The following is a 144179-nucleotide window of genomic DNA, read 5'->3' as shown; positions in this document are numbered from 1 at the left end:
TACACACTGGTCTGCCCAGTAATAGTTTAAACCAGCCCTGGCATCACAAAATGGATGCCACAGCCACAGAAATCAGTCTGACCTCCTGCTGCTGGATGAAACTCCGGCAAGGGAGCCATGGACAATAGGTTTCCTCTCACAGGGAGGTGTAACCACCTCCCAGACAGGCTTTAGTGTATTGGGGCTGGGTGGGAGCACTCAGAGAGTGCTTTTCAGACAGTGCTGGGGGCACACTGGGTGTCCCTGTGCATACCCCAGTTCAAACCGGTTGCAGGGGCACTCAGCCCCTGCTCTGGCAGGAAACTGGACAAAGGGAAAAGGGTGTAACCACCTCTCTTCCCAGACCCTTCCATAGGTGGGTTCCCAGAGAATGTCCAACCCCTTTCTTTAGTATAAGTAAGGGACCCCTGGCAATGGGACTTTAGATTATACCTGGACAAAGCTCTGAAGCTGAATCTTGGAACTTAGACACACTACTAACGACTAGAGGACTGAAGAATCTCCCTTGGGATCAAGGAGTGACTCCCCTGCTCAAGCAGGTACCAAAGATGCATCTTTCCGGTCCGCATTTCCGAAGCTCCCGCTGTACTCTGAAGTATTTGCTACTCAGGACACGGACTTCTAGACTTCTCAGAGGACTACACGAGATCCCAGCAAAGCTGAGACGTGCAACCCTCACGAGTGACTTGGGACCAAACTCCTGGACATCGTGAACATTTGCTAGTGCATCAACTTCCTGAGCTTTCCTGAAGTTTAACATTGGGCTACTTGTAGTCCAAGCACCAACAGCCATCTGCACCAAAGATTGTGAGCCAACACTCCACGAGTTTTCCGTGGGCCTGCTTCTAGCATTTCCGCTTGAGGTCCCTTCGCTATCCTTGGTCCGTCGACTGGTGGTCCTCGAAGGTAACTCTACTTTCCTTGGGATTCCCTGGTTGCTCCAGATGTGCCCTGACTCCCCACCGTGTGGTGAGTCCCTTAGACCTTGCTGGTCTGCACCATAGCCGATTTCTACTTCCTGCGTGGGAGGCTGTTGCCAAGACTTGTTGGGTCCAATCCGGAAACCAACACGGCAGCACTCGACATCTTTTGTGGGACAGCTCGATTCCAGAACCTGCTTGTCGTTGACGGCTCCTGGTCCTCTTGGCTGAAGAGTCAAGCTTCACCTTCTTCACCCAACATCGGTGGGTACCCGCTCATCGCCTTCCTGGTCACTGGCAAGTGACCCAGACTCTGTCCCCTCTGCTTTCAGGTTCTTGTCATCTTTGATCCACGCTTGGATCCACCCAGACACTTTCCACTTCGACGCCAGAAGCACTTTGCAGCAGATCGCCATTAAAAACGACGACAAAACCAGACACTAAAAGACACCTATGCACCCAGCTTCCCTGGGTGAGGTAACTCGAGTACTCTGGTGCTCCCGTGGGTGTTGACTCTAGAACCTCCTAGTTCTAAAGAAGTTTGCTCCAAGTCCTCTTCTAAGTGTCCTTAATCTATAAAATTCAAACCCCGCCTTTCCCTATAGAAGTCAATGGTGATTAGCGGCTGTGTTTAGACACTGCATGCATCCCCCGTGGGTCCCCTGCATCACTACCTTGGGTGGTTCCTGGTGCCCCAGAAGTTCTACAGGCTCTAGGCCTGGTCTCTATGTCAGTCATGGTTCTTATACCACTTTCTTAATGTATGGTTTGGTATGCCCCTAGAGCTCAATGTATATTGTGCTAATTTACTGTTTGGTAATTAAGTTTACTGAATGTACTTTTGCCTCTAGCCTCTTAAAGAGACTAGAGGAATGTGTTTAGAATAAATACATATATTTTATATATATATACCTGGTGTGGTTCTCCTTTCATTTGGTCATTCCTGAGATTATAAACTGGTAAAACAAGCTGCTTTACATTCCTTCAAGACTTAGCCTGAGGGCTGCTCTCCACAGCTACCACTAGGATAGCTTGCTATAAAGGTTGTCTTAAACCTACTATCAATGAGGGTCATTTGGACTGGTGGAAGGTACCCACTAGAATAGTGGACAGCATAAGCCAGGCCAACTTCTCACATTGGTGTGCAGTGTGTGGGATTCCAGCTTCCCATTGTTCTACCAGATAATCTCAGGTGATTGATCATTTGAAAACCATTAAAGGTACCAGAGGTACATATAATACTGAACTTAGAGATGTGTGTTAAGGGCTTAGCACACCCTTTCTACAACTCAAGAGAGTTTGGTAGGTAACAACTAGAGTATGTAGTGCATACAGCACACCTCACTAGTAGTGTCTTCAGGGCAAGGAACCAGTGGGTCCCTGCCAGATACCAGTCAAGTACAGGTATCCAAGTATGACACATTCCCTTTGCAAGACTTAAGGGCTCTGTGTAGTATGAGGAAACTGAAGAGAGGCCAAGGAGCTAACATCAAATCCCTCATAGAGGTGTTACTGCTAGATGACCGTAGAAAAGCTTCAGAGCCTGAAAGAGTAGGCAGTAGGGTGGGAACAGCAGAGGAAGAAGCCCAGTGGTCAAAATCACCAGGACTCAGACTCTGACGCTGACCAGGCAGGTAACAACGACCTAGACCCGGACAATCTAGCTCCTACTGGAGATGAAGAAAGCCAAAGTGGCCTTCTCTATGTCCCTCTAGGAAGAATTGGGGGTATGCCAGGAAGCACAAGATCTCATTCACAGGAATCTAGCCATTCTGACACATCTGTAGGGACTTCTGTCTCTTCTCATAGGAGGGACACCTCCAAAGAGAAGAGAGAGAGGCAGATATGACTTTGAAGAAGCTCAGTTGAGAATAAGGAGATAAAGAGTAGCCCTAGAAAAGTAGTCCATAGAGCTTTAAAAAGCTAGAAAAAAGATGGGACTAGAGTCCCATGGTGGCAGCAACTTCCCTAGAGGTAGGGAAAGGTCTTTAGACCATAGAAACTTAAACAAGATTGCCCCTCTCTACCATAGTGGGGATGACATCCACAAATGGTAACTGCACTGGAAAGGGCCTGCAATGTTCAGAAGGTCCCCCAGGAGCAGTGGGCAGCAATACTGTGGCTCTCCTTTGCAGACAAAGATATAGAAAAGCTCCTCACTGTAAGAGGAGAGGATGATGATGATTATACAGTACTGAAGAGTGCTCTGATTGATGGGTTTGGCCTATCCACTTAACAGTATAGAATACAGTTCAAAGATACACAAAAGGCTCAGACTCAGGACTGGGTTGACTTTGTAGATTGTGCTACTAAGGCTCTGGAGGACTGGTTACTGGGAAGTAAAGTGTGTGATTATACAGGATTATACAACTTGATTGTGAGGGAGCAGATCCTTAATAACTATCAGAATCAGCTGTTGCATCATCACCTGGTAGACTCTGATCTGACCTCTCCCCAATAATTGGGAAAGAAGGCAGACAAATGGGCCAAAACCAGGGTGAAGCAGAAGGTACAGAACGAAGGTGGTAACCAGAAGAAGCAAGATCCTAATAAGGGTGGGGATAAGGGTAAAGACCAGAAGTCTTCACAAGGCCCCCAAAAATCTTCTAATGGTGGGATTCCCAATCTTCCAAAAAGAAAGGCCAAAAGAAACCATGGTGTAAAGTCTGTAAACAGAACAGCCGTTGGACTAGTGATTGCACTAGAAGTAAAGACTCCACTCCAGCCACCATTGCCCCTAAGGCAACTGTTTCCCCTAGTCCAGCTCTAGGTGGTGGTACTCAGCAGAAGGGTGTAGTAGGGTTAGCCCTGGATTCCGAGATGGCATTTGGCCTAGTCAGGCTTCCAACTCAGACTGTACTGGTCTGTGATGGAGGCATGGATATGTCCTCCTTTGTGAGTCCCAGTAACTTGGGAAAATACAGACAGCAGCCTTTGATAAATGGAAAAGAGGCTATGGCCTACAGGGATACAGGGGCAAGTGTCACAATGGCGACACAAGACCTTGTGGACCCTGGACAGATCATACTTGGTGAACTTTACCTAGTGACCAATGCTAGTAATGTCAGGACCAACCATGCCCTGCCAGTTGTTAATTTCTCCTGGGGAGGGCTAACTGGCTTGAAGAAAGTTGTGGTAAGTAGAGACCTCCCTGTTGAATGCATGCTTGGCAATGATTTAGAGACTTCAGCCTGGTCTGCACATGTGTTTGCTGTGACTAGGTCACAGGCCAAAATGTCTAAAACTGAACAGGCTCTGGATTCTGGAATGATTCTGGAATGATGGACCAGGAACCTTCCAAAAAATTAGCAGTAGGGTTAAGGCAGTATCTTCCCCCCTAACTCAGAGTGAAGATCAGTCTCTTGAGGTAGATGATTGTGCTCCTGAAGAAGGAACTGTCCCAGATGAGCTTGAGCCTGATCAGGTTGAGTTCTTGGGGACAGGGAGCCCTTCCATGGCAGATCTGAGTCAGGAACAGCTGAGATGCCCTTATATTGAACCCCTCAGACAGCAAGCTGCTGCTGAGGGTGCTGGGAATGCTAGTGGCACCCATACGATTTATTTGCATGATGGACTCCTGTATTAAGAGAGTTGAGACCCCAAGCCTGGTGCAGCCAGGAGGTTGGTTATTTATACCTGTGAGGTTCAGGGCATTCCTATTGACACTAGCCTATGATATTCCTTTAATAGAGTACCTGGGCCAAAACATGACTTGAGACAGAATTGTTCATCACTTTCATTGGCCCCATATGTTGGAGGAAACAAAGGAGTTTTGTCGCTCCTGTGTCACCTGTCAAGCCAGTGGTAAGGCAGGTGGTACAACAAAGGGCCCCCGGATACAACTGCCTGTGGTGAGGGTTCCCTTTCAGAGGGTAGGATTGACATTGTTGGTCCCATGGATCCTTAAACAGCATCGGGGCACTGGGTACCTAGTGGTGGTGAACCATGCCACTAGGTACCCATAGGCAATTCCCCTTAGGACCACTGCAACACCTGTGGTGGCAAGAGCCCTCTTGGGATTGTTCTCAAGAGTGGGTTTTCCTGAGGAGGTAGTATCTGACAGAGGTGCAAACTTTATGTCTAGCTACTTGACTGCAATGTGGAAGGAGTGTGGAGTGAATTATAAATTCACCACACCCTATCACCCACAATGCAATGGTTTAGTTGAAAGGTTCAAATAAATCCTTAAAGGTTATGATCATAGGTCTCCCAGAAAAGCTTAGGCGGAGATGGGACATCATACTACCCTGGCTTTTATTTGCATACAGGGAGGTTGCTCAGAAGGGGGTTGGCTACAGCCCTTTTGAACTTCTGTTTGGGCATCCTGTAAGAGGCCCACAGTGTCTGGTGTATGAGGGATGGGAGTTACCTCTTAAACCTCCTAAACAGGATATTGTGGACTATGTACTTGGTCTCTCCTCCAGGATGGCTGACTACATGAAAACGGCAACTAAAAACCTTGAGGCTAACCAGGAATTACAGAAAGACTGGCATGACCAAAAGGATGTACTGACTGCTTTCCAGCCAGGACAGAAAGTGTGGGTGTTGGAGCCTGTGGCCCCAGCAGCCTTCCAAGACAAGTAGAGTGGCCCCCATACAATTGTTGAACAGAAGAGAAAGGTTACCCATTTGGTAGACCTTGGAACTCCCAGGAGCCCCCATAGGGTGCTTCAGGTCAACAGACATAAACCATATGTTGACAGGGCAGACATGGGCTTGCTCATGGCTACTGATGAGGGACACGAGGAAGAGAGTGATCCGCTCCCTGACCTGCTGTCACAGAACCCTGATGATGGGTCAGTAGATGGTGTAGCCTTGGCAGGCAGCCTCACTGACCAGCAGCAAACTGATTGCAGACAGGTGCTCAATCAGTTCAGACATATGTTCTCTCTGACTCCAAGTCAGACTACCTGGTGCACTCATAAAGTGGACACTGGGGGTAGTCTGCCTGTTAAAAATAAGATTTGCAGGCAACCTGATCATGTCAGGGACAGTTTCAGGACTGACGTCCAGAAAATGCTGGATTTGGGAGTTATTGAACCTCAGATAGCCCTTGGGCTAGTCCAGTGGTCTTGGTACCTAAACCTCACATCCAGGGTGGTAATAGAGAGATGAGGTTTTGTGTTGACTACATGGGCCTCAATGCAGTCACTAGGACTGATGTCCATCCAATCCCAAGAGCAGATGAGCTTATAGATATGTTGGCCTCAGCCAAATGTCTGAGCACATTTGGTCTTACAGCTGGCTACTGGCAGATCAGATTAGCTGATGATGCAAAGCCAAAGACAGCATTTTCTACCACTAGTTGGCACTATCAATTTGTGGTAATGCCCTTTGGTTTGAAAAATGCACCTGCCACTTTTCAAAGGTTGGTGAACAAAGTCCTAACAGGCCTGGAAGACTATAGTGTAGTATATCTAGATGATATTGCTGTATTTAGCTCCACCTGGAAGGATCACCTGTTCTACCTGAGAAATGTTTTAGAGGCCATGCAAAAGGCAGGCCTAACTATCAAGGCTACTAAGTGCCAGATAGGGCAGAGTCAGGTGTGTACCTGGGCCACCTTGTAGGTGGAGGCCAGGTTCAACCATTCAGAGCGAAATCCAGACCATCATGGACTGGGCTGCTCCAACTACCCAGACTCAGGTCAGAGCTGTCTTGGGCCTGACTGTGTGCTAAAGAAGATTTGTCAAGGGGTATGTTTCTATTGTGACACCCCTGAATGACTTAACTTCTAAAAGAATGCCAAAGAAAGTTCAGTGGACAGTTAGCTGTCAAAAGGCATTTGATGACCTGAAAGCAGGCCATGTGCACTGCACCAATTCTGCAAAGTCCTAACTACTCCAAAGAATTCATTGTCCAAACAGATGCATCTGAGTTGGGGGTAGGGTAGGTATGGGCGGAAAATCCGTTTCGCTCGCGGATTTTGCGGATTTTCGGGAAATCCGCAATCCGCGAGATTCGCAAATCTCCCGCAAAATCTGCAAATCCGCGAGCAGCGGATTTTGCTCGCACTGCTCGCACTGTTCGCGTGAGTTCGCGGCTTCCCAGTACAACTTCGCGCCCCACGAATAAGTGCTAAATTGCAGAAATACGATCTTAGCAAAACTGAAACTACTTGCCAGGTTCAAAAGTTCAGGCTCATCATTAGTAGCCATTTCCTGTAGTGCTTCCTGAGGGGCCCCTCCAGAGTTCAGTTGCCAGTTGCAACTATTATGTGACCCTGCTCTGAACCTCAGAATAGTTACACATATGCCACAAAGGTCCTGAATTACAGCTAAGGGAGACAAGCAGGAGCCAGGCTGGAAGTTAAAATCCATTAATCAGCCCCTAATTCATTATTGTCAGTTGGGGCAGGGCAGGTGTTGTAACTAATTTTGCAACAATGAAAGCACTTAGCAAGTGCAAAAGATCACTAATCAGGGCGCACTAAGGAAGCAGGTGCCAGCTAAAAAAATATTCTGTGACACATTAATCAGCCCCAAATTAATTCAGGTCACTTGAGGCAGGGAAGGTGTGCTTTGCTTTGCCGAAAATAATGTACACTGGACAACCAGAGGGTGTGGTGATGAAACAGAGGGTGGCATGGGTGGGCCAGAGGGTGGCATGAGTAGTCAGAGAGTGGCAGTGGTGACAGAGAGTGGCAGTGATGAAGAAGAGTGTCCCAAACAGGCTGGACACGTAGAAACAACAAGTTCGCAAAACTTGCGACCCGACAGGTAAGTTCGCAAATTGCGAAATTGTAAAAACCCTCGCGAACTGGCAGAAACACGGGCGAACACAAAAAAAAAAAAATCCGCAAATTCGCGGGAATTCGCGGATTTTGCGGATTGCGAGTTCGCAAATCCGCAAAATTCGCGAACGCGAGATCCGCAAAATTCGCCCATGCTTAGGGTAGGGGCTGTGCTGTCATAATTGAATGATGAAGGTCAGGACCAGCCAGTAGCTTTTATTAGCAGAAGGCTGACCCCTAGAGAGAAACGTTGGTCAGCTATTGAGAGGGAGGCCTTTGCTGTGGTTTGGGCTCTGAAGAAGCTGAGGCCATACTGTTTTGGTGCTCACTTCACTGTTCAGACTGACCATAAGCCGCTCTTATGGCTAAAACAGGTGAAGGGTGAAAACCCCAAACTTTTGAGGTGGTCCATTTCCATAAAGGGGATGGAGTATACGATGGAACACAGAGCTGGGAGTAACCATGCCAATGCAAATAGACTCTCCAGATATTTCCACTTAGAACATGAAGACTCAACTGGTCAAGGTTAGTTCAATGTCCCTGCTTTTGGGGGGTTGTATAGTAGAGTAGGATCTGCTTACTATGGTTACCCCCAATTTTTGCTGCTGTTTCACTGTTTCTCGATTTTAGTCTGGCTGGGGCCCTGCTATCCAGGACCCCAGCCTAGCTGCTTCCTCTCTAAAATGATTGCAAGTAGTTTAGGTACACTCCAGATTGGTTACTGGGGTACCCTTGTGAGTCCCTAGTATATGGTACCTTAGGTATTAAGGGCATAAGTACACCAGAGGCCTACCAGGGGCAGCAGCATGTATTATGCCCTCCCTGGAAAGCCTTCCAACATGGCACCACAGGACTGCTACTGCAGCCTGGGTAAGGTGGTGCATGTACCCCTTACTTAGATATAGGTTACATATATCTACCTTTAATCACTGACACATATAAACCTATAAGTCACTCCTATGGCATGCCTTATCAATCCTGAAGGCAGAGTGCTTGGTTTTGTGTGGGAGGGTGCCCATGTATGAGCAGGACCCCTCTGCTGCTTTCATAATCTATTCTCTGAAGCTGTTCTGTCATGAAGCCAGACCATATACTCTTAAGTGCATTATAACCTCGCGGTTAAGTGCTAACTGTGGAATGGTTGCATGGAAACAAGTCGTGTTTGGAGTCAAACACTTTGGAATCCTACCCCCCCGCCAGTCCTGGTGGCCGGGGTCGAATTCCCTTCTAGAGGGAGAAGACATGTACACACTGGTCTGCCCGGTAATAGTTTAAACCAGCCCTGGCATCACAAAATGGATGCTACAGACACAGATCTGACCTTCTGCTGCTGGATGAAACTCCGGCAGGGGAGGCCTCTGCAATAGGTTTCCTGTCACAGAAATGTGTAACCACCTCCCAGGCCGCTTTAGTGTATTGGGGCTGGGTGGGAGCCCTCAGAGAGTGCTTTTCAGACAGTGCTGGGGGCGCGCTTGGTGTCTCTGTGTATACCCCAGTTCAAACCTGTTGCTGGGGAACTCAAGCCCCGCTATGGTGGGAAACTGGACAAAGGGAAAAGGGTGTAACCACCTCTCTTCCCAGGCCCTTCCATAGGTGGGTTCCCAGAGAATGTCCAACCCCTTTCTTCAGTATAAGTAAGGGACCCCTCACAACAGGACTTTAGATTATACCTGGAAGAAACTCTGAAGCTGAATCTTGGAACTTCGACACACTACCAACGACTAGAGGACTGTAGAATCTCCCTTGGGTTGCCCCCGCATTACAAATTTATGATGTCAAAATTAATGCTGCGACACTCTACGGGGCAGAGTTATGGGGTTTTATGGATCTCTCGAGCTTGTACAAAATCCAGTGTAGGTTTCTTCGCAACCTGGTGGGGCTTCCCCAATCAACTCCACTGATCCCTCTTTGCCACGACAGGGGTTGCCTTCCAATAACAGACATGGCACGATATAGAGTAGTGTCTACTTGGAGGCGTTTATGGACCACGGAGGAGTTGGCACTTTTTGCAACGGAGTTAACCGAGGTGAAGGCTATTGGGGGTTCCGAGCGAATCCCCTGGCTTCACTCGGTGAAAAAGAGCCTGTGTGATATGGGCCTTAGTCATCTGTGGGTCTCGCCAGGCACTAACAACTTCCCCCCGAAAAAGGAATTTAAGAGTTTATTTTGGGCCTCAACCCGCCATTCTTTGGCACACGCATCCAGCTCTGAAGATCTGACGGGGCGTTTCTTAAGATTTAAATTGGATCCGGCTCGTGAGATATATTGGGACCTTATCTCCAGGCCATTGGACAAAAAATTGTTCCACCAATTTCGGGTGGGCTCATTACCCCTTAATTCCTTCACCTCATCTTGGAGCAACAACACTACTAATCTTTGTAGTCGCTGCCCCGGGTGTAAGGAAACAGAGGGCCATTTTTTGTTCGTCTGCCCTCAATATAGAGAACCCCGTTCAAAATGGCTAAAACCCATTTTTAAACGCATGAACTGTAAAAAATCCTCGGATGCAATATGGGCTTTAAAAACAAACACAACTGATTTTACTGTGATATGTTTGGCCAAATATTTAGGTTGGGCATGGGCAATCAGAGCAAGAAGGAATTTAATCGCCACATGATCAAATAAAGTGTGTAAACTGTATAGTGCTTTGTAGCAAATGCTAAACATATTTTTAAGATTTGTTAAATTTAATGTCTTGTTTCCTCTCAACAATGGTTTAATAACTTTTTAACTGTGGATTCTAGATTGACTTTATACTGTTGGTTATATATAGATATAACTATTTTTTTATAAGATTTTGTAATATGTAGTGATAATGAAACTGTTTTAAATGTTGTGTTAAAATTGTCTTTTATGATTTCATTATCGAAATAAAGACATTAAAACCTGAAACCTGACTCCCCTGCTCAAGCAGGCACCAAGGAAGCATCTTGCCGGTCTGCATTTCTGAAGCTCCCGCCAGACTCTGAAGTATTTGTGCCTCCGGGCATGGACTTCCAGACTTCTCAGAGGCCATCACAAGTTCCCAGCAAAGTTGAGACCTGCAGCCCTCAAGCGTGACGAGGGACCAGAACTCCTGGACACCATGCACATTTGCTAGTGCATCAACTTCCCAAGTTTCCTGAAGTTGTGCATTGGGTACTTGTAGTCCAAGCCCCGAGCACCATATGCACCAAAGATTGTGGGCCTAAACTCCACGAGTAATCCGTGAGCCCGCATCTAGCATTTCCGCTTGAGGCCCCTTTGCGATCCCTGGTCCGTTGACTGATGGGTCCCCTCAAAGGTAACTCTAATTTTCCTTGTGCTTCCCTGGTTGCTCCCAACGTGCCCTGACTCCCCACCGTGTGGTGAGTACCTCAAACGTTGCTGGTCTGCACCGTAGCCAATTTCTACTTCCTGCATGGGTTGCTGCTGCCAAGGCTTGTTGGGTAAAATCTGAAAACCGACTGTAGGAAGGTGGATATCTCACTATATGGTTACCCCAACTTTTTGCCTAGTGTTTAGCTGGTTTTCGACTTAGTTGGCCTGGGATCCTGCTAATCAGGGCCCCAGGCTATCTGCTCTCCTAGTCACTCCTATGGCAGGCCTTGACAATCCTGAAGGCAGAGTGCTTGGTTTTATTTGAGATGGTACTCTAGCATGAGCTGAGCCTGTCTGCAGCTTTCGGAACCATGTCCTTATAACTGTTCTATGATATAGCAATACCATATACTCTTAAGTGCATTATAATCCTCGCGGTTAATGCTAACTTTGGTTTGGCTTTATCAAAACATGTTGTATAAGGTGTTACACGGTTTGGAATATTACACCCCCCGCTAGTCCTGGCGGAGGGGGTAGCATTCCACCCTTCTAGAGGGAGAAGACATGTAGTTTTAGCTTTACCTGGTTAAAGTTAAACAGAGCCTCAGCATCACAAAATGGATGCTGCTGCCACAGACACGAGTCTGACCTCCTGCTGTTGGACGAAACTCCAACAGGGGAGGCCGGGACAAAAGGTTTCCTGCCTTGGGAGGTGCTAGCACCTCCCCAGACAGGCTATAGTGTATTGGGGTAGGGTGAGTTGAATGAAATGAGACACTGCCTGGGGCACACAAGGTGCTCCATGCATATCCCGATTCAAACCAGTTGCTGGGGCACTCCAGACCCAGCTCTGGCGTGAAACTGGACACATGGAAAGGAGTGTAACCACCCCCTTCCCAGGTTCCACCCATAGGAGGGACCTAGCAGGTAATCCAGCCCCTTAGATTGGTATAAAGCTAAGCGCTGTGTCTAGAGACATTAGAATAACCTGAACTGAAACTCTGACTGGAGCTGGTAACCTGCCTCTCTCTACCCTGCCTCAGTCAGCCCAGAGCTGTGAGGTCAGGGAGGCCAATGGACCCCAAAGGCCCCCTGTCCACAGGAACCCCCCCATCAACAGATTAGGGGCACCAAAGCTAGCAGCCCTAGCAAGGTGAAAATTCCAAAAACTCCTATGGGATCTCCCTTACGCCTAGTTAGGAACCTCCCCCAGATGGACTCTGTTGGGCACATCCAAACCTGGGACCTAAGGGCCCAAAACCTGACCTGTCCCTCCAGTGAGACAACAAAAGGGACCCAGCCTCCAACTTAGGTAGCCAGAGGTTGACCCTGAGAGCACAGTGCAACTCAGTCATGGAAAGAAAGGCATACATGGGTGAAAGTGATTGGAGGAAGCTGAGCCCTACATTAGAGGAGCCTCACTACAGTATTCTATCTCAACACCAGCCTTTTACTTTACCAAAACACAGCACAGGTAGAGATTCCCTATGGTGGAGACCCTATGATACCCTTAGGGTAAGGGATTGCTTAGTGGACCATGAGACAGGGGGTAACCATGCTAGTGCAGGTACTTCCTTATATGGCCAGTTAGGCAATATAGGCTTACCTGGTCAAGGACAGCCTTATCTCCTTTCGTTTGGGGGTGGTTGTGTAGGAAGGTGGATATCTGACTATTTGGTTACCCCAACATTTTGCCTAGTGTTTAGCTGGTTTTCGACTTAGTTGGCCTGGGATCCTGCAAATCAGGGCCCCAGGCTATCTGCTCTCACTGTAAAATGGACTCCATGTACTTTAGGTACATCTCCAATTGGATATTGGGTCACCTTATGATCCCCTGCATAGTGTACCATAGGTACCCAGGGCATAGGTGCATCCAGGGCCTACCAGGGGCTGCAGCATATATTATGCCACCCCTGGCTGGCCATGCACATTGACACAACTGGCTGGTCACTCAGCTGGGGCAAGGTTGTGAAATCGCCCCTTGCTTAGGTATAGTATCCCTATACCTACCATTACATATAGACACATATATATATACCTATAAGTCACGCCTATGGCAGGCCTTGACAATCCTGAAGGCAGAGTGCTTGGTTTTATGTGAGATGGTGCTCTAGAATAAGCTGAGCCTGTCTGCAGCTTTCGAAACCGTGTCTTTATAGCTGTTCTATGATATAGCCATACCATATACTCTTAAGTGCATTATAATCCTAGCGGTTAAGGCTAACTTTGATTTGGCTTTATCAGAACATGACCTGTAATGTGTCATATGCTTTGGAATACTACCCCCCCCCCCCCACCAGTCCTGTCGGCGGGGGTAGCATTCCACCCTTCTAGAGGGAGAAGATATGTAGTTGTAGCTTTACCCGGTGAAAGTTAAACAGCGCCTCAGCATCACAAAATGGATGCTGCTGCCACAGACACAAGTCTGACCTCCTGCTGCTGGATAAAACTCCGGCAGGGGAGGCCTGGAAAAAAGTTTTCCTGACTTGGGAGGTGCTAGCACCTCCCCAGACAGGCTATAGTGTATTGGGGCAGGGTGGGTTGAATGAAATGAGACACTGCCTGGGGCACACAAGGTGCTCCATGCTTAGCTTGGTTCAAACCAGTTGCTGGGGCACTACAGACCCAGCTCTGGCATGAAACTGGACAAAGGGAAAGGAGTGTAACCACCCCCTTCCCAGGTTCCACCCATAGTAGGGACCTAGCAGGTAATCCAGCCCCTTAGATTGGTATAAAGCTAAGCGCTGTGTCTAGAGACATTAGAATACCCTGAACTGAAACTTTGAAATGAATCTCTGGACCCTCAACATTCTACTGCAACTAAAAGACTAAAGAATCTCCCTTGTGGTCAAGGAGTGACCACCTTGTGCAAAGAGGCACCATCAGTGACTTGCCGGTTTGCTTTGTTGACTCTCCTGCCAGAACCAGGAGACTTAGCGAGGCAGCCTCTGGACTTCCAGACTTCTCCGATTTCGACCCACATCCACAGCAAAGCTGAGACCCGTGGCGGACACGAGAGACGTGGGACTGGACTACCTGCAGTACCTGCTTTTTGCTAACTGTGCAGCTTCTGAGGCGTCCTTGAAGTTGTGCATTTGGACTTGAGAAGCCCCATCCCCGAGCCGTAAGTGCACTGAAGCTCAGCCCTCCACACTCCAGAAGTGCTGCGTGGGGCCTGTGCCTGCATTTCTCCTCGATGCATCTTCGTGGTTGCTAACCCGTTGGCTAGTGGCCATCCTGAAGACACCATTGTGAATCAATACTGCTTGCCTGGTTGCTCCGGGCTTTCTCCTGCTTCCCTGTAAAGGGGAAGCTCCCAGACCTTGCTGGTCTGAACAGAAGCTGATCTTCCCTTCCTGCGTGGGTTGCCTTTGCCAAGACTTGTTGACTCCAATCCGGAAGTCAACACCGCCAACAGCGAGATCCTTCATGGGACAGTCAGTATCCAGCTCCTGGTTGTCATCGACACCTCCTGGTCCACGTGGCAGCTGGGACAAGCTTCACTTCTTCACTTTTTTGCAGCTCGACATCGCCTGGTTCCTTCCTGGTCACTGGCTAGTGACCCAGACTCTGGCCCCTCTGCTTTCAGGTTCTTTACTGCTCTGATCCACCCTTGGATCCAACCGGACATCTTCCTCCTGGTCGCCTGAAGCATCTTTGTGCAGCTCTCCATAGGATTTGACGACGAAACCCGACACGAAAGAACACCTAGGTACCTTGCTTCCCTGGGTGAGGTAACTCGAGTACTCCGGTGCTTCCGTGGGTAATAACTATCTAAGTGTCCTAGTCTAACTGGGTTTTCCTGTAGTCCTTCCGGAAGTGCCCAAAATCAACTACTTTGTAAACTTTACGTTCCCACTGAAAGTCTATGAGAACCCGCGTGTGTGTTTAGAGACTGCACACGCATCCTGTGGGACTCCTACTTTCTAACCTGTGGTTGTTCAGTGTAGTCCCAGCGATTCCCTAGGCCCTAGGCCTATTCACTTTTCCTGAAGTGGTTCTTACACCACTTACTTAGTATATGGTTCGTGAGGCTCCTAGGGCAGAATTGTCTTTGTGCAACGTATAGCATGCTTATTGAGTAACTTGTGCTGTATCTCGAACTCTGAACTCATAAAGAGTGCAGAGGGGTTGTGTTAGTAATAAATACATATATATTTGATATATACCTTGTGTGGTGTCCTTTCATTTGGTATTCAAGGGGTTATTATTGGTAAAACAATTGGCTTCACATTCTCTCTGAAGTATTAGCCTAAGACTGCTTTGTACATGCTAACACTAGGATAGCTGGTCTATAAGGTTGACTTTACAACCATCACCATAAGGGTTGTTTGGACTGATACAGGGTGGCCACTAGAATAGTGGACATCACATATCAGGCCAACTTCTCACACCGACAACGCAACACTCGACATCCTTTATGGGACAGCTCTAATCCAGAACCAGGTCATCATCGACACCTCATGGTCCTTGTGGCTGAAGAGTCAAGCTTCACTTTCTTTACCTGAAATCACCCGACATCGGTGGGCTTCCGCTCAGTGCCTTCCTGGTCACTGGCTAGTGACCCAGACTCTGTCCCCTCTACTTTCAGGGTCTTCTAATCCTTGATCCAGGCTTGGATCCACCTGGACACTTTCCACTTGGACGCCAGCAGCACTTTGCAGCAGATCGCCATTGAAAACGACGACAAAACCTAACACGAAAAGGCACCTATGCACCCAGCTTCCCTGTGTGAGGTAACTCGAGTACTCCAGTGCTCCCGTGGGTGTTGACTCCTAATTCTAAAGGGGTTTGCTCCAAGTCCTCTTCTAAATGTCTTTAATCTTTAATATTCCAACGGCGACTTTGCCCGTAGAAGTCAATGGTGATTCGCAACTGAGTTTAGAAACTGCTATCGTCCCCCGTCGGTCCCCTGTGTCACTACCTTGGGTGGTTCCTGGTGGCCCCAGCGGTTCTACAGGCTCTAGGCCTGGTGTCTATGTTAGTCGTGGTTCTCATACCGCTTTCTTAATATATGGTTTGGTACACCCCTAGGGCTCAATGTATATTGTGCTAATTTACTGTGTGCTAATTAAGTTTACTGTATGTACTTTTGCCTCTAGTCTCATAACTAGAGGGATGTGTTTAGAATAAATACATGTATTTTATATAATACCTGGTGTGGTTCTCCTTTCATTTGTTCATTCACGAGATTATATACTGGTAAAACAAGCTGCTTTACATTCCTTCAAGACTTAGCCTGAAGGCTGCTCTCCACAGCTACCACTAGGATAGCTTGCTATAAAGCTTGTCTTAAATCTACCATCAATAAGGGTCGTTTGGACTGGTGCAAGGTGCCCACTAGAATAGTGGACAGCACATGCCAGGCCAACTTCTCACAAAGACCATATTCCATTTTTGTACATTACCGAGTGTGACTGGATTAGGCCCACATAGTCAGGATGCTGGTGCTCTAGTAGAGCAGAATCTGTTTGTGACGTGTCTTTACGGACTGAACAAGAGGTCAATTCTCTTTGATCAGTTAGAATGTGATTTGGTGGATCTAAGAGTAACAGTCTATCCACTCTATCTAAAATGTAGTCTGAATCTGCCCAAGTGCCAGGATATTTACATATTTTGGGCAAATATGGACCGCTTGAGTTATATTTCATCTGAATGCCAACCAAGCAATTTGTGTCTCACAAAATGGAATGGTCGTACATCTGACCCAAAGTCTTGATAAAGGAAGTGAAAATCTTCCAGCAGGGCTAGGTTCAATTCTGTGGCTGGCAAAGTTCACTTGAAATCAGAAACATCATTGAACATATGCTGAAGCTGCTAGTTTTGGTGCAAAAAACCTCAGAGCAGGAAAAGGCCTATTTTTGCAGCCAGTAAATGTGTTACACAGGTCAGCTAGATATGCCACCTCGTGCTGGTCAAAGTTTTTTCCTTCTGACTTAGCTACTTTTTTTGGAGCCAAAATCCTAAAGTGGTGGCAGGCAGGAAGCTGCAGGCTCCACAGCGGTGGGTATAGTTACTATAAGGTCCTTCTGAACAAGTTTTCAGCATAGCAAAAAGCTAAATGAGATGATGCTGGTTTCTTGCCCACCAAGGTGAGACATCACTGGGTCCTTCGGAGTTGGGGGAAAAATACTAAGTCCCACTTTTCTCCAACAGCTGGGAAATGGTCCTTCTGGTCAGTCCTGCAGCCCGTAGCTCAATATGGCAGGCTTCAAGGCACCAGGCCCAACTCCAGCTAGTTCTGCTGGAGGGTTCATTCCTATGTGGTCACCTGCTCTCTCTTGGAGTCAGGACTGCTCCCTGCTTTCTGTGTCCCTGAATCAGTCAGACAATCGGCCAACCACTTGACCCTTGGGGCCAGTTACAGTCCTTGGGTACCATCAGGAGTTCTCAAGTCCTCTTCTTCAGGTGGAGTCTTCTCAGGTCCAAGGATGTTGAGGAGGCAGTGGTGGTGGTGGTTGTGGTACCAGATTTATAATTTGCACTATCCAGTGAGAAGCGAAATCGGCTACCCAATCCTATTTTTTGTACTTCCCATCCTGCTTTTTCAGCACTTCCTTTTAGCCCAAATGTAAAATTACCCAGGAGCCTCTGTTTCAAAATGGCAGAACGATCTTGCTACCAGGCAGGTCTGTTGTTAAACAGTGACTATTACACCAGAATAGTTCTTGTTGTAGATTTATTGGAATTACATCACCAACAGACGCCTTCAAACTCTGCCAACTCCTACAGGGTCCAAGACTCATCTGAGATATGGAATCATGAGGAGTAAGAATGCAGAATGAAATAGAATTGCAGTATGTCATAGTACAAACCAAAAGAAACATGTAATGCACATTACAACACATCCCCTATACTAAAAGAAATAAAAGCAAAGAACAATTAAAGTATCAAAGAAAACATAACCCTATAAGTATAACATACAGTAAGGTAAGTACATAACATAAGAATTTAGACATAGTCTCTGATGCGTACAGGAGTTCTATGAGTTCTCTGTGGAAACCTCCTAGAAGAAACAACAGTTGAGGAGGAAGTAGATGCAGAACAATCAAAGCTGGAAGAAGATGGAGGAACCACATCAGAAAACTTAACCAGCCTGGACATGCTCCATTTACAGCCATTCTGCATAGTAACAACATTCTTGTAAATATTAGTAATCATGAAAGGACCAATAAACTCAGAGACACCTTTCTTAGAAAATCTGTTTTTTTTAACAAGAACCCATTCTCCCACACTCCACAATTTAAGTTTGGTAGAATTCTTCACGTCATAACGTTCTTTATATTTTTGTTGATAACAATTAATTCTATCCTCCACATTCCCCCTATCCAAAGAGAGAAAAGATTGAAGAGGAAGCCAAGAAGGATTTAGTTTAGAACAAGCTTGTCTTCCACGTAACAAAAAAAATGGAGAAGATTTTGAAACATAATTAATAGTGGTGCGAAGGGCCCACCAGGTATCTCGCAGTTCATCTTTAAGAGGACTTTTCATGTCAATAGCTCTCTGAACACACCCTTTGACAACACAATTCATTTGCTCCACAAGACCATTTGCTTGAGGTGCATAAAGTGCAGTCTTAAGATGCGTTATGCCATGGTCTTTCAAAAAGGTCTCCATATCAGTGGAGACAAACTGCACACCATTGTCTGTTATAATGCACTTAGGAATCCCTTCAGACACAAATTCATTTCGCAAAAAATCAATGACCACTTTGGAAGTAACAGAGGCTACACACTTGGTAGATACCCACTTGGATGTATAATCGACAAGAAGAATTACAAATAAATCTCTCAGATGGTAGCAACAAATCAAATGGACCCATAATATCCAAACCTAATTTAGACCAAGGTTGATCAGGAATACACACTGGTGACAAAGGGTCTTGACTCACAACCTTAGACTTGTCATTAACAGCACATTGATAACAGTCTTTAACCACATGCTCAACTTCACTATCCATATTGGGCCAGCAATATCTCTCTCTTAAGCGTGCTTTGGTAAGTCTCCTACCCATGTGTCCATCATGGTCAAGATTGATCAGTGTTGATCTCATTAAAGAAGGAGGAAATAACCTCTCACCTCTCATCACAACGTCATCAACAATAGTAAGTTCATCACGAACAGACCAAAAAGGCAAAAGATCCTTGCTAATACCTCTACTGTCATTAGGCCAATCATTAATCACCAAATCTTTTACCAAAGGGAAAATCTGATCACCAGATTGAGCACCAATCCAATCTTCCAAAGAAATAGCACCTTCACTCACCCAAGATACATTGACACAACCCAACTCCAAATGTTCAGTCTGATCTTGTAGAGGCAACCGCGAAAGACAATCTGCAGCTTTATTTAAGGATCCAAGAAAATATTGCACAATGAAATTAAATTCCTCCAAACCCTCACTCCAACGTTTAAGTCTCAGTGTTAACCTTTCACTCTCCATACACGAAAACACCTGTATCAAAGGCTTATGATCAGATTTGACCACAAAAGGAATACCCCATAGATAAAACTTGAAATGTTTGACTGCCCAAACAATGGCAAGGGCCCCCCTTTTAATACAAGAATACTGTTCTTCAGCTTTTCTTAAGGCTCAGGAGGCAAGTGCTACCATCTTTCGTCACCATTGTTTAACTGAGAGAGAACGGCACCCAAGCCAGACAGACTAGCATCCGTAGCTAAGAAAGTCTTCCTTTTAGTATCAAATGGCCTAAACTAGGCAACTGACTGATTGCCCTCTTAACAACCAAAAATGCATCATTTCAACCAGCATTCCACTCAAAATGGACACCTTTTTTAAGAAGATTCCTAATAGGCTCAACAACAGATGAAACATTTTTAATAAATTTCGCATAAAATTCGGCTAGCCCAAGGAAAGATCTACCTTGATCCTTGTCACATGGAGTGGGAGCTTCGAAAATACTCTTAGCTAATTCTAACTTAGGGTGTATTCCTTCACCGGAAATCACATGACCAAGGTGGTTAACAGTCATAATATTGATTCCAAAATATAGAATGGACATAATATCGAAGTAAAAATATAGAATGGACAAAATATCGAATGGACACAATATAGTGGTTAAAAATATCGAATTTAAGGTAAGTAATATCGACTTTCAAAATATAGAAGTCAAAATATCGAAGTATACAATATAGGCATTAAATATATCGATTTTTTAATAATATCATTTTTTTAAAGTGTTTTGTATGTTAGTATATGTGTGAAAAGTGTATATTAATTTTTGTAATGTATGTTTAATGTATTTTAAGTAATGAATTTTATGTTATTTAATTTTTGCATAATTTAATTCTGTAGCGGGTTGTGGGTTTATAGGGTAATAGGGTGGGAAGTAATTTAATTGTAATTAATTAAATATTTTTATTTATTTATTGGTATTCATTTTGAATTTATTGTTATTTTTTAATTGGTAATTAATTTTTATTAATTGCCAATTCATTTGTATTAATTGATTAATTGTTAATTATGTTAATTTTCTAAATTTATTTTCTGTAGCGGGTTGTGGGTTTATAGGGGAATAGGGTGGGAAGTAATTTAATTGTAATTAAGTAAATATTTTTTTTCATTTATTGGTATTGATTTTAAATGTATTGTTAATTAATTTTTAATTGGTAATTAATTTCTATTAATTGGTAATTATTTTGTATTAATTAAATATTTGATAATTATGATAATTGCATTAATGTATTTTCTGTAGTGGGATGTGGGTTTATAGGGGAATAGGGTGGGAAGTAATGTAATTGTAATTAATTACATATTAAAAATACTTTTTGTGTTTTGATAATTAATTCACTGGAGTGGGAATAGTATTTTTTACCCTCCCGCTATCCAACGCTTTCCCTACTGTTGCACTCTCTGGAGTGGGAATAGTAATTTTTACCCTTACGCTATCCAACGCTTTCCCTACTGTTGCACTCACTGTAGTGGGAATAGTATTTTTACCCCTACGCTATCCAACACTTTCCCTACTGTTGCACTCTCTTGAGTTGGAATAGTAATTTTGACCCCTACGCTATCCAACGCTTTCCCTACTGTTGCACTCTGGAGTGGGAATAGTATTTTTTACCCCTACGCTATCCAACGCTTTCCCTACTGTTGCACTCACTGGAGTGGGAATAGTATTTTTTACCCCTATGCTAGCCAACGCTTTCCCTACTGTTGCACTCACTGGAGTGGTAATATTAAATGTTACCCTCCTGCTATCCTTTGGTAAAATGTTGTACATTTTTTATTAATAACTTAAATTAATTATATCTTCATTTTAAGGTTATTTGAGTATTTTTAAGGATGTTTTAATTAATTATATTTATTATTTCATTAATTTTAAATTACTTTTAAGACATTTAAAAAAAATCGATATTTTGACTGACTATATTTTTTACAGACTATATTTTGGATTCGATATTTTTGTACTTACCTGTTTGTAGATAGGAATTCGATATTTTGGCATTCTATATTTTGGTGACTATATTTTGGTAAGTCTATATTTTGTCATTCTATATTATGTCAGTGATCCGACCAAGGTACGTTACCGAGGTTATACCAATTTTACATTTAGCCTTGTTTACAGTCAAACCTTTATCAGCCAATCTAGTCAAAACTGATCTCAACACACAGTCATGCTCAATATCGTCTTTGCCAAAAACAAGAATATCATCTTGAAAGAAGATGACATTAGAGACATCACCCAACACCAATTTCATAATCCTTTGAAAACATGCGGCAGTAGATGCCAAACCAAATGGCATTCTCACAAAACGAAACGCTCCAAGAGGTGTAACAAAGGAGGTAAGATGTTTTGAATCATGATGAAGCGGCACCTAGTGGTAAGCTGAAGACAAATCAAGCACTGAAAATATCTTAGCCCCAGACAGCATAGTGATGGATTCCGGAATATTTGAGAGAGGTTGGCGATCCACCCATATGCATTTGTTCAACCCCCTGAGGTCCACACACATGCGAATGCTCTTACCCCCATCCTTGGGGGCCAAAACCACTGGGGCCAACCACTCTGATGACTCAATTTCTTCAATAACATTCAACTCAATAAGTCTGGAAAGTTCTTGTTTCAGTGGAGCTAGCATTAAGTTAGGAACTTTTCTGACTTTATATACACATGGGATGGCATTTTTTTTTAGAATAATGCGATGCTCAAATCCTTTCAATAAACCCAATTTGTCAGAAAAAACATGAGGAAAATCATCGAAAAACTTATTTGAAGAGGAGATTTGATCAATAAGCATAACTTGATCAGAGGGTTTGAGAGCATTAGGATTGAGAATAATCCCCAAATCCCTCTGATGTCTCCTCCCTAAAAGATTATCACCCCTGTAAGCAACATAAATTTTACCAACAGTCTCACGACCTTTGAAGTGAATTCTCATGACTGTATAACCTGATACATCAATGCGGGAACCATTATAGCTGACAGGGTTAATATCAGGTTTGATCAACTCAACTTTTGGAAAGGTTTTATTCCAATTTTCATTACTAATTAAAGTGAAAGGTGAGCCCAAGTCAGCTAGAACTACAAAATCTTCGCCACCAATTATCACATTGCATTCAGGCATAGTAATGGGATCAGCATCAATAATACCATCACTAGTGACACTAGAAATTACCAATCTGGGATTAACCAGTGTAGATTCCGTATTATCAATAGAGTGTATTTTACCAGTGGATTTGCAAACTCTGGAATAGTGTCCCTTTATACCACATTTCAAACAGGTAGCAGACTTGGCATAGCAATTTGGAAAAGAAGAAGAATGATTAGAACTACCACATCGATAGCATTTAATCTTACTGCGATCAAAAGGAATTTTACTCTTTGGATTTTGAATAACCTTGCAAACACTATCTTCTGAAGAACTAGGTTGAATACTCCCTTGAAGACTAGGAGAAATGGATTGAGTAACTTCAAGGATGCTGCTGGAAGTAGTAGGACAATCTGATAAAACCTTATGCTCTTTCATCTCTTTAGCCCAACCAGAAGTGTTCTCAATACCCTCAACAATAGCTAACACTTCTCTAAGAGAAGGATTTTTTGACAAAAGCTTCTCCTGTACTCTTGAACTATTAGTGCATCTGACCAACTGGTCACGTATTAAAGAATCTGTAAGGTCCCCAAATTCACAAGTACGTGCAAGAGTTTTCAATGATGCTACATAATTTCCGACCTTCTCTTTAGGTTCTTGTACTCTCATAAAGAATTTATGTCGTTCAAGAACGACATAGATTCTAGGTCCAAAATAATCTTCTAGCATTTTTAAGGACATTTGAAAAACATCCGAAGGTGTGTCACTAGAACCATTACCCAAAGGTATTTCATCAATGCTGTCATAAATGTTACGACCTTCAAGACCCAAATTATGAAGCAAAAGAGCTTGTTTCCTTAAAGCCGAAAATTTCTCCCCCCCTATAGCTAGTAAATAAGAATCAAATACATTTTTCCATCTTTTCCATGGAAGAAGGGGTTCACCCTTCTCACAAAGAAAAGCTGGAGGTTGAGTCATAGAAGTAGAACTCATTATAAATAAAATGTTATAACTTGAGCAAAAACTGTAATACTGCAGAAGGGAGAGAGAAGAGAAAAAAAATGATTGAAGATAGAATAAATCAAAAGTGTGTGTATCACTGAAGAAAAAAAAATACAAAACAGTAGAATGATACACAGTCTCAGTCAATTGAAGGCAGACAGTCTTGAGTCCCTGTTAATACATCAATATCCTTTTTGTAAAAGTAGGTAAATAAATATATCCAGCGTTCATGTATCAAAATTCCTGGATAAGAAATCAAAAATTAAACAAAACAGGTTATCCAACGTTGAAAAACGAACCTTGAAAGTCTTGCGAGTGAGTAATCCTTCGGTAAATAATCCACGGTAACCAGGTAACGATGAAACTAAAATGGCGGCATGCGTGCGTTTGACGTATGACGTGTTGACGTCATACGCCAGCCAAGAATCAGGAAGGGAGAGCGCGAGTGAGAACAGCACGATATCAGCGCGTTCAGCAATGGAGCTGCGTGAGGACAGCAGAGCGAGGCGGGCCACAGTGCGCTTAAGAACGGTAAGAGCAACCGTTAAAAGTCGAAGGTAAACATGTAACCTTCAAGTCTATTTTACCTTAAAACACTTGAATTTTGAAATAATCCACGATGTTAGGGTTACCTGGGAATGAGAGAAAACTTCAGCGATGTAGTTAGAAATAATCACCAGTTCAAAACGAAGGATCTAAACAAAGTCCAATTCTTTTTCTTCTATAAATCCAAGTCCAAGTCCAGACAAACAAAGTTTAAGATCCAGGAAATGCTTTTGAGAAGAAAAATCCAAAAGTCAGAAGTCATTTTTTTTAAATGAAGAGAATATTTATCATAAAATCCAAATTCCCCAAAACGAAATCCAAAGTTAAAGGTGGGTTCAGGGTTGAGTGGTGATGTGGCTTGTCCCTTCCAAGCTGCCAATCGTCGCCAGTGTTAAAAAGTGACTATTACACCAGAATAGTTCTTGTTGTAGATTTATTGGAATTACATCACCAACAGACGCCTTCAAACTCTGCCAACTCCTACAGTTCAGTAATCGTAGGGGCTCATCTAGTAGTGATTCCAGTGGAGGGTATCCCCCTAACAACAAACGCAATCAACAGCGGCCCAAATGGAACCAAGGTTACAATCAAGGCCAAATGTTCCAGGGACCGCCACAAATGATACCACCCTGGCAATACCATTTCTATCCCCAGGGACCACCACCGCAATTCTTCCCCATGAATCCCCCTTTTCACGACAGAGGTTGGGGCAGAGGAAGAGGGCGAAACCGAGGAAATCAGAAAGGGGTACAATTCCAGGACCAACAAACCGCATCAACATCGATGGAGACAAGGAGCACAACCAGAGGGAGGAGAGTTTAATAGTCAATCTCTCTTCAAGACCCCTGACCCTTACTGAGACGGATGTCCTTGAAAAGGGTTTAGGCTTTGTCCCCACCCCATGACCAGATACCTTCAATGAAATGTGTGAGGTCAAACAACTTTTCAGAAAAATACGCCTACGTGCTTACTTTGGTGAAAGACTAGAAAACGATCCAGAGGACACTGGATTACGTAAACCCTCCACATTCACCTCTACTGATGGCATGGTTCAGCCAGAAATCTTGGTCTTTGAAAAGGCAGTCCTTAAGACCTTGGAGAACAAACCCAATATACATCCCTTCAAAAACCTGTGGAAAAACGTGTTGTATAGAATCTAGGCAATGATAGTTCCATTGTCATAAAACAAGCTGACAAAGGGGGTGCCACTGTAATTCAGAATACCACAGACTATGATACTGAATGCAGACGTCAATTGGCAAATACAAACCACTACAGACTCTTGACATCAGATCCCACTCCAAGACTCACCACCGCCATCACTAGCTTGGTTGTGGAAGGAGAGACAAATGAATGGATCTCCAAGAACGAGGCTGATTTTTTACTCACTAAGGACCCGGTGGTCCCTTATTTCTACACCCTACCAAAAATTCATAAGGGTACTACCCTAGATCCTGGGAGACCTATAGTCTCCGGCATTGGCTCACTGCTTGAGCCATTATCCAAGTTTTGTGATGTGTTCCTTCAGCCCATAGTAAAGAAGATACCTTCCTTTCTCCAAGATACTGGGGATGTCCTCCGCCTCATTGAGTCCATCGAGGGGAGTGAGAGCGTCGACCTCCTCCTTACTTTGGATGTGGAGGCGCTCTACATGAACATTCCACAGCAGGCTATCCTGGAAGCAGTTGAGAATACCCTCCGGCTGGAGGATTGGATCTCACCAACGCCCATCTCCTTCATAATGGCGTGTGCTAGTATGGCATTAACTGAAAACTTTTTCCAATACGGATCCCACTTATACCATCAGATCCAGGGGACTTCAATGGGTTCGACTTTTGCCCCCAGCCTAGCCTGCATTTACATGGCTACCTTTGAAAATTAGTGCATCTACTCAGATACCAATCCCTATAGCCAGAATATCACACTATGGCGCAGGTATATAGATGATATTCTGGTCTTATGGCGAGGGGATCGGGAGAGCTGCGTAGCCTTCTGCCTGTGGATTAACTGTCAAAATCAATTCCTTAAGTTCACAGGTACAATCTCTGACACCAAGATACCATTCTTGGACCTTACCATCCATCTAAACCAAGAAGGACTGAGCACCTCCCTGTATCGTAAGGAGACCGACAGGAACAGCTTACTCCTTTTTGATAGCCACCACCCCAGAGCCCTTCGGGAAAACCTTCCCTTCGGTCAGTTCCTGAGGATTCGAAGGAACTGTACCACCACTTCTGACTATAAAAAAGAATCAGCTATGCTTCAACATAAATTACAGGATAGAGGGTATCCCTCAAGACTGATCCACAACTCACGCAAGAGAGCCCTCAATAACCCTAGAGAGGCCCTATTGGCTACACGCCAAAAAACACCTGCTGACGTAATCACATGCGTGACATGCTTCACGAAGAATTCTGCATTTCTGAAAAAAACTGTAAACAAACATTGGGGACTACTGAACACAGGGGACCTTGACATCCCGCGCCCCCGCTTTGCCTTTGAGCGCACGGCCAATCTAAAAGATTCCCTCATCCATACACGCCCCAAAAAACCAACTACCACCAATCAGAATACCCTGTGGAATCTTCCACCAGTGGTGGGGCATTATCCTTGTGGGGGGTGTGTCGTATGCCAACAGACAGTACAATGCGAAGACATTAAACTTTCAGATACCTTCACCTGGCACATGAATAAACACACAAACTGCAACAGCTGTAGATGCATTTACCTACTCACTTGCCCCTGTGGAAAGAACTACATTGGCATGACCATGAGACAAGTCAAACTAAGGATAATGGAACATAAGAGCAATATTCGGTGCTCAAAAACCCACACCAGACTCTATGAACACTATGTCCAACATGGCCACCAAGCTGACAACATCAAATGGCTGGTACTTGAGTCTCACCCCTCCATTACACAACAAGCCCTTTTCAGAATTGAACAACGATGGATACATCGCCTCCAATTAGACACACTGGGTCTCAACGATTCTGTCCCATGGACATCCCTTGCCAGATGAACCACTGGTTTTCTCTGGAACACTGTCCCCTAGTTGCCTTTGCTTTATCCGGCATTGAGATCCTTGCTGGGTATAATATATGACTGTCACACCATTAATTGAATAAACAAATTACTCGGACACTGCCATGATAATACTATCCTATATAACCCATCCATACCCAATGAACTCCAGGCATAGCACCTTGCAGCATCATAGGTATCTTTCCCTCCTCACTACATCTGACCCCCCCTTCAAGGGTCTCTGAGGGTTAGGCACTCACTCTGCAGAGACCATGAAGCACAATAATTGTGTGTACTCTATTGGAACACAGGTTGATCCACCAAGCCCAACCACTATACCAATAGGACTACCACGCTTTTCCAAACTATCATTTTTTGGTAGCTTTGGATGATCCACTCCTAGGTTGTGACCAACGCTACTTTCACGCTATTGCATTCAATTTTTGCCTTCCCACCCTACACTACTATGGGTGGATAGACAATATGTGCGTTAGTATTAACGTTGCCTCAGATTAGGAGGCATTATTTCCGTACTTAGCGTTTGGTTACTGCCTTCGCTACTAACTTTACCCCTGCTAAGATGGCCGCCACATTGTTACACAACCCACAGCGGTAGCCTCGCGCCTCACACGTCCACTGTAGCCGCGCATGCGCAGTCAGGAGCACGGATGCCACGCCCACTGACGGGGCGACGCTACACGGAAATGCGGAAGTGCGGGATACGATATTTAATCCTGGTTGCCCAGGCGAACCTGCACCAGCTGTTCCGCGCTACCGAGTGGGGCGCTTTCCGTTGGGGGTAGGTTCTACGCCCTGGCTGTTCTGATCTGAGGTAAGCGGTGTGACTTTCGCAGTGGAGTCAAGGCTGCCATTATGTGATGTGGTGTTTTTCACCTAACAGAGTCTCGTTGGTGCAACCCTGCTCTCTTACCTCGAGGGCATACCTGGAGTCATCCTGTGCACTCATTTTCACCCGTGATTTGATGGGTTGTCATCGGCTTAGCCTTACCGTGTTACCATGGACTGGCCAGGGGGGATTGTTTGGAAGGGCTCTTTACCATGAGTTGAGATAATCCCATTGTCCTACCGGGATAATGTTGACACTTTCTCATCCTCTTGGAATGTAGTTATTCCTCTCTCCCTCCCTTTGACCTTCCCCTGCTGTGTACGGGGGGGCCCCATGCACACCATCAATGGGGGTCTCTCTGGGGCACATCATTACCTACAGCTGCCTGCGATGCAGAGGCGGGTTCAACAATGAGCCGCCTTAGTCCTTAATAACAGAGGCTTATTAATGTCCACATAGCCTCTTTCTTTGACCCGCAGTTTACCTTAGCCTGCTTCCCCTGTTGTCCCACCAACATGCCATACTTCACACTCTGGAAACTACCTGTGTGGCTGTATCTGTTCCTCTCTTTCAGGTATCTTACCTTTACGAACAGCCCCACGGGAACAGACTGCGGGGCCCTTTAGGGTCACTTTTAGGGTGGGCACCAGACCAATCATCCGTTGAAATATTATGACCACTTCATCAACCCATGTTTAAGCTAACAATGTTTTGATGTACTGACAGTAGCACTGTCTCAGTACCACTGTGTAAGCTGTGGACAAACTAATTTGAGTCGCCCATTTTTGTATGATCCAGGACAGTATCCTGTCTTAATGTTATGCGTATGTGTGCTTTAACGATTACTGTGGTGACCTATGTTTTGTTGAGATGATGCCATTGTTATTGTACCTGGCTCACTTCTGCATATTTCTTTTAGGTCTCCCCTTTTAAAGCAGGACCACTTGGTCTGCTTCCTGATTGACCCAGTGAGGTTGTATCTATCTCTTCTTTTTTATCTTTCTCACGGTGTAGTACCTAGCACCCGAGGTCCTGAAGAATTGCCAGCAAGGCAAGAAACATGTTGACCTTTTTAGAGGGTTGAGTTAGTTTACTGTGCATCTCATGGTTCCTTTCTCCCCTCCCACCATTTTAAATAAGGGAGTCAGCCACGTGAATAAAGTCCCTAGTGTATTTACTCACCTTTATTAAACCTCACCATTCCCTCACGACTACACCTTCACCAGACCCCTCACACGCACTCAAACCATTGGCTGGAACAAAAGATCTCCAACAAAGAGCGCCTACGGCGCCCGTCGGACATTGCAGCGCCAGTCTGACGAGGTGCAGGAGAGCAAAGATGAAGCATGACACCTAAGCTTCTTGGTGTGTGAGGTCTCCAAGTTCCAACAAGGGAACACCCCGTTCCCTGCTCTTGCTCTAATCCAGATTCACACACACATACCTCTTTTGTTGTCCCCGGGGAACTTTGTATTCTTTTTTGCTTAATAAAACTCCTACAGGCTCCAAGACTCATATGAGATATGGAATCATGAGGAGTAAGAATGTAGAATGAAATAGAATGGCAGTATGTTGTTGTAATCTAATTTATCTTAATGCATTCTCTCAGACAGCTGCTCAGCAAGGATGAATGAGTTGTGTGTGTAGAATGTTAGAATGCCTGATGACAGTGTGATTGAATGTGTGAGAGTGCTTGCTTGTGGGGGAGAATGACAGTTGGAGAGAGTGGGATGAGCAGCAGTCATGCAGCTCCTGGTGGGATTCCCTTTACCAACTAAGTTACCTTCTTAAGATCTTCTATGGAACAACTATAGACTACAAATAAACCTCTACATGATTATACCACTTGGCTACACCTTGTCATCTATCAAGATTTAACTTACAACATTTTGGCGACGCTTGGAAACAAACCCTATGAAATCTATTGAAGGTGAGAAGAATTTAATTAAAATTACAAGACAAGAAAAGAATGCCCTTGAGGATCCCACCAGTGTCCTTTATCACACGGACATTGCAAAAACAACAAGTGATGGACCGAATGTGGATCAATGTCACACATTCCCCCAGTCAAAAGATCTGGGCCCAAATCCATCGTTTTTTTGCACTCCACACCACCCTGGGTTAGACAATGGCAATATGCAAATCAGCTCTGACCCTGTTGCCCCATGGGAACAGTCCAGTCCGAACTACAAAAGCCATGTCCTTCCCAGAACGGAATCAAGCATCCGAGGACCGGACCGGTTTCGAGGTAACACCTCTCATCAGCCTGGCTAGCTTGACTCCAAGTGGTGTGGAGTGCCTGGGACCCACGTCTGGGCATCCCCAGCGCACTTAGGGCGGCAATTGCAAAAACAACAAGTGATGGACCGAATGTGGATCAATGTCACACATTCCCCCAGTCAAAAGATCTCGGCCCAAATCCATCGTTTTTTTGCACTCCACACCACCCTGGGTTAGACAATGGCAATATGCAAATCAGCTCTGACCCTGTTGCCCCATGGGAACAGTCCAGTCCGAACTACAAAAGCCATGTCCTTCCCAGAACGGAATCAAGCATCCGAGGACCGGACCGGTTTCGAGGTAACACCTCTCATCAGCCCGGCTAGCTTGACTCCAAGTGGTGTGGAGTGCCTGGGACCCACGTCTGGGCATCCCCAGCGCACTTAGGGCGGCAATTGCAAAAACAACAAGTGATTGACCGAATGTGGATCAATGTCACACATTCCCCCAGTCAAAAGATCTGGGCCCAAATCCATCGTTTTTTTGCACTCCACACCACCCTGGGTTAGACAATGGCAATATGCAAATCAGCTCTGACCCTGTTGCCCCATGGGAACAGTCCAGTCCGAACTACAAAAGCCATGTCCTTCCCAGAACGGAATCAAGCATCCGAGGACCGGACCGGTTTCGAGGTAACACCTCTCATCAGCCTGGCTAGCTTGACTCCAAGTGGTGTGGAGTGCCTGGGACCCACGTCTGGGCATCCCCAGCGCACTTAGGGCGGCAATTGCAAAAACAACAAGTGAGTGTGTGACATTGATCCACATTCGGTCCATCACCTGTTGTTTTTGCTTTATCACACGGACAGCCCACTAAGGGCAATTCAACCCTCTTGTAATTGTGGAATTTGAAATTTTCAAACAACATTGCAGTCACATTTGAAAGTTGCTGTCTACGTCTTTTGTTTGAGCGCTACGATGGTCTGCAGCTTCTAACCAGTTTTCTCAGATTTAAAAAAAAAAGAGACCAGCGATTTGATTTATTGTTTTTTTTAAAGACTGGAATGCTGCCAAAGTCGTCATCGAAACATTGATATCACGCTGTCACACACCGCAAATCACTTTTAAAAACGTAGATAACAACATCTTCATATGCTTGAAGGTGGAAAATGAAGTACACGGGCAGGCCCACTAGATGGCACTCGATCCTCACGCTGTTAGACAATCCAAACCACAGTTAAAAAATGTAGATAAGCGATCTCCTCTACTGCCGAGCGGCAGCAAGTTTGCGTTCCTCACACTGTCAAACAATCTAAATTTCTTGGTCAAATGCAGATAAATGATTGGTAGTGATGTATTTTGGAAGGCAAGAGGCTTTGGTGTGAAACACTGACAGATAGCCTTAAACGACACAACCACGTTTCTTGCCGATGCTAACTGTTTACACACACTTCTTTTCTTTAACGCCTTCCTTTCCATTAACGATGGTAAGCATGAGGAGTGTGAAGCGCCCGTGGCAGGCTGTCCCGATAGTAATGGACACTGGTGGGGCTATACGGGCGTTCTTCTCCTTCTTTTTAAGTTCCTTCTCTTTAAATAATTTCCAGTATATGTATATAGTCTCCTAATAGATTAAAAATGTTCCCTCAGATAGAGCAAGCAGGGTTTCTTCACCAAAACGTCGCCAATGTTGTAATGTAAAATCGTAGTCATGAAGTAGTTTCATGTAGGGGTTTATTTGTCAAGATCCAAGATGGTAGTAACAGGCTCATAGCTAATTCAAGTCCAATTCAGAGCTGGTTCAGAGCCCCACCAGGAGCTGCATCTTCGCTGCTCAGCCCACTCTCACCAACTGACATTCTTCCAATCAACCAGGCACACCAACATTCCACACAGTCATCAAGCATTCCAACGTTCCATACATACACACATACACACTGGCTGAGCAGCATAAATGTAATTACTACATATGTCATAGTACAAACCAAAAGAAACATGTAATGCACATTACAACATCTGTCTTAAGCTCTTTTGCCACTCCCCTCTTCAAATGACAGGTGCCGAACTGGTTCTCTCCCCTACTGTGGTTGGACCCTGTCTAGGGCTGTCTTACGTATGAAAAGGAGATGCTCTTCCTGACATCATCAAGTAAAAAGAGGCAGTCCTTTAGTCTGCCAGCTGTTTGTGTCCATTCTCGGATAGCCCATCCTGCTAAGTGAACAGGAGTTAATACTAAAGCGGGCTCAGAGGCAACCCATTTCTTCTGAGTCAGGGTCATTAACTCTGGCAATGAAGGATGTGTATTACCACTCTGGAGGTGTGATGAGTAGCAGAACTGATTTTAAGCTATTTCCGGCTCAGGTAACCTAAAGTACATTTTTAAACTTGCTTTTCCACTCACATTATCAAGTTGTTGATTTCACCAATAGGATTTTGCAAGCCCCTAACATACTAAAATGGAGAGACTCCATGATACACTGGGCTGAAAGGGAACCATAGACACTCCTCAAAGATAATTATAGATAACTGGGTAAGTGGGAATACATCTGGGAGAGGCATTTTGAGACTCTCCGTGAGTTGACCCAAAAAACAATCGCATGAGAAACCATGAGGTCGACTAGATGCCCCTCTGAAGATCAGGAAACATTAGAATTAAATAGCCTGCTGGTAGTACCGCAAACAGGATTGTGCTTATTTTTCAACCCCTGAAGTGTTCAAAGAAAAGGGTTTGTGGATTACTTACCAAGTTTAAAAAGCTTTCATATTCAATGTAAAGTTCACAACCCACAGTTCAGATTTTTATCTTGTTTTTGATTGTTTAGAAGTACAAAGTGGTAGTGTATTACAGTAATTTCTCATTTGGGTAATAATATCCCTCATGTCAGTACTATGAATATGCTTTAAATGAAACTACAAAAAGCTAATAAAAATATTTCAGAAGAAAAACAAATAAGATATTGTAAATTAGAAAGAAATACAATTGAAAGACTTTGGTGGCATAGATGTTGGACCTACATGGTAGAAAAGTGTTTAGACCTTAAATCACTGACTGTGGCGAAGCAGTGGGACCTGGGTCGGAGGACGCAGAGAACCAAGGCGGGAGCTCAGGAGGTAGGAACATCCATCAGTGTCCGGTGAGAGGTGTGCATGGCAAGTGCCGGTGAAGTTGTGGGCGATTCTCGCTGATAAGATTTAAACTATGAAACCATGGCCGCTGATGTGCTACGTGGTAGAGAGGAGGCAGCGGAGGAGATGTTTACCGAGGTTGCTAGCATTAAGATACACAGGCAAAGCAACAACAATGGCAGAACCATCTCCAATATAAAGGAATTGTACAAAAAGACTGGAGAAGCTTATGAGGTCAGAGCAGGCCAAGTGGTGGGAGCACCGGTCCCCCTCTAAATATTTGGAGGTGGGCCGGGTTCCCCAGGGACTGCGCATTATGCTCGCTCTGAGCTACGACAACCCCAATCCCAATTTGCTAAGGTATTGGGGAGAATACTGATGGAAATACTAATTAAATATGCAGAAATAAACAGAGTTGATTTGCAGAATCAAATAGATCAATTAAACCTACAGATTGAGACCAGCGAAGGCAGTGGAGGCAATACCAAACTCAGGGAAGAAATGATCACACGCCTTTAGAAAGAGGAGGACATTATAAAAAAAACGTAAAACATTTAAGTTCCAACGGGATAAAAATGATTACGATCAGGGCCATATATTCACCTTCGCTCGTAAGTACGATGCAGCAAGAGCAGCACATAAAGGAATTAAAAACAGGATCCCAGCAGAGAATTAAGAACTGCATCATCAATGTCGGATCTAAGCCCGTTTGTTGAAACTGAGTCGTCGTCGGAGGGCAACCCTGGGGTAACAGGAAGAAGCCAATCCCAGTCACAAAAACATACATTGGCTGGGAAACTCAATTTTTTAAGGGAGGAAAAGCGCCAGTCCCTGCGCCCACGGAACCCAAATCCCAAAGCAAACCGAGGAGAAATAAAAGGCGACGCGAAAGAAGGCACAGAAGGTGCCCAAACAAGAAACCGAACAACAAGGGGTGGCGTCGGAAGTAAGGAACCCAAGGCGCCAACATGATCATTAATCTATCGGACATTAATCCCGACCAAACTGAGCAACAACTACTTACATGTTGCCCTGAGAGCAATTTCAACTACCCCCAGATGAGAGCTGTCATATATAAATTTATTAGGAAACTAAAATTACAAAAATGTCATCATCAGAGACTAAACAAAACACCAGAGCAGAGACCAGATATAGCTACTCACTAACTCAACTAACTAACTCAACCAACCAAAAATCAATCTCCCATAAAAGGAAGCCCAATGCCCCGTGGTACACTCAGGCCCTCACCGATAGCCATCGTACGTGTAGGGTCCTTGAAAGAGAGTGGAGGAAAACATACGACCCCACCTCCAAAACCCTATACATTCGGCAGAGGAAACTATATCTGTCACACATAAAGAAAGCCAAAAAAGAGTTTTTCACCGCAGCTATAGAAACAGCTAATCAAAAACAACATACCATCTTCAATATTGTTAAGTCCTTCACCCACCCCAAAGCCCTGGCACTGGAAATCCCTCCATCCCAAACTCTTTGTGACCAAATCGCTGATTTCTTTGTTGACAAAATCAATAACATCCACAAGGATTTCCCTCCCCCTGCCACCCCTCCCTTTCTTCCCAACACTGATTCACCTTCATTTTGCAGTTTTTCACCAGTATCCTTGCTTCAATCCCAGAAGGCCATCATGACCTGCCGCTCGGGAGCCCCTACTGACTCCTGTCCCCCGGCTATCCTTCATCTTCTCATTGAGGCCGTCAACCCTCTTATCAATTCCATCATCAATCAATCCCTCAGCTCAGGCACTGTTCCGGCTGAATGGAAAAAAGCCATCGTAAAGCCTCTGATGAAAAAGCATAATAAACCCCCGACAGACCTTTCCAACATGCGCCCAATTTCCCTACTCCCAGCATTAGGCAAGATAACCGAGCAAATAGTACATGCTGAGCTAAAAGCCTTTGTAGAAAACAATCATATTTTCCATCCTCAGCAATCTGGTTTCCGCTCCGGCCATTCTACTGAAACTGCTCTGATCGAGTTATCCGACACCATCAAGTTCCTGCAGGATGAGGGGAAACACGCAGTCCTCATCCTTCTCGACTTAACCGCAGCATTTGATACCATCTCCCATGCAATTCTCATCCACAGAATGCGCGAAATCGGTGTGTCGGATACCGCTCTGAAATGGATATCTTCATTTCTGTCTAACAGATCACAAACAGTCTCACTTGGCCCCTTTCTCTCCAGCGAAAGAACCATTCTATCAGGTGTGCCCCAGGGGTCCATTCTGAGCCCACTTTTCTTCAATGTTTACATGGCCCCCCTGCTTACCCTGATTGAATCACATGGCATCCTTGTAACATCTTACGCTGACGACACCCAACTTGTCGTCACCCTTGACAAAAAACTCCCCGATGCGGCTCTTAGATTCCAGAATTGCCTTTCCCAAGTCTTTGCATGGCTCAATAATAATCACCTCAAGTGCAACAGCGCCAAAACTGAGATCATACCCTTAGGCAAAGACACCCTTTTTTCTCCAAAAGATTGGTGGCCCCAACACTCTGAGGCACCTCCCAGTGCAGTCTTATCGGCCCGCAATCTGGGTGTCCAATTTGACTCGTCCCTCAGTTTTGACGACCATGCGCGCATTTCTGCAGGGTGCTGCTTTAACATCATTAGACAGCTAAGGAAATTCTTCGACTTCCTCCCTATTTCCGCCAGGAAATCAGTGGCCGTGGCTTTGATCCTGTCCAGACTCGATTATTGCAATGGTCTCCTGGCAGGTATAAAAAAGTCCACCCTGAAGAAGCTACAGAGCGTCCAGCACGCGGCGGCCAGGCTCGTTCTCGGACTTCCGAGAAGGTCCTCAGCCTCGGCGGCCCTTAACACCCTCCATTGGCTGCCCCTCCACAAAAGGATCCTTTTTAAACTCCTTGTTACTGTCTTTAAGGCCACTAAGAACACAGGCCCCTCCTATCTTGTCAAGCGCTTCCCTCAGTATACTCCATCGCGCTGCCTGAGGTCATCAGGAGCTAATCTGGTTACCATACCCAGGTTTAAGCTCAAAACGAAAGGTGGAAAAACCTTTTCACTCCTGGCGGCTAAGGCTTGGAACGGCCTTCCCCCTAACCTCAGGCACGCCCCTTCAGAAACCCTTTTCAGAAAACTTCTGAAGACTTGGATCTTCCTCCGACCCGACTCTTTGGTCCTCGCAGCCATATGATTCCCATTTCCATCAAGGTGGTTTCTTCTGATTGCTCAGCGCCAAGATGCTCCTTCCGGAGCGATAGTAGCGCTATATAAAAACTAATAAATATCAAAATATCAAAATATCTTCAGGCCTTAAAAAACGACGATCTTAACCAGGCTGAGATAGAATCCACTCAATCCTCAATTGAACAACAACACATAAACATTAGTGACACCACACAGACAGGATTCAAACCTAAATCCACGTTTGTGCCCGTAATGCCCAGAGACTCAATTGATACCTTCCATGAAATAATAAGAGCGGAAGTCAAAAAATTGAATTACAAAATTCAAAGGGAGCTTAGGAACCGAACTGCTCAGGCCCTTCCATCATTTTTACAAGATACCACTGATTTTTTAAAACAAATTCAGGACTTTGAATGGAATAATGGCTATCCGCTAATAGCATGGATGTTTTCAATTTGTATACTTCCATTCATCATAATGATGGTATAAGGGCACTTGAATATTATTTAGACACTAGACCAATCGAATTTTATTCCCACAACAAAATGCTTATTAGTTTAACCAGGTTTTGTTTAGAGAATAACTATTTTTTGTTTCACAACATGTCTATCACCAAATGAGAATTTGGCCTGATATATGATGTCTCCAATTCTGGGGGCACCTTCTATCAGTCCAAACAATCTCTTATGGTGGTGGTTGTAAGTCAACCTTATAGACAAGCTATCCTAGGGGTAGCATGGACTAAGCAGCCTTATAAGCTTAACTCAAGTGGGCATGTGAAGCCAGCTGATTTACCATATGAAATACTGTAATATCAAATGAAAGGACACCACACAAGTTATATATTATAAAAATATATGTATTTATTCTCAGAATAATCCCCACTACTCTTTATGAGTATAAGAGCACAAGTGTTTAAACAAAAGCACAGTAAAACATATGAAAGTTGCACAATTATGGATGAGGCCGGGTGGCCACTCAAACCATATATAAAAAAAGTGGTATGAGTACCCCTTTACAAACAGTGGTCAGACCTAGGGCCTGGGGAATCGCTGGGACTACTCGGGACTAGCAGTGATGAAGTGGGGAGAAGCCCGCTGGACTCGGGTGCAGCGCTTAAAGCACATGCATGCACCAATGCAAAGTCAATGGTGCGTAAAAGGTATAAAGTTACTGTTTTAGGAGTCTTCCTACTGGACTAGGATTACTAAACTTTAGACTTAGACACTAGAGGTGTGTACCAGTGTAAGAACACCGGTGTTCATAAGTTACCTCACCCACAGGAAGCGGGTGCATAGGTGCCAAAGTGTGTCGGGTTTCGTCACGCAGGTCGATGGTGCCTGGAGATGAAGATGTTGCAGGCGTCCAGGAGGGAAGTGTCCGGTGTGATCCAAGGGTGGATCAAAGATGTAGAGTACCTGAAAGCAGAGGGGACAGAGTCTGGGTCACTAGCCAGTGACCAGGAAGGAACCAGGAAGGAACCAGGCGATGTCGGGCGCAATCTGGTGGTTGTCGAGAAGCTTGTCTCCGCTGCCACGTGGACTCTGGGGCACCGAGGATGTCCTGGAGTGAATCACGAGCTGTCCCACAAAAATTCTCGCTGTCGGCTTCCAGATTGGAGCTAACAAGCCTTGGCAAAGGCAACCCACGCAGGATTTGAAGATCGCTTCTTTCTCGGACTAGGAAAGTCAGAGAGGGTGCTCCCAGTGCTTAATTTGTGCCAGTGCTTTCCGGTGCTTAGCACCGGCACTTAATTATCAGGGCCGGGTCTACACACAATGCAGCACTTCATTGATTTTGATAGCGCTGCCCTGCACAGAGTGTTACTGTTAGGGTTGCTTTTGTTATTTAACTTGAAGTAACGTAACAGTAACACTGAGTGACTACACAAACTGCCAGGAAGGGTCCGACTTGGAAAGCAGCCCTGCTATTGTCATCTTCATCATGAGTCATCATGAGACTCGGCGTCGGGAAAACTTAAAGATAGTGTGCTGCTCCTGGAGTTGAATGTGAAAGTGAAACAGAATGGTGGACTCTGGATCGTCACGCACTGCTGGGGGCGCGCGTGTATGTGTGCAGGTGCCTCTGACCTGTGTGCCCCGGAAGGGGGTGGGCGGCGGCTGCTGACAGCTTTCGCTCCCTGCAGACTCCAGGAAACAGTCATTAACATCGGAGGCTGCTCTGAGAGCCAGTCGGTGCGCAAATGCTTCATTGCCATGCTTGCTACTATAATGTTGCAAAACTGCAGGCAGAGTGCTGGCTGATTCCTGCCGCAGCGCTGACATCACGTGACATCAAGACGCACCCAGTTAAAATGATTGGGACCCCGGGGCCTGCCCTCTCAGACACAATTCGTACGTTAACTCATTGGCTGCCGCTGAGGCTGGCAGTACGGCGCCTGGTGCGATTTATTCACATCCTGGCGCCAACACTCTTGAAGTGCCGTAAACGGGCTTCTGACGGCGGCCGCCTCTCCCAAAGATGCTGTGCCACCATTTACTGTGTGATTTGAGGCATTGTGGAGTCTCCGTTCTACTACCAAGTTGCCGAAGTTCATTTGGCTAAGGTCAGTGGGGGGAGAGAGTCAAATGTGGCGGGGGCTGGGTAAGGAGATTAGCCTGAGAGCAGAGTGCTCATTGTCGTCACTGCGGCTATTGATTTAATCACACTGCTTAACAAGCCCTGTCGGAAAAGCGTGAAGCTACCACAGGGGCAGGATGTTCGAAGAAATACTTTCTTTCAGGAGTTTGACTGATGTATGTTTGGTAATCCGGTGTTGGCTTTGAGAGTCTAACAGCAGGCAACAATAGAGCAGCTGAAATACTGACTACCGAAATGTCTATTGCTAATGTGTAGGCAGTGATTTTCCAGGCTCGAGCTGGTTTATGTGCTGCGCAACTGGCTAAACTGAGGGAGCAGTTTATATTAGCTTTTGTGTCTGGTGCGAAAATGTTATTGATTTTCAAATCACGCTTGCGACTTAGTAATTTTGAGTTTAATGTTGAATTGAAAAGTATAGTTCTTCCATTTAGCTGGTCACATCATACAGTCAATTAAAGGGTAAAAGTTGTTGCTTATAGCGTTGAGTTCGCAAAACTTTACCAATACCTTTAAAGTTAACCACAGGCTACATCTGTGTGTGGGAGGAGCCCCTGCCCCTGGGCATGTCTGTTATTTCTGATATTTATTTCCCTGGTCTTCATTACTTGATGTCACTCATAGTTGTTGAAAAGTCACTCATAATTACACTGACATTTTGAAAATGTCACACTTGGCAATCTGAAACCTTGGCAGCTATGGTGGGGGTTACTGTGTGATAGTGTGAAGTAGTGCCAGGAAGAGGGTACTGAGTGACATCACTGGCAGAGTGCCTGCTACAGTGCTACTGCCTCGCCTGGGACGGTGTACTAGCCTAGAGCAGTGTTCTTCTGTCATGCCGCGGCAAACTTTAAAAAGCGTCCGGGAAGGCGCCAGGCGGGAAGCATCACGCAGGGCCCATTCCTGACTCCCGCCTAACCGTTAAGAAACCACTGAGTCAGTCAATAAGGCAGTGAGTGTCCTGGCCGACCACCTGCCCTCCACGAGTACAGCACAGTTAAATTAACTTAAGGACTAAGTAGTAGACAGTAGCCATGATGCCAAGAATATGATATGGGGTGGATTTTCGTTCTGCGGTGGGGTCGGATCAGGCTATAGTCACCTCAGACTTTGCTCCTCTCTGGCATGTCAAATGGGTTGTCAGCAAGACTCAGGAATAGCAAGCTGATGCTTACTTGTACCATTATTCCAAAAATCCATGAATATAACACACTGGTCATGTGAGATGTCAGGCATAGAGGATGACTGTGCGGCGCACTTGTGCTGGGAAGAGAAGTAAGCACCATCTTGAACCTGGCAAAGGATAGGATTGTAACTTTTATTGGGATTGCGCTGCCGCAGGCATAGCAATATAGACTCTATGACCACAAAAACTTTGTGGATGCAAATGAGATTATAATTGTACTCAAATTGCGGGAGCTAATTGCACATTCACTATTCGTTTTTTTCTATTTAATTGTGTGTAGAGCTTCCCTGCCGAGACTCAAACCTGGTGCCCCAGCAGTAGCACCAATGTTGGCAGCTCTGGCCGTTATGACTTTAATTTCTATTAGTGCAGCCGTGCACTGCACTTTTCACCTCTACACCTTCATAAATTTTCTCCCACAAAATGCAACATAATCATGATGAGGCCCGAAGTTGGTCTGAATCTTCACTGTGCAGTGTGCAAACCTCAGACATACGTTTTCATTTATGTAGTGCACACCACACACTAACATGCCAGTTACTACTTTAATCATGTCCTCCTAGTACCACGCCATGGCACACTGCTGTTATGCACCAAGGTACCTGTTAATTTATCTCCGTATTAGCCTGTCGAAGGGAGAAGAATGGAAATTATACTGCAAATCGTAACATAAAGTATACATAAGAACTTGTAAAGCGCACGCTTTACCCAAAGGTATCTTGGAGCTGAACAACAGGTCGTTATAGTTACCCAGCTCAATGGTACTCATTTTATCGACCTCAGAATGATGAAAGGCATGGGACCTGCTAGGATTTAAACCTGTGACCAGACAGACAGAAAATTAGAACCTCTAACTTTGGTGGATGACGACGCCCATGGCTCCATTCATTGCCTGCCATTTGAGCTGTTGCAAGTTTTAGCATTAATCCACATATTTAGGCTTCATTAAAATATTAGTGAGTCTGAGGAATTATCTTCACTCTCTTTTGAATGAGAGATTAATCACAGACAGCGGATTAAAAAATGGTCCATATATGCCCAACTTTACCCCGAATGAATGACTAAGCTGAGCTTTTGTTTTAGGTCTGACTCCAAATATTATTCATGGCTGTGTACCTTCTCTTTGCTGTCCTAGAAATCTGCTCTTCTGAACTGCTGATTCAGTTTATTTACTTGCTAAATGCTAAATCTTCTAATGATAACATTCCACATTTTGTGTAAAATGGCCGTGTAGGCACACACAGTTGCCATCCAAAAACTTGACAGGCCTCATGCCTGTTTTAATCTGCCAAAATAAAGAAACATTTTATATAGCCAAGGGCACGATTCCAACTTTAAAAAGTACAGCTAAAAGTCAGCATGTTTCGGGTAACAGTTTCTTCAAAAGCCCACCTTTCTCTTTGCATAGCTTATTTGGAGCTCTCTCATCATGCCCTTTGTACCTAAATCTAACTGCTCCCTTCAGGTCGTACTTGCATCAAAGACAAGTAAAATGACATCCACCCCATGGCATTTCTATGGCTGTGTGGTTTGTCACTTAATTCTGGTAATACTCCTGTCATTAGAAAAGCCAGATGACTCAATACAATTATTAGCATATCACTGATTTATTTATTCGAAGTACTAGCAGTATATTTTTTAGGTTGTGAACATCATCATACAGAAGCTTCGTTTTTGGAATGAGATGTGTAAAATAGCTGTCTTTAAAAGCATAAGCTTATTCAGTACAGTATAACAGAAAATGACCGTTTGTAATATGTGCTAAGCATTCTGATACTCCAGAATTGTCCTTTCCCCAAATCAGCACATAGAGCACTGAAATATTCCCTTTTCAATGCATTATGATTTTAGAAAATGTATTCCCAAATTGTGCTGAAATGCACTTTTGATGTAATCTTTTAAAAAACGTTCACAGGGCATAGGAACCTCCTACCAAAATTTTACTATGGGGAAGGCTCCCTTGCTGAAATTCAGATCAGGTATTACATCTGACTTTGAGCAGTGCCAGTTGAAGATGTGGGTGGAGCTAATAGAGTAAGTGGGTGGAGCCAGTTGAGGAAGTGGGTGGAGCCGGAGAAATGTAGGTGTGGCCTCCGACAAACGTTTGAGCACCTGCACTTCATATTTTACAAATTAAGCACTGGGTGCTCCTTTTCAGGGGAGCCAGGGCCAGTCTAGAGAAACCGGACTGGCAGTGTAAATTCAAGGGTTCGTCGGTACTGGGGCCACAAGCCAACGGGCAAGCGACCGGATCAACGCGTCGAGCAGAAAAATGCAGAATGGCCCCACGCAGCACTCGGAGAGTGTGGAGGGGTGAGCTTTGGTGCAAAAGCGGCTCGGGCTGGGGTTCTCAAACCCCAATGCACAGCATCGAGGGAGCCTCGGGAGCTGCACGGTCAGCGCTTTGTAGTTTTTCCAAGATGGCTGTCACCACGCTTCATGTCGCCTCCACGGGTCTCAGCTCTGCAGGGACTCTGGATCGGGCTGTTAGAAGGCAGGCACGCTGGGCCTTGTTGATCTCTGTCGCTCGAGTTCCGGCGGGAACTGCAACAAAGCAAACGTCGAGGTGCTGGATGGTACCTGTTTACACAGAGTGGTCACTCCTTGACCACAAGGGAGATTCTTCAGTCTTCTACGTCGAGTAGGATGTCGAAGGGTCCAGAGTTTCGTTTCATAAGTTTCAGTCAGGATAATCTGAGTGCTTGGGCACTGCTCCCACCTTTATTCCAAACTGGGGGGCTGGATTACCTGCTAGGTCCCTCCTATGGGTGGGGCCAAGGAAACCACCCCCTTTCTCTTTGTCCAGAGTCGCGCTGGGACTGGGGCTGGTGTGCCCCAGAACCAGTTTGACTGGATTATGCAAGGGGAAGCCTTGTGCTCCCCAGGCAGTGTCTAGTTTCTTTCAACCCTTCCTGCTACAATCCACTATCTCCTGTCTGGGGTGGTGTGACACCTCCCTGTGACAGGAAACCCTTTGTCCAGGCCTCCTCTGCTTAGTTTCGGTCAGCCGCAGGAGGTCAGACTCGTGTCTGTGGCAGCAGCATCCATTTTGCAATGCTGGGGCTCTGGTTAGGATTAACCGCGTTTTAGTAAAGTAACATGTCTTCTCCCTCTAGAAGGGTGGAATGCTACCCCCGTTGCCAGGACAGGCGAGTGGGTAGTATTCCAAGTTGTATGACACCAAACACGACATGTTTTGATAAAGCCAAACCAAAGTTAGCACATAACCGCGAGGATTATAATGCACTTAAGAGTATATGGTATGGCATTACCTCGGAACAGCTGAGGGAGTTGGTCCCGACAGCTGCAGACAGGCTCAGCCCATGCTAGAGCACCATCTCACATAAAACCACGCACTCTGCCTCCAGGATTGTTAAGGCCTTCCACAGGAGTGACTGATAGGTGTATATGTGTCCAGATAGTTTTAGATATAGGTATACTATATCTAAGCAAGGGGTGATTACACCACCTTGCCCCATGTGAGTGATCAGCCTGTTGTGTCAATTTTGGATAGCCAGCCAGGGGTGGCAAAAGATATGCTGCAGCCCCTGGTAGGCCTTGGATGCACCTATGCCCTGGGCACTTATAGTGCACTGTACAGGGGCTGATAAGGTGACCCAAGCCAATTTAGTTAGGCACCTAAGGTACATGGAATCCATTTTAAAGAGAGAGCAGATAGCCTGGGGCCCTGACTAGCAGGGAACCAGGCCAACTAAGTCGAAAACCAGCTAAACACAAGGCAGAAAATCTGGGGTAACCATAGTCAGGTATCCACCTTCCTACACAATGGGAGCAAGTTTTTCCCCTAGCTACGCCTGCCTGCATATGGGGTGGTGGGAGAGAATGATTTTAACTACTGTATATGCCGAGACCATGGCACAAAATGTGGTCAAATGGGTCCGCTACATTGATGACCTGTTTGTGGTATGGTGTGGGGACTCAATGCAGAGGAGTTCATAACTAAGTAAAATTGCAATGAAATAAACCTGCACTTTACGTACAACAGAAGCAACAGTTCCTTCACCTTTTTAGAAGTTGAATTATATTTGGCCAATATGAAATTAGAAACAAAATTACATTGTTAACCCAAGGCAGGAAACACACTACTTTATTCCACTAGCTTTCAGCTCAGACAAACCATCTGCAGTATTTGCTGCAGGGAAAAAGAAATAGTAGCAGCACAGGAGGAATGCAAATCAAGTTTTTTGGATAGGGGTTATTACAAACATATAGACGATGATGCCATTCGACGTACCAGGGCACTGTCTCACAAAGACTTGCTCCTTAAACCATTACGGGGCAAAAATAAAGTAATGCTCAACACAGGCCCAAATAATAACAACCCCAGACTTATCCTTATGTATAATAAGCAGAAGGACAGTCTAAACAAAATCTTTAAAAACAACTGGCATCTAGTGTTAAGTGATCCTGTATTGGGGAGAAACTTCCACACACCCCCACTATAACATGTAGAGGGACCCCTATCACTAGTGATTTCAAGGTCAGTAGTAGTCCAAAGATCAAGACAGGCTCAAGTTGGCTGACAGAACGTAAAGGTTTCGTCAGATGCTCCACTTTCAGGGCTTGCAAACATGGGGTTAGCAAGACTACTTACTGCCAGCCCTGTAAAATTGACACATTTTTGACTTGCAAATCGGAATTTGCTGTCTATGAGCTGGAGTGCTCCTGTGGACTGCAGTACGTGGGGAGCACAAAACTGCAAGTCCACAAGACAGTGCTCCAGCACTTGAGAACCATGACTAACTCTGATGTGACCTACCCTGTGGCATGCCACTTTTATGGAGATCCATGGCAATAACCTGGATAAATTAAAGTACTAGGTGATAGATGCCGTCCCGCCATTAAGACGGTGTGGCAATGGATAGTGGGGTTGTCAGCATCATCCATGTAAGCAATATTTCCATGGCCCTTTATTATCGGGCTTGTCAGAGGTTAAAATTAATGCATTTTCAAAGAGGGCTGCAATATTCTCAGTTGGTCCTGTTAGATGAAGAGACATTTCTTGGTGGATCACCCATATGAACACCTGGACAGCAGAATGATTTTTCCCTCTTCGCCAAATCTTGTTTTAGAATCCAATGCAAGTCTATGGGGATAGGGCGCAACGTGAGGCACCTACTGGACTGGACGAAGATGGGTTAGGAGAAAGTTATCATGGCACATAACGTGTTTTGAATTTCTTGCAAGCTACTGTTTAATTCAAAGCTGGATAAAATACATACTACAATCCACGGTTGTCCTTCGCATGGACAATCGGACAGTTCTCAGATACATCAACAAGCTGGGGAGGGGGACTCAATTGAACCTGTTTGCTGAATTGGCAAAGGTAGTGTAGGAGTTCCGTCTCTGGCAGGAAATATCACTTGTAGCTGAATACATGATGGGGGACTGTGAATCTGGTTTTGGATTGGTATTCATGGAATATGTCAGGCAGAAGCGAATGGAAGTTATATTCCAATCTGTTCAGGGAGCTGGAAAGTCTTTCGGATCTATTGTGCATATATATATTTGCCTCCAGATTTACTGCTTAGCGGGGCAGATTCTTCAGTTAGAGACCAGCTACAGGGCTGTTGCCCAAAGATGTGTTCCTACAAAACTGGGGGGGAGGTATAATGAACCCCTCCCAACCAACAGAATCTCATCTATCCCTTACTCCCTGGTCCGCCGCGGGGTCTCCTGATTGTGCGGAGGAAGATCTGGGCTCCATTCACGACTTATAAGCGTGGATGCTGTTTTGCTGGTAGAAGGGTTAGCGCTTTAGTCGATCTCTACTTCTGGTGATACAGGATATAAATGCAATGATGCGCCAGATGCGCCAAGGGCGCGCCTAAGCAAGCCTGTCTGTGCCCGTCCGCGCCTATCCGGGTCTAGGGGCCAGGAACTCTGGAAAAATCACCAGAATTAAATATACTAAAGAGGAACTGCTTGGCCGTAACTTATTTAAACAAGGGAGTTGCGAAATAAGTTGGGATTTTATGAAGGGAATACCGAGCGTAACAGAATGTGATCATTGCAAACAAAGATGGATTATTCCAAGCATTATAGGGAGGACAAACAAGTCGGGTAACAGGTTGGAAACTCCCCAGAACTGGAATTTGGGATTGATCAATAGCAGATCATTACCAAAACACACAACGGCACTCCGCTTATTGATAGAGGACTCTGAATTAGATGTCCTGTTTTTAACGGAAAGTTGGCTTAAGGAACACTTGTCCCCTGATATAGTCATGGCATTACCACCAGACTATGATATATACAGGTTGGACAGAGGGGGCCAGATAGGCGGTGGATTAGCTATTCTCTCAAAAAAAAGAGTATAAATGTACAACGGAACCGCTAGCTCTGAAAGGTTGCTAATGTCTCCTCTTTTCAATACAGCTATCCCCAACATGCACTCTTTCTGGTCTTTTAATCTATCAACCACCAGGTCCATACGGGGAGTTCTTAGAAGAATTACCCGAACTGATGGCAAGTCTCTCACTCAAGAAGTCCTATATTTCGGTACTTGGGAATTTAAATCTTCACAAGGAGGACAAAAACCACCCAACCGTAAAAAGACTTCCAACAGACTTAGAAAGCTTACAACTGACTCAGCTGGTGGTAACAGCCACACATGTTAAAGGTCACACGTTGGACGTGGTAATCTCCAATGACCCTGACTTGGCAGTAGCCACTCCCATACCGGTACCATGGTCAGATCATCATTTTATCCCTTTCAATGTACGAAAATCAGGGAATGGGCATAGAGACACCACCTCTAAAACCATAACAATGAAAAGGTGCTGGGATAAGATCAACCCGGTAGTATGGGAAGATATTTTAATAAACTCCTCAGGCTCAAATTCAGAGAAGCTGGAATTGGTGGAAAAATGTTATTCACAATGAGAATCTTGGATTACACAATCCCTAGATATAGTAGCTCCTAAGGTTGCCCATAAACCTAAGACCAGAAAGCGAGCAGAAGGAAGGTTTAACCCTCAATTACTGGTGCTAAAGAAAAATTGTAAAAAAAATTGAAAGGGAATGGAGAAAGAACTATGACCCCCAACTTAAACTGAAGTATAAATTAGCTATCAAAAATTATCATAACAATATTAAATTGAGTCAAGCAAAATTCTATGAGGAAAAGATTAGAGGTGCACAGAATTCAGCAAAGGAACAGTTTACATTTATTAGGGCCCTGAATAATTCACCCATTAATAGTGGTCCTTCCGATACTTCAGAGGGAAGATGCAATAAGTTGGCCTCATATTTCCTCTCAAAAGTCACAGATATTTATAGCTGTTTCAAAACAGATGGAGACTATGCAATAGAACGGGAATCTAACCTTGAACTAGCCCCCTTGCAACAGGTAGCCAACAACTTCCCGAGTATGGAACAGAGGGATTAGACACCCTATTGGAGACGTGAAGTCTGGATCAACTTTGGATCCAGCACCTCCACATATTCTTAAAATAGTAGGGCACATTATTGCACCTACCTTATTGTAGGCCATGAATCTGTCACTTGAAACAGGCATAGTCCCAACAGCATGGAAGCATGCAGTGATAAAAAACCCTTTTGAAAAAAGCCAAAGCGGATCAGTCACAACCTGGAAACTTTAGCCCCATCTCCCTCCTACTATTTGCTGGCGAGCTATTAGAGAAATACGTTAATACACACCTATCGGAATTTCTAGAGATTAATCAATGCTTACACCACTCACAGATGGGATTCAGGGCACAGCATAGTACAGAAACTGCCCTGTTAGTAGTGGTAGAGAAGCTAAGACAATCTTTAGATCAGGGGAAACCAGCCGCATTTCCCTTACTGGATCTGAGCGCGGCTTTTGATACAGTGAATCATTGTATATTATGCAGAAGGCTCACAGACATTGGGATTAGGGGAATGGCACTTAAGTGGGTGACATCGTTTCTCACCGATCGAACATTTCAAGTACAGGAAAATGCTATTCTCTCCAAAACCTTGTCCCTGAAATGTGGCGTCCTGCAGGGCTCGTCATTAAGCCCAACACTTTTTAATGTCTATGTGGTGCCACTTGCTTAAATCGGATTGGATTTTGATATATCCATGACCTCATACGCTGATGATACACAGCTGATCATCTCCATCAACACAAATAATTGTAAGGACGGTGAAAGACTATTCTCTTGTCTAGTAAAAGTTAAAGACTGGATGACAGCAAGCTGTTTAAAGTTAAAGAGTGAGAAAACTGAGCTATTGCTCCTTGGGAATAAAGCAATACCCAGACCAATCATAGATTGGCCTACATGCCTAGGTAAACCACCTATTTCCGCAGAAACAGTAAATAACATATGTTTCTGGCTAGAAACAAATCTTTCTATGGTGACACAGGCCAAGAAGATCGCTGCAACGTGTTTCGGACTTCGTAAAAGTCTGCGCAAAATCTTAGACAGAATTCACATACAGTTAAGAAAAGCAGTGTGCACTCTCTTGTCACTTCGCGATAGGATTATGGGAACTCATTGTTCTTGGGAGCACCCAAATATGTCATTAAGAAACTACAGGTGGCCCGGAATGCAGCCGCAAGACTGCTGTGCAACATTCCGGTACGGGAATCAGTGGAAAAGTGTCTACTTAAATTACACTGGCTCCTGGTAGAGGCCAGAATAACATTGATGACACTGGTCATTACTCATAGAGCCAGCATAATAAAGGCCCAAAAAAATTTAAGAACTTAGTCTCGCCCTATATCCCCAAGAGGGGAAACGTTGTTTACGACGCAACTTTTAACAAGCAGTGCTATTACAACGCAGACTTTTCCAATACAACGAATTACACTGGGGGCCGCTCTAGGATAGGGAATTGTTTTAATTTACTATCCAACACCTTCCCTAGTGTCCACGGTGACTGGTGTTGGAATAGTAAATTAAAATATTCACTATCCAACACCCCTTAGTGTAATGCTTTGTCATGGGATGTGTTTTAAAACTTGCGTTGTTACAGCATGCGTGCTAAAAGCATGTGTTGTAACAACGTACATCCCCCAAGAGGCAGCTGTGGTCTAGCATGGAAGATCATTTGAATCAGACAAAGGTTAGGAGAGAAAAATGGGGAGGGCAATATTTTTTCCCACCTAGCCCCAAAATTGTGGAACGTGCTACCATTGGAATACAGACGGATCGACAGGGAACTTCAGTTCCGCAAAGAGATTAAGACCTGGCTGTACAAGCAATATCTTTAAGGCCTGGCCAGCCCGCACTTAGAATCTGACCGCTAGCCCTGGGAAGCCTATGGGTAGCCATGCGCTTTACAAGTCTCCTATAATAATAATAACAATAATAATAATTGTCATGATAGCGCAGACATTGACTCAGACTCGCAGACAAAAGGAGAGGGTTGTGTCAATCTTGGTTTCCCACTCGGCCGGAACTCATGACAAGACTGCACTGTGCAGTTGCCTGTTTTCCCTCAGATGTTGCGGAACCCCCTACGGCCAGTGTCATATGTTAGTTCATTATAACAAAATGGCCTTGGCAGATTGGAATCTTTCAGATGTTTACAGATGTGCCAGGACTTTTACATGCAACTTCAGTTTACATCCAAGCCTCACAGGTCGCCGGCACTGTCAAGGCTTACAAGTCAGGATGGGGCTTCTGGTGTTTCTGGTATCTGGGAAGCCATTTGGATACCATTTCAGCAGGTACTGTAGGGTTAACCAACTTCTTGGCATGTCTAGCAGCAGGGAGAAAGTCTATCAGACCATTAATAATTATAGGTTGTCATTTAAATGGGCCATAGAAAGTGGATGGTAAGCCAACTAGTAAGTATCCTTTGATCTTTAGGTTGTTGAAGGGTATTAGGTAAATCAACCCTTCTAAACCAATGTGCACAGCAATGTTTGTGGGAATCTGGTAATGCACTTGGGGTAATAATGATTCTTTGTTAATTAAGTGGTTGTCAGCTAAGTTGCTTTTATATTTAGTCTCTTTTAAAAGGATGTCAGACGTCGGAGCATTGGACATCACGGCTATGCAGTTCACACCTACAGGGGTTCATTATGGCATTTCCGGAAGGAAAAAATGCCTCCTCCAATATGGAATTTTCTAATATTGCTAAGCACCCCAGATTCTGTGTGGCACGATGTCTCCACCAATATATTGGGTTACTGAAGGGTTGCAAACTCCTGTGCCTCAGTTACTCATAGCTTTGTGGAAGACTTTCCCTCTTGTTATTCGCACAACTTTAATTTCATGGCTTAAGCTGGTGATGGTGAGAGCAGGGGTAGACACTTCCACTTACGGTGCACAAGGGTGCCATGGCACCTAACGCGTTCTGGGCAAGGCTACATTGGAGGGCATCTTGAAGGTCACAGATTGGTCAAGGGTTTCTACTTTTAGAGCCCTTTATTGTACACCTGAAGTTCATGTGGCAATGTCTGTACTTACATCACTTTGATCATGCACAATAGAGCCTCTCCACCCGATAACTGATATGTCTTTGTAGTTTCCTGTACCTTTGGAGCACCAAATCTGGCATTGATCTGGCGAGTGGATGTGGCCTCCATCAAAGCCTTGGACTACAGTGGACGTAGACCTCTGGACTACGGATGACATTCGGAACGTCCAAGAGAATGTAATGTGGCTCCTGGTATGTTTTTAGTCTTCTGTTTCATCCATGGACTGACACTTTACCTCTGGACGCATCAAGTAAATGTAACCCTTTTATAGTAGGTACCTGTGTTATGTATTTTCCTGTGGGGACTACAGGATATTGAGAGTTGCAGTTTTTGTTGTTGTAGTGATGTGATTAGTAAACAGTAAGAGAAGAGAGAATGACTAATATTCTTCTCTGTTGTCTTTAGTAAAAGCAGAACTCTCCTTAACAACTGGCTAGGAAAATCTGCAATTCAATTACGGTTCAGAACTACAACAAAAAAATGTACATGCATACACAATAAATGAGTAGCATTAGCTAAAATGGCAAGTACCCATTCTACACAAATAGCATACTTTGTGTGCACCCATTTATTAAATGCACAATTTATCTGAAATGAGTGGAAATGTACGACACTTAGGAAAAAAGAAGTTTAAGCACATGCATAACAATATGCCGCCCTACAAACATCCTCACTGCCCTGGACCTAAACGTTTAAAACATTTTTTATAAGGAGTGGGTGAATTATACCTATATATGGGCATGAATCAGGAAAATTTCACTGGGATCCTAGATTCCCACCTAACAACCTTCCCAAAGCAAGGAACCAACGCATCACCTTCCCTGCAACCCTTTTGTTTATATTGCGTGACGCATCCAAGGTCATTTGAAAATAAAGTGTTGAATTTACCATCTACATTGATCTAAGCTATTTCTACCATCTGAAAGTCATATTTTTTACTGTATTGTGGAATTTTGTCATTTGGTCTTGTGTTAAGTCTAGATAAAGATTACTTATTTTTCTAAGCTGGTGTGGTGTCCATTTCTAGTGTTTTCACTGTACTACTGTATGTGTTCACAAATGCTTTACACATTGCCTCTGAGATAAGCCTGCCTGCTTATGCCAAGCTACCAAGGGGGTGAGCAGGGGTTATTTTAGGAGTATAGCCCCCTTACCCTGACTGGAAGCAAGGGCCGCTACTTGATCAATAGTACCTACCTCTGCCAACTAGAGACCCTCATTTCTAACATTGGTGGTGAGCGGTGAGGATTTGGACTTGCATTTGTGACTCATATAGAGTTATAGGTGGTCACTACTAGTGAGTGCACGCCATAACGCAACCACATACATTTTGGTAGAATTTTTTTCTTGGAACTTCTGTTTTTGCACAGAACTGCCAATTCCTGCCACCATGACCAAAGCAGCATCCAACGCATCTATATATCTAGAATTTGAAGAAGATAGGGTGGATACCTACTCTGTGCCACATCTTAAAACCTTCTGTAAAAGATTTAAAATCCCTGTGAAAGGCATAACCAGGAAGGAAGAGTTCCAAAAGGTGCTGAGGGCATGGTTGGAATCTAGAAATGGTACTGAGCATCCTGAGGAGCCCAGGATACAGATGGGCAGCTGGTTGAGCCATTGGACCTGACCGGGGAGAAAGTACCTTCCAGGCCAGGCAGCAGTGTTTCTTCAAAGGACCTGTCCCCACAGGAGCTGGAAAACAGGGATAAGGATAGAATGCATAAGTTGCCAAGCTCAGTGGTTAGATGCAGTTAGAGAATAAGAAGTTAACCCTGGAAGAACATAGAATGCATTTAGAGTATGAGAGGATGTTGAGGGAGTTGGAGTTGAAAGCCACGAGTTTAGAAATTACTCCCTCTGGTGGCACCACACCATCTTTGCCTGTAAAAACAAGAGTATTCACCCCCAAAGATGTCATTAAGGAGTTCCACAAGAATGAAGATATTGGGCAATGGTTTAGTCCTATGATGTAGCTATGACCTCCCACTGGGTGCCTGAGAAGGATTGGGGAGCTGGGTTGTGGGGGCAGTTTCTCAGTGATGGGTGGGATACCTTGTTAGATTTGCTCTCTGAGGATCAGAATTTTGATGTCCACATGAAGGAAGCCTTTATGCCCAGGTATGGGTTGACCCCAGAACTTTATAGACAAAGGTTTAGGGATTGTAAGAAAATTGAGTCAAGTACTTGGGTGGAATATGTGTCTTTTTTTTGCAGAGCATTATATGGTTGGGTGAAGGATAGCAAAGTTACTGATTTTGAAGCATTCCTTGACTTGATTGTGTGGGAGCACTTGTCTAGTAATTGTTTTCCAGAGCTACGCTAGCACCTTATTGATAGTAAGCTGACTAACCCTAGGAAGCTTGCTAAGGAGGCGGATCTCTGGGTGAGTACCCGGGTCCACAAGGGTCATGTGGGAGACTTCACCAAAGGTGGGCAGGGTCCCCAGCAGAAGAGTCAGGGGACAAGGGTAAAAAGAGGGAGTTCCAGAAAGGGCCCCAAAGTAATCCCCAAGAGAACCAAGGGAAGGGTTTCCAGCCTCACTCTGAGAAGAAGTCAGGGACCTGACAGATAAGCCTGTTCAGAGGGGTCCCAAGAGATGTTTTGGTTGTGGTCAGGTGGGCCACTTCTTCTGGGATCCTCAGTGTCCCATCAAAGGTAAAACATCACCCACTGGTGCACCACCCCGGCAGATGGCTAGTGTAGCCCTGGGAGAGAAGAAGGGTGCCTAAGGTGGACCCACAGAGATGCCCCTAGTCTCTTTAGGAGACTGTGAGGTGGTCCCCAGGACCCAGCTGCCTGATAACACTAAGAAATACAGGCATTGGGTGTCCATCAATGATCATAGGATGGAGGCTCTGAGAGACTCTAGAGCCAGTGTGACAGCTGCCAGTTGTTGGCTGGGGTCTGAAGAGCAGGTGATCTGCAATGCATGTTACCCTGTTGTTGCCGCTGACAACACAGAGAGCCACTGCAAGGTGGCTCAGGTTCCCTTTGAGTGGGGGGGGTCTCAGGTACCCTTCAAGTAGATGTGAGGCCAGCCATGCCTGTTGCCTCTGCTGGGCAATGATTTGGAGAGCTCCCCTTGTGCTGAGATGTAGTGAAGTGCTCATTTGAAGATGGTGGGTCTGCCTGAGTGGGCGTGTGTGACCACTCGGTCCATGGCAGCCAATAAGGCTGTTCAAGAGGACCTGGAGCCTCAAAGAGTGGCCCAGGTGCCTGCCTTAAAGAGAAGAGGCAGGGGGCATGGGAAACCCACCCACAAAGTTCCCATGATCCAGGGGAGGCAGACCTTGAGGGGATGCCCTGGAACCTACAGGGGAACAGGTAGCTTAACTCGGGGACCTGCCTGAGTTGACCCATTGGTAGCAGGAAGGAGGACCCTCCAGGGATGAATTCTGCGAGGAGCAGAGGAAGTGCCCTTCTTTTGTGGGTTTGTGGCAACAGGCCACAAAGCAGACAGCAGGTGATCAGTCTGGATCACATTGGATCCACTGGGAGAATGGTCTCCTGTAGAGCGAGCCTAAGGTTGCTGAGCCTGGGTCAGCCGTGCGCTGGTGATACCCCAGCGCTCCAGAGCCTTCCTCCTGGGGCTGGCTCATGATGTGCCTTTAGCAGGACATTTGGGGCAGGACAAGACCTTTGAAAGTCTTTTCACCCAATTTTATTGACCCCAAATGGGCAAGAGTTCAGATACTCTTTGCAAGACCTGACAGACTTGCCAGGCAAGTGGTAAGACTGGGAGGAAGCAACAGGCTCCACTCCAGCCATTTCCTGGGGACAGCACCCCCTTTGAAAGGGTGGGCATTGGATATTGTAGGGCCTCTGGATCCCAAAACAGCCATGGGCAACAGGTTAATTCTGGTCTTGGGTGACCATACGACCCGGTACTCGGAAGCCATCCCTCTCCGGTCGGTGACAATCCCCGGGGTGGGTCATGCGTTGATGGGATTTTCTCCCATGTGGGGTTCCCCAGGGAGGTGGTGTCAGACCGTGATACCAACTTCATATCCAATTATATGTGGTCCCTGTGGCAGGAGTGTGGTGTAACCTAGAAGTTCACCAATCCTTACCACCCCCAAGGTAATGGGCTGGTTGAGGGATTCAACCGGACCCTCAAATGCATGATCATGGGTCTTGAGGTACTATGATGCATAAGTGGGACATCCTCTTGTCATGCCTTCTATTTGCTTACAGAGAGGTGCCACAGAAGTACTTGGTGTTCAGCCCCATTGAACTTCTGTATGGTCACCCTGTAAGAAGACCTTTGAGTTTGGTAAAAGAAGGCTGGGAGAAAGCTCCCAGTAAACCGTCCCAGGATGTATAAAGCTACAAGCTGGCCTTCCAAAATCAAACTAGGCATTTCAGGGAAATTACTCAGGTGAATCTGGAAGCCAGCCAGGAGGAGATGAAACAGTGGTACGATCAGAATGACACTCTGATCGAGCTTCAGCCTGGCCAGAAAGTGTGGGTCATGGCTCCTGTGGAGCCTTGTGTGCTGCAGGATAAGTGGACTGGACCATTTGAGGTGGTTGAGCGCAAGAGTGATGTCACCTACTTGTGGACTTGTGGTTTACTAGGAACCCTATGCGAGTCCTGCATGTAAACCACCTGAAGCCCCACTTAGAGGGGTCCGAAGTGGGCATGCTCCTTGAGACAGATGATGGAATGGAGGAAGAGACTGTACCTCTGCCTGACCTCCTGTCTGCGAAGCAGCAAGATGGGTCAGTGGATGGTATAAACCTCTCTTCCATCCTCACCCATGAGCAACAGGATTATTTATTTGTTGGTTTTATAAAGCGCGACAGCTACCCGAAAGGGTTTCCCGGCGCTAGAGAGGCAAAAAGCACCTAAGCACAGGTAAAAAGAGTTAATTGGTTAAAGAACCAGGCTTTAACGGCTCGACTGAAGCAAGCATGGCATTTCTCCACACGGATGTCCAATGGGAGCGAGTTCCAGAATCTGGGCCCTAAATTGGCAAAAGAGCTCTCACCAACTCTGGAAAGTCTGTACTTAGGAACAGAAAATAAATGTTGCGTGGAAGAGCGGAGAGAGTGCAAAGGAGTATAGGTCTTAACAAGAGCCTGTAAGTACGAAGGGGCAACCCCAGCCTTGATATTATGCATGTATCTCAATGCCTTGAACTTCACGCAGGTCTCGACTCTGAGCCAGTGGAGCTCGCGAAGGCGTTCATATGATATGGTCAGTTTTCTGACAACCGCAAAGAAGACGTGCGGCGGCATTTTGGACCAATTGAAGACGTCGTGTTACTGCCTTGGTAGACCCCAGGTACAGTATGTTACCGTAATCCAACCTGGAGGTCACCCAGGCGTTCATGACGGATTTCCGGGTATCAAGTGGCAGCATCCAAAAGATTTTACCAGGATGGTAAAACAGGTAGCTGCTACCTTATTAGATTGACTTTTCATGAATAGGCCATTATCAATGATCACACCTAAATTGCGCACATGCTCTGATGGGGAAGGAAGTGATCCCATCCCAGCTGGCCAATGCCTGGAGCTCCAGAGATCAGGTTTATTCCCAAGGACCAAAACCTCGGTCTTGCCACCATTAAGCTTGAGTAGATTGAGGTTCATCCATTCAGATATTTCACTGAGGCCGGCCTGCAAAGGGGAGATCAAAGCTGGGTCCCCTTGGGAAAGAGAGAAGACGATTTGAGAATCATCAGCGTAGGTTTACAGTGTCAGTCCGGAACGTTGCGCAATGAATGCCAGAGGGGTAACATAAAGATTAAAAAGAAGGGGACTAAGGATCGAACCCTGGGGCACACCATTAGGTGAAGAATAAGTATTAGATGAGGAAGAGTGCGAGAATATTTGAAAAGTCTGGTCCATCAGGAAAGATGTAAGCCAATCCAGGGCCTTACCACCGATACCAATGGTCGCCAGAGATCTAAGAAGTATATCATGGGACACAGCGTCGAATGCTGCACTGAGATCAAGTAATATCAGTGCAACTGTGTTACCACGATCCAAAAGAAAGAGAAGGTTTTCTGTGACGCCAAGGAGAGTTGTCTCGGTGGAAAATCCAGGACAAAAACCGGACTGCGAGGAGTGTAACAAATTATTAGTAGCCACAACCTGGGACAAGTGCTGGTGAATGTGCTGTTCTAAAATTTTGGAGAAAGCTGGCAACAGAGAAATAGGGCAGAAATTGGAAAGAACCTTAGGATCTGCAGTAGGCTTTTTCAGCAGAGGGGTAACCATGGCATGCTTCCAACAGCCAGGGACCACAGCAGTGCTGAGTGACTGGTTAAGTATAGTGCAAATCATAGAAAGCTGCGGGGTATATAATAAGCGCAAAATAGGGACCAGCAGAGGATCACTAGGAGAGCCCGATTTGACTTTACACAAAATTTCACGAAGGGTAGAGGGGTGAAGATCAGACCAGGACGTAAGTGAGGCAGAAGAGGGTGTCAAAGAAAGGGTAGAATCCTCAAGGTTGCGGAATGTGGTGACAGTGATCTTACTCTCGCTTTGGGTGGTAATATCCTGATATATGTTATCAATTTTAGAGATGAAAAACTGAGCAAGTTCATCACACTTGCTAATCGACAAAGGCGGAAGCTTGGCTGTGGTCTCAGAGCCAGCAAGATTTTTAACTACGTTAAAAAGTACTTTGATTTGGTAACTGCTTCAGATATTAATTGAGAGGCAAAGTTATCTCTTTTTAAGGTCTCATTATACCAGGGGGCAGGTGTTTTGTGAAGTTTCACCTTCTTAGAGACAGAGGGCAGTCAAGTATCAATAGCTTCAAGGAGCCAGGAATTAACAGTACAGGCTGCTATATCCATCTCAACTGGATTAAGCAAACTGGTGGGTAGATGGGTGGTCAGGGCTTTATTAAAAGAGACAGTATCAGGCTTTTTCCAGTCTCTTGTGTTAATACTTACTGAGGCTCTACATTGAGGCCTTGCTTCAGTGGCAGAAAAGGAGAATTAAATTAAATACTGGTCAGACCAGTCAACGGGCAAAGCCGGCGAGCAATGTAAGTTAGAAATGTTAGATAAAATGGGGTCAAGGAAGTGACCACCGCAATGGGTGGGGCCTTGATTATGCAAAGTAATGTTCATGATGCTAGGTCAGCAATAAGATTGCTGCTGACACTATTCTTGAGGTACTCAGGATGAACATTAAAATCCCCAACAATCAGATAATTGCTAGAGACAGTGAGAACTGAAGCACTGTAGTCGGAAAGATGTGTTGACCAGGCATTCACAGGGCCAGGAGGGCGGTATATCAATAGGCCCGTAAGGGTGATCTTGGGATGAAGAGCTAGCTTAAAACATGCTGCCTCACAGTTGCCTAACGTGACGGGGTCAAGTTGGCATTGAAACGTATCCTTAAATATAATATCGATACCACCCCCAATTTTCTTAGCTCGATCAATTCTAACCATAGCATAACTGGCCGGTAAAGCTTCCGCTATATCAGGAATAGAGCTTTCATGCAACCACGTTTCAGTAAGAAATAGTGCATCAGGCATGTCATCAGTGAGAAGATCAAAAATCTCGCGTTTATGATTTTGTAAAGAACGACAATTCAAACTAATTAATGAGAAATGGGAAATCCCTGAAATAAAGGCCCGGCAAGCAAAACGATTGCACAGCTGCGGTACATCCAGAGAAAAGGTGAACAAGGGCAAACTTGGGGAAATTGATCCAACATGTTAAATGCGGTAACAGTTTGTTCTGGTCTGGGTCTCAATGCATGCAGAAGCTCAGCGCCATAAATGAGCCTAGGCAACATAGTTTGACCAGGGATTATGGACCCTGGACCCGTGTGGGCGCGGACAGGCGCAGATGGGCACAAAAGTGCAAAGTGCCTAACAGCGCGAGAAAGAAGCAGTGCGGTTTAAATACCTGAGAGGGCAGGAGGGTCAAATGGACTAGACCGCAACCCAGTACCTCTAGCAGTATGGCGGCTTACCCCCCCCCGAGTGACCCGCGGCAGCTCCTAATCGGCTGAACGGGAGGCCACAGATGACACACAGTGCAAGGTAAATGCAATTGGAGCTAGTGAGCAGCTAAATATGAATTTTTAAAAGGTTTAAAAGAAAGTAACTTGTTGTCCTGCTTTCTCGGATGTCCGCCTCAGGAAAGTACAAAAGTGCAAGTGCCTAACAGGATGACTGTCGCCAACTGTTGGGACAGTTTTCTCCCTGACTCCCACTATCACTGATTGGTGTGTCCATGATGTGGACACTGGGGACAGTCCTCCTGTGGTAATTTAACAGCGATTAGATTAAGCATTAGCAGAAGACATTCGGTATTTCGAGACTATCTTGCCTGTTTTGCGGAATCCATTTTGTATTTCTGTCGGGTATTTTGTATGCCATGTGCTCTGTCCTACCTTTCTGTCAACTGCTCTTGAAATCTGCCTAGAGACAAGATATGTTTAGTCTCCTCTACTTTGCACATGCTCAGAAGAGCATACAGCTGTCTCCAACTTGTAACTGTCAAGATGTGCCCACCAAAATTAGCTAACTGTCAGCCCTTCCCACTTGTTGCTAGCACACTCTCTGAATGACCTTATATGTGTCTGAAACCAATACTCTGTACCTTGTACTGCCTTCATTTCAGCCGCTGTGTGGGTATAAAAGGACCAAGCTCCTTCTTGTCAGTGTGCTACTTCATAATATACCGAAGGGTGTTGTGTGAATGTAGTTCTACCTCATGAGGTTTAATAAACTCTGCATTTTCTATTCCAGTTTCTGTGCCAACTTCTTACTATTGGTCTAAGGACTCTAAGCAGAGAAGAGCAAATCCCTTGCACTAGTAGGCCTGGCTGGGGCTTGCTACTACATATTGTCGCGTCCAACGTGGGGCTCATCGGCCACTCGGATGCCCGAAGGACTGGTTGAGACAAAAGATTGGAATCTCGCTTTGGACTTGATCACTGCAGGAAAAACCCGAGTCTTGGCATCCACAGCGTTTTCCCTTTCTTTCTGATCTGACCATCCAGGTGGCGCTGGTCCTTGACTGACATCTCTTCTGTTGATTCACAGTGCAGTGACCGTTTGGTCGATTTGAGAACTTGACAGTAGGAACCTGGACACCATTTGATTGGTAAGAGCCGTTTTGCAGCACTTGAAGTTTGAAGCCTTGGATTGGTAAGGTAGTTTTAGAAACACTTACTGTGGCATTTTTGATATGTATTGGCCAAATATTGAGTTAGTCCTATGAGTATGAAAAATTATATATGTGTTGCAACACGTATAGGCAGGTAATGAGGAGATTTTTCTCTATTCCTAAGAATATTTGAACAGCGCAATGTACAAAGAGTACTTTAAGTGCTACTTTTTTATAATACTGCATATTTTGCACTATTTTCGGTATGCCTGTTTCCAGCACTCTTCGTAAGATGTGTTGCTTTTGTAGTGGTACCAAATTGAGAATTGATGAAGCACAACCGCCCCCCTCGGAGGGAACGCCTAATAGGGATATGTATATTAAATATGGTATTTCATCCATAATGTACAGCACATTGTGGAATAAATACACCCACAAGGATCCTGAGTTGTGTTGGCCTATGCATGGGTCATTTGATTTGCGAAAGATTCAGTATGTGGAGCAACAGATGTTCAAGCGAAAGGCTAGGCAAGACATGTTTGACTGTGTGCGAAAGTGGGAGAAAGAAGTGCGTGAGCGAATGAAGCGTGAACAGGCCTTGATTGAAAAAGAACAGCGTAAAAGTGTGCATGCGAAAGCATTAGAAATGAGAGAAAAAGAGATTAAAGAAATTACAGAAAGGGAAGATAGGGAGCGTCAGTTACAGGTAAATGGCCAATATGCTATTCGTAGGCCTCTTTATCCTATTCTTAATAAACCCCAAGATGATTCTCTCTTATTAGATCGTTGTCCACCTCCATATACTCTTCCATCTGCTCCTGATGAGTCAGATGAGGACTTTCCTACAGGTCAGGATAAAGCCCGAGACACTCGCTCAATGTTAACTACCGAATGTTCCTCTGAGATTAGATCTGAGGCGCGAAAAGCCGATCGTGGTACTATCATTGCTTCTTAACTTCTAGATACTATTAATAATTGGTCAGAAAGGGAACAAAAATATTTCACCGAGATATTTGCAGGAGAGGTTATGTGACGGTTCTTTTGTTTTTCCCAGGTGCCTGACACAATCAGACGCTTGGTTAAACTACGTGATGAAGCAGTCCGTTTGTGAAGGAGAAAAAGGCAGCAGACGCAGCTGCACAAACATCTTGAATCAACATGGCACGAGCTCCGACGCTCAAATGTTGTAAATGTGAAACCTATGCTGGAAGCCGCACCTTTATATGTTCCTCCTAAAGGAACAGGCACAAGTGATGATAAGACTTCTATTGAAGCAAAAGGGTATTTTATTTATAATTGGGTTTACACTCCTTGGAATAGAGCAGATGTCATGGCTCTTAAAAAATGCATTGCCTGGTCCACAAAAGAATTCGACAGCTTTTTATGAAGAAATTGAGGGTACCATTAGCTCTTGTACTATGAATTTGTCTGACATTGATTTGTTTTTTGCATTAACATTACCGCCTGATATGTGGAGAACTGTGCGTAAAGTTGACAATCGTGCGGTATTTGGAGCATTGTGGTCAGATATAGAACAATCCGATAAAGGTAGATGTGAGAAGTTGGCCTGATATATGATGTCACCAATTCTGGGGGCACCTTATATCAGTCCAAACAATCCCTTATGATGGTGGTTGTAAGTCAACCTTATAGACAAGCTATCCTAGGGGTAGCATGGACTAAGCAGCCTTATAGGCTTAACTCAGGTGGGCATGTGAAGCCAGCTGTTTCACCATATGCAATCCTGTAATATCAAATGAAAGGACACCACACAAGTTATATATTATAAAAATATATGTATTTATTCTCAGAATAATCCTCAATACTCTTTATGAGTAAAGAAGCACAAGCATTTAAACAAAAGCACAGTAAAACATATGAAAGTTGCACAATTATGGATGAGGCCGGTGGCCACTCAAACCATATATCAAAAAAAGTGGTATAAGTACCCCTTTACGAACAGTGGTCAGGCCTAGGGCCTGGGGAACCGCTGGGAATGGTCGGGACTAGCAGTGATGAAGTCGGGAGAAGCCAGCGGGACTCGGGTGCAGCGCTTAAAGCACACGCATGCACCAATGCAAAGTCATTGGTGCGTAAAAGTTATAAAGTTACTGTTTAAGGAGTCTTCCGACTGGACTAGGATTACCAAACTTTAGACTTGGACACTAGAGGTGTGTACCCGTGTAAGAACACCGACGTTCATAAGTTACTTCACCCACAGGAAGCGGGTGCATAGGTGCCAAAGTGTGTCGGGTTTCGTCACGCAGTTTGATGGTGCCTGGATGTAGGAGAGTAGGGTCTGCTATCCTATGGTCACCCCAAATTTTTGCATTTTGCTTCACTGGTTTTTGACTTAATGTGGCTGTGGGCCTGCTAATCAGACCCACAGCCTGCGGTTCTCTCTCTAAATTCACATACATGTACTATAGGCACATAACCCAATTGGAACTGGACTCCTTGTCAGCCCCTGTACCACGCACTATAGGTGCTCAGGGCATAGGTGCCAACAAGGCCTACCAGGGGCTGCAGAATATCTTTTGCCACCCCTGGCTGGTACTTAAATCGACACAACTGGCTGATCACTCAGCTGGGGCAAGGTGGTGTAAACACCCCTTGCTTAGATATAGTATACCTATATCTAAACCTATATCTGAACACACATATACCTATAAGACACTCCTATGGCAGGACTTAACAATCCTGGAGGCAGAGTGCTTGGTTTTATGGGAGATGGTGCTCTAGCATGAGCTGAGCCTGTGTGCAGCTGTCGGGACCAATTCCCTAAGCTGTTCCGGGATATTGCCATACCATATACTCTTAATTGCATTATAATCCATTGAGGTTGTGTGCTAACTTTGGTTTGGCTTTATCAAAACATGTCGTGTTTGGTGTCATACGTTTTGGAATACTACCCCCTCACCAGTCCTGATGATGGGGGTAGCATTCCACCCTTCTAGAGGGAGAAGATATGTTACTTTACTGAAACGCAGTTGATTTTTAAAAGAGCCTCAGCATCACAAAATGGACGCTTTTGCCTCAGACACGAGTCTGACCTCCTGCTGCTGACCGAAACGTGGCAGAAGAGGCCTGGACAAAGGGTTTCCTGTCGCGGGGAGGTGTCACACCACCCCAGACAGGAGATACTGGATTGTAGCAGGGAGATTGGAATGAAACCAGACAGTGCCTGGGGAGCACAAGGCCGGTCAAACCGGTTCTGGGGCACACCAGCCCCAGTTCCAGGGCAACCCTGGACAAAGGGAAAGGGTTGTAACCACCCCCTTCCTGAGTCCCACCCATAGGAGGGACCTAGCAGGTAATCCAGCCCACCAGATTGGTATAAAACTGGGAGCAGTGCCATAGCATTTAGATTATCCTGACTGAAACTTATGAAATGAAACTCTGGACCCTTCGACATCCTACTCGACGTAGAAGACTGGAGAATCTCCCTAGTGGCTAAGGAGTGACCACCCTGTGCAAACAGGCACCATCCAGCACCTCAACGTTTGCTTTGTTGCAGTTCTTGCCAGAACTCGAGCGACAGAGATAAACAAGACCCAGCGTTCCTGCCTTCTAACAGCCCGATCCACAGTCCCTGCAAAGCTGAAACCCGTGAAGGCGACCTGAAGCGTGGGGCCGGCCATCTTGGAAAGACCACGAGGCGCTGACCGTGCAGCTCCCGAGGTACCCTCGAAGCTGTGCATTGGGGTTTGAGAATCCCCAGCCCTGAGCCACTCTTGCACCGAAGCTCAACCCTCTACACTCACTGAGTGCTGCGTGGGGCCCTTCTGCATCTTTTGGCTCAACGCATTGGTCTGGTCGCTTGCCCGTTGGTTTGCTGCCCCAGTACCGATGAACCTTTAAATTTGACCAACCGGTCCGGTTGCTCTGGACTGGCCCTCGCTCCCCTGAAAAGGAGCACCCGCTCTGACTTTCCTAGTCCGAGAAAGAAGCGATCTTCCAGTCCTGCGTGGTTTGCACTTGCCAAGGTTTGTTTGCTCCAATCTGGAAGATGACACCGCCGACAGCGAGAACCTTTGTGGGAAAGCTTGTGTTCCACTCCAGGACATCCTCGGTGCCCCAGAGTCCACGTGGCAGCGGAGACAAGCTTCTCAACAGCCACCTGATTGCGCCCGACATTGCCTGGTTCCTTCCTGGTTCCACCCTGGTCACTGCTGAGTGACCCAGACTCTTTCCCCTCTGCTTTCAGGTACTCTACATCTTCGATCAACCCTTGGATCACACCAGACACTTCTCCTCTCGACGCCTGCAGCATCTTCATCTTCACCTGCATGACGAAACCTGACACTACTTCGCACCTATGCACCCGCTTCCTGTGGGTGAGGTAACTCAGCAACGCTGGTGTTCTTACACTGGTACACACCTCTAGTGTATGTGTCTAAAGTTTTGTCCTTCTAGGTCAGTCGGAAGGTTCCTTAAACAGTAACTTTGTAACTTGTATGCACCATTGACTTTGCATTGGTGCATGCGTGTGCTTAAGCGCTGCACCCGAGTCCCGCTGGCTTTTCCCGACTTCAGCATTGCTAGTCACGATTGGTCCCAGCGATTCCCTAGGCCCTAGGCCTAACCACTGTTCGATTAGTGATACTTATACCACTATTTTAGTATATGGTTTGCGTGGCCCCTGGCCTCATCCATAATTGTGCAACTTTCATATGTTTTACTGTGCTTTTGGTTAAACGCTTGTGCTTCTAGACACATAAAGAGTATAGAGGATTATTCTAGTAATAAATACATATATTTTTATAATATGTAACTTGTGTGGTGTCCTTTCATTAGATATTACAGGATTGTGATTGGTAAAACAGCTTGCTTAACACGACCTCTTGAGTTAAGCCTTTAAGGCTGCTTAGTCCATGCTACCATTAGGATAGCTTGTCTTATCAGGTTGACTTACAACCAGATACCATAAGGGATTGTTTGGACTGATACAAGGTGCCCCAGAATTGGAGACATCATATATCAGGCCAACTTCTCACATTGGAGATGAAAATGCTGCAGGCGTCCAGGAGGGAAGTGTCCGGTGTGATCCAAGGGTGGATCGAAGATGTAGAGTACCTAAAAGCAGAGGGGACAGAGTCTGGGTCACTCAGCAGTTACCAGGGTGGAACCAGGAAGGAACCAGGCAATGTCGGGCGCAATCAGGTGGTTGTCAAGAAGCTTGACTCCGCTGCCACGTAGACTCTGGGGCTCCGAGGATGCCCTGGAGTGGATCGCAAGCTGTCCCATAAAGGCTCTCGCTGTCAGCGGTGTCAGTTTCTGGATTGGAGCTAACAAACCTTAGCAAAGGCAACCCACGCAGGATTCAAAGATTGGTTTTTTCTCGGACTAGGAAAGTCAGAGAGAGTGCTCCCTTTCAGGGGAGCGAGGGCCAGTCTGGAGCAACCAGACTAGCAGTGTAAATTCAAAGGTTCGTCGGTACTGGGGCCTCAAGCCAACGGGCAAGTGACCGGACCAACGCGCCGAGCAGGAAAATGCAGAAGGGCCCCACGCAGCGCTCGGAGAGTGTGGAGGGGTGAGCTTCGGCGCAAAAGCTGCTCGGGGCTGGGGCTATTCAAATCCCAATGCACAGCTTTGAGGGTGCCTCAGGAGCTGCACGGTCAGCGCTTCGTAGTTCTTCCAAGATGGCCGGCCCCACGCTTCAGGTCGCCTCCACGGATCTCAGCTCTGCAGGGACTGTGGATCGGGCTGTTAGAAGTCAGGCACGCTGTCTTGTCGATCTCTGTCGCTCGAGTTCCGGCGGGAACTGCAACAAAGCAAAAGTCAAGGTGCTGGATAGTGCCTGTTTGCACAGGGTGGTCACTCCTTGACCGCAAGGGAGATTTTTCAGTCTTCTACATCAAGTAGGATGTCGAAGGCTCCAGAGTTTCATTTCATAAGTTTCAGTCAGGATAATCTGAGTGCTGGGGCACTGCTCCCACCTTTATTCCAAACTGGGGGACTGGATTACCTGCTAGGTCCCTCCTATGGGTGGGACCCAGGAAGGGGGTGGTTACACCCCTTTCCCTTTGTCCAGAGTCACGCTGGGACTGGGGCTGGTGTGCCCCAGAACCGGTTTGACCGGATTATGCAAGGGGAAGCCTTGTGCTCCCCAGGCAGTGTCTAGTTTCTTTCAACCCTCCCTGCTACAATCCACTATCTCCTGTATGTGGTGGTGTGACACCTCCCTGTGACAGGAAACCCTTTGTCCAGGCCTCCTCTGCCAAGTTTCAGTCAGCAGCAGGAGGTCAGACTCGTGTCTGTGGCAGCAGCATCCATTTTGTGATGCTGGGCTCTGGTTAGGATTAACCGCGTTTTAGTAAAGTAACATGTCTTCTCCCTCTAGAAGGGTGGAATGCTACCCTCGTCGCCAACACTGGCGAGGGGGTAGTATTCCAAGTTGTATGACACCAAACACGACATGTTTTCATAAAGCCAAACCAAAGTTAGCACAAAACCGCAAGGATTATAATGCACTTAAGAGTATATGGTATGGCAATATCCCGGAATAGCTAAGGGAGTTGGTCCTGACAGCTGCAGACAGGCTCAGCTCATGCTAGAGCACCATCTCACATAAAACCATGCACTCTGCCTCCAGGATTGTTAAGGCCTGCCATAGAAGTGACTGATAGGTATATATGTGTCCAGATGGGTTTAGATATAGGTATACTATATCTAAGCAAGGGGTGATTACACCACCTTGCCCCAGCTGAGGGATCAGCCAGTTGTGTCAATTTGGGATAGCCAGCCAGGGGTAGCAAAAGATATGCTGCAGCCCCTGGTAGGCCTTGGATGCACCTATGCCCTGGGCATCTATAGTGCACCGTACAGGGGCTGATAAGGTGACCCAAGCCAATTTAGTTATGCACCTAGAGTACATGGAATCCATTTTAAAGAGAGAGTAGATAGCCTGGGGCCCTGATTGGCAGGGAACCAGGCCAACTAAGTCGAAAACCAGCTAAACACAAGGCAAAAACTCTGGGGTAACCATAGTCAGGGCTCCACCTTCTTACAGTAGAGAACCTGCACAAAAACCGTGTCAGCAAATTTTAGATCTTCCAGCAGCTATATTGGTTAAATTAAAGACGATTATTCCCCCTAAAAAGATAGATTGGACTATGTTACCATCTTGCAAGCAAAAAATAGATAAATCAGTTTCAGATTTTTTCACACGCTTTGAAGAAGCATTCCACGATTTTAGTGGCCAGTCATTGACAGATGACCCGGGTAGGCATCTGTTTGTCGATAAATATGTCACAAACATTTTGCCAGAAATATCTAGTCGCCTAAAGGCCAGTGAAAGTTCATGGACTACCTCCTCTCCGGCTTCTCTCCTAACTATGACTCAAAGTCAAAGTCAAAAGAAACTTTATTTCGATTGATTTTACAATCATAAAAGTACATTGTAGAAAAATATTTGCAACAAGTTTATAAAAATTTTCATAGGTACAATAATGGCTAGTACATAAGCAAACATTAAATTGATCTTTAAAAGAGAATCGGCTGAACATTGAAACCCTGGTTGGCTGTTATATAAAAGTTATGCACATAAAAATGTACAATGCAGAAAGCGCTAATTGAGATCGAATTTTCAGACACGCCTTTAAGAAACAAGCTATACATTTGGCAACAAATTGGGTGTCTAAAAACTGTAGTGCCAAGAGAGCAGGTCTGCATCTTCTCAGTCCTGTTTGTCGGAGGAGAGGGACCAACCAGCGTTTACGCGGGGGTCTCATAGAAACTACAGAATAAAATTATGTGCAAGGTAGACTGAGGAGTACAGTCATCACAAGGACATCTAGTTAGTTCACGAGTCCAATCTGAGGGTTCAGGGAACGAGACGAGACGATAGAAAGAATCAAAACGAAATCTTGTTAAAACATATATATCATAGTTTGACAAGTAAAAAGACAGATAAGGTTGTATGCCAGGGAAAGATTGAATCGCCATTAACTGAGTATTTGATTGTTTGCCGATTTCTAAGCACATGCGAAGGTCTCTTAAATGATTAATACATAGATTCTTCAAGGTCTTTCTGGGGATATCCATTAGTGAAAGAGGGTTAGTGAAAAGAATTGGGCAGTTCAAATCATTCAGAAAATTAAAAACATAAAATAACCAAGGAATCTTTTTCCAGTGGGTCAGTGACAGGCAATCAGTTATAAGCTTCCGGGTAAGATGGCATTGCTCTTTGGTCCATATACGGGCCAGAGGAGGATCGGTTGGTATCTAATGGTGTCAGATAGATAATCCAGACCGAGCTCAGTATGACTACCGTAGTTAGGAGCACTTCGAGGGAGGGCTAGTACATATTTCAAAAAATCGTTTTCGGTTACTTGGAGCTCTCCGGCAGGAGCGTAGCCCCATACGCCCGCTCCATATGTAGCCACACTCAAACACTTAGCTTGGTAGATTTTAAGAATCTCAGCGGGAGCGGGCTTGCCCAACTTCCTGGAAAAAGAGGTCAGTGCTGCTGTTGTGCGCTGGAACTGCATTTCCTTGCTGGTGATGGCAGGTTTCCAGGAGATCTTATCATCGATGAGGATCCCCAGGTATGGGTATTTCCTAGCATTTTCTAATCTAGTATTGTCGATATAGAGAGGTTTACATTTCTGAGCTTTCTTGCCAATATGCATAACAAAGGTCTTGGATTTGTTTACATTTAAACCAAGGGAAAGCATATATTGACAATACTTGTCCAGTTGAAGTTGGAGCTGATTTGGTGTTCTCGCTAGGATGACGGAATCATCAGTATATAGTAATGCTGGGATTGGCCGGGTGTTTATGCAGGGGAGATCCTTATTGCCTACCAGCATCGCTTGCTCCAGTCCATTTGTGTAGATATTAAATAAAAATGGAGCGAGGACGCACCCCTGTCTGACGCCTTTTGCAATACTGAATGAGTCCGATAGCTCTCCATTGATGCCGTACCTCACAAATGCTTTAGCATCTGTGTAGAGCTCTCGTAGGAATTTCAAAAGTGGAGGATCTACTCCCAAGTTGTTCAGAATCTCCCACAATTTAGAGTGGATTACGCAGTCAAATGCGGAACTTAGGTCCACATAGACCAGGTAAAGATTTCCGCCTTTGGCCCTAACATATTTGCTCATAAGTAGTGTCAAATTAAGAGCCTGTTCTACAGTGCCCAATCCCTCTTGAAACCCGAACTGGAGGTCGGTTAAGATCTTCTTCTCTTTGGCCCAATCCTGGAGACGCTCCAGGATTAGCCTCCCGGCGACCTTACCCAGCGAGTCCAAGAGGGAGATGGGTCTGTAGCAGGCTGGGTTGTCGCGTTCTCCCTTTTTAAAAATGGGTAGAAGCACAGATGTAGACCAAGAGTCAATTAGGCAAGCCTGTGAACCTGCAGACATAACTTGGGTAACAATTGGGGACCATAAGTCTAGGTTACTCATGAAGATGTCAAGTGGAACTCCGTCAGGGCCAGGAGCCTTCCCGGTCTTCGAGGAAGACAGTGCAGCAATGACCTCTGCGAGGTCGAAGTGGAGGTCAATAGGATAAATATTATCCATAGTAAGGACCTCCTCCCCGATTCGGGAGGCCGAGGCTGCAGGGGGAGAATCCCCAAAGATCTTTGAGTAGTGAGCTACCCATTTTTCAGCAGGTACGGCCACATCTAGGTGTCGAACAGCTGTGGCGTCCGCTAAAAAGGGGGACTTGACTGTTCGCCAGAATAGCGAGCTGTCCTTACTCCTAGTGCTCTCATGCAGTTGGGCCCAAAGATTGTTTTTTATTTCCCGTTTACGGGTTTTTTGGGCCAGTTTATAGTTCCTTCTTAATGAGGCTATTAAGGCCGTGTCCCTATCCTGACTGTGGAGTGTCCTTTTTAGTGCACTAAGGGCTTTGCGGCAATGGGAGTCAAACCACCCCCGGGAGTCCTTATCGTGTGCCTTGTGTTGGTGAGGGATCTCCTGCCGAATAGCATCTAAAATATTAACAAAACTGGAGAGGATCAATTGGGGGGAAGAGGTCTCCTCTAAGCAAATGTATATTAAGGGAAGGGTTTTTTGGATAATCTTATTGGTGACCTCATTGGGGTTGATCTTTGACCATTTTACTGTATAGCCATTGATTTTATCCATCACCAGAGATTGCTGGGTTAAAAGACTGCACTTGCTGTGGGTTGATGGAAATAAATTGAATATAATGGTGATACTGTTGGAGTAGTGGTCACTTGAGGGGTCAGTACCTGTTATGAAATCTTTTAAACGATTCTTTAGGGTTTGAGAACACAGGATGTAGTCAATGGTGGTGGAGAAGCCTCTACCGTGAAAGGTCGGCTTGAAATCTACGACAGGACACACTGTTTCGTTCGCAAACTTAAGTTCTAATGAAAAAAGACAGTCGTTTAAATTAGACCCAATACTGGAGTGGACAAAGTGGGTGATGGGGGAACCATGTTCATCTTGGAGCCCGCAAATTCCTTTTTTATAGTTGCTACACAGATAAACGTTAAAATCTCCTCCCCACACAACATAACATTGTAACTGCGGATTCTTGGCTTTCTGTACATGCAGATATGAAGTGATTTCTGTCAAAGACTTTACACAATCAGCGGGTGAGAAATTATTATACATGTTGATAAAGTAATAAATAGAACTTTTATCGGGGGCTAGCTTTAGGATTTGAACAGTTGGAGACTCTAAAGGAACCTCTATAGTCATAAATGAAGTTTGATTGGAGAGATAGATAGCTAAGCCACCCTTGGGTCTACCATGGATGGACGGACTGGCGGGGGTATGGAAAGATATGTAGCCCTGAATGTGAATAGGGTCAATAGCCCAGGTTTCCTGGAGGCAAACTATTTTGTGCTTGCTAATCACCTCAATCCATGACTGGAGATGTGTCTTAGATATGAGGCCTGCTACATTCCAGTAAATAACTGGAAGATCCAAGGTTGATGGTAGGATGGAATTAGAGTTCTGTGGATGAGCAAGAGCTGATGGATCGCGGGTCTTAGTGGTTGGATGAAAGGAGGGAGGGGAGAGTTGTACATCACAAGAGGTTGGGGTGTTGTGTTGTTGCCTCATGTGTGGCTCCTCAAGGAGGGATGGGTGAGCATGACTAGGATCTTGATCCAGAGGGATAGTCAGGGAGAAAGGTAAATTCGGCAGAGGGGTAAAAGGCTTGGTATGAGAGCCAAGCGGGGATGACAGGATAACTCCTACCAACAGAGTTCTTCTGGGGATGTGAGTGGACTGAGTTTGAGTGTTATTGCTAGCTTTGGCATTAATGAAGGAGACTGATGGTCAGTCAACCATATCCAGACATTCGTATCTATTGGTTAGAGGTGGGCCTCTCCAGTTAGAAAGGTGGCCAGGAGCTGGATTGCTGAATCCATGGCCTGCCCAGTGGCCGCGGTCTCTATTCCCATCCCAATTCCCCACTCTCGTCCAGCTCCAAGGGGGACCGGCATTATGTCGTGGGGCCGGTGGGTAGAAATATGACAGATTGTGGGTGGCTATCCCTTCAGTAGAAGTATGGTCTCCCCAGGAGCAAATGTGCTCAACTGTGTTAGGGTCGGCAAAGTTCACTATAACGCAATCACCCTGAATGTTTTTGGGCTCAGTACCTAGCCAGGGGACTCTACGGACAGTGGTGACTCTGTTATCCAGATAAGTTGGTAAAGGTCTGTTGTTGGTCAACCAGTATATTACCTTGTTTTTTAACGACCAGACCGGTTCGTCCTGATTGGGAGAAAGTTCCGGGACGCCTGTCATAATTACTACGTAGGGGGATGCCTCAGGCGGAAGATGGATAGGATGGGCCCTCCTCTTTCTATTTCTCGGGATGGTGTTGAATCCAACAGGGTGTTTAGAGAAGGTGGGGGCCGGGGTAGGAAGGGCAGGAGGAGGTTTTGGAAGGGTGGACGTCTGTGTCTTGGAGTTAGTTGAGGGTTGGATCGGTAAGGAATTGGGTGGTTTAGGGGGTACCTGGGCCTTGGTTGTAGGTGGTTGAGGGTCATTTTGTAAGGGTTTCTGTGGAGTCTTTTGGTTCGTGTTAGAGGGATTCGGTGCAATCGGGCCTGACTTGGATGGTTTTGGATTCTGGTTAAGGGGCCTCCCTTGAGCTGGATTGGAATCTTTAATAGTAGCTTTACTTGTGTTCAAGGCTAGAGACAGTTAGGTTAATTGGGAATTAACCTGATGCAATGACTTTTCTATAGGTTCTAGGTAGGACCTAATTAGATCTCCAATTTTACTAAGCAATAAGCTATCGTTGCTACAGGTATTAGTAGTTAGATTACCAACATCAACCATACCTCCTTCGCTGTTGTAGATACTAGAGCTGCTAGAGCTAATGTTTAGGTTGTCTGTGGTAAAGTTTGTTACATGTGGAAGTGAAGAGGAGGGTAGATGGTGGGGAGTTAGAACTAGATCAGTGGACTGTATGGGGGGATGGGAGGTGGGAGGGGTAGTGAGGATGGTAGTGGGGAGGGAGTTAGCTGAATGATGAAGCTTATTTCTTTTCCTCTTCTTTTTTTTAGGGATTGCACCTTCACGTAAACCCCTATCTGTGGTTGGAGAGGGAGCAACACCAGTTTGGGTAGCGAAAATGGCAGGGGATTTTTCTAGTGACTGTAACAAATGTGATTCAGAAAGATCTAAGGATGCAGACAGATCCACTGTGCAGGGGACAGTATGGATCTCCGCGTGCTCTGTCAGTGGAGGGGGTAACTCTGCAGGGCGCTGTTTTTTTTTTGCAGTAGCCAATAAGACCATGGAGGAGCGTCTGGCGATAGCCAGGTCCTGTGAAACTCTCCGTTCCAACAGGGTAATACCCTGCTCAATGGCCTCGTTAGCTTTAGTTATAAATTGGTCTATCGGCCCGATAACTTGAGCGGCAGCCTGGGCCTGTTTTTTAACAGTATTCCTGGTGGTTCTAGGGGACATAGTGCAATATACTTCGTAACGAATATAGAGAAATTGGGGATGCTAGCTGCAAGCTAGAACCAGCTTGTTTAAAAATACAACAATGATGTGGGGGGAAGGAAGCAGAAATAAATAAATAGGGTGGCCCAGTCCAGTCTTGCCCGGTCTTGAACGGGCTTAAACGGGCCCGCCCTTGGCCCGGGCTTCGCCCCGGGCTTTGTCCCGCGCGCGTCCCGCGTTGCGGGAATGACTGGTCGATTTATAATGATTCGTGCAGTGGGGCGTGGCCGCCGGGGGAAGAGGCACCAGCTGGGAGATGTGAAGGCTGCTGGTCCTCGCAGTCCCCCGGTGAAGGCAGCAAGTAGTTCTTGGTCGAGCGCACGCTGGGAGCGTGCAGACAGTCCGCCGATTGCGGAAAAGCTCCCACCAGCGACGCGACCTCCACGGAATGCCTTTATTGAAAATTAACCCTCCGGGGCAGAGGGAATCCTTCCAGTAATAGCAAGAGTCTAAGCAAGTGAGCAAGTGAGCAATACAAAAGGGGATAAAGGACGGAGCGTTTGAGCAAATCAAACACTCACCCCCAGTGATGGTGATGGATTAAACCCAGATCAGTTTACTGGGGGTGAGTGTTTGATTTGCTCAAACGCTCCGTCCATCATCCCCTTTTGTTTCTCTTTGTTCGCCCTAAGTTGGCAGGGTATGCTCAGACGTGAGTCCCTTGCTCACTTGGCCACTGGATTCAAGATAGCCTGGCTGATGAGGATTATGAATACGAAACTGGTCCAAGGATGCTTGTTTCTGGTCCAGGGAAGACATGGCTTGGCAGTTCGGGCTCGACTGTTCCCATGAGCCACAGGGTCAGACTGATTTGCATATGCCCATGTCTGAACTGGGGTGGCTGAGTGAGCTAAAGAATGGTGATGGATTAAACACACATCAGTTGACTGGGGGTGAGTGTTTGATTTGCTCAAATGCTCCGTCCATCATCCCCATTTGTTTCGCTCTGTACCAGTGTTAGGCACACCAGAAAACACGAAAGCTTTTACACTCTATGTAGACGAGAAAGATGGATGTGCATTGTTAGTTTTAGTACAAACACACTGTAACAAGCAGCGTCCCTGTGCATATTTTTCTGCAGTTCCTGATCCTGCTGCTAGTGCGTTGCCTAGATGTTTTCGTTCAGTTGCAACAACAGCTGTGTCTATATGTCAGAGTGAAGGGATAGTTTTGTCACACAAACTGTTGGTGCTAGTACCCCATGCAGTAGATACACTTTTGAATCAGACTAGAACGCAACATTTAACTAGTGCTCGCTTGACAGGATATGAATTGACCCTGTTAGCACCTCATATTACATCGAAGAGGTGTGCTACACTAAACCCAGCCACTTTGTTGCAATATCCTGTGACTCAGTCCCAGTCAAAGGAACCTCATGATTGTATATTCCTTACTGAGGAACAGACAAAGGGTCGCATCGATTTGCAAGATACGCCCCAGATGTAGAATGGGAACTGTGGGTTGATGGGTCCTGTTTGAAGTTACCAGATGGCACAACCTCAGCTGCATATGCAATCACAACACTTGAAACAGTAGTGGAAACAGCTCGCATACCTCAGATGTCGGCTCAAGCAGCTGAACTAATAACTTTGACGCGAGCGTGTGAACTTAGCACTGACTTGTGTGTGAACATTTACACGGACACCTGCTATGCTTTTGGAGTGGCCCATGATTTTGGCCTACTTTGGAAAGAAAGAGGCTTTCTTACATCCCACGGGATGCAGATAATGCATGGAGAACTAGTACATAACCTTTTGATTGTACTGACATATCCAAAAAAGATAGCGATTGAGAGGATAGGACAATGAAATGCCTTTGCAGACCGTGTAGCTCCTGAAACTGTGATGCAATTACATGTGTATAGTGAAATCTCAAGCTGAACGATGGCATGATGTTAGAGAAGAGGTACTAGATGTACACAGATCTGCCTCTGTAGTAGAACTTGAGCAATGGTCCAAAGAAGGAATATTGGACTATGAGGGTTGTTGGCACAACAAGGACTTGGGTAAGTGGAAGTTACCTGCAGCCTATTTACAACCTATGGTTCAAATGGTACATGGGCTGGCACATGTTGAAGCTCTAGCGATAACAAAACTACTTACATGAGTTTAGGAGCATCCTGAGATTGCCAGCACAGCTAAGAGAGTAGTACAGTCCTGTTTGATCTGTTGGCAGTACAATCCTGGAAAAGGGACACTAACTCCTACAGGAGGGTTTGCTACACCAACTGTACCTTTTGAAGTTTTGCAGATGGATTACATCCAACTTGAACGCTGTAATAATCTAAAATATGTCCTATTGGTGGTATGTGCCTTCAGTAAATGGATAGAGGCATACCCTACAAAGGATAATACTGCTCTTACCACAGCAAAGGTGCTTCTGTAGGAATTCTTTCCTAGGTATGGTGTTTGCAAAATTTTGTGGAGTGACAACGGACCTCATTTTATTGGACAAGTTGTTGCTTATGTCATGAAAGGATTAGGGATCAAATAGAAATTCCATGCAGTCTTCCACCCACAATCAGCAGGATTGGTGGAAAGGTAAAATGCTACCTTAAAATTGAAGCTGGCGAAAATAGTGGCTTCCACGTCCCTAAAGTAGCCACATGCATTGCCTTTGGCACTGCTGTCCATAAGATCAGTACCACACTCACGATCAGGTCTCACACCGTATGAGGTGGTATTTGGAAGACTGATGAACATTTGGGGAGTTTCTAAGCCACGCCCTATACATGATGTACCTTGTGTTCTATTGAATGATTATTTGGCACAATTAACTGACAGTTTGACCTATATTCATCAACAGGTTCGAGAAGCTCTTCCAGACAGATCTACAGGTGAGACCCATGACCTCCGTACCAGTGACCAGGTGATGATCAAAGCATTCAACAGATCGAACAGCTTGGAGCCGAGGTGGCGAGGTCCGGAACAGGTGCTGTTGGCTACAAGGACAGAAGTTCAAGTGACGAACAGAAAGAACTGGTTCCATACCACGCATTACAAACGTGTATAGCCCACCTTGGTGGAACCTGCTGTGCTGATCGACCATCAAGAGATTCTGGAAATGGATAAGGGTCAAGCTATCTCATCTGACGAGTCTACGGAAGTCTTCCCGTACCATGCAAATCCTGGAACAGCGCAATATAATTTGAGACCGAGGAAAGAATCTGCAGTTTTGAATGAGACTGGTTGAGCTACCGCCCTGGGTTTGTGAAATGGAGAGCCAATGAGGCAAGGGGTGGGGATCAGCCCTGCATTAGTGTAGTGACACCCGTCTTGGCCCGTGGTGAAGAAATCAGCGGCTACCCAAGGGATAAGAGCTCCAACTATTTTTTTCAACAGGTTCTTAGAAAGATCGAGCATCGTTGTCAATTAAAATGAATAGGAAATTGATTTGTGCTGTAGGGTTTGTTGTTGCCCTGGTGGTTTTGGCAATAACCACTTGGTTCATTTAGAAAGCAGTTCCCGCTTGACAGCTTTTTGTTGCAACCACTCCAGCTCCACTGGAGCATCACTACTACACTCTTCCTTATCATGAGCAGAAACATCGACAGTCCTATCTGAATAATACATTCATTCAGATGTCGCATCATACCCATAATGCTACAAATACTACCAACTGTTGGGTGTGTGGGATGATACCTGCACACCAGAAGAAAGGAGGAACGCCTTTTATTCCTCTACCGTTTTCTCATAACGGTTCATGTCAAGCTTGGTATGCCCTTTTGTTTGCTTATGGGAAACCTTCAATAGGTGGAATTATTTTTCGATTGAATAAAGCATGTTACCAAGATAAAGATGGCTATCCTCAAGCTAAATGGACTAAATGGGAACGGGATGAATACCAATCGGACAATATTTCGACACCATATGTCTTCACAAATGTGAGGAATATGAAGAACATTGCACCCTTTGTGATTTCTGTAACCAGAGCAAAAGCAGATTTATGTATTGGCAGTGTTAGGAGAATTCCCGTTGGACGAAGCAAATGTACTACTGTATTAAACATTGAGGGTGTTAACAATAGCAGCTTTGTAGCGTCACATAACACCTATTTTGTGTGTGGTAATAAAGGATATTACCAATTACCTGTTGGATGGTCAGGGGTATGCTACATATCATTTTTGTTACCCCCTGTGTTTTTAGCACCTGCTTCATATCATCTTGACTTGAAACTGTATAATGATATTTCAAGGAATAGATATAAACGGACATCAAGTACTGATGAGATTGATCAAACAGACACCGCTCTCCAACAATATGTTGATTTCAATTTGGGTTTGTTTTTCTTCGTGGGTGCTGCATTAAATAGTAGAAAGAGCAGACAATTGACTTGTGTAGTGGAAGCTGTCACCAATCAGACAGCTATGGCACTTGGGAACATTACAGAAGAACTGCAAATTGCAAGAATTGTAGCACTCCAAAATCGAATGGTGCTCGATGTGATCTTGGCTGATCGTGGTGGTGCATGTCGCATCATCGGAAGCAGCTGCTGCATCTTTATACCTGACCATTCGCCTTCAGTTTATGACGCAATCTCTAAACTGCATACGATTGCTGCAGACATTCACTCAGAGACTGGTACATGGACATTTTCAAACTGGATATGGACACTCTTTGTTACTTGGGGATGGAAACTACTGACTTTTCTATGTATACTACTGGTGATACTATTTACATGCTGTACTTGTATACAATGTGGTCCCATGATTTGCTCTATGTGCATCACTGCTTGTACACCAGTGAAAAAGAGTATTACAAAAGAACAACAAATGCTAAACAGTGAAGTTACTGAGATGATGAACATTAATAAACAGGATGCAGATTGAGATTACCCTAGACAGACGAATGTCTTCAGCAAATGCTGAAAGGGTCGTCTGTGGTAATTTAACAGCGATTAGATTAAGCATTAGCAGAAGACATTCGGTATTTCGAGACTATCTTGCCTGTTTTATGGAATCCATTTTGTATTTCTGTCGGCCATTTTGTATGCCATGTGCTCTGTCCTACCTTTCTGTTAACTGCTCTTGAAATCTGCCTAGAGACAAGATATGTTTAGTCTCCTCTACTTTGCAGAGGCTCAGAAGAGCATACAGCTGTCTCCAACTTGTAACTGTCAAGATGTGCCCACCAAAATTAGCTAACTGTCAGCCCTTCCCACTTGTTGCTAGCACACTCTCTGTATGACCTTATATGTGTCTGAAACCAATACTCTGTACCTTGTACCACCTTCATTTCAGCCCCTGTGTGGGTATAAAAGGACCAAGCTCCTTCTAGTCAGTGTGCTACCTCATACTATACCGAAGGGTGTTGTGTGAATGTAGTTCCACCTCATGAGGTTTAATAAACTCTGTCTTTTCTATTCCAGTTTCTGTGCCAACTTCTTACTATTGGTCTAAGGACTCTAAGCAGAGAAGGGCAAATCCCTTGCACTAGTAGGCCTGGCTGGGGCTTGCTACTACACTCCTGTTAAGCACAAAACTTACATAGTGGCTGACAGGCTGAGAGCTTGCATCAAGGAAGAGGGCTCCAAGATGCTTGCGTTAGGGGTGATTGAGCCCTCCAACATTCCTTGGGCCCGCCCAGTGGTTTTGATCCCAAAGGCTGTAGTACCTGGTGCCACACCATAACTCCGGTTCTGTGTGGACTACCAAGAGCTCAATTCAGTCACCAGGACTGATGCGCACCCCATCCCCAGAGCTGATGAGCTCATTGATCAGTTAGGGACTGCGCGGTACCTCAGAATCTGTCATTTAACGTCTGGGTACTGGCAGATCGCCTTAACTGATGGGGCAAGAGAGAGGTCAGCATTCTCCACACCATATGGGCACTACCAATTCTGGGTTATGCCATTTGGGATGAAGAATGCCCCTTTCACTTTTCACAGGTTGATAAACCAGGTGTTGGCTGGACTGGAAGATTTTAGGGCAACCTACATGAATGACATTGCAGTGTTCAGCACCATTTGGGAAGAACATCTGTGCCACCTCTGGAAAGTGTTGACGGCGCTGCAGAGGGCAGGCCTCACGATCAAGGTGAGTAATTGCCAAATCGGGCAGGGTTCTGTGGTGTATTTGGGACACTAGGTTGGGAGCAGCCAGGTAGTGCCCATTCAGCCCAAGATTGATACCATCCTTTCTTGGGGACCCCCAAGACACAGACAGAGGTGAGAGCCTTTTTAGGACTCACTGGGTACTACAGTGGGTTTGTCAAGGGGTATGGCAGCATTGCTGCACCCTTAACAGACCTGACTTCCAGGAAGCCCAAGAAAGGGAACTGGACTTACACCAGTCAGAAAGATTTTGATGCCCTGAAGAGTGCCATGTGCACAGCATCTGTGCTTCAGGCACCCAACTTCTCTAAAGAATTCATTGTGCAGGCAGACGCTTCAGAGCATCTTAACTTCGTGTAGGGGCTGTACTTTCAAAGATTATTGAGGAGTGCCTAGACTAACCTGAAACATTCATCAGTAGGAGTTTACTTCCATGGGAATTGTGCATGAGGCATTTGCTGTGGTCTGGGCACTGAAGAAGTGGAGACCATACTTGTTTGGGACTCATTTCCAGGTTCAGACAGACCTCAGGCCCCTCAGATGGTTGATGCAAATGAGGGGAGAGAATCCAAAGCTGTTGAAGTAGTCCATTTCCCTACAGGGGATGGAGTTCATAGTGGAACACCGCCCTGGTTCAGAGCACGCCAATGCTGATGGTCTGTCCAGATTTTTCTGCCTTTGTGACAAAAACTCTCCAGAGGTAGGGTAGTTCTCACATTTCAGCTGGAGGGGACACGTGTTAGACCTGGCACCATTGGCGTGGGTCTCCCTTCTATTTATTCACTATTGCCTCCTATGTTTTAGCTTTGTTAATGCTGGTCTAGAGGTTGTGAGCACCTTGCAGCTGCTATTCAGTGCCAAAGTGCAAATGCTGCCTATTGTATAGTGTTGTACTGGATTAGTTACACCATGATTGGCTTATTTGATTTACTTGTCAGACTCTAGTATAGGGCTGGTGGTGGGCTTGCAGCACTGCTTGTGCCACACAGAGGAACAGCTTATAAACTATGGTTCAGGCCTGCCATTACAGATCCTGTGTTCAATCTGGGACTGCCATGTCGACTTGGCAAAGTGCACGCATTTGCCAGTCCCTAAACCTTCGGTTTCCTACATATTAGGCACCCCTAAGGTAGGCCCAAGGGCAGGGTGCATTATATGTAAAAGGTAGGACATGCCCTGATGTGCGTGGAATGTCTTGATAGTGAATTACAGCCAATTTTGGTTTTCAGGTCTTGCCTACGCAGCGCACATGCGCTGATTAGGAAAGAGACCTGTAGCCATCAATTGCCTTTTTCAGGCTAAAACGTGCACGTGTTTCATTGCCTTCAATGGCACCAAGTGCACGTCTGGTGTTTCCCTTGCGGGAGCGAGCTTTGGACACCATATGTTTGTAATTAACTTACAAACATATGGTGCCCATGCTCGTTCCCAGAAGGGAAACAGGCGCAGGCCCCCTCCTGTCTTCCCTCCCCCTGCAGACCTTCTTACTGTTCCACCTTCGCGGCCACGGGCCGCGCTTGTCTCTTTTTGTTTTGTTCATGATGCAGGAAAGTTTATAGCAGGTATGCAAACAGAAGCCAGAACTTTTTCTCTTGCAGAGACGTCAATCCTAGGCACCTATATAATTCACACATGTGTTAATTTTGTTGTGGAATAATTTTCAAATTGCTTCTTTGTAAGACCGAAGCATCAGCGAGAAATGTGAATTATATTACTTTCGCTTGGAAATTTATTTAAAAACAGTATTGTAGATTACACGTTTACTAAACGCATTTGGCAAAAAATAAAAATAAATAGCAGAAAAAATGTGTTGCATTTCTGCAAAGTAAGATATAAGACTGCACATGTGGCTCTGTGGTTCTGGAGTCTGTACAGATGCGTTCTGCGGACAGGAGCCAGTTGAAATTGTGTAATGTCGAGGTTTGAGGGGGGTTGGAATGTGTTAGCCCCCTCTGCTACTGTGCATGCATAGACAAGGTTAGCAGCGTCCACCCACCCCTGTATGTGTCAGTATCATCCCTGGAGGGGCGGGTAAACTTCGCCTCTCCGGGACGTTTTCAGTGGCTTGCAGAGCAAAAAACACCCTCCCTAACAACAGGCGTGTGCGAGTAAAAATTCAGTGCCTGCGGCTGACGTTTTTCTGCCTCACACCCAAACCACTTGGTGCACACGAGAGAAGCTTGTACCCTAGATTCACAAGTAGTAGATTGCACTGAATCGGAACTTGTGTAGTGTAAAGGCAAAATGTAAAATGCTCCTGTAGCTTCAGTCGAATTTGCACTATGTAAAGATGCTAACATAAATAAATTGTGCCTGCATTGATATAGTGCCTACTGACCGCGATGAGCGTTGGAGTGCTTTCATGGCGACTAGCACACTTTACTGCCCAGCTGCTGCTAGCCCATACATTAAAGGTGGTCATGCACACGGCGCTCTCCCCCACCACTTTGGCTAGTATAGCTCAAGGACATCTGAATGTATGCCACCCTTCTGTATTGCAGAAGTATGTATTGCCATCACCTACAGCCGAGGCTCCGAAGCGCTTTGTGGACGGGTATCATGCTGCTTAAAACGTTAGAGTCTAAGTCATGCATATATTCTAACTAAGATAATGACGGCTCCTTAAACTACTAGGAAAAAGATTATCGACGGGTAATGGAGGCAATGAATCGTGCATGACCCCCCACAAACCAGAGCTAGGTGATGGATATAACACAGATATGCGTGAACTCCGAGGTGTGTGCTGATAAGGAACTGTGATAGATACCTTATCAACTGGTGCTTCACATAGTGCGTTCCTTTTCTATTTTATCGAACTACTTTGTATTACTCAGAAAAGATGCCACCCGACAGGCTCCTTTTACAGAGCCCAACATTTTGTAGCAAAGCCCTTCGCTGTACTGCTTGTCCCTCCCCGTAACACTTGTCTTTATGACTAATGCTCATAGTACCATGGGTGGCTATTATTATATAGCCCACCTCCCCACAGCAACTACCAATGCTTTAATCTCTCAGAATCCTTAGCTAATACCCTAAACTACTTGGTTGGCACCCAGATTTTTGCCACACTATTGCTGCTGTTGCCCCAAACTCCAAGATTAGTTCTGCGTGTCTGCCCATAGATTGTTCCGCAAAGGTAAACACGGTTCCGCCTCCAAATGGGGTCCTCTGGAACTATAACTCTCAGAATGCACCACATTTACATGCATATAAAAGTACTTCATTCAATTTCACAGAGAGATTATGTTGTTCCAGGGATGCACTGTGAGCCCCTACCCACTTGAAATCATTAAGGCCGGCTCCGTCTCACTTTGAAGTAGGCCACCTGTAGGTAGTTGAAAAGTGGAAAATCTGGGAAATCTAAAGTTATTAAATCAAAATCTTAAGAAACTAATATGGGGTGAAAAAAATCAGGCAAAACAAGCGACTTGGGCAAAAGTATTCCACGCCAGCAAGCAAAAGAATACAAGAGCCTTCTGGAAGATAATCAACAGCCTTGCCAGACCTAACAAGCAGGTAATATCATCACCACTAACTGAGCAGGCATGGGATAATTTTCTGAGGAGACACTTAAATCAGGAGACATCACAGTCAAAATCCCTAGAAAAGGCACACGGGTATAACAAAGACAAATGTCCCTTTAAGGATAAGGAATTGGATACACCAATAGCTATAGAAAAATAAGAGTTAATCAAACTTATTAACAAACAGAAAAACAGCGCTCCCGGACCTAACGGGATACCTTTTGCGCTCTACAAAGAAAACCCAGAACTATGGGCGACCATCTTAGAGAAACTATATACAGAAGTCATTATAACCGGAACTGTCCCTAAGTCATGGCAAGGATCACTAATTACTCCAATTTTTAAAAAAGGAGACTGGGCTCTTGCCGAAAACTACAGATTGATTACTCTTCAAGACACTGACGCCAAGCTATTTGCAAGAAATTTGTTAACAAAACTAATTGAATGGGTAAGGGAAACAAAGAAATTGCCCTTAAACCAAACAGGCTTTATCCAAGGCCTAGGAACAACAACAAACATAATGGTTCTTGCACTACTAATGGATAAATCAATTAGACTCAAACAACCCCTGTACCTATGTTTTATGGATTTTAAATCAGCATTTGACTGTGCTAAAAGAAATCTTCTTTGGAATAAACTTGAAAAAATGAATATCCCACTCCCCCTCCTAAAGCTGATTCGCCTTTTATATACATAGACATGGGTAAGCGTGAGGATGGGGGATGGCCGGACGCTATCAAAGGAGATTCCTGCAAAGGAAGGCCAGAAACAAGGCTGTGTTCTAGCCCCTCTACTTTTAACTTGTTTCTTGCGGACCTAACGGGAATACTGGACGATGAGAATGCGCACCCCCCGAAACTAGCTGATAAGCGCCTCACAAATCTGATGTATGCGGGTGATGCCATACTATTGAGCCATACCAAAGTAGGACTACAGCGTCTTATTAGGCGGACACACATATACTCGAAGGAGAATGGGATGGTCATAAACGAGTCTAAACTAAGATTATGGTAGTGACCAAAAAAACAAGAGAAGACATAAACGTAAATGGTTTATGGATACTAATGAGCTGGAGCAAGTAGAAGTATATAAATACTTGGGTGTTCTATTTGATGCGAATGGAAGTTATCAACTCCAAAAAAGTGAGATTCAAAAGAAAGCGAACTCTTTAACTGCAGCATTCAGAACTGTGCAAAAGTCACTTCCCAGCCTAACTTATGGTCCACTTCGAATATAATTGGTGCAAAACTCCTACCGACTATTACGTATGGTAGTGAAGTGGTAATGGGCAAGGATAGTGAAACTCTGAACAAGATCATAACAAGAGTCTATCGAGCCATATTCCTTCTACCAGCAAACGCATCCCCAGCCCAAGTAAGGTTGGAGTTTGGACTGACCAATCAGCAATATGCAAGGCAAGGCCACTTTATAAAAGTATGGTATAAAATAAAAAATGACCATGAAAATGAAATATCACAACTGCTATGGAGAGAAATAAATAAGGACACTAACTACTGCGGAGACCTATCTTAGGGAAGCAATAAAGGATTTTGCGATCACATCAATATGGGAAAGCAAAATAATCAAGTAATCTTTCAAGAAAATAATTAATAACACTGTAAACCATTTATCCATCTTAAACGATAAAGCTATCCTCATCAAAAGAAAACACGCATGGATGGTAATTAACGGATACAAAAAGAAGGAAATCCAACAATACCTGGTAACACCATGGACAGAAAAAAACAAACAGGCCCTCCTTAAAGCCAGATTTGGAACAATGCCTGGCCTGTGCCACCTTCCCCCATGGGAAAGACCGGAATCCCAAATGAAATGCAGACTGTGCTATAATAGTGAGGAGGATATGCTTCACCTTCTCTGCACCTGTCCTACGCTTCTACAGGAGAGAAAATCTCTACTAAAGCTTCCCTTCAAAGTACGCGACATAAGGGTATGTAGGCAGGCCTTGATTAATTGTATGAACTCGAACGACATCATTTTAAATGCTATCTTTGTAAAGTTTTTAATGATAGTCAAAAAGAAATTAGAACTTATACCTATTTTAAATACTTAATCATCTATAATTTTGATGCAATGACATTTTAAGCGTTATAATTGAGAAATCAGTCTTTTAGCCCTTGTCTGAGATGTGTAATATTGTAAGATTTTAAATAATCATCACAATAAACTATTTACTTACTTACTTACCTGTAGGTAGTTGTAGGGGATCTTCTTGGTGAACTCGAGCTCCAGCTCCTCGGCGATCTGGTAGAGGCTAGAGGGGCCCCGAGAAGCCAATGCTCACAACTCTTCAGGCAGTCGGCCCGGTGCAGCACGGAGTAGAAAAAACGCCAGTCCTTCAGGGGTCTTCCAGGGGGCCAGGCTCTATCAGCCCCTCACAGTGCCCATGACACCATGCCCGGTGGGTGCGCAGGGCCGCCTGGCTACGCAGCGCCCTCTCCATTTACAGGATGACTGAAGTCCAGTCCCCCCGGTAGTATGCCTCCACCCCACTGTCGTAGAGCCAATCGAAAGGCTCCAGGGGGCCCTCGGCCACTGAGATGAGGGGACAGCACCAGCAGAAAGGCAAGCAGTGCCGGTGTAGCCATGATTGAGGGTGTTAAAATGGAGGCTGCTCCAGCTAGTTCAGTCTGCTGAACTTGCCAACCGATGCACAGCATCCAGGAGAAGGGCACTGGGCAGTGAGAGCAGAGCAGTACCCACTGAGCTTTCAGCAGGAGCAAAACTGCAACTGTACTGGCAATCACCACTAGATGGCACCACTGAACAGGACCGAGACATGAAGGCCATCTTGGATTGAGGGTCTGGGCTCGTTCTAGGCCAAAATAGCTTAGTTTGGGCAACCAATCAGTCTCTATATAGTTTTTCCACTCCTGAAAAAATGTAGATATAGTGAGACAAGATTTCAGGTTGGCACTTTCAAACTGTGGAATTTGTTGGATGACTCCAAACATTTAAGCGGTACTGAAGGGGGTGGCGATGGACGAGCATCTGAACCAATCAAACACTCACACCCAGTCAACAGATCTGGGTTTAATCCATCACCATTCTCCAGCCCACTCTGCCACCCCAGTTCAGACATGGCCATATGCAAATCAGTCTGACCCTGTGCCTCATGGTAACAGTCCAGCCTGAACTGCCAAGTCATGCCTTCCCTGGACTGGAAACAAGCTTCCGAGGACTGGTTCTGGCATTTCAGCCGTCTTCAGCCCGGCTTGCTTGAATCCAGTGGCAAAGTGAGCAAGGGACTCACGTCTGAGCATACCCTGCCAACTTATGGTGAACAAACTGGTACAAAAGGAGGTTCTCGATGGACGGAGCATCTGAACCAATCAAACACTTACATCCAGTCAACAGATCTGGGTTTAATCCATCACCGTTCTTCAGCCCACTCTGCCACCCCAGTTTAGACAAGGCCATATGCAAATTAGTCTGACCCTATGCCTCAAGGGAACAGTCCAGCCCGAACTGCCAAGCCATGCCTTCCCTGGACCAGAAACAAACATTTAAGCAGCGCTGGTCTTTGGTGGCACGGCAGTAATCGCGACCGCATCCCTTCTAATTTGTGCGGCGTTGCATTTTATTTCAAGCACATTGAACAGCCAACTCCTTTCCTGTGTGAATTTGTCCCCTTGCTCATTTTGGTAAGTGATTCTCACTCCATTGGTTAGTCAGTATCAGGGTAGAGTAGGCTCGCCCTCTTTGGCATGGCACATTTACACAAAGACATACGTTCCATGTTGCATTTTTTTCATAGATAGCACGTGGGCAGCTTTTGGAAACACGGTCTATTGGGATATATATGAACAACCATTCTACAATTGCTTGTTTGAATATCCTAGTCCCATACAATGTGAGCAGATTAAGTTACCTGGCTAACATTTTTCTGTAGATTTCTAGTTAGTCTTTAGTTATAAAAAGTCTTGCACAATGCAGGACAATTCTAAATGTGTTTTTTTCTATCTCGTTATTATCCACAATTAGGTGACTGCTTGAGGGACTCTGAAATCATTTTTCCTATCTTGAAAAGGTGTTATTGGTTTCTTCTCTACATTGTTAGATCGTCCAGCATAAATTTGGGACCTCCCATTTTTTAAGTAAGTCTATGACTACCTGTATATGCACCAATTTTTTTCTTCCCATTATATTAATTTGGAATGCGACTGCTCTAGTACTGTATTTTATTTTATGTTGTGTCAAATTTGTATTATACATTTATTATTCAAACAGTGTTGGAAAAGGGTTGCTCGTAAATGTGGTCTCTAGTTACTATACATGTGAATTTTATGAATTTTATGAATTGTATTTAGTTTTTAATTGATTTTATACAAATTGTAATAATGAAGTTTTATTTGTTTTCCATTTTTCTTATGTATTTCAGAATTGTTTGTGCTCCTGAAGAAGGCATTTTTCTAACCCCGAAACGCGCATCGACTTATTAATTGCCACTTCTTGAATATTAATTAAATGTTTTCAAGTTGATTCTCTGTTCATTGTTGTTTTATACAATAATGTTTTTTATTTCATTGTGTAATTATTAGTATGTATTATGTTATATATGATTTATGATTGTAATAGGAATGTGTATTAAAATACTAAATACGTTTTTAATAGCGTATTTTTGTATATCCTACTTTTTTGCGACCTTTATTCCTATGTTGTTGTTGTGATTGCCTAGGATTGTTATATACAACCTGTGCCTCATGGGAACTGTCCAGCCCGAACTGCCAAGCCATGCCTTCCCTGGACCGGAAACAAACATTTAAGCAGCGCTGGTCTTTGGTGGTTATGGCTGATGCTTGCTCCAGGCCTAACTCTGATTTAGCAATTGCTGGAAAAAATAATGGAAACTACATATAGCCAGACTGTACAATCAGAACAAGCCTGGATAATGTATCCCCAAAACCAGTTGGTGCTAAGGATAGTGGAAGCTTTTGGGTGAAATAATTACAACAAACATTGGCATAGCCAATAGGTCTCACCTTTAGGACCTTATAATTGTTTAGTTATCCAGCACAATATCCTTGGTGCAACAACATCAACTGTTGCATGGGTAAATACTTATAAGGTCCCAAAGGCAAGACCTATTGGCTATGCCAATGCTTGTTCAATATTGCAAGGCTATCTGTTCCCATAGTCCTGAATGGGCAGTTTGATTATAACCTCTTATAATCCTAACTGACCCTAGGAACAAGATTGGAAAGTAAAGTTTAGTATGCCTGAACTCAGAATGTTAAAATACATCTTTTAGTGTGGGTGATTTTTGCATTCTGTGTTTGAAAATACCACTTTCAGAAAGTAGGTATTTTCTTGCCTAACCATCCAGCATGCCTCTGCTAGGTTTGTGTATTCCATGTTTGGTTTGTGAGTGGCAGGGGGCTGTAGAGGGCTTTGGCTCCAGCAGTCTGATGGGTCAGGGCTGGGCTGAATAGGGCCTGCATTGAATAAAGAGTAGGGGGCAGAGATTTCCTTTCACTGACCTGAGCTATCATAGAATAGAGAGCAAGGAGAGGAGATTTCCTTTCGGCTACCTGGGCCAGGTATGCTTTCAACAATGCTGTCTTCACCTCCTGCCAGGAAGCTGCACCAGGAGGGCAGAACTGGTTTTGGCTGGGCACAAACACCCTCTGCCTTCATGTTATGTGGCATTTTAGGCTCCGAGTGAATTTTCCCGATTCATGCCCTTATATAGGTATAAATCACTTTGCCCTTATATAGGCATAGAAATCAACCCCTTATTTAGGCATAGCCCATGCAACCCAAATACAGGCATGGCTACTTCCACCCGTACTAAACGTCACAATGATTTCTTGGAAAATCGGCTTAAGCAGTTAGGGAACTTTCCCTTGCTTGAATACTGATTTCTCCAAGAACTCAGTTACTTTACAATGAACAACTATTCCACAGGGATTCATTGTGACGTTCATGTGCCCGACTTTACATCAAACTATGGCATTCCTAAACACCTTCAAGGCATAAATATACCTTCACTTGCTATGCAAAACTACGGTGGTTCGGAGCAGTTCGACTATCTACTTGCCCAACGGAACTTGCTACAGCAAGTGCCGAAGAAAGCCGACTCTCCAGCAGACGCACTGATCAGGAAGCTGCCCTTCCCCTGACGAGAATCCAGCTCCAGTTTTTCCGGCTCCCCTTGCGGGGTGTTGGGAAATCGATTCCCGAGACTGAGATACCAGACCTCCTTCATTATAACCAAGTTATGGAGCTGATTAGAACCTAGAGAAACCTTTGGTATATTCTTGGCAAAGAAAACTAACACCTATGCTACACAATCCTTACTACTTCCCGCGTAAACTAGACTTAGGTTAGGTACATTGGGGAAGGCGTATTTTAGAAGCACCAGTTGAGTGTTTAAGCCTGTGCATTTATGTATGTATTTTTATATGGCTTAGAAACCATACAATGCTTTTACAGTATTATTTTATAATACTATTCTCAATGTACGCATTATACTTTGCAGTCTGCCTAACAAGCAGTTCACTTCTCTTGCATGAGAAAGAAGACTGTTCAATAACCTTTTATTGAAAATGCCCGTCTCACTATTTCTCTGCAAACTCTGTAGAAATGAAGCATGCACAATTGACTGAGTGAAATACTTATCTATTGTTTCCACGACTCTAAGAGATATATTTTTATTCTTGGGAAAAAAAGTTGTCATGTTTATGCAGTTGTCAGAAACTAATCCCTTCTTGTGAATTTGAGAAAGTTTCTATTGACCTCTGAGCTAGCTGGCACTCACAATTAAGTTTAGTATATTCGATAGAGACCCAGTCGACCTCTATCCTACAACACATCTATAGGATATATTATTCCATTGCGCAGAGCCTATTGGGAATATAGGAACTACACTACATTCAGAGGACAAAGGATTTTGCAGTATAAATATTGGGGCCCAGACCCCAGAACTTTAGATCACTTCTGGGAATCAAGACAAACCTTTGCCACAGAGAGAAAACAAGGAAGCTGAAGGAGGAGAGTGCCCCTGTGCTGGTTGCTGTTTGGGGTTGGCCTGCAGTGGTTACCCATTTCCAAGGAAAGGAGAAAAGGAACTTTGTGTGTACATTTACTATCTTGGGGAAGATCTCCAAGGGCTTGCAGCTGAGCTTGCCTCCTATTCTGAAGTCTCAGGGACACAAAGACTTCAGCAACAGCTCCCACTAATTCCCTTGCTGGGAATTCTACCTGCAGAGAGGTGCCTGCTGTTGTTTTGGACCCTTTAGAGACTGTGTGTTGCTGGGATCTGGAAGTGTGATGCAATGAGGAAGAAGCGTGTCTCCGCCACAGAAGTTGCCGTCGCATCGCCGAGGAAGGGTGTCACTGCCGCAGCTGCTTGCCGTCACATCGCTGAGGTAGCGTGTCACCACCGCAGCTGTTTGCCGTTGCATCGCAGAAGAAGCGTGCCGCATCACCGGAGAAGCGTGCCGCTGCCGCAGAGGTTGCTGTTGCATCACTGGAGAAGCGTGTCCCAGGGACTGTCACAACTCCAAAGTTCATCTATTTTGCAGCACGGCCGTTGGGCGTGCATGCATCGCATCCACGTTGTCGCATCACATCAAAGACGCCATTTTGTTGCATTGCACTGGATTGTCACATCGAGGCGCCTTCTTGTCACATCGTAACCGGAATGCAGTAAGAAACCGACACATCACCTCCTCTCCGGTAAGGAACCAATGCATCACCTACATGGCGTCTTTGACTCGTCAAGGAAGGAGGCCTGTCGGCGGTCGGCTTTGAATCACGGAAGGGTCAACGAGCGAGAATAGAGGATTTGTGACCCTGTAGCAAATTAAACTGACCTGACTTGGAGTAAAGCATCTCGAGCCACGCCAGGAAGAAAAGCCCTTTTTGTGGAGAGGGGGACCCCGCTTGTTGTCTTCTGCCCTGCCACCATTTGCCCTTCCCACCTGCACTCTCCTCTCCCCCGAAGCCGCGGACCGTGCGCTGCCTACTCTGACATCCACAAGGCAGCGCGGTCTCGCAAGAGGTGAGAGGGGGCGGAGCCACTGGTCCTACAAGACCGGACCTGGGTTCCCACAGCGCGGGACGCTCGTGGGCCAAGGGCGGGCCCGTCCGCGCCCGGAGTAGCCCGGGGTGGGCTACCCCCCTTTCATCTGCTCTGTGCATATCGCAAAGGACTCGGACTTGGTCTTGTTCAGTGACATTTATTGATTTTACTTTAATTTATTTTTTCACTTCTTTTTATGTCTTCATTTATATTTCTAAATGGCCACTAAACGTAAAATCACTGGGCTAAGGGCTGGGGGTGGTGTGGCAGGCACTCTAAATGATTTTCTAAACAGGGCAGAATCTGTCCTACAACATGAGATACTTTTAACAGGGAAAAGGTTTTCCATGGGCCCGCCTATGGGGCAAAAAAGGTCGTCTTTGGGGGCCATTAGCAAAGCAAAATGACCGGTGGCAGTCCCCCAACCCATAACCGGTCCTACCGCACATTCCACCGACACAGGTTTGGCGGGGTCTGTTTTGATGGATTTGAACTCTGACATCGGTGAAGTAGAAACATCAACCCTGAGGGATTCTAGTGACCTGGTGGTAGCGCTTTCCCCTGGAGTAACCACACAGAGGGCCTTGTTGCGGCCATCCCAGATCCCCGTGTCAGATTCACCTGTCGCTTTGACCACTCAGAAATCATCCCACTTAAAATCTCTTAGGGTAGACAGAGTCGAGCGAGTTACTAGATCTAAAAGATCGACTCATGACAACGAAGCTACAGGAGGTGCCTCTAAACCAGGGACAGATGGAACCCAAGAGGTGGGAACAGGGGAACCGCATGCTAAACGTGTAAGGGGTGGGATTGCTTCGAGGCCCAGAGCAAGTGTTAAAACCAAATCTAAATTTATAAGCTATGGGGGCTAGTGGAAAGTCGTCCTTGAGACCTGTGAATGGTCTCCCCGCCATTCAAGACGTAGATAATTCAATGGCGGGGGAAGGAGAAAGGAACCCAGACTACTGGAACCATATTGAGGTTTCGATTAGGGGGCTTTTAGTGCCATTTTTTAATAGACTGGGGGCTATTGAGGAAAAATGATGTCTCCTGGCACAAGGCACTCACCTGAGTGTGAATCCAGAGCTGGTCAGGACTAATAATAATCATGTAGAGGGGAGGGGAGCCCTGTAGCATTCTCTATACCAGAGGTCTTCAAACTTTTGTAGGTTGAGTCCCCCCAGCTGAATTTCTTGAAATGTCGGGCCCCCCTCCACCTGACAGAAATTTCTGGAATCTGGTACACTCACAATTGACCGCCACCCGCATATCTCGGGCCATATCCGGCAAATAATGTTCAACGCAATGAGTTTAGTTAACTGTAGGTTTGTGAGTGGGTGTGGTGAAATGACAGAGGCTGATTACACAGCTCAAAACAAAAGTTTCCAAGATAAAATTGTTTTTACTAGGATGCTTTGTTTTACATATGACAGATTGATAATAACACCACCAACATTAAAGTGATGGGTGTGCCTGATTTTCGCCACAGTGACGGTCAATCTGTGGATGGATTTTTGCTGCTGCAATCCTCAGGTTGTGCCCCACATCCAGTCTTGAACGGTACTTAGTATTTAATACCGCAAGTGCTGAGAACCCGATCTCACATAAATAGGACGAGCTGAAAGGCAAGACAGTTTTGATAGCAGTTTCTATCAAAGCTGAATATTCTGCAGACATTTTCAGCCAAAACTCTCCCAGTGAGACTTGAACTGGAAGCCCTTCTAGCCCTGTGGGTATTGCTTCCAGCATGTATAATTTTAAAGGAAACTACCTATTTTCCAACTTGGCTGCTGTGCTCTTCTAAATGCAGCCCAAGTGCAACATTCCACACACTTGCCTGGGAGGCCTATGTAATTGTTGAACTCCAGTACGAGAATATTTTAGAGAAAGTTAAACATTTCCCAAATATTTACAAACAGGTTTGAAATTGTGTAATTTAGCTTCTGCGGGCAGACCCTGGGGCTGCTGCCCTAAAGGTACCTCTGAAGACATTTCCCTGGGATGGTGGCACTCCCCCCTTGATTGAAGAACTCTGACTTAAGCGTACCCTAACAACTCATTCCACATTGTACACGTCACACCATTGCCGCCAAATATTTTGGTATTTCCATGTGTGGGACTCAAAGTCAACCGGTCGCCTGAGAAGCTCCATGGCTGCCAAGGTTTCTGATTACTATGTGTTATATTTTTATAATGTTAGTGTCTTATGAATAACATTTCAACGACTACGAGTGACACTTTCTCGCAAGCAAAATCAAGCAAGGAAGATGAGGGAAACATAAATATCAGAACTCGAAACCCAGTTGAGCAACGAGAAACTTTTAAGAAGTCACTGAACTAAAGTGTGCGACAGGACTCAATACTTCATGACTAGGTATAGCACTTGGTACATGTTTCATTGAGAATTAGATGTGGTCCTAAAATCTTACCAAATAAAACAATAAAAAAACACTTCAAATTTTTGTTTGATTCTTGAACAGCCTGCACTTAATGAGTTGCATAGATATGTCTGCTTTCCCACCATATATTTTCACAAGCCCCTTCGTGATGTATATGCTGCAAAAAGTACTTTATTTTTCCCTTAGACCCGTTTGGGTACCTGGCCTAATGAAGAATGAAAATCTTGTACAATCAGGGTTGAAACCCACAGCTTTGACTTTCAACAAGGACAACAACTTTTTGTTTTGAGTCTGGGAGAGGCAGAGAACGGTGACCGTACCCCTAAAACTGCACATGCTGCCCACTCTGCACTGATTTCAATAGACACAGGGCTCTGATGGTGAAGTCCAGTTTGCTCTCATTTTCCTTTAGAATTATTATTGTGACCCTACAATAAATATTACCGTTATATTACATTGAATATGAAGGCTACTCTGCACGAATGATGATTCCCACTTTTCACTAATTCTCATGGTTATTCTGTCTCTAGTTAGCATGTACACTGTGAGACTGACAATTTACTATTAAAATGAAACGCTCAACCAGCTCTGATTCTTCAGCAAGCATTGGAGTTACGGGATATACTTTTAAGTTTTATACCATACTTGCCATGTTAAAATCGAAATTACGAGTCCAAGAATGCAAAACTGTTTTGACTAAAATGGCAGGAATGGCCGATATGTTATGAATAACATGGAGGCTACTTGGAAGCTATTCAAAAGAAACGTTTTCACCTCATCTCAAATGGGCACGTAAAACTGCTTTGAAAATTGTGTGCAACAGCTGATAATCCCCAGCAGAGGTTGCTACTGCTAATAGAAAGGAAAAGTTCAGGTGAGAGCTGCGCCGGGGATAAGAGCCCTCGTCCAAGGGGGCGCGCACTGCCTACACCAGCGCCCAGCTGGTGGAGCTGGAGAAGGAGTTTCACTTCAACCGGTACCTGTGCCGGCCCCGCGGGTGGAGATGGCCAGCCTGCTCAGCCTCACCGAGAGGGAGATCAAGATCTGCTTCCAGAACCGGCGGATGAAATACAAAAAGGACCAGAAGGGCAAGGGGATGGTGATGTCATCGGGGGGCCAGTCCCCCAGCAGGAGCCCGCTGCCCCAGTCGATGGGCGGGGGTACCTGAACTCCATGTACTCCCTGGTGAACAGCGTGCCCTATGAACCCCAGTCGCCCCCGTCCTTCACCAAGGCGCACCAGAACGCCTATAACCTGCGCACGTCATATCCGCCTCCCCTCGACAACTGCCCGCCTCCCCAGAAGAGGTACTCGGGGACGGCAGCTGTCACGCCGGAGTACGAGGCCCACTCACTGCAGGGCAACAATGGCTATGGAAATCAGCATTTACAGGGAAGCCCCGTCTACGTGGGAAACAGCTATGTGGAAAGCGTGACTAACTCGGGGCCCTCCATTTTTGGTTTAACCCATCTCTCCCACCCTTCCTCGGCCAGCATGGACTACAGTGGCCCTGGGTCCATGGCCTCCAGCCACCACCATGGACAGTGCGACCCTCACCCTCACCCTCACCCCACATACACAGACCTGTCCTCTCACCAGCCTTCTCAGGGAAGAATGCAAGAGGCCCCTAAACTGACTCACCTGTGAAGGACTGTCCCAAGACTCTCTTTATGTACTTATCGTCCAACAACTCCGTTTTATTCCGTTTAAAAAAAATTCTTTGTCAATGCATTTTAAATCGTTTTTTTTTGACATAGCAATATATGTTGCTTAAATTGCTCTTTTATTCGTGCCCCCTAAGTTTTTTGAACTGTAGCCATGTGACTGTATTTGTCACCAGTTTTCATATTTTACCTTTCAGGATTATTTTTATGATAACAGGGTATGTGTGCAGATTGTTTAAAAAGGATCTTAAACGTGAAGCTGTTCGCACAAACAGGGAAGAAATTTATAAATTTTATTGCACTTCTTTTTAAATTGCAAAAAAAGACACGAATGGGCGTTGGACAGGGTATCCCAGGACATCGGTTGTGTGACTTCCTGCAAAGTTTGTACTCTGGTGATCACTCGGACGTATTTATTGTTGACCCTCCATTTCTTACATGAAATAATCATACATGTTAAAATATTATTTATCCCCAACCTGTCATATTTATAAGCAAAATGAAACGGCATTCTGGATAGTATGGAGACAGAGTGTTGGGCCTGGTGATAAACTGCATATTGGAAATACTAGGACATTTTTATTTTAAATACAGTCTGCCCCTGTATTAATATTGCAATAAAAAAACAAAAAGAAAACGAAAAAAAAAGGAAGAACCAACATCATTGCCAGCTTCACACCATCCCTTGCAAACCGTGCAATAGTAATTGATGTACGACTGAAACAGTGCTGCCCAGCACTGAAATCAGACAGCACAGAAGGGTTCCAGAGTGGGTGAATGATAACCACGTTGCAGGGCCCTGTAGCATCCAGGACATAAGTGCCAGCCCCCGTCCACCTCCACCTGCCTTGCGCAGCTACGTCTTGAGGCACTTACATTTGGAGGGTGAACTATTACCCGATCCGTTTTGCCATGTAAATATCCTCCATAACCTCCCAATTGTCTCCACCAAGCAGTCCATTCTTCCGCGAGTGAGCACTCGGTAAATTACTTATGCGTCGTTCAGAAAGAGAAAGGGAAACATATCATGGCAATGCAAAAGGAAGCTCCAATAATAAAGGCCACGCCACCCAGAATAAAAGTATATTGAAAAGCTTACACAGGTGTGTGTGCGGTGATTTGTTTGCGTTTGGTGTGATTGCCATATGTATTGAGTGGTATGAATACTAACAAGGTCACCTGCAGACAGACTAAAGTGCTTCCCTGCAGTGCAGCAATGCGCAGATAAAGCGATATGTGCGAGGAGGCTTTTACAAGGCACGTATAATGATCAAACCCTCCGTTATGGCCGATTATCAGCCCAACACCTCCCCCCCTCCCTTGCGTGCTGATTGGAGAAAGCGGGAGCAGCAGCCAATCAAACATCCCCATTTGAAATGGGTGAGAACATGGGCGTGGGACAGAGGAAAAACAAGAAAAACAAGAAACAAAGGGAAGATTTTCGAGTGGAGTGCGCGCCCCCCCCTGGGATGGTGGCACAGATAGAAGAACACTGCTCTATACCATGGGTACTCACAAACTTTTTCTCAGGGGCCAAATTTACAGTGTGGTTTGTGTCCGAAGGCCGCACCGGTGGGTGTAGGGTAAGTGGGGGAGGGTGCCAATGACCATGAGGTTGATCACAGGTCCCTGCAGCGGATGCCTTCGTCCACTGAGCCACCAGACCCGGCATACACACATCTCTCTCCCTCCCTCACTCACTCCCTCTCTCGCTCTCTCTCTCTCCCTCTCTCTCTCCCTCTCTCCCTATCTCGCTCCCTCTCTCCCTCCCTTGCTCCCTCTCTCCCTGTCTCGCTGCCTCTCTCCCTCCCTTGCTCCCTGTCTCGCTCCCTCTCTCCCTCTCTCCCCCTCCCTCGCTACCTCTCTCACCCTCCTTCGCTCTCACCCTCCCTCGCTCCCTCCCTCTGTCTGTCTGTCTCTCTCACTCCCTCTCACTCCCTCTCTCTCTCACTCTCTCTCCCTCCCTCACTCCCTCTCTCCCTACCACCCTCTCTCGCTCCCTAACTCCCCCCTCCCTCCCTCTCTCACTCCCTGTTTTGCTCCCTCTCTTGTTCCCTCCTTCCATCTCTCTCCCTCCCTCGCTCCCTCTCTCTCTCCCTCGCTCCCACCCTCCCTCGCTCCCACCCTCTGTCTGTCTCTGTCATTCCCGCTCTGTCTCACTCCCTCTGACTCTCTCTCACTCCCTCTGTCTCTCACTCCTCTCTCTCTCCCTCACTCCCTCTCTCTCTCCCTCACTCCCTCTCTCATTCCCTGCCTCCCTCCCTCACTCTCTCCCTCCCTCACTCCCACCCTCTGTCTGTCTCTCTCATTCCCGCTCTGTCTCACTCCCTCTGTCTCTCTCTCCCTCTCTCTCACTCCCTCTTTCTCTCACTCCTCTCTCTCTCCCTCACTCCCTCTCTCTCTCCCTCACTCCCTCCCTCCCTCCCTCCCTCACTCTCTACCTCCCTCACTCCCATCCTCTGTCTGTCTCTCTCATTCCCGCTCTGTCTCACTCCCTCTGTCTCTCTCGCTCTCTCTCACTCGCTCTGTCTCTCACTCCTCTCTCTCTTTCTCACTCCCTCTCTCTCTCCCTCACTCCCTCTCTCCTTCCCTCCCTCCCTCCCTCACTCTCTCCCTCCCTCACTCCCGCCCTCTGTCTGTCTCTCTCATTCCCGCTCTGTCTCACTTCCTCTGTCTCTCTCTCCCTCTCTCTCACTCCCTCTGTCTCTCACTCCTCTCTCTCCCCCTCACTCCCTCTCTCTCTCCCTCACCCCCTCTCTCCTTCCCTCCCTCCCTCCCTTGTTCCCTCTCTCCCTCCCTCTCTCCCTCCCTCGCTCCTTCCCTCTCCCTCCCTCTGTCTGTCTCTCTCACTCCCTCTCCCTCTCTCTCTCCCTCTCCCTCTCTCTCTCTAACTCCCTCTCTCTCTCCCTCCCTCTCTCTCTCTCTCACTCCTCTCTCTCTCACTCCTCTCTCTCTCTCTCTCTCTCTCACTCCCGCTCTCTCTCTCCCTCACTCTCTCACTCCCTCTCTCTCTCACTCCCTCTCTCTCTCCCTCCCTCTCTCTCTCTCCCTCCTCTCCCCCTCCCTCTCTCCCTCTCTCTCTCCCTCTCCCACTCCCTCTCTCACTCCCTCCCTCTCTCACTCCCTCTCTCACTCCCTCTCTCACTCCTTCTCCCTCTCTCGCTCCCTCTCCCCCTCCCTCACTCTCTCCATCCCATTCCTCTGTCTCCCTCCCTCTGACTGTCTGTCTCTCTCTGTCTCCTTCCCTCTGTCTGTCTCTCTCTCACTCCCTACCTCACTTCCCCTCTCTCACTCCCCCCCTCTCTCACTCCCTCCCTCTCTCACTCCCTCCCTCTCTCACTCTCCCCCTCACTCCCCCCTCACTTCCCCCTCCCCATCTTCCTCCCTCTCTCACTCCCCGTCTCACTCCCCGTCTCACTCCCTCTCTCCCTCCCTCTCTCCCTCTCTCACTCCCTCTCTCCCTCTCTCCCTCTTTCATCTCACCCTGCCTGTGTGCCAGCCTGGGCTGAGACAGCTTCCAGGCGCAAACACACACACACAGCCGCACCCAAGCACTTCACAGGTCATTAAAGGCCATTTTCATGCTAATGAGGCTCTGTTGTATTTCACCTCATCTTAGGCCCCTGCAGCTCTACTCTGGCTATGCGAGAATCGCCCGGCCCCCACAGAGCAGCAGAGACTCCGAGTCGCACTGCAGCTAACACTCTTTCAAAAAAAAAAAATACATGAGTACGATGTTTGCAAGGTCCGCGGGCCGCCAAGGAAGGCTTGTCGGGCCGCCACCGGCCCGCGGGCCGTACTATGAGTACCCATGCTCTATACCAAGGCCTGGGGGTCGAAGTAGGGGACGGGATCTTGAGGAGTTGGAGGGCAGTGCTTCTCATGTGCGCACTGACTGCACGCAGGTCCAGTGTTTTTCTGGCACTGCAGGCCATCCTTTGCAATTGAGAAGAAGCTCCCAGGGAATGAATGGGTCAATGAGAGGTGTGCAGTCGGGCTCCCTAACTCTTCTTCCACAGGAGCCCACCCACAGTGAAGCCAGGGCTGTACAAGCACCACATAGGGATGGCCTTAGATTGTTATCCCATGTGGCAACCAAGCCTGCTCAGGACACTCTAGATCTCCCCCCGGCGGCCTGTCCCCTGGTCGTGGTCTTGGCCGGTGTACCAGCGCTAAGACCGGACCGATCTCAAGTCAAGTCAGAGAATTTATATAGCGCACTACATACCCAGTGGGTCTCAAGGCGCTTAGAAAGGGGAGGAGGATTACTTGTCAAATATCCACGTTTTAAGTTGCTTTCTGAATGCTAGGTGGTTCTGGGTAAGGCGAAGGTAAGCGGGGAGTGAGTTCCATGTTTTAGCAGCCAGGTATGAGAAGGATCTGCCTCCCATGGTGGTCTTATTGATGCGAGGTACAGTGGCGAGGGCTTGGCTGGAAGAACGTAGTTGGCGGGGGGGGGGGTGTAGAAGGACAGTCGTGAGTTGAGGCATTCTGGTCCGATGTTGTAGAGTGATTTGTGTGCGTGGGTTAGCAGTCGGAAAGTGATCCTCTTATTGACGGGTAGCCAGTGGAGGTCTTTAAGGTGACCAGAGATGTGTTCGTAGCGTGGGATGTCTAATATGATCCTGGCTGAGGCGTTTTGGAATCGTTGGAGTTTCTTCTGGAGTTTAGCGGTAGTGCCTGCGTAGAGGGTGTTTCCGTAGTCCAGTCGGCTCGTGACCAGAGCATGGGTGACTGTTTTCCTTGTTTCGGTGGGGATCCAGCAAAAAGTTTTTCTGAGCATACGAAGAATGTTGAAGCAGGAAGAGGATACGGCGCTGACTTGTCTGTTCATTGAGAGTGAAGAATCCAGGATGACGCCTAGGTTCCGTGCGTGGTCTGTTGGGATGGGTGCTTTTCCGAGGGCTTCCGGCCACCAGGAGTCGTCCCATGCAGAGGGGGATGCACCTAAGATGAGGACTTCTGTTTTGTCTGAGTTCAGTTTCAGACGGCTTTGTTTCATCCATTCGGCAACTTCTTTCATTCCTTCGTAAAGGTTAGTTTTGGCGGTGCTGGGGTCATTGGTGAGAAAAAGGATTAGTTGAGTGTCATCCGCGTAAGAGATGATGTTGAGGTTGTGTTGGCGGGCGATGGCCGCGAGGGGGCTCATGTATACGTTGAAGAGGGTGGAGCTGAGTGAGGATCCTTGTGGCACGCCACAGATGACTTCAGTGGCCTCGGACTTGAATGGTGGGAGGCGGACTCTCTGGGTTCTTCCGGTGAGGAACGAGGTGATCCATTCAAGTGCTTTTCCTTGGATTCCGATGTTATTGAGGCGTTGTAAAAGGGTGCTGTGGCAGACTGTGTCGAATGCTGCAGAGAGGTCGAGGAGGATGAGGGCGACTGTGTCTCCATTGTCCAGTAGAGTTCGAATGTCGTCTGTTGCTGCGATGAGGGCGGTCTCAGTGCTGTGTTTTGCTTGGAAGCCAGATTGTGAGGAGTCGAGGGATTTGTTGGCTTCGAGGAAGGCGGCGAGCTGGTTGTTGACAGCTTTCTCGATGACTTTGGCCGGGAATGGAAGGAGCGAGATGGGGCGGTAATTTTTGAGTTCGGTGGGGTCCGCGGTGGGTTTTTTCAGAAGGGCGGTGAGTTCAGCGTGTTTCCAGCTTTCCGGGAAGGTGGCGGAGTTGAAGGAGCAGTTGATGACGTCTCGGAGGTGCGGTGCTATGACGGAGTCTGCTTTGTTGAAGATGTGGTGAGGACATGGGTCTGTGGGGGATCCTGAGTGGATGGAATTCATCAGGCGGATTGTGTCCTCAGTGGAGATTGGGTTCCAGTCGATAAGGGTGTTCACGGGGGGAGAATGTTCAGCAAATGGTAGGGTGGGTTGGTTTCCGGGTTGGTTGTCGAAGCTGTTGTGGATGTCCGCAATTTTGTTGTGGAAGAATGAGGCTAGGGAGTCGCAGAGGGCTTGAGAGGGGGTCATGTCGTTGGAGTTGGCCGAGGGGTTGGAAAATTCCTTGACGATGTTGAAAAGTTCCTTGCTGTTGTGGGCGTTGCTGTCAAGTCGATCCTTGAATGCTGTTTTCTTGGCCTTTCGGATTAGTTGGTGGTGAGTGCGGGTGGCGTTTTTGAAGGCGTCCTTGGTGCTAGTGGTTGGGTCTTTTTTCCAGGCCTTTTCAAGGGAGCGGCAGAGTTTCTTGGACTTCTTAAGATCGTCGTTGAACCATGAGGCCTTTTTGCTGCTAGGTTTGCTTTGACGTTTCTTCAGTGGTGCTAAGGTGTCGGCGGTGTTGGATAACCATAGGGTGAGGTTGGCGGTGGCTTCGTTTGTGTTAGAAGAGTGGGCTGAGGTGTTTAGAAGGAGCGATGAGGAGATCTGGTCGATGGTGATTTTGTTCCAGTTTCTTTGCAGAGTTCGTTGGAGGTGGTTGGTGGGTTTTGGTTTGTTGTAGGTGAAGTGAACGCAGCTGTGGTCAGTCCAGAGGAGATCCGTAGTGTGGCTGAAGGAGACATGATTGCTGGAGGTGAAGATGGGGTCGAGTGTGTGACCCGCGATGTGGGTAGGGGAAGTGACCAGTTGTTTAAGTCCGAGGTTGGCGAGATTGTCCAAGAGGGTGGTGGTGTTGCGGTCGTTGGTCTTTTCAAGGTGAAAGTTGAGGTCTCCCAGAAGGATGTAGTCTTTGGAGGGGAGCGCGTGAGGAGTGATGAATTCCGTGATGTCTTCACTGAATTTTGCGCGGGGTCCTGGTGGTCTGTAGAGGAGGGTGCCTCTGAGTGTGGTCTTGGGGTCGATGTGGATCTGGAAGTGAAGGTGTTCAGAGTTAACGAGGTTGGTGTCAGAGCTGGTTGAGATGCGGATAGAGATCTGAATCTTGGGGACAGCTGAGGAATAAAACAGCTGACTGGGTTTAGGGCAGCTATGCTTAATGACATTATCATGGTTCGCAGAGTAGCAGGAGTGGGCAAGTCTCCTAAGAGTATAGCAGGGGACTGCGTGGTCGTTAATTTTTGGCCTCCATTGGTTGCCCAAACAATTTCAAAGGCTGAGGATCATCGCCCACTATCTTTTACCTCTATCTGGGCATTGCCATTGGGCGATTTTTATAAACCCCCGAAGAGAAACCTAAATGTGATACCTTGTTTCACACCAAATATTAATAGGTTTGAGGCACTATCCGGGCTTGGCAATCAAGATTGACTGAGTGTCGGGGTATGGCCAGCAGCATAGCCGGTTAGGACGCAAACCCTCACAGCTCCGGAGAGCTGATCATTATCCGATGTTCCTATCACCACGAAGACTCCCGATTTCTCACCTACTAGTTAACGGACGCTCCAGACACTGTCTGGAGCTCGTCGCTGAAGCTCCCAAGTCGGCAACCAGCGAGAAAACAGCTGCCCGAGACCCGGCTCCGATGTGACTGGTGAGCTTAAGATGGTGGCAAGCCGCTAAATCATAGAGGAAGCCCTGGGCTTGGCCCGTATCGCACTGCAACCTGCACGGGAGAACCTGCCCACACTATCTGGCGACGGGAAAGCAACGAGGCCCCAGGGAAGCGACGGGAAGGCTGGGGAAACAGCCTGAGGACCGCAAGCTGAGACGGAGACTTAGGCGGCACCCCGGGGGCACCGCGCGGCTGGGGAACAGCCGGAGCCTGCGGCCGGCCCCGGACACCCTTGGGCGGTGCTGAAAGGCGCTGGAGGTGAGCGGCAGGGCCCAGGCAGACACATAGAGGCCAAAGGAGACGGCGGAGGCGACTGGGGTCCGGGAGACGCCAAACTGGAGGCTGACAGATGGGCGACCCGGTGGAGCGCCCCGGGGCATGATATGGCGCAACACCACAGACGGCAATGTGGCTCGAGAGATAAGGGCCCGGAGGGAAGATACGACACCCCCATACCAGGCGGCCGCCCTGCAGTCACAATAGGCATGGTCCCCCGGAGGCGATTGAGCAGGGTCTGGAGGCTCACCCAGTACAGCCGAACAGTACACCACCAACTTGGAGCAAAGACCCCCCGAAGACCGACAACCGGACCTGCAGGCGCTGCTCAGCGGAGCCACAGGAGAGGCGGTGAGCACCACGGAACCTGGCCCTCACGATAACCACGCTTTAGGAGGCCCTGATGCTCATGGGCGGGACAGGGTCGCGACAGAGACCGCACTGCTAACAAGGTGGTAAAGGACACAGACCTCTATCTTAGGGGAGCCCCGATGGTCGGGAAGTGGAGAAGTGTGGCTCACTGGTTAGAGGAGGCAGACCTGGAAGCAGAGGTCAGCCCGGGACCAGGGTTCAATTCCCAGCTCGGCGGGGTCTTGAGTTCTAAAATGTCCATGGACTCGACAATTCTCGCTCCGGTGCCTGCTTGATTCACCGGTTCACACTCTGTGACTCTGGGCAATAGCTTGCTTAATCTCCACAACGGCCCCTCACGGCAGGATGCCTGGCTTTCACCTTGCGGATACCCTGCCGGGGTTATCTCACAGGGGAATACCAGGACGGGTTCCCTAAGCAAGCGCTTAGAAACCGGTTGGTGATTTGCGCTATATAAATTCCTGTACATTTACATTTACATTTACACATTACATTTACAAAGATGCACAGGGCAAGAGAAAGGTGGACAGAGACACTGGGGCCTACGACACGCAGACCGCCCACTAAAAGAGCACAGAGGGGACTGTCCCCTGCTTCGAAGAAGACCCACGGGGCAACAGTGTGGGGACAAGCCGGAATACCAGACCTGCGGCCACCACCACGGCAACCGCTGTGAGACTGCGGACATTGCACTGGTCACGCAGCTGGACACGCGTGAGGGCTGACGCTGCAGGCAGGCGTGCAGACCGGCCATGCGCGCGACACCAATCGAGGCTCTCTAGATGGGGAAAAATACCCGGCCCCCAAACCGCCACGCTAAGAAACGATGGACCGCTATACCGTGCCCCACACCCCTGCGGGGATGGTACTCCTGGACCCACGCTCAGACACGGAATGCCTACGGGGAGCCATACAAGCATCGGGAGAAGATATACAGGCGTCCCGCGCAGCATTGGAAGTCAAAATCGGGGAAGTGGGTTCAGAAGTGCTCTAACAAGACTTTCGCAATCTGACCGAAAGGGTGACCACAGTAGAAAACAGAGTAAGTGAGACTGAGGATTCCGTCTCCACCCTCAAAAGGGACATGGCCGGACCTACAAGCTTCCCACCACTAACTGCAATGGAAGGTGGATGATGCTGAGAATAGGGCCCGGCGGAACAACCTGCCCTTCGTGGGCTTTAGGGAAGGGATCGAAAAGGACGACATGGTGGCATTCCTATACGCATGGATGAAAACAACTTTCCCGACAACACAATTTTCCACCTATTTCCTGATTGAAAGAGCCCAGCGCGCGCTGTTGGCAAAACCACCAGAGGGGGCAAGGCCGCGTCCAGTTATTGCAAGATTCTTGAACTTTGCTGACCGAGACTTGCTGCTGAGAGAGGCTAGGAGGCAAGGGGAAATACGGCTCGAGAATACACATATAATGATATTCCCGGACAACAGTCAAGAGGTACAAAAACAGAGGCGCTCGTTCGACCCAGTGAAGGCCAAGCTGCGTGAACTGCATATTCAATAAATTCTGCTCTTCCCGGCGAAACTCAAAGTAATCTACAAGGAAAATTTGGCAAAAAACCAGAGCACACTATATTTTTTCAAAATATCTTCTTCATCAAGTTTTCATTTATTCAGGATAGATCACACCAAATGAGGATTTTTTCAAAAGGATTTTATTCGTGAACAGTGTCCACTTCTCAGGAATCACTGTATCAATCACTTAAGCCTACACGTGTTTCATCTAGGGGTGGGCGGAAAATCCGTTCCGCTCGCGGATTTTGCGGATTTTCGGGAAATCCGCAATCCGCGAGATTTGCGAATCTCCCGCAAAATCCGCAAATCCGCGAGCAGCGGATTTTGCTCGCACTGCTCGCACTGTTCGCGTGAGTTCGCGTGAGTTCGCGCCCCGCGAATAAGTGCAAAATTGCAGAAATACGATCTTAGCAAAACTGAAAGTAACTACTTACCAGGTTCAAAAGTTCAGGCTCATCATTAGTAGCCATTTCCTGTAGTGCTTCCTGAGGGGCCCCTCCAGAGTTCAGTTGCCAGTTGAAACTATTATGTGACCCTGCTCTGAACCTCAGAATAGTTACACATATGCCACAAAGGTCCTGAATTACAGCTAAGGGAGACAAGCAGGAGCCAGGCTGGAAGTTAAAATCCATTAATCAGCCCCTAATTCATTATTGTCAGTTGGGGCAGGGCAGGTGTTGTAACTAATTTTGCAACAATGAAAGCACTTAGCAAGTGCAAAAGATCACTAATCAGGGCGCACTAAGGAAGCAGGTGCCAGCTAAAAAAATATTCTGTGACACATTAATCAGCCCCAAATTAATTCAGGTCACTTGAGGCAGGGAAGGTGTGCTTTGCTTTGCCGAAAATAATGTACACTGGACAACCAGAGGGTGTGGTGATGAAACAGAGGGTGGCATGGGTGGGCCAGAGGGTGGCATGAGTAGTCAGAGAGTGGCAGTGGTGACAGAGAGTGGCAGTGATGAAGAAGAGTGTCCCAAACAGGCTGGACACGTAGAAACAACAAGTTCGCGAAACTTGCGACCCGACAGGTAAGTTCGCAATTTGCGAAAGTGTACAAAACCCTCGCGAACTGGCAGAAACACGGGCGAACACAAAAAAAAAAAATCCGCAAATTCGCGGGAATTCGCGGATTTTGCGGATTGCGAATCCGCAAATCCGCAAAATTCGCGAACGCGAGATCCGCAAAATTCGCTCATGCCTAGTTTCATCACAGCATGTGGCTGTGACTCATCAGGGCTGATCAAATGATCGATACGCGTGGTCGGGGAGCCGGTGATAATTCCAACCCGGTCCTTAGTCGGGTAGTTGTGAGGCACAAATGGTAATTAAGCGTGCCGTCAGGAAACTTTTGCGGTGCGCAAGTGTTCTTAAGTATATTCAGGCCGTGTGCAGCCGTGGTCCAGCTTGTAAAGCTTCTGTCTCCCCGCATTCATCACAGGTTCCCAGCACCCTCTGTTTCATTCATGCCACCCTCTGGTACATCAATGCCACCCTCTGGTTCATCATCACTGTAGATTATGGGGGGGAAAAGCAAGCACACCTGCCCTGCTTCAACTTGTAGCTATTCTATGAGCCTGCTGTGAGGGTCAGAGCAGGGTCATACAATTGTTGCAACTAGCAACTGAACTGGGAATTTGCTGATTTTTTTTTTTGTGTCCGCAAGGATTTCTACCAGTTCGCAAGGGTTTTGTACCAGTTCGCAATTGCGAACTTACATGTCGGCTCGCAACGGTCGCGATTATGTTGTTTCTACGTCTGGTTCATCATCACAGGTTCCCAGCACCCTCTGTTTCACCCCTGCCACCCTCTGTTTCACCCATGCCACCCTCTGGTACATCAATGCCACCCTCTGGTTCATCATCACTGTAGATTATGGGGGGAAAAAGCAAGCACACCTGCCCTGCTTCAACTGACATGAATTAATTTGGGGTTGATTTATTAATGTGTCACTGTTTTAAAATTCCAGTCTGGCACCTGCTTCCTTATCTGTAATTTGCTTTCTGTTGCAGTGCAATTTTTATTCCAGGACCTTTGTGGCCTACTTGTAGCTATTCTATGAGCCTGCTGTGAGGGTCAGAGCAACTAGCAACTGAACTCTGGAGAGCCCCAGTCAGGAAGCACTACAGGGAATGTTTACTAATGATGAGTTTGAACTTTTGCACCTGCTGAATGCTTTCACTTTTGCAAAACTCGTTTTTCTGCAGAACAGCATTAACAGCACCTGTAATGCCCCAAACAAGCTTACTTGTGAAAGTTGATTTCTAATCCAAAAGTGATCCAAAGAAAGTCAAAAGGCCTCAAATCCAAAAAAGTGCAGGCAAATGTCAACCTGAGGAGTTATTCTGATAAAAATCATCATTTTCAGAAGGTCTATGCTGCTTGCTAGTGGATTTCTTGTGCAGAATTGCAATTTTTGTAATTTCGCAAGTGCGAGATTGTTGCTGCCCGCCGCACCTACATGTTCGCAATTGCGAACTTACACCGCACGCCGCAAAATTGTATCACCAAGAAAAAAAAATCCGCTGCGTGCGAATTTGCGGATTTTCTGTAAATTCGCGAGCGTTCGCGGATTGCGAATTTACCGAAAATCCGCAAAATCCGCGAGCGTAACGGATTTTCCGCCCATGCTTAGACATCGCTAGCCAAATCCATGACTGCGCTAGGTCTGCTTGATGTCAGGAGATGGCTCCACCCGGACGCCAGGGCATACTCCTTCTTCTCCGGTGCACACAAAGTGTACTCCTGCCTAGACTACAATTTTATGGCGCGACAGACACTACAGGGATCGGACACAGTTGAGTACTGTGCACGTGGCGTATCCGACCACTCTCCACTGTTGTTAGAGGTGGGTAGGAAGAAGAGAGAGGGGCCAAGACACTCAGACTATCGGCTTCGGACCTACAAAATGTAGAATTTCTGAAGGGCCTAAGAGCGGACGTGAAGGTATACCTGGCTGAAAATGTAGGCTCGGTTGACTCACGGGTGGCTCTTTGGGAGGCACTTAATGTGGTACTCCGAGATAGGGCACAGTGTAGACTGGCGCAGGATAGGAAAAAAGTCCAAGCTGAGATTAGGGAACTGGAAACACTGATGCTGACGACTGAAAACAAACACCTACTAACCAGGGACCCAGGGAAACTGCGGCGTCTTTCCGACCTGCAAGCCCAGCATAGGCAATTAGTAACAGGGGAGGCGAAGTCGCAGGCGCTGGCGACCCTACACCGGCTATACGAAGTGGGAGACAAATCCGGCAGGCTCCTGGTGTGGCTAAGCAGGAAGGCGAGGGATGACCAGTGGGTGGAAAAGGTGAAAGATGGTCGAGGTGGATGGGCGAGTAAAGATGACAGAATAGCGGAAACATTTGCTGAGTTTTATAAAGCCTTCTTTGCAGCGCGAGAACTAGGGCCGAAGGAAGACGCATTACAATACATGGCAAATATCAACCTCCCGGAGCTGGAGGAGGCTGACCAAAAAGATTTAGAGGCCGATATAACGGAGGAGGAAATTAGGACGGCACTGTCCAAGCTCCGCACGGGAAAGGCCATGGGCCCCAACGGCTTCCCAGACGAACTCTTCAAGAAAACGGCGAATCTCTTTACCCGCCACTTACTGGGCCTCTTCCTGGACACTGAGATGGAGGGACAGTTCCCAATGGACCTCAGACAGGCCACGATTGTCCCAATCCACAAGCAGGGAAAGCAAGCCAATGATTGCTCGCCTTAGCGCCCCATCTCCCTCCTAAATGTAGAGGCGAAATTATATGCAACGATTCTGGCTCACCGCCTACGACGGGTTATAACAGGGCTGGTCCACCTTGACCAAACAGGGTTCATTTCGGAAAGGGTGACTAGATATGAACTGCGGCGGACCCATAACTGGCTCAAGGAGGTAGGGAGCCGGACGGAACCGCACTGGTTTTTATCTCTAGACTCAGAAAAGGCGTTCAATGCCGTACACTGGCCTTTTCTAGAGGGAGTAATAGAACACATGGGATTTGGACCCAAGTACAGGCATAAAATTAGTCTACTATACACCGGGCCCAGTGCTAGAGTCAGGGTAAACGGGACACTCTCTGATGCCTTTCCCATACAAGTGGCACCAGGCAGGGTGCCCCCTGTCCCCCCTCTTGTTTGCCCTCACTATTGAAGTAATGGCCTGCGTGGTTAGACAGAACGTAGGGATTACGGGATTTCGGATAGGGCAAGCAGATGAAACTGACGAAAAACTGTCCCTATACGCGGATGATGTCCTGCTTTATATTACACAACCGGACAGTACTCTACCGGCCTTATTTGCCGAACTGGATCGATACGGAGCCAGATCAATTGGCACAGGTCGACGCTTTATGACCCCCAGGGGCGGGATGAGTGGCCCCCATTGCCTGATAGACTGCAGACCACTATAGAGGCCTTTATGTACCTAGGGATATTTTTCACAACTGACGGTAACCTTTCCTACGAGCGCAACATTAACCGAGTTGTATGCCGTTTTACTGAAGACGCAAGCAGATGGCAATCGCTTCCCCTGACGATACTTGGGCGGGCAGCCATGTTTAAAATGATCTCACTTCCAAGATTCTTATACGCATTCCAGAATGAATACTTCCCACTGAAGTGTAAGGTCTTCCAGGATATTCATGTGGAACTGAGGTCCAATTTGTGGCTAGGTAAGCAACCTAGAATAGTGCTTTAGACCCTACAGAGACACCAATATGATGGGGGAATTTCATTGCCCGACTTGGAGGCCTGCTATTGGGCGGAACACCTGGCACCTCTTAATGAATGGATACTTGCACCTGCCACACACCCCACCTATGCGCTGGAAAGGCAGACTATGGGTACCCGCACATGTCTATACTATATATATGGAGGAAAGGGGCTGGCCCGACTGTGGTAAATAATTAATTACCCTGTCATAATTTCTATACATTAATAAGGATCATACATATAATGAGAGGCAGAGTCCGTGCTGTCCGATTCAGGAGGGCTTTATTCAGTAGCTCGAGCTAAAGGAGAATCGGGTTCCATCTCCACTAGGGATCAGGAAGGATTGTCATCTGGATCTTTATTCACAGAATACATTATATATAGTTAAAACATACATTGAATTGGATAGAGAAGGCGGAGCGCTCCAGGCGGAGCAAGTGAAAGAGAGAGATAAGAGCACATGGGCGTGAAAGAGGCGTGCAAGAAGGCGTACACATGGGTGTTCACTTCGATAAGACATAGGTGTGTCATAGGTGGGTGGATGCATAGAGGGGGTCTGCATGGTCAGCAGGAACCTTTACCCTACTTGTGCACGCAAAACTGGTCATGACGTGGAATTGACGTGTAACTGGGGAGAGCTGGGGGAGCTGACTTTAGTGCTAGTAGAAGAGTCTGGGATGTCAGAACGACCTGCACCCTTTGCATATCTGATATCTTGTATTTTGGAGGATGTATTATCTGACTTAAAGGTCGCTAGAGCAAAGGCTACAGAGGCTGCTCATCACTAAATGCTAGTGTGTGCCTATATTTCTTCGTGCATTGCGTGGGGCCATGGGCCTTCAATGGATTCGGGTTCTGTAAATCATTTGAATGGAGACAGAAAGGCTAGGCCCTATCTTCTGCTGGCGGAATATGTTTACCCCTTTCGTTAGACAGGAATGTGTTTCTGTGGAGCAGAGCAGATAACTGTAGGCAAAATACTGTCTTGGCAGGCCAGGCTGGGCACCTCTCGGCTGAGCAGGAAGTATGTGAGAGGTCAGGGGTACATAGCTAAACTGCAGTTTTCAGAGTGTCAAGAGGCTTGGAGCCTGAATTCGGGGCCTGGCTCGACTGAGCCACGAAAACGATTTCATCTTGACATTAAAACGTGTACCATGTAAATGTATTGGCAACATAGGCCTCAGTGCAGAATTAACGTTTCATTCATGGAGGGCCTGGTAACTGACATGCTAACATTGGACGGAAATGCAGGGGCATTATTATTACAGGCATGAGAAGGGAATTGCATGATGACATGAACATACATGGGGTATATGTACAGACATAGGGTGCATGTAGGGGGCACACTGGCCACATACAATTTCTATTTCCTCATTCCCTCCTTGTTCCCTACTGTGCCCTTCAGGACACATCTATATTCATGATACCATATATCTGATCATACAGCATCATTTGCTCATCTTTATTCTTTTGTACACGTGTACGCGGACGGGGAATACAGGCAGTGGCACACAAGCCGCAAATCGCAGGGCCACATTGTAGACAGAGACAGCAACTAAATAGAACTAGCAGGATCAGTCCTAGGAACGACAATACCTTCCATCCCCATGCTGATATTACACTCCAGAGCCAACCGGACCAAGTCCATGTGCCTGGATTTTGATGTATCTTGTGAGCTATCTTATGGAGTCTCGTTATTGCTGCGTATACAGATGGCGCATTATTTGGAATAAACACACAACAACTGGAGCCGATCACTCTACAAGCTCCGCCCCTATCTGCCAGGATGACGTCAAGAACAAGGCGATTCTGAAGAGCAACAAGTCTCATCGCAGACTGCTCCTCTGTCAAGTTCGCTAGGGCAGAAGTAGTCTCATTCACTACTGCCTCAAGTGTTCTCGTTAACCTACGTATTAATTTACTGTTTTGGATGGGACCTATGAAGAAAAAGAATCCTCTATTGAAATCTGTATATTGCTCTAAAGCTGTCTCAGTCTGATCGACAACTGGGGAATCAGTCTCCCTTTTATTTCTAACATGTACTAGTCGGGAATCTCGATGATAATGGGATGGGGCTAGAAAAACAGGTTGCAGTAGGAACGCAATATAACACGTCCCACCCCAATCTAAGGGCAGACGCACATAGGCTGTCTGACCACAAATAAAATAGGAATGACGGGAAGCTTTGAAAGTAGACTTTCCTTTATCATTGAACTCGACTACAGTATTACAATCACTGTGTCCTAAATGCACTGAGCCTTTCTTTCTAACGCATAATTCACCTTTTACTGGTAAAACTGTTATGAACGATGGATCTGTATTTTTCTCAGACTGGACATTCAGAATCATAAAGTTAAGGGAAACATTTCCTTGGTCGTACACTTCATTTTCTAGATCTGTTCCTTTTCTCTGGGGAAGACCATCTTTGTCTGGAAAACATGCCTCATTCATTACTTTATTTAAGTCTCCCCAAATCTCTTCACTCGGGGAATCTGTGAACTTTCTGTCTTGTGATGACATTAAAGCAAACCATGCTCCACACGAATCATTGTGCGAGAACGGGAAAGGAAAGAGGGGCAAAACTCCCTTCGTTTTCTGATAAGGTGGGAGTCGGCCACATACCCAACAATTGGTTACATTGCTGGTCTGATGAGAATGGTGCAACATGCGGATAAAAGTATTATTGCGTAGTGCTAATCGATATGACAGTTCATGGGGTGGCAGATCACTGAATGTGTGCTCTACAGTGTCATTAAAAGAAGAATGTATATGTGAACCAAGAGGAGGAAAGAAAACATGTAGCGTCAAGCTTATACATATAATCAATATACTTAGAAGAAACATAATGATCAGAGTTACTATACATCTGCTGCGTAAGGTCTTACAGTATTTCTCTTTCTTATCTCTCTGTCTATTATTCGGGTCTACGATCTTATACATGTCAGGAACCTGTCTAACCGATTCACCACAGGGTGGACTTAAACAATTAAACGCTGTCTGACTTACTGGACCGTAACTTTAATTTGTACTCCTGTTGCGGAGTCTTTTCTAGCAACGGGGGCTTTGAGTCACTGGTATCTGGGCAGTCCTTAGTTTTGTTTACTGTTCCGTGTCCATGGAATCATTTCACGTGTTGGGCATGGATCCAGCCCTTTCTTCCCTCGACCTTGACGGCGGTCCTCGTTGTTAGAAGTACCAGCTTCGGAGCTCGCCAGCGGGGCTCGAGAGGACTTGAACGATCAAAGTTCCGGACTAACACTGTGTCACCAGGAACGATCGAATGTTCTTTCACTTGGGTGTTGTCGGGGAAGGCAGCGGCAACCTGTGAACGACAAGAAAGGAGTGCAGACATCAAGGAAGCCAGGTAATCTGTCAGCATATTACTGTCAACATCGGTAATTCTTTTTGGCATAGGCGTACCCCATATATTCGGTGGTCTACCAAAAACCACCTCGTACGGGGACAATCCTGTTCTGGAATGAGCTACCATACCCATGTAAAAGAGGGCAACCGGCAAGGCTACCATCCAATCCACGCCTTTTTCTGCACAGACTTTCGCTAATTTTGTCTTAAGTGTCTGATTGTGTCTCTCAACAAGGCCTGCTGCCTCTGGGTGTCGTACACAATGGAACTTCCACTGGTACCCTAACAGAAGAGATACTTGTTTCATTAATTCAGAGGAGAATGGCTGACCGTTATCTGCGTACACGACACGGGGCAATCCGTACCGTGGAAAGAACTCTCGAACCAACTGCCTGGCAGTTGTTACAGCAGTGTAATCTGGGACTGGGTACGCTTCTGTCCATCTAGATAATGCACATACAACTACTAGGACGTATTTGTATCCTCGACATCTGTCCATCTGAATATAATCCATCTGGAGGACTTCAAAAGGGTGGTCAGGAGGATGAAATCCACCTTGTTCCACGGGAATGCTTTTGCCTGGATTGAACTGGCAACAGATCATACAGGTACGTACTTTCTGTTTTGCTGCTGCACGCAGGTGCTTGTTGAACCAAATATTCTGTAAACTGTCTAACATGGCCTTTTCTCCTAAGTGTGCTGGACTATGTGCTGTATTTATAATGACTTGAACCATGGAGTCGGGAAGAAACCATGTGGCTTTGCCTTTTGTCATCCAACCCTGGTCAGTCTGGACCCCTCCTTGTTCAGTCCATTTCTTTATTTCATCTAGAGTGGCATGTGGTGTCTGTATGTCGAGTACATCTTGTGAGGGATCCCTGACTGTCATGCAATTTGTCAGTGATGGTATTTCTGTCTTTGTCGTGTCTGTTGGAATGTCTGTTGGAGTCTGGGCTGTTAGTTTAGCTGTTCGATCTGCCAGGTCGTTACCCTGGGAAATGGTGTCAGTGGCTTTAGTATGTGCTTTGCACTTCACGATAGCTATGGCTGTAGGCAAGTGTATTGCATCTAACAGAGCCTGAATAAGGGGACCATGCTGAATTTTGGCCCCATGAGAGGTCAGGAAACCTCTCTCCTGCCATAGAACTCCGAAGTCGTGAACGACTCCGAAGGCATACTGTGAATCTGTGTATATGTTTACTTTTAAGTTCTTGGCTCGTATGCAGGCTTGTGTCAGAGCGATGAGCTCTGCTGCTTGGGCTGACAATGTGTCAATTCGTTGTGTCTCTATAACTTTAGTATAAGTGGTCACGGCATATGTGGCCACTAACTCTCCTGTGCTCGTTCTCATGCATGAACCATCCACATAAAGTGTCAGGTCTGGGTCTGTCAGTGCAACGTCTGTCAAGTCTTGTCTTGGCTTTGTTACTGTATCAATTACTTCCACACAGTCATGTGGTGCAGTGCCTGCTGTGCTTGAGGGCAAGAGTGTAGCAGGGTTCAGGATATTGCATCGTCTGATCTCTATGTGTGGCTGGAATAATGTCAGTTCATATCCTGTATGTCTCGCTACAGTCAGATGTTGTGTCTGAGTCCTGTTCAAGAGAACTTCCACTGAATGTGGAACCTGTACTGTCAGGGGGTGTCCTAATACTATGGAATCACTCTGTCTTATTGCTAGGGCTGTTGCTGCAACTGATTTCAGGCAGGCAGGCAGAGCCTGGGCCACTGGGTCCAACGTACTAGAAAAATAAGCACAAGGCTTGTGTTTTCCTGCTTGATCTTGTGTAAGGACAGATAATGCTGTCCCATCTCGTTCGGTGACAAAAAGTGTAAAAGGCTTACTGTAACATGGAGTCGCTAAAACTGGTGCTTGACATAGAGCTTTTTTCAATTCTGCAAATGCAAGTGTATGTTCTTGTGTCCAAGGGAGGACAGTCGAAGACGCTGCCTCCTGTGTTGTTAACTGTATGAGTGGTTTTGCTAGATATGCATACTGGGGAATCCATTGTCTGCAGTAAGAAGTAAGGCCAATGAAGGCCCGTACTTCCTTTTGTGTCTTGGGCTGCGGAAGACTTGCAATTAACTGAATGCGGTCTGGTGTCAGCTGTCTACCCCTCTTGGACAGCAAGTGTCCAAGGTACACCACTTGCTGTGCACAGAATTGCAACTTTGAAGGGGACACCTTGTGCCCCTTGTCTGCCAGAAAGTATAAGACTGTCAGTGATGCACGTTCGCAGTCTCGTTCTGTTCGTGCTGTAATCAAGAGATCGTCCACATATTGGAGCAGGGCTGTGTCGGCAGGCATGTGTATACTGTCTAGTTGTCTTTTTAATGCTTGGCTGTAAATACTAGGACTTTCTGTGAAACCTTGAGGAGCCCTCGTAAATTTAAAACTGCGTCCATTTAAACAGAATCCGAAAAGGTACTGTCTCTCAGGATGTATTGGGACACTGAAGAAGGCGTTCTTGAGATCGATTACAGTAAAGAACGTTGCCTCGGAATCAATTGCAGTCAATAATGAAGAAATGTCTGGAACCACTGGGTATTGCGGTATTATACATTTGTTCAGCTCTCGAAGATCAATCACTAGTCTGTAGACTGGTGGTGCATTAGGATCAGTTCGTTTAAGAATAGGGATGACAGGAGAATTACATACATTTGAGTCAGTTTCTACTACCACCCCTTGTGCAATGAGTTTGTCAACAATTTTCAATAATGCTACTACGGCATCAGGTGGTAACTTGTATTGTCGGATTCGTGGCAGTACAACTCCTGGTTTGAGAGTGACACGGTGTGGCGTAATGTGCATGCAACCTACATCAGTCGGACCTTGCGCCCATAACTGCTGTGGTACATTCTGGAGTCTGGGATCAAAATCCCTCGTCACATAATGTCCTTTAAAATCACGTAAAAACAATCTCACTCCTTCCGGAGAACAACAAATTACTGCTCCTAGTTCTTTCAATGTTCTTATACCAAGCAAATTTTCTGGACATGACTTAGTAAGTAACAAGTCTGTAGTACAGGACAATGGACCGACTCCTAGGGAAACTGGCTTTGACACTTCGTTAACAATATGCTTTCCTGAAAATCCCAGGGAAATATTCTGTGAGCCTGAGAGGGGTGCCCCTGGAACCTCGTCATGACTGATGGTAGTTCTGCTCGCCCCTGTGTCAATTAGAAATTTTCTGTCTTTTCCCAATACACGACTATGCATATAGGGACCTTCTTGATCTACAGGAACCTCAATAAGGGGCAAGCCAACCTCCCTCTCTAGGCTATTTCATGAGTACTGTTGATATTCTGGATAGTCTGACTGTGCGTACTGGTACATTTGTTGCGTGACATGTTGTGTGGCAGCTATTGTTTGCGGTACAGCTACTGTCTGTTGCGTGTTCTGTGGGGTGCTATTCTGTCTGGGAGGATGCGGCCTTTCTTTTGTCTTGCCTGTAGCTATATTGTGTTTCAGGGCAGCACATTCATTTACATAGTGACCTGGTTGCTTGCAATAATTACAGTTCCCTTTAACAGGTGCCGTGCCCTTTTTATGGCCATCAGCTGGTACAGATTGTGCAACTAGTACTTTCATTTTCGTATCTTTCATACGTCTCTTTTCATGTTCCTGTTCCTCTCTAATTCTGTTCTGGTGGCATTGTAACATTTGCAACATTTGAGAAGGGCTGTTTGCTTGCCAGGTACTCTCAACCTTCAGTACTCTATTCTTGATCGGGGGTAAAGAATTCTCTACTAATTTGCTCACAAAAAGATGTGGGTACGATTCACTACTTGGCTTAAGGCCACTATTAATAGTAAAACATTTTTCGAATCTGGAATAAAAATCACTGGTATCTTCATCTGGTTTCTGTTTACATGCTGAAATAGCATCCCAATCTTCCTTTTTAGTAACCAATAATCTTGGCAGGACCTGTATCAAGAGTTCAGGTAGTTCCTTAGCTTTGTCCCCAAGACCAACACCAGGGAGCCGTGTTCTATCCTCATCTTCCAATTCTGTCCAATTTATCTTTTTCTCTCCCACCTCCCATTCTTTTTCTTTAAGTTTTTCATAAATGCCTGCTGGTAACAGTACCTTTAATAATTTAATGATGTCAGCGTGTGTGTAATCCCCTATGCGGAGAATGTCTTTTAATTCACGGTTGAATCCCCTGGGTCTTTATCATGGCAGGGCAGCAACTTTTTCATTTCCAGTATTTCTAATTTCGTTAAGGGTGTGTAAACATATACTCGTTGAAGCTCATTGTTTGCATTTTTGACGGGATGTACCTCTCGTAGGGGGTTCTGTCTGTCTATGTGTAAACTCTTTCTGTCGTGGTGTGGGGCAGGAATCATGTGCGTGGTCAGAAAAGTCACGTACTTGTGTCGTTGGTCTAGAATGACATTAATTAATTCAGTACCTAGGCCTATCCATCTCTCTAGAAGTATATCGTCCAGTAATTTATACAAAGGACCGGGATCAGAACGTTGACTCTCATACAATGTGATCAGATGTTGAACCATGTAAATACCAGCCAAACGCTGTTCTTCCGGGGGAAGGCTCAAAAAGGTCTGAGCCACTACGTCACCATTATATATGTTAGAATTAGACACCCATTGAACTGCTGACCGGGCTAATTCCTGTTTGTGTATGGTGTGGGGTCTATCGCACTCTACTCGTCTTTGTAGTGCGTTCTCAGTAGCTTGGAATAGATTCTCGAGGGAATATCTTTCTTTTATAGGAGGTCCCTTTTTGCGGTAGTCGAGGCATATGGGCCTATCAAACGGTCGTGCTCTGCCTACATAATTTATTTTACTCACTTCCTCTGTTGTGTGCTCATCATCATCTGATGCTGAATTCTCTATCTCGTTCGACTCTTTCCCATGTGCGTCTGACTCATTCCTGTGTAAGTTCAGAATTTCTTTACGAATTTTCCTGTACATGCATTCTATCTTTGACATTGTATCATGTTTACAAGCAGCTATATTATCGCTCCACTCTATCATACCCTTAGTTACTCCTTTATCTGGCTGGTCTTGTTCCCTGATCAGACAATTAATCAGAAAACGTAAAATTGCGCGTTGAACCTCCACCTTTTGTTGTGCCATAGCCTCATGTATACTCTCGGGTCCCTCCCCCGTTCTAATGAAATGGTATATTCTGTCTAAATTGTCTTTCATGCCTGGTAATGTGATCAAATATTCTGCAACGCGTCTTAACCATAGTGAGGATATGAGCATTGGGCCCACACCTGGTACTGGATCATATATGCAGTGTGCAATTGTTACATTATGCTTATGGGGTGATGCTGTCCTTTGCGGCGTTCGTTGTAATGCTAGTTCTTGCAATGCTCGTGATGGTGGCGGTGTTTGCGGTATGTTTGTGGTGGGCCCCCCTCCCACTGCCCCTTGTCCTAAATCGTCTATCACTGTCGGTGGCGGAAGCAATTTTGCATGCTGGTCCTGTGATGCGGTCAGAGGGAGAAAAGGATTGTTGCCAGGAGGAGGAAAACCTGCATCAGCATAATCTGGAGCGGGCTCTTCTAGATAGGAGGAAAGGAAGACCTCCGCGGCTGTCTGTTTATGACTATGTACTTTAGTCGGGATCAGTGGTGGCGGCAAATTACTAGGTACTTCCGGGGTCACTTTAGTTAGTCCTTCAGCGAGGACGGGATACCTGCCTTTAATAAGGGCATTTCTCTGTCTATCTGCTTGTTCTGCCTTAACCCGTTCACCTTCTTCCTTTAGCTCTTTTTCTCTGGCTTTTTCTGCGGTTTCTTTACTTCTTTCTGCTTTGTGGAATTCTTTCTCTGTTCTCCTATGCGCTTCTTTACGCCATAACTCAATGGCATCTTTCTGGGACTGTCTAGCTTTCTTTTTCCATGGCGCTTCCTCTACTCTCATAATGCAATCAGCATCCCATGTCCCTGAGACAGGCCATCTATACTTTTCTTCTAGATCCTTCGTGTAATCTACCCATAAGTCTAAAAACAGTATGGCATCTAACCCGTGCTTTTGGTACATGAAATGGCCAGGAGTGTCCCTAGGCGGGACGGGGACTGCGTCTTCGAGTATCCCTTTCCTGGTCCCTATCTGACGTAGTTTCGAAAACAGTGGCATATTGGAGCTAACTTGAACGAACACACAATATATACAAGAATAGACTGGAAACAACCATTCACACTACAACATTAAAACATTAAAAAAACAGATACATCTTAACTAGTACATAGAAAAAGAAACATGATCCTGAAAAACTGTTTACTTTAGGCACTGCAAAACAGTACAACCATACCGGTCTCGTAAAGAGACACGTCTTTACCGCGTCCACCGAAATGGACACGTCTCTACCGTACCTGTGTACCCAGATACGTCTTTACCGGGCTCAAATAAATGAACCCGTCTCTATGCATTCCCAATAACGGTACTCACCGTGAAGCAAAACTGAAGGCCTCGGAAACTCGATACTGGACTGCTACTGCTGCGGCTGCTTCTGCTGCGCATGCGCCTCGGAACAGGTGGGCCTCGGGATACCTCGGACCTTGCTCTCTCGACTTGGGCTCTGGTCGGGATGGTCCGCAATCCTCACCGCCTCGTGTGGATGCCTGGTCGCAGTCTCCGTCTCCTCCGTGGGCCTGAGGGAGTAGGCAGGAAGTCCGCTGTCGTGTACACTTGAAGTCCGTCACGGCTGTAGAAGGGGTCAGGGGTCTGGACCTACATCGCCGGCGCGTGGGGAAGGGGACTGGTCCCTATTCGGGCGCCAGATTAATGTGGTAAATAATTAATTACCCTGTCATAATTTCTATACATTAATAAGGATCATACATATAATGAGAGGCAGAGTCCGTGGTGTCAGATTCAGGAGGGCTTTATTCAGTAGCTCGAGCTAAAGGAGAATCGGGTTCCATCTCCACTAGGGATCAGGAAGGATCGTCATCTGGATCTTTATTCACAGAATACATTATATATAGTTAAAACATACATTGAATTGGATAGAGAAGGCGGAGCGCTCCAGGCGGAGCAAGTGAAAGAGAGAGATAAGAGCACATGGGCGTGAAAGAGGCGTGCAAGAAGGCGTACACATGGGTGTCCACTTCGATAAGACATAGGTGTGTCATAGGTGGGTGGATGCATAGAGGGGTCTGCCTGGTCAGCAGGAACCTTTACCCTACTTGTGCGCGCAAAACTGGTCATGACGTGGAATTGACGTGTAACTGGGGAGAGCTGGGGGGAGCTGACTTTAGTGCTAGTAGAAGAGTCTGGGTCGTCAGAACGACCTGCACCCTTTGCATATCTGATATCTTGTATTTTGGAGGATGTATTATCTGACTTAAAGGTCGCTAGAGCAAAGGCTACAGAGGCTGCTCATCACTAAATGCTAGTGTGTGCCTATATTTCTTCGTGCATTGCGTGGGGCCATGGGCCTTCTATGGATTCAGGTTCTGTAAATCATTTGAATGGAGACAGAAAGGCTAGGTTCTATCTTCTGCTGGCGGAATATGTTTACCCCTTTCGTTAGACAGGAATGTGTTTCTGTGGAGCAGAGCAGATAACTGTAGGCAAAATACTGTCTTGGCAGGCCAGGCTGGGCACCTCTCGGCTGAGCAGGAAGTATGTGAGAGGTCAGGGGTACATAGCTAAACTGCAGTTTTCAGAGTGTCAAGAGGCTTGGAGCCTGAATTCGGGGCCTGGCTCGACTGAGCCACGAAAACGATTTCATCTCGACATTAAAACGTGTACCATGTAAATGTATTGGCAACATAGGCCTCAGTGCAGAATTAACGTTTCATTCATGGAGGGCCTGGTAACTGACATGCTAACATTGGACGGAAATGCAGAGGCATTATTATTACAGGCATGAGAAGGGAATTGCATGATGACATGAACATACATGGGGTATATGTACAGACATAGGGTGCATGTAGGGGGCACACTGGCCACGTAAAATTTCTATTTCCTCAAGACAACTGCCGGCTACTAAAATCACACTGGGAGCATAGAAGAGGGCGACAAAGGCAATCCAGTGGGAACACAAACCAACTAAGCAAACTCCACTCTAGAACTGCGCTTGGCTGAAGGAACTTAATAAGTTGAAAGGGTTCCAAGGATGGGACGCCATAGGCATCTCTACACTAGGAGACGTAATTAAAAAAGGGGTGCTGCAATCCTTCCCGTCACTGCAGAGGTAATTTGGGCTTCACCGCTCCCAATTCTTTAAATATATGCAGCTGCGGCATGCTTGGAGGGCAGAAGGGATGTTGATAGAGGCACTCCCTGAATACGCTCCATTGGAGGGCCGCCTTCTGCAGGAGCAGATCTGAGGGAAGGCAGTATCCCTAACATATAGAACCATCATGAATAATAGACCAAACGAATTAGAGGGCCTCAGAGCCACTTGGGAGCGGGAAGTTGGGGACATGGATGATGTGGACAGGGGTGTAGTACTGATGCACCATAGAGAGGTAGCGATTAAATTGCGACTCCGTTTGATCCAGTTTAAGATCTTACATAGGTCCTATTTCGATAGAGTGAGATTGCATAAACTGGAGAGAGTACCTGACCCCTGAGCCTGGCTGTGGCCACGATAGAGGAGATTTCTTCCACACGGTTTTGTCCTGTCCCCACATTCAAAAGTACTGGGGAGAAGTCCTTGCTGAACTGGGATAGGTGCTAGAGACAGACGTCCCCCCGGACCCGAAGCTAATACTCCTGGGAATGACCAATGATGTAGACTTGGCACGCCCATTGCTGATTTTTCTAGGACTGGCCTTAGTAGTGGCCAAACGGGATGTAGCCAGGAAATGGGGGGCGGCAGACATACCACAGCTAGAGGAATGAAGGAAGGGGATGGACCTCTACATGGCAGCCGAAAGGGTCACGTACAAAGCAAGAGGATGCCCTAAGAAGTTCCGCAGAATATGGGGCAAATAGCAACAGTATCATGGATTGGATGGGGGCTCTGAAGGGTTGCAAACACTTAAATGTACAATTGCTATGGAAGGGATAGGTTTGCAGGATCAGGCAATGTTACTGAAATGGACTCAGAGGACTGCCATGGCTGAACAATTGGACAATGGTGTGTGGATCCTGAGTTACGGGGGAGGTTGAGAGGGTGGGGAGGGGGGATGTATGGGTATTGCTCGATAATGACATGCTTGTTTATGTTTTTCCATGTTGCACGGACCAAAAAAACAATAAAAATGGTTAAAAAAAAAAAAGATTGACTGAGTGTCATTAATGTAGCTCCGGTGACTGCACTAAATGATATGGTGGAGGTAGAGGCTCAACCCCTTTCGGTTGTGCTTGGCATTCAACCTTTGGCCCCCCCCTGGTGGGTACATCTAGCTCAAATCCACACCCAGACTCCAACTTTCATGTGACGGGCTGTGTGTCCAGGGAGGATACTTTAAAAATTATATCCTGGAACATAGCGGGTCTCAAGTCCAAAAGGGGAGTCAGTAACTGGAAGCAATTTCTTGCTGGTGCGGATATAGTAGCCATTCGGGAAATGTGGAATGCGCAAGATTCTTATTTTCTGGATGGTTTTTCAACATTTTGTAAACATGCTATACCGTCCAGTATGGGGCGAGCGAGAGGGGGGCTCTTGCTTTTAGTAAACTTAAAGTTAATATATAAAGTCAAGTTAATGGATTCCCACTCCTCAAATATTTTAGCTGTCAAACTAACAGTCAAGAACTTACCAACTCTTAGTGATTCATTTTTATAATTCTTTCACGAGGGATGATGATCTAGAGCATCTAAGGTCTCTCTCAACATGTTTGATTGATTATGAGTCCACGGCTAACACGCACTACCACACACTAGCACTAGGTTATTTTAATTTCCATATTTGTCCAACTGATTGCTTTTTAAAATTATATGAGTAACAATCCCCGTCAGGGATAACGCATTTTGAACACTCCATTTCGGGGACCTTTCTAATCTAGAGAGTCTTTTATCTGACCATAATTTGATCTGCCCAACTCAGGGGTATGCATCATCACCAATACCCACATACACTGGCCATGGCCATCATAGCACCATTGACTATATTTTAGTCTCGGGTACCATGAGGGACCTTCTAGGTATACTTGAGGTAACAGAAAATTGCTAAGTGACCACAACCCATTGTCATTGAATCATAATATTCATGCTACAGGTAAAGTTAGTGCCTTGGCTCACTTAAGTAACGGCAATATTGTGCCAAAAGATCAAGCCCGCCGATGGGACTCACTTACCTCAGACAGCTTTATGGAGTCCCTAACCGGTGCTTGCTCAGAGGAGTTTGGCATATGTATAGACCCTGAGATCGACCCCGTAATTGTTCTGGATGCTTTTGACCATATTACCAAACAAGTGTCGGCCAATCTGACTATTCCCTGTAAAACTAGGCCTTCAATATATAAAAAATGGTTTGATGACAACTGCACTAGAGCACATAAAGCCCTTATGGATGTGCTTAAGGGGAAGCCAAGAGACACTGTTAGGATTAAGGAGGCGAGGAGGGCATACAAAGTTGTTGTAGGGAATAGGAAGAAACAACTAAGTGAGATGGCCTGGTAGGAGCTTAGTCAAGCTAGTGTCCTTTCAAATAGCTCTAGGTTCTAGAGCATGGTGAACAGCCCTATTTTTGATGAGTCTTCTAATCTTGTTTCTGACTGTAACATTGCCCCAGTAAAATGGCTACAACATTTTGGGGATGTCTATGGCGATGTTAGCCAAGGTTCCCCAGGGTGGATACCGGACAGTGGGTGTGCCGCTTCTCCTTTACATGTTACAGAAGATGAAGTAATTGAGGCAATTAGGTCAACAGCAGGTGGAAAAGCGCTGGGCCCTGACGGCGTCCCTGCAGATCTTTATAGAGCCGATCCCATTTTATGGTCTAAAATCTTAACACGGGTTTTTAATGCAGCAGCTCTGGTTGGCTTTCCCCTGTCTTGGGCTGAAGCAGTTATTATTCCGATCTTTAAAAAAGGAGACAGAGATGACCCGGCGTGTTATAGCCCAATATCTCTTCTGGACTCCGCAGCCAAAATTATGGGGAAAGTTGTCTTTGCTCGATTAAGGGATTGGTTGGATCAAAATAACATCATTTCAGATCTCCAATATGGGTTTAGGCAGGGTAAAGGCACCGTGGTTCAATGTCTTAACCTCAATCTTACAATTGGGAAGTACACAGTCGCTAAGCTGGGGGACATGCATCTGGCATTTATGGATTTATCCTCTGCCTTTGATCTTGTAAACCGTTCAAAGCTATGGGCGGTGCTCCATGGAATGGGTTTAGATGCAGTCTTGGTCTCCTTCTTGGTGGCAATGCATGAGAAAACTATAGCTTCTGTGCGCTATAATAAAGATGGTAGACTCACAGACCTTTGGCCCGTCAAAAGAGGGGTGAGACAGGGGTGCATTTTGGCACCCCTGTTGTTCCCCCTCTAAATTAACAAAATAGGGGAGGCTTTAATTTCCAGTTGTAGAGACATCCCAAGGGCCGGCTCAAAATTGAACCCTGCTCTTCTCTATACAGATGATGCGGTTTTGTTAGCAAGGACTTCAAGAGGGCTACAAATTCTTTTAAATTGTTTTATTGATTTTATGGACTCTCTGGATTTGGTCACAAATTTTAAGAAGTCCCATTCCATGTCCATCTGTTCTCTTAGTGTAAGGAAGGCTAAGCTCTACTGTAAGAAATCTGAATTAACAAAGGTGCCCCCCTTCCCTTATTTGGGGTGCTCTTTGATGACCGACGCTCCTGGGTCATTCAACGTAAACATAAAATAATTTTTTTTAGCCCGCGCCTCGGTAGCCATCATGGAGTTTGCAAAAAGAATTGGCTCAAAACTCCTCCCTGGTTTATTAAAAATATATAACGCAAAGTGCGTCCCAATGGCGACTTATGGGTGTGATTTATGGGGTTATTCAGAGACTGGTGATATCCAGGCGGTAGAAAACGTTTTTTCCATAAACTACTGTCACTACCTGTCTCTACCCCTGTTTTTAATATTCATGAGGACCTTGGTGCTGGGTACATCTCAGACCAGATTGTGGTTGCTCCCATAATGTGCTGGTTAAGAATCTGGGCCAAACCATCTCCTAATTTAAATCAGCAGATTATTCAAGACTGCATTACGCTAGACAAGGACTTAGATATACCCAGGATTTGCTATATTAAGACCCAAATGGCCATCCTTGGCTGTCCCAAATTATTTTCTAGTCCAAGGGCTATGGCTAAAACTGGCGATTAAAGACTTGAAGTGGCATTTTTTTTAATACATCTATGCTGTATAGGAAGGAAATGGAATTACTGAAACCTAAAGTGAGGAGTTTGTCACATTGAGTATAACCAGTCAGCTGCAACCATATCTGACATATATAAACAGGCCTTATCATCTGTTTTTCTTAGTTAGATTTAAGCATTACGTGGTTCCTGGCTGCTTGCCTTTCCGAAAGGGTTTTTTAAAGAAGGTTCGTTAAGACCCTGTCCCTGTGACAACTTTTCAGATCAAAATCTACTTCACATGGTATTTTTCTGTGAGTTTTATGACTCGTTGCACAGGAAATTTATCATCCCCCTCCTAAAAGGACAAAAGTTTGGAAAAGTTAGACCAGCGTGAGTTTATCTACAAATGTTGTCATCACCTGTGGTGTGCTTTGGGGTTGCAAGCTATTTAATTGCTGCCATTAGGATCAGGAATAGACTGATGATTGCATGATTGGGACTATGTTTTAAACTAACTTATTCATGACCCTTTGTTAGAATTTTAGTATTTATTGATCTAGTACTTTTTTTTTTTATTTAAAAAAAATACATGAGTACGTAACAATGCTTCAGAGCAGCAAATTGCAAGGCGGATGTGATAATTCGATACAAAAATTAGTCACAAATTGTATGCACCAGACAATATGCAGTTTCAGAACCAAAATAATCTTAAATCATAAAACAAGCGCGCAGATACATACAAATACATATGAAGTCAGGGGTATTCAAACATCCACTTACAAATGAGATCTAACTGCCCACCAGATTTGCTCCCCAAGTTTCCGTTTCCGCCTGCCTTTCAGGGCATATAAACTATGTTCGATATTAAACATGACAAAGAACCTCGCCAGCCAGGCATCGAATGATGGAGCATCTTTTTGCAGCCAACACGAGGCTATGCTAAGCCTGAGCACAGCTGTGGCTACAAAAACCAAATATACAGTATTACTGGGCACGGAGGCCGTACCAGCACCCATTTCTAACCCCAATAAAATCTGCATAAGTTTCTGCTGGACAGGTATTCCCACAATCTCAGTTAGTCAAAGGGGAGATCCCTGGAGTCGACTGGTCGACTGATAACTATTGGCCTTTCCTGTTAGAGGAGAAAAGGTCACAGAATGCAATGGGTATTTGAACGAACATAAAAATAGGTTGCCACAAAGAAAAGGAATCGTTTACAATCTATATTTATTAAAATTACAATCGATTAAACAATAAAAAAACAGAGTAAATTCATATACTATTTGCAATACAGTTTAAAATCCAAGGGAAAGGTACCTTGGAAGGATAAAAATAAATATTCAACAATGTTACACAAACACAATCTTACGGTACACAATAAATGGGGATACAGTCAAAGTATATTCACAGTAAATAGACAGCAAACTACACATAATCACAAAAACCCCTAATGCATATGTGGCCCACCAGATATCTATGCCACTGTATTTCACCAGATCCAATGGCCTGAACAAGTTTTGTTGCTATAAAGCTTTAGTGGAAGAGTGAGATACCCATCTAAAGTTTTACCCGGCCCTGACTGGATTCTTTTAGACAGAACAAACAGTGCGTCGACGCGTTTCGGTGCTGTACGCTTGATTTTGTGGCACCTTCCTCAGGACTTCTTTTTTCTGGGGTTTCGGGGAACGGATGGTTGCACCGTATCCTTAGAGTCGTGTGGGGGACGTTCCAGGATGGGGTCTGCTTAAAGTTTCACTTTGCTTCCACAAATATTGTTCTTGAAGCCTTCTCTCTCCTACATAGGGAGCTCCTTGTCATGGGGTTCCTTTCTTTGAGGTTGTCAGGCGTTTGCTCACTTTTCGTGTATCTCGTATAATTTTAAAACGTTCTTAGAACGGGCATGCAAAGTCGCTGGTCTATTCCAGAACTGGATATGTTCGGAATAGCGCTGTGGTCGTGCTTCTGCCTCGTTCGTTCACTCGCTATGAGCGAGTGAACGAACGAGGCAGAAGCACGACCACAGCGCTATTCCGAACATATCCAGTTCTGGAATAGACCAGCGACTTTGCATGCCCGTTCTAAGAACGTTTTCAAATTATACGAGATACACGAAAAGTGAGCAAACGCCTGACAACCTCAAAGAAAGGAACCCCATGACAAGGAGCTCCCTATGTAGGAGAGAGAAGGCTTCAAGAACAATATTTGTGGAAGCAAAGTGAAACTGTAAGCAGACCCCATCCTGGAACGTCCCCCACACGACTCTAAGGATACGGTGTAACCATCCGTTCCCCGAAACCCCAGAAAAAAGAAGTCCTGAGGAAGGTGCCACAAAATCAAGTGTACAGCACCGAAACGCGTCGACGCACTGTTTGTTTTGTCTAAAAGAATCCAGTCAGGGCCAGGTAAAACTTTAGATGAGTATCTCACTCTTCCACTAAAGCTTTATAGCAACAAAACTTGTTCAGGCCATTGGATCTGGTGAAATACAGTGGCATAGATATCTGGTGGGCCACATATGCATTAGGGTTTTTTGTGATTATGTGTAGTTTGCTGTCTATTTACTGTGAATATACTTTGACTGTATCCCCATTTATTGTGTACCGTAAGATTGTGTTTGTGTAACATTGTTGAATATTTATTTTTATCCTTCCAAGGTACCTTTCCCTTGGATTTTAAACTGTATTGCAAATAGTATATGAATTTACTCTGTTTTTTTATTGTTTAATCGATTGTAATTTTAATAAATATAGATTGTAAACGATTCCTTTTCTTTGTGGAAACCTATTTTTATGTTCGTTCAAATACCCATTGCATTCTGTGACCTTTTCTCCTCTAACAGGAAAGGCCAATAGTTATCAGTCGACCAGTCGACATCCAGGGATCTCCCCTTTGACTAACTGTCTTCCTACCCTGTTCCCTGGTGAAAGTGGGGTACCCTCTCCTTTTGAAACCATTCCCACAATCTCAGACAGAAACTTGCCCACATGCTCAAACAAACTCCTCAGCTCTACACATGAGCCAAAAATGTGTACCACATCAGCCGCAGAGACACCACACCGAAAGCATTTTCCATCCGGTTCGCCTCCCCATTTTAAGATTTTATCTGGCGTGTGGTACAAATAAAAAATAGTGTTATAATGTTGAGCGACTAAGTTAGCAGACATGAATAGACGCCCAGCTAGTTCAATAGAGGTCTCGAGTAAGATCCCTTGACATCCTAATTTATTCTCCCATTTATTAGTATGGGTTTCTAAGTCATTGGGCATAGCATCTATCATTAGATTACAAAGTACACCTATCCGAGCTGCTTTCTTATAAGCTTCAATAAGGGGGTTAGGTTGTATACACAATCGGGCTTTCATCAGGTGGTCGCGGATTTGTAAATATTTAAAAGAATGTGAGCTTGAAAGCTGATATTGCTCCTTAAGCTGTTCAAACGATTTTAGCGCACCTAATGTAAATAAATCACCCACGCGATTTATCCCTTCGAATCGCCAACTATACACAACCCGATCCCAAAATACACTGGGAAAGAAAATCGGAGCACTCAGTTGAGTATACCAGGATACTTTTTCTACCTTATGTATTTTTTTACAGCATTCTAAACTTTATACGCAGCCATTAGAACCTTAAATCTTGTGCGCTTGTAGTAGCTCCAGTCCAGGTTGAGAAAAAGGCGATTTTTAACTTCAGCGCCTAACAACATACTGTATATAGACGGTTGTTCAGCTGGATCTACTGGTCCTACCCCAGTAAGCAATATGTTCATGTGCTGGAGCATACAAGCATAATAATATAACACAAAATCAGGTACAGGCCAGCCTCCTACAGCCTTAGGTAAGACCATATATCTCTTGGCACGCCGAGCTTTCCCCCGTGCCCATAAAAATCTCATACACATAGATTGGAGCTGCATAAGGCTAGCCTGGGGTATCTCCAATGGTACACACCGGAAAAAGTAAATTTTTGGTAAGATCATCATTTTTTAAATTTTGCATCTGCCTATTAATGTTAAATGCAGACATTCGGATTGATCTAATTGCTTCTGAATCCCGGACATTAACCTCTCCCAATTAGATTCTACCTGGGCAGAGGCAGAGGCCCTTGCCCGTACCCCCAGATACATCACCCTTTGGCAATTTTTAATTTATAGCCAGAGACTGCGCTGTATTCAGCCGCTAGGTGCTCTATCTCTGCGCATACCGCGGAGTGGCAGGTAGTGAGAAGGTGGAACACAATCAACACTGACACACTTATCTCCACTCTAGAGAGACTACCTTCTCACTTTCATAGACTACCAGATGATGACGCTGAGACAGCTAGTCTCAAACTGTCACAAAAACTGGAAAGTGCCATTGAGGCGGTGGCACCAGCTCGAAGGGTCAAATTCGGAGATAAGGGTAAAGGTGCTCCCTGGTTCAATGAAGCATTGAGGCTTTTGAAGCGCTCCTTGCGTCGGACGGAGAGAGCCTGGCGCAAGGGGTATGATTCCAACACTCAAGCTTTATATGCCAAAGAGTTAACCATCTATAAACAAGCTATTAGGGCAAGGAAAGCTGAGTTTTATGAAGACAGAATCGCAACATCATCCAATCCCCAGAAAGAAATCTTTAAGGTCCTGTCAGAACTGAGAAAAAAAGAAGGAACAGCTCCCCTCCTTCTCACAAGAAGACTGCCAAAAATCAGTCATTTTTTACTATCAAAATAGCTGACCTTTTGTCAGAAATCGAGACCACCCCCAGACTGGACTGCTTGGATACTACTATTAAACTCACCCCAACAGTCACCCAGCCCCTAATCTCACTACCCTTACTCACTAAGGAAACCATGAGAACAGTGATGGGTCGAGTCAAGTCGGGTTCACCGGCGGACCCGTGTCCTCCGAGGGTTTACAAACAAGCCTGGTCAGGGCTGGAGGACGACATATTATCACTCATGAACAGCTCACTTTCAACTGGACAGGTTCCTTCCAACTTCAAGGAAGCCCGGCTGATCCCCCTTCTGAAAAAGGCTGGGGCAGATATAAAGATCTTGAAAAACTACAGGCCCATTTCACAACTACCGTTCCTAGCTAGAATTTTGGAACAACATGTGTTGCCCACCCTCTCTCATCATCTAGAAAACAATTTCCTGCTGGAACCCAACCAGGCCGGTTTCAGGGCCCACCATAGCACGGAATTGGTCATGCTTTCCCTTGCTGGACGACCTGAGACTTAGAGCAAGCAAAAAAAAACAGTGTGCCCTGGTGCTGTTAGACCTCCCCGCGGCATTTGATACGGTCAAGCATGACCTACTGTTGTCGCGGATGTGGGATCTCGGTATCCAGGGCACCGCCCATGCCTGGCTGACCTCCTTCCTTGGCGAACGGGTTCAGAGAGTGCAATTAGCTAACCTGGTATCGGAGGCAGCAGGTATCACATGCGGAGTCCCTCAGGGCTCAGCATTATCACCCCTACTGTTTAATGCTTACCTGCAACCCCTTATTTCAACATTAAATCAGATGGACTGCAGTATATACAACTACGCAGATGATACGCAGATCATCATCCAAATTGACAACTGTCCAACGGCATACCAGAGAATGCAAAACATCTTAAAATTTACCGTGAACTGGATGACGGCCAACTCATTAAAAATAAACCCTGACAAGACCGAGGTGCTGGCGATCACAACAGCATCTAGCCCTTGGAACGATCTCTTGTGGCCCACTGAACTAGGGCCATCCCCAGCAGAAGCAGTGAAAAGCCTAGGTCTGATTGTAGATGCCAACCTCACTATGTCAGCCCAGGTCTCAGCCGTAGTAGGCACATGTGTGGGCATAATGAGACAACTGCGTAAACACTCCCCTATCCTATCGGCAGACACGCTCAGGAGAGCAGTATCAGCACTGATCCTGGCACGTCTGGACTACGGCAACGTTTTGTATGTCGGTATCCCTCAAAAATTGCTGAGCAGACTTCAGATAGTCATGAACGACGCTGCCAGGCTAATCTTCAACCTACCCAGAAGGACCCACGCCACCCCCCTCCTTCACAAACTCCATTGGCTGCCGGTGAAACAGCGGGCCAAATTCAAGGGCCTATGCATTACGCATAAGGCCCTGTACGGACACGCCCCAAAATACATCAAGGAACGTTTAGTCCCGTACGCTCCCAGCAGGAATTTGCGATCAACAGATGCTGCACTGTTGGTCTGTCCGCGTTTTAAACTATCCTCTCTAGGAGGGCACACTTTTTCCCATACAATTCCCAGTGCATGGAATAAACTGCCAGAGAGCCTGCGCAAAGAAACAAGTCTACCACCCTTTGGAAAAAAGCTAAAAACTGTGCTGTTTCAGGAGGCATGGGGTAATGTCTAACTTTCTCCCCAATTAGTAATCTGCTCATCCTCTGCTAAGCGCTTAGAGACCCCTGGGTGATAAGGCGCTATATAAATCCAATATACAATACAATACAATACTATCTCTATCATTGCCACTGCTGTTTTGGGGAAACAACAGCCACATCATCGGCATATGCGAAGACACAGTAATCTTGTTGATGTATTATTACTGACGGTATCCAAGAGTTATTCTCAATCATCTTTAAAAATGGATCGATATATAAAGAGAATAACAGCGGGGAGCAAGGGCAGCCTTGCCTTGTTCCCCTTCGTTTAGGCACTGCTGCCGATTGTATCCCCATAATACAGATTCTAGCTGTTGGTTGTTGATATAGCGTCTGTAAAGCTTTTATGAACTGTGTCCAGAACCCACGACTTCTCATCACAGCCCACAAAAAACCCCAAGAAACTTGGTCAAAAGCCTTCTCGGCATCTAGTAGTATAAGACTGAGAGCCTCACCTGTGCCATTAGCATGATCTATTAAGGCTATCACCCGGTTGACATGATCTGTGGTTCCGCGTTTGGGAATGAACCCGTGCTGCCGTATTGACACCAGTGGAGAAATCACTGCTGCCAGCCTTGCCGCTAATATTTTTGAATACATTTTGCCGTCGGTGTTTAACAATGATATAGGCCGATATAAGGCTGCCCGGTCTGGAGGCTTTTCCTTTTTTCTAAAAACCACTATACTTGCCTCATCCCATGACCTAGGATATGCATCAGTCTGAGCCCACCTGAAAATAACTAACATATCGTCCTTTAGGACTTGAAAAAAGCTTTTATAAATCTCCAGCGGCTCCTCAGCCATTCCGAGACCTTGGTACAGCTCCTGTAATTTTAACAGCAGTTGTTTTTGCGCATGCAACCCAAAACTGAGAACCTCCCCCCTAAAAGCGGCCTTGAAGGCGTCCCAGACATAGCCCATTTCGGGACTCTCCCTGTTATTCTGTAATCCAACCCATCATATAATCATGGAATTTTATGTCCAGCAGCAATTTACGATCAAAAGAGAATTCCTGGTGTTTGCTAACTGCGCCAATAGTATTTAAAGTCAAGACCACAGAACCGTGGTCAGACATGACCCTTGGGTAGACCTGGATACAAGCATCAATTAACAAATGTGGTGCAGTAAAAAAATAATCTAACCTCACTAGCTTCTGATGAGGTGAAGAAAAAAAAGTGTATCCTGGATCGCTGCCCCTAAGATAAGACCATGAATCCACAAATCCATGTGCGGTTAAGAGTGCTTGTAGTGACTTAAATACTTTTGATTTCCTGCCGGCATACTTGTAGCTATCATTACTCAGTGAATTTGGTTGCAGAGTTATATTCAGATCCCCGCATAAGATTACAGGGGTAGGCCAGGCTGCCAGCTCCACATTGAAAAAATGTCTCATCGAAATTAGAACCATATACAGAGCATAGTGTAAATTTTAACGATCCAACAGCACATTCAGATATTGTCCATCTGCCAAGACCATCCTCTAGTATCCGGCATGTGCCTACAATATGCTTTTTTGCCAGTATTGCGACACCTCGAGATGTGCAAGTTTGTTTAGTACATACTAATACATTATACCCCAGTTCAGCTAAAAATTTCCGTTTGGCCCATACTACATGCGTCTCCTGAAGACAAACAATATCACAGCGGAGCACCTGAAGTACCCGAGCTACCCGCTGTCTTTTATTAATAGAGTTCAAGCCCCTGACATTCAATGTACCTAGTCTAATACCTTTAGCTGCCATTAATTTCTTTCATGTAACCCACCACAGCATATAACCACCGCCTTGCAAACCAAAATTTCAGATAGGAATTTTTTTTTACTCATGTACAGCTTTTATATTTAACCCCCCCGCCACCCTAGCTCCCCCAGCCCTCAAACACCCACCCACCCGACCCTCCCTCACCCGCCACCCACACCAGGGCTTAAGGACCATGTCCTCAGTGATGAGAGTGAATGTGAGCCACCCTCCCCCGGGGCCCGCCGCCAGACCATCACCCGTTATTCCTGATCTCACAGTAAATACTAAGGATTTTCCAGCGTAAGTGACTTAGTAAGACTTATCTTTACAGAGCACTTGCAGTCAATTATGCATTCAGAAATATATATATATATATTGCATTATACTTTTTAATCACAGCAACCGACCAGGCTAATTAAATCATTAGCCATCTCAACCAGTAAAAAAATCACAAATGATGGATAAGTTTCCCAGGAAATAGAGTAACACAGGTAAGGCAAAAAAAGAAAGAAAAGCAAAAAGCAAATGTAGACCCGCCAGAACAGCAAATAACCCGTTTAGCCGCTACAAAGGAGTGAGCGCATATACAGTATACTATTAACGGCCCAATATCTTCAAAAAGTCTTGCGCCTGAATTTCAGATGTGTACTATCGTGTTTGTTCTTTGTATATCACCTTTAATTTGGCTGGGTTTAGAAGAAATGCCTGTGGACCCTTGGCTTGAAATAACTAAATCAGCTGTCGCAGTTGCCATCTTTGCTGGACGGTGGATGGGCATAAATCAGGGCGCACAAAGAATTCACATCCTTTGCCGGAGTGACGTCTAGCTGGGCGGGCTAAATCATAAATCGCCTCTCGCAGAATATAATTATTGAGACAAATAAAAATTGCCCTGGGCTGCACATTTGTCCCTCCTCCCCCCCTGGAATCACCATTGCACCTGCGTTGAACAAAAGGAAACCTATGTGCCCTAATAACTTCATTCTCCCATTGCCAGTCTTGTAACTCAGGGAAAGCCTCTGTGAAGACTTCAACAATGAACTTACGCACATCTTTCCCTTGCTTAGCCTCGGGTATGCCCAAAACACGCAGATTATTGCGCCTTGCGCGATTTTCCGAGTCTGGTATTTCCACTCCACGTCTGTTTTGATTTCCTGCAATGTCTCGATAGCTGCTTTTTGCTTGATCAAGAATCCTTAGTGCTGGCTATGCGCTCTTCGGTTTTGGCTACTCTTGTGGTTAATTCAGTATAGGACTTCGCCATCCGACGAATCGTATTTTGCAACCTCCGCACCGCGCCCTGCGTACAGATACTTTCAGCCTTAGTCTCTGAGCGGTGTGCCATTATACTCTTGTAAATAATATTCAGCGTAACCACATCATCCTCCTCCGCATTACCCAAGCTGACCACTTGTATCTGATCAGACCCATCTGGAGATGTACCGTCCCATCTAGGTTGTACAAGAGGAGACATCAGGGGAGGGCTTTTATCCGGTTCTTGCATTCTTCTTACGGTGTGTTGATCAGTAAACTTCCCTGCTGATTGGGCCAGAGACTGCTCTAGATCATAATCTTCCAGCATCTCACCTTCATCCCCCCAGTCACCAAGTATACTGATATTATCGTCACCGGAGGCATTTGACAAATCTGACATTGAATAAAACTTGGGTTCTGAAGTGGCCGACTCAGAATCATTTATCTCTTCATTTGTTTTATTCACTGCGGAGGGAATCACATCTTTATCCTTGCAAGTATTTGCAGCCACCACCGTAATAACTGGAGAGCCATTGGCTAGAGTCAGATTATCAGCAGATCTACTATCACCAGAGTCAATAGCATTGCATTTGCCCGCATTCGTCAAATCTCTTGTATTGCTTCCATCTTGCGGATTTATGAGAACGGGGGTCTGTACACCCGCCCCTGCAGACACTCCAATTTTTGCTTTAATATTAGGCTTCTTTAAGAAGATTGCAGGAACCATAGGAACCGTGAGGTTTCTGATTAAAACACCAGAGAGTGTGTCAATTTGCTCACCTGGAGTGTGAGACGGTACTGAAGCAGGAGCTGAGAAAATGTTTGTAGGCTCAGCTTGCTGTCGTTTACCTCCGCCATTACCTCTTCCATGTGATGCTGACACAGCTGGCGGTGCACTGACCAAATCCCTGGCATCTCCCAAGGCCTCCGTGTCCACGCTGAGGGATTCACCCGCGCCGGTCACATCTGCTCCGGCTCCCGCAGCTGCCGACCCATTTGAATTAACCACGGCAGCGGCTCCACGAGTTTTGGCTCCTCTGCCCTTCGGAGCCATGATTAAATTCAGTCTCTGCTGCTGCTGCAGGTGCAAGACCAACGCGGCAGTTAGTCAAACTGCACTCACTCCGCCTCCAAACAGACACAGTAACAAGCTGCACCCGAGGCCGCCGAAAATCAAGGCTCCGAACGCGGATCCGACCTCCGCGCTGACCACACTGAACACAACTGAGCCGACAACGGGCTATCCTTACCACCGGGTGAAAGTTACAGCATCCCGCTCCAACAGCGGGATGCTGTAACTTTCTGAAACATGCAATGAAACAGCGCAATCTTCATGCATCACACGGGTGAGTAGCTGCTGGCTTGAACCGCTGAGGAAGAGGCAGCGCACTGGTCACTCACACGGCCACTGCTGCGGCCTCCATCTTTCCCCGTGGTTTGAAAAGCGCTATTAATCTAGTACTTAGTGTGTTGAACAGGACTGTGTTGTACCTGATGGGTTTTAAAAATTGTGTAACATCACGAAATAAGAACTGTAATGAATGTTTTTAATTGATTGTATGCACTTTGATGGTTTTAATTTACCCGAATAAAGTTATACTTGACTTGACTCTGGCATCACCTGCCCTGCGCTGTAGTAAGGAACCAATGCATCACCTTCCCTGCGACCCTTTTGTTTCTATTGCATGACACATCCAAGGTACTTTGAGAATATTTACCATCTACATTGAACTAAGCTATTTCTACCATCTGAACGTCATTTTTAATGTATTGTGGATTTTTGTCATTTGGTCTTGTGTTAAGTCTAGATAAAGATTACTTATTTTTCGAAACTGGTGTGGTGTCCATTTGTAGTGTTTTCACTGTATTACTGTATGTGTTTACAAATGCTTTACACGCTGCCTCTGATATAAGCCTGCCTGCTCGTGCCAAGCTACCAATGAGCTGAGCAGGTGTTATTTTAGGAGGGTAGCCCCCTTACCCTGACTTGAAGCAAGGGCCCCTACTTGGTCAACGGTACCTACCTCTGCCAACTAGAGATAACCCATTTATAACAGGCGGTAGAAGAACCTTATTAAAGAAAATAGTACTCACAATCTAAGTAACACATCAGTGCAACACTCGAAGTCAAGGGGCCAGTGGCCATGGAAGGATACTAATGACGACATTGCCATAATAAGGAGGGACTAACAAGCTTCATAATCAATCAGAAGGCAGCATTTGCGAATTACAATGACATGAGCCAATCAAAAACATGGGCAAAGAGAGGGCGGAGCTTCTACTGCATGCTCCTTTACTGCATGCCTCGCAGAGCAAGCAGTGCATGTGTGCTGCCGCTATAGCCTCGGCCTAAAAAAACTGGTATGTAATATTGCATGATAGAACACATGTTGAAAAGGTGAGCAGTGTTAACATTACTTTTTACACTATTGGCCTCATTTACAATGAGGCTGTGCCACTGGAGTGTCACTTTTTGTGGCGCTCCGGTGCCGCTGGGGCTTGCTCCATATTTACCAGGCAGCACTAAGTCACTTTTTGTGGCTTAATGCGTGCTGGTAAATATTGTTACCTTTAACACAGTTTTATGTGTTAAAGGGGCTTGCAATGCGTGTTTATGTTGGTGTCCCATGTGACCTTACGTTGCGTGAATACATGACACGCCTCGTTTTTGGAAACCTCGGCAAGGCGCTGCTTCAGTTTGCCATCAGGGAACTTTGTTTGCGGTCATATGGAATAAATACCGAGTGGATTATAATGAACCAGGACTTTTGCCTGTACCAGGACTCGTTTGACTGTAAACGAGCAATTGGTTCCCTTTGCCTAGTTTTACTTGGATAAAGGCTTGGAATAACGCGTGAGGACCCCCGGCTTCCCCTGTGAAATTGTGCATTTAATTAAAAGTCAACTATTGGAGATTTATCGGACACATCAATAATAGGTGGCCCGTCCAGTCTCATTGACGTGACCCCTTCACATTACCTGTGGTCCTCCTTCCCCTGTTTCGGATTACTCCCCATCCCCTCCTGAACCCAGTCCCGCACCAGAGGCCTTGAATTTCCCTTATTGCGTTAGGGTCGAAACGTCAACGATTATGCCCCCCTCGTTTTGAGGCCTACACCTTTATCTTTCCCTGCCCTTGTCCCCATCTTGTATGGCCAAATTATGTGTATAGAAGTGTATGGATAGGCCTTTTTTGTTTGTTCAAATGAAAAATTTGCATTTTTAGTTGTACATAATAATCTTAACACTGTTCCTCGAACTATCTTTCCCTTTCAATTCACTTGAGCACCCCCCTTTTTCTCCTTCTTACTGCGTTCTGCAGTTTTTCTTTCAATTTATAAATATTTTATGAATATGTAAATACATTTGTTATATATGAGAATGATCAAACATTACTGTTTTGTGATTTAGTTTGTGTTGGGTATGTTGAATTAATACCATCTTTAGATATACAAAAAATACATCTCCTTTCTTTAGCTGCAGATTAAATCTGTTTATTCTTAAAAATAAGGTATACATTAATTGGTGTTTTGAGCTATGTCTAGGACCACCTTGTTTCTATATATTAATTAATACCCAGGCCCTTTGACTTACTGGGTTAACCCTATTGTTTTAAAGGTCTCATTTACAATGAGGCTGTGCCACTGGAGTGTCACTTTTTGTGGCGCTCCGGTGCCGCTGGGGCTTGCTCCATATTTACCAGGCAGCACTAAGTCACTTTGTGTGGCTTAATGCGGGCTGGTAAATATTGCTACCTTTAACACCGTTTTATGCGTTAAAGGGGCTTGCAATGCGTGTTTATGTTGGTGCTCCCAGCAACACCCGTGTCTTTTTGAGACTGCCCCAGATTTATGAGGAATCAAAAGTCTGAGGCAGCGCCCAAAGGGAGGCGCAATGAGGAGAAATACCTTTATTTGGCCACATTTTTTTCTTTTTCTATGTATTCTGCATTCTACAGCACACTTATTAAGAGGAAAAAGACTCTTGTGATTGTTTTTGTGCAGGAAGGTGTCCCTTCATGCACAAAAACAATCATCCCTACAACACAGGCACCCTTGCGACATGCCGCACATGGCGCATGGCATCCCATTGTGCACCAGCTCAGGCGAAAAGGACAGGAATGTGCCACATCTGATAGATACAGTGCATTTCTGCCCTTTTCTTTTGCCATAGGGCAGCTCAGCAGGAAGGCCTGCGGCACTGTACCATGGCAACATCTTCTAAAGAAGGCCCTGTGAATGCACACTACGATGGAAAATAATGTGTTGCAAAACTATCCAGGATACTCAACATAGGTTCATTTGTGCACAGCTTGCATATATTAGGAGAGAGCACTGCTACCTACCTAAAACAGAAATAAATTGTTGTCCTGCCGTGGGCCACAATTTGAGTAACAGAGGGGTATTTTTACATTGAAATGGTGCATCGCCGCAAGGAAATCTGCTGAGCTGTCATATAAAAAACACAGGCATTGCATGACCCTTTGACGAAGAAAACTGTGTCAACAGGTCTGATTTTTACAATGTGGTTTTAAGCCACAGAAAGTGCTTTTGCGCCACATTGTAAATATAGAGGAGGGCATTGCGCCATAAGAACATTGTAAAACGTGAATCTCTGGGGGAGCAATGCCCTTTTAAATATGCCCCAGAGTTCTCAAGGTTTCCAGGTCCTTTTTGTAAGTCACTTATTCAGTTCAGGATCTTTATTTATTTGCATTGTGGGATTTGCAGTCCCTTTTAAAATGAATACTCTTAGGGGCATATTTATAATGAAGTGACGGAGGGTGACATTAGCCTTCCTGGCTTCACGCCGCACTCCAGAAATGCAGGGCTGCACCATATTCACAACAATATGGTGCAGCCCTGCATTTCCCCCTGTGCTGGTGATAAACTTAGTAGCCTTGAACCAGCGCAGGTACCCTTGACCATAGTGCAAGTGTGTCTGCATTGAGGGGCTGCTTAATGCAAAATGTCATTTCTTTTTTTTTAATTGTTTATGTGCAGGAAGGGTCATATTCTTGCACTTAAAAAATCGTGCTGTTTGCTGATTCCAATGCAGCACCCACGTAAACAGCGATGACAAAGGTAACGCATTTCTCCTCATTTTGCCTGTTTAAGACCAGGTGTTCCCTGGTCTTAATTTTGGCGCTGCCTCCTATTTACACCACCCTTGTAAATAGGCAGCAGGGTAAAAATCAATTGGTGTTGCAGTGCAGCGCCCACCGCAACACCATTGTTCTCCTGTTTCACGACAAATACAGAGTGTAAGGGTGCCTTATTTACAAGGCAGTGTTAGGCCTGTTAAGTGGCTTAACGCTGCCTTGTAAATAAGGCAAAGGGGCTGGCGAAGCCCCTATCGCCATCACAAGGTCACTGAAAGTGATGTTGTGGTGGCGCTAGGGGCTTTTAAATATGTCACCTATTCCCAAAATGCAAAGAATAAACCTGGGTTGCATGAGCTACCTAAGCTTTAACATGGCAAATTTGAAATCTCTAAATTTATACCATTGGGTACCCTAACCTGACTACTCGTTCATCCTATTTTGCATTCTTCTATTCAGCCATATGTAATGACCCTTCAGATTCTCAAAAAATACCATATATACAGTACTTCAGCCCACAACAGCACCACTACTTGCTTTTTGCCTTTTAAATTACCAATCAAACTCTGTAAATTTAAAAGAAATAGAAGTATTGCTTTCAATTTAGAATTCTGTCTGCTCTTCTTTATCCAATCTGCAAAGTATTGGGAATGCTGAACAGCATGTTTAAAAACCATTGTAAAAGCCAGTAGGCCCCAAAGGCAACAACTATTGGCTTAGCCAATGCTTGTTTTGATTTCCTCTTACATGCTCACAGAGAGGTGTTCATTTGCAAATCTTTCCCACTAGGCACCAAAACTATACAGTTTTCTTTGATCCCAAAGCACATTTGCAGCTGGTCGCATTGAAATCACTTTCTACCACTGATCATGCTATCTTCTTCAGCCTTACTAAGGATATAGGTTCTTTGACTCGTTCCCGTCTTCTTTGTCTTGTATTATATGTAGAGTTTGTAGGAAAATGTGTGCTTGCACTCAAACAAGGCTGCCTTGCATGATGCACAGCCTTGCACCATGGTGCAGAAGTGAATGTGCCCTCTCTATCATAGGATTTGTACTGGAAGCATTCACCTTCAATACAGATTCCTATGCACAGACAAATTCAGAAGTTTCCCATGCATTGAACGTGCACTGCACACCACAGTATATATGAAATGCATTGTTTTTTAAAAAATGAACACATTTCCTGTTGCTTGTACCTGCTTCAAGTAGGCGGTCATTTTTAATACAAAGCACAGTCTGTCTGTCTTGGTAGATTAGCCTTTATGTAAAAACCTATGGATGTTTGAGTAGATCCACCCCAGTAACGTTCCTTTAATACCCTATTTACCAAAAGTGATGCAAATCAATATTTGCACTAAGTAAAGGCTTTTTTTGTGCAAGAGACCATTTGTCTTCTATAATAAGTAGCTTTGCATCACTTCATGGCTCTATGTGCCAGCAAAAAGCCTTAGTAAATCTGGTCCCACTTCTGATCGAGATTTCATTTGTACTAAAAAAGTCAACCCTTCAAGTAGACTGGACCCCAATATAGTCTTTCGTACCTCTGTAAACTCTCATCCCTTCTTCTGTAACAGCAGCAGGTGCTTCTTCTCTCAGCCGTCTCTGAGCAATTAGTGATCTCTGTGGGTATCACCATTCTTATATAGCTGGAGACCATCAAAAGCGTGGTGGATAATTTACATTTATGCATGAACTGGAAGCAGCACAGGATTATGGAGACTGGTAAAAATATTTCATTCATAAGAAGAAATACTCCAGGTGGTCATCGCACACTAAGTACGTACTAAATATTGAACTCTGCTTTTACAAAATGTCTTTGCATGTCTTTAAAAGGACACATTAACTGTGCTGCATGGTTTGTGAGACATCTTTAACAAGTTGACTGGTAGAGTTATCAATGATTTGGTCAGGGAAAAATGCAAAAATGAATGCTCGTGTAGTAGATTTTTGATTGTGAAGATATGGTACAAAAAAGGAACAATGTACGTTGCTCATGCCTTTAATTGTAAAACATTGAGAACACACCTAGGTTGATTAAGCCAGAAACCTCTCCTCTCTGAAAGGAACAAGAATAGTTATTGCATTGTCTTAAAATAAGGGGAAATAAGTCAATTCTACGGATTCCACAGAAATCAGAGTTTTCACAATCTTATATAAACGTGGTGATAAGAAATTCGGACAAAGGAGGGAATATTAGTGCTGTGGCCACTACAGGAATATCTCAATGAAGCACAATCCTTACTGAATAACGCCGATTGCTACCAAAAAAGTACATTTCAAAAGTTGAAAGCCACGTAGGATCTTTTCTATACATTTCTATTCATTGTTGGCAAGGAGATGCAAAGGTCTTTTAAGCCTGGAGGAATATAAGTACTTGAAGAAGGAAAATCCCACAATACCTTAAATTCATTTTATTTCAAAGGTCCACAAGGTCCAGGGAGGCCCATCATATCTGCTGAAACATGCCAAGGTACATTGATTATTTTTTACAGGAGCATGTGCAAAAGTTAAAATCCTATGTACAAGACACTAGTGATTTTATTCGGAAAATCAAAGATATTCATTGGCAGAAGGGTTTTCTTTTAATTTCTTTAGATGTCACGGCGTTATATACCTGTATTAGAAACCAAGGTGGTTTGAAGGCGGTGGAGTACTTCTTGTCCACCAGAGCATTGAAATGTGTAGAACATAATAAGATGTTGATGGATATGCTAACTTTTTATCCTGAAAACAATTTGTTTTTATTAAAAAATCTCATTTACCAGCAGACGCAAGGAGTGGCAATGGGGGTCAGCTTTTCACCCAGCTATGCCTGTTTATTTATGGGCTGGTGGGAAGAGCTGGTCCTCAGGAGAAGATTTGAATAGATCCACAGAAACAATGTCATCACCTGGTTACGATTTATTGATGATTTGTTCATAGTGTGGCAGGTCACTGAACAAGAAGCAAAGGAATTTATAACATTAATGAACGTCAATGATATCAATTTGAAATTTACATATAATATTAGTGATGAAAGGATAACATTCCTTGATGTACTGATAAAAGTGATGAATGACATGATAACAACATCTGTATATCGTAAAAGTACTACTGGTAATACTCTGCTACACGCATCAAGCACACATCCTCCCCATTTGATCATTAGCATACCCTATGGGGAAATGCTATGACTTCGTAGAATATGTAGCAAAGAGAATGATTTAAAACTCAAACAGATAGAAAGTAAGAATAGGTTTTTGCCAGGATGCTATAAAACTAAAATCAGAGACGCCGCCATAATAAAATCAAGCAGTAAGGACAGAGAGTAATTATTGCAATATAATCCCAAAGACAGAAAAGGCATTCATGATAAGGAGGACACAGTTAACGAACCAACTAGCTTCTTACACCATATTCCAGGCAGGAAAAACAACTGAGGGGCATCATTAAACGGATTTGGCCCATTGTCCTGGATTACCCCGCAAGTGGAGGGCAGGGGCATCTTTTATGACTTTTTGCCGTAGGGAAGCGCAGCAGGCCTTCCTGCTGCGCTTCCCTACGGCAAAAGAAAAGGGCAAAAATGCGCCGTATCTATAAGATACGGCGCATTCCTGTCCTTTTCCCCTGCGCCGGCGCACAATGGGCTGCCTGCGCCAGCGCAGGCACCCTTGCACAATGGTGCAAGGGTGCCTGTGTTGCGGGGAAGATTATTTTTGTACAGGAAAGGAAACCTTTCTGTACAAAAATAATCACAAGAGGCTTTTCCTCTTTCTAAGTGTGCTGTAGAATGCAGCACACATAGAAAAAGGAAATACGAGGAGAAATAAAGACATTTCTCCCTGTTGCGGCTCCCTTACGCCTCCCCTTGGGAGGCGTAAGCTTTTGGCACTGCTTCAGAGTTACGATTTCTCGTAAATCTGGGGCAGTGTCAAAAGGCCATGGATGTTGCTGGGAACGCCCCCAGCAACACCCATTGCACGCCCCTTTAACGCAGAACACTCCGTTAAAGGGACTGATATTCATCAGGCAGCAGTACGCCACAAAAACTGGCGTACTGCTGCCTGATAAATACCACGCAGGCTTCTGCGCCACGGAACTTCATGAAAAGTGAAGTTCCGATGGCGCAAGGGGCCTCATAAATGAGGCCCCTGGTCTCCAAACACCTGGCCATAACATTTAGGAAAACAGCTTCAATGGCTAGTGATTTAGTAAAGGGTAGCCCAGAAATCCAGAACCAAAGCAGTTGGCTCACAGCAAGGAAAGGCTTTTTCAAATGTGCCAATTGCAAGGCCTGCCAGTATAGTTCAAACAGAACCATTTACCTTACTGCCGTTTGTGACAAAGTACAAAGTATAAAACAACACTTGACATGCAGGATGGGTCATGCCGTTTATGTGTTAAAATGTAGCTGCAAGTTACATTATGCGGGCAGCACAAAATTATCTGCTCACAAAAGAATAACATTAAAAACAAAGATCCGAGCTATCCAGTAGCCAGACATTTTTCTGAAGAACATAACAGTGATTTGAATCATCTGAAATATTTTGTCATAGATGCTGTCCCCCCACATAGAAAAGGTGGTGATCGTGAGTAGAAATTGAAGTTAGAAACACAATATATCCTGGAACTCACCAAGCAGCCAGGAGGCCTCAATATGAGTGAGGATTTGTATTCTTATTTTTAGCTTCTTTAAATATAATGATTTCCGTCCTCATTAACATTATTTGACGTTTGCACTTGCACACTTGCACTTTTTTCAACAGTTTTTTGGCGTCAAAAGAAATTACATTATGCCACAAAATGGATAAACTCTTGTAAATGAAACAATTTGTATGCAGTATTTGCAAATATGCACTAAATTTGCACTATTGGTAGCACGTTATTGTTAGGCACTGAAATAGGTTGATATATGGTCTAGATGAGGTGGAAAATAAGGAAATACATTGTATGCAGAAAAAGTATTTAGGCGTTTATTGTTTTTTTAGAAAAATATTTATTGTTATTATATACAGAAATATGTACTGTATATTTATTAATCCACAGGAATTGATGGACTTCCCCAAAAAGATATGAAAAAATGTGCATATAAACAAAGATTAACAACAGGCATTGAAACAATGAAATGAAAATATTTTTCCATGTTTATTTCTATGACAATTGTGCGCTGTCACTTTAAATAGGTTTCCCACAAGCTAAAGCGCTGTCATGTGATCAAGGCAGGGAACTGCCAAAGCGCGTCATGGTGGAGTACTTTTGGTGTGAATAATAATAAAAATTTGCACAGAATCTGGGTCCACCCTTGTTTATTTTCCCATGAAGGATTGCAACAAAGAGCAACTTACACACACACACACACCCACACACACACACACACACACACACATATATATATTACCTACTGGCGATAGCCAGTAGGTATATATAGTTAGGATTTTAT

The 144179-nt window shown here is 45.6% G+C and overlaps 1 pseudogene; it reads left to right on the top strand.

Moving 5' to 3' along the window:
• The first annotated feature begins 23985 nt into the window (after positions 1-23985).
• On the top strand, positions 23986-94375 carry LOC147732482 (homeobox protein Hox-A3 pseudogene; annotated as a pseudogene).
• Positions 94376-144179: the final 49804 nt, after the last annotated feature.

Source organism: Lissotriton vulgaris, chromosome 2_1 (genome assembly GCF_964263255.1).
Source record: "Lissotriton vulgaris chromosome 2_1, aLisVul1.2, whole genome shotgun sequence".
Classification (NCBI taxonomy): Eukaryota; Metazoa; Chordata; class Amphibia; order Caudata; family Salamandridae; genus Lissotriton; species Lissotriton vulgaris.
Note: the sequence above shows the minus strand (reverse complement) of the source record. Positions and strands in the feature narration are given on the sequence as shown.